Below are 141,621 nucleotides of genomic sequence, written 5' to 3' on the forward strand. Positions count from 1 at the left end.
GGGGGCAGAGATAAGAGCAGAGTTGAAAGTCGTGCAACATCTATAAAGTCTTGCATGAGAAAACACAGGCACGAGAGGTCTCGGGCCTCCCGCTTGCAATTGCATCACACTATTGTAATAAAAATATCTTTCTGACATTTTCCTCTGCACATTTTCTTACCCTGACATGCTACATAGCCATGTCCTGGTGCTGCCTCCCTCCTCAGTCCATGCCTTGCCAGCTGCAGCCTGGAAGTCTCAGCTGTGACCCCTTCAAAGCACACACAGGGATGTTACTAAAACTGAGTGTGGTGATGAAACACTTTCCCTCCCACCACGCACACAGCTAAATAAAGAAGCATCACCCTCTCACCTGGCCAGTGCAAGCTTCAAAAGCACACAAGCAGCATGTGGATGAGCCAGGTCACAGAGCCAGTGATGCCAAAACCATCCTAGCCAGGGTGACCCATGGAGGCACAGGGACAATGCTGGAGGTATGAAACACCTTCCAGAAGGAGGGCAGACCCAGGGACCTGCATTAATACCCAGCCCTGGTTCTGCTCCTTAAGCAGCATCACCTGGTGCACCCCCACTGAACCCACCTGGGCCGCTCTGCAGGAATTGTCATGGGGCAGGAGGGGCCAAGGAGAAGTTTGAGCCATTTTCACACCTAAATCTCCACCTGTGGTTTTCCTCAGAGCTCTGTCATGATATGGACATGGCATCTTGCTCAGTCCATGGTGGAGGGGCTTGTTACAGCCCTGTCCATAGGGTTAGAGGTACCTGATGAGAGCCAGGTACAGTGGGAAGTGACCCTTCACAGACCACCCTCCTGGGTCACAGGGCCCCTTCCTCGCATCCCCCAGCTCAGAACTGACACATCTTCAAGAACTCCACAAACAAAAACAACAGAGTGTGTTGTTACAGATTAAAACAAATAAACTCGAAAAGAACTGGAACAGCGAATGTCTCAAAGCCCTAAAAAAAAATCAAAGTGTTCCCGTTCATCACTGTGGGGATGTCAGTGGGCACTGAAGGAGCATTTTCCCTGCACAGACAAACAGATGTCAAGAGGGACTCATTGAGCATTTGCTGTTCCACAGGCTGACTGGAATGTAACTCGATAAAGGGGGAAAAAATCAATAATTGCCTAATTTAGCTATAAATTTTGATGGACAGAAGCAGAAAAACCAACAACTGTGCAGATATTGAAATGGCAGAAGGTAATTCAGATTCTGTCACAGCGTCCATGGAAGGTAAATCGTGCAGTGCTGAAAATGAGAGCCCTGCTCTCCCGGGATTTTCACTGCCCATCACAGAAGTGGATCAGGACATAGTCAGCTCTGGGACAGTGCAGGGCTCATTCTGGCAAGGGAGGTGCCAAACCCACCGCGGTGGGAGCGGGTCAAAAGCTGGAGGGTGTGGGACTGAAATTCCCCTGGAGCGCCAGCGAGGCTGCCTGCAGGAAACCTTCAAAATCTGCTCCTTGGAAACAAGTCTGGTTATGTGGTAAATGCTTTCTAGTTATTTCTCTTCCCTGGCTTTTTGTGCTCAGTCTGTTTACACACAAATTGGCATTTGCTGCCGTGGCTGATCATTCACCCGGATCCAATCTCACCCGTCTGGTCTGTGTGCTGGCTCTGGGCACCTGATATCACCACAGACGAGGGCAGTGTCACTGGAAGGGGCACCACAGACTGCTCCTCCACCTCAGGTGCCCGGTTCCAGGGCACCCAGGTGCTGCGGGTCCAGCCCTCACACAGGGAAGCCCCACCAGAAACATGGGAATGTGCTGCCAGCTTGAGATGAAAATGGCATGGAGTTTATTTGGACTTCTGTCACATCAAAAGGGCCCTTGTTTGAATTCTTCTGCCTTTAGCCTGGAGAAGAAGAAGGGGAAAGATTGGCTCCTATTAATAGCCTTGCATCCCACAAGATCCGAGCCTCACAAGAAGCCATGAAAGACTGCGGCATCTGATTCCCTGAATAAATAAGGTAATTTAGGAAGAAGTGTGTGCTCAGCAGCCTTCATTACTGCCTGCTCGAGTTCGGTGGGAGATGACAGTGACAACACATTTTGGTGTCCCAAGGTCCCAGAGGAGCTGTGCTGCACCCGAGAGCCACCAGCACAGGCAAGGGTACTGCCTCTCCCCCAGAATTCCTGATGCTGCAGCTAACACCCCCAGGACTGCCACAGAGGGAGTGGAAGGAGCACCCCAGCAAGGTGATGGGCCAGCAAAGCTGGGACACAGCTCCTGCAGGGATGCCAAGGGACTGGAGCTGGTGACAGGGTGAGGCGATTCTCAGGAAAGCATCTGCATCACAAAGGAACCAGCAGAGAGCAGGAGTGTGGTGGGGCTCCGGTACTGCATCCCCAGGGACTGAGGGAGCAAAGCCACCAGGGACCCCCCTCCCACAGGGAAGGGCCAGGGCCTGGCCATGGCAGGGATAGCTGCTGCCCATCTGCAGGCCCCTGGCATCATCCCACACCAGGAGTTTTCTTTCGGGGACTGTGGGATGTGCAGAGAGGTGTCCCACTGTGCCAACTGTGAGTAGAGCCCCTGGGGACACCGGCCACAGGCACCAGCCTGGGATTATCCAGGGTGCAGGGAGGGATCTGACCCCAGTCCGCAACGCACGTCCTGGCGACACTCAGATTTATGCCAGCTTTCCCTTAAGCAGATTTTCAGGCTCTAAGTGTCAAGTTTAATCCCAACACCAAAGGGTCGTGTGGCAGCCGGTGCCTCTAGCTGCGTCATCACCCCACATGCAGATGCTGGGACTGGGCTGCCCTTTGCATGTCAGGCTTGAGGTCACCATTTGTACCATCCCTAGGGTTCTGCATCTGCCCTTGTGCCTGCACCCAAATCCATGGCTGTCTGGTCTGGAGTGAGGCTGTGGGAAAGGTTGTGGGGGAAAGGAGCCTACAGTCACTGTGGAGCAGAGCTGTGCTCCTGCTACACATGCAAACAGCAAAACAGAAGGATCTGCAGGATCATAACCCATCCTATCTGCAGTCCCATATGCCAAACAATTAATCTTCTTTCTCACTGCCCTTGTAAAGCAAACCAGTAAATTACCTTCATTTCACAGCTGAGGGAATGTGGTTCCAGTGAGGACACTGCCCGAGGCGCGTGGGAGTGGCCACGGAGCTGTCCATGGGTGGGTCAGTGGGCACATCCACCCGGGTGGCTGCAGGCCCCCAGAACAGCCTGCCCGGGGGAACAGGGACAATGCACAGACAGATTTACACGTCAAAAAGCACAGTGAATAAACCCATAGTGACCTCAAAAGCATCTTTCTGCTAAAATGCATTCCCATGGATTTAGCATCTGCAGCTCAGCTTGACCCTGGGGGCTTGGAAGAGGCGCCTCCAATGGAAGGGAGTAGCAGATCCCCTAGAAGCAACATGCATTCCATAAGGGAATCAGAGCAAATTCAGGCACCAAAATGCCGTTACTGTGGGAAGGGAATGGCAGCGTGTGGATCTGCAGCAGCCACCGTCCCTGCAGGAGCAGAGCCATTGTCCTTCGGAGCCCGGGTCGGTGCCCAGAGGGATGGTAACGGTTAAAGCGCCCCATTTCCCATTCCACACGGCCTCTACCTTTGGAGCTCATCTGGGCAGATAATGGACTTTGCCTTCTGACTTAATCTGCTGTAAATCTCTCCCCTAATTGCTCATCATCCGGAAACCTGGAGAGAGCCAGGACAGACATTCCCCCCGTGTGATACAGCCGTCCTCTCCCTCCCTGTCCTCATCCTGCTGCCAGCCTGTGCCCAGAGCACTCAGAAAACCTAGAGTGTCCAGCAAACCCAGACTCCCCAGAGCACCCAGTACATCCAGCACACCAGAACACCCAATGCACACGGAGCATCGGAGCACCCTGTGTGCCCAGTACACCCAGTGAACCCCTGCACCCACTCGCCTCCCCGTGAGACACATCCAAAATCTGCAGCGGCATGAACGGCAGTGAGGAAGCTCTCGATGGGAACTGAGGTGGCAGCTGTCCCGTTCAGCCCCCAAAATGAAAGGGCTCTGTCTCCCTCACAGTACCCCAGTTTCTTCCATCCCTGAGAGAGCCGAGGGCTCTGTTGGGAAGGCAGCGCACGCAGGTACAGGTGTAGGTCAGGGGCTCGCAGCACCCAAACCCCTAACAGCACAGAGGCTGCCTGGGCTCTGACCGGGGGCACAAGCCCACCTCAGGAATTCGGTGTTGATGGGGGCTGCAGAGTCTTTGAGTTCAAAGCGCCTCTTACGGCAGCTGTGAGCGGCATTTTGTGCTCGGGCTGGCGAAGGAGCAATCCCGTCCTGCAGGGGAAGACGTCACACACGGAGAAGGTTGCTAAGCGAGCAGGTCCCTCCTCATGATGCACGACTTCATTACGCGGCTCCCTAAATGGATGTTACACACCAATGACATTTGCCTTAGAGCATATGAACTCCCAAAATAGCGGGCGGCTCTCCGCGTTATTCGTTTGGTTTCCTGAAGAATGTCCCTATTGTCTGCAGGGCTGCGGTGCCCCATGGCTGGTAGAACTCTTGGGTGGGGTTGCAGGAGGGATGGGAACCCCCAAACCAACCGAGCTGTGCCCGGGGTGCGAGCGATGGGGGAGCCCGGAGTGGCCCCATGTGCAGGAGGGGGCGGGTGGGCTGCACACTGCGAGCAGGGGCCGTGGGGTATGATGCAGGTCTCTCTCTTGCTCTGATCATTTTTCTCCCCCTACCTTGAACATCTTTCCTGCTGCTTTGCTCAGGGTTTTTGTGCAGGCTACGTGTCATGAGCAGAGGACACGTCCTGAGGGGAAGAACCTTGTGCTGCTGCTCGCAAGGATGCTCCAGACACAGCCCCACTCCTGCAGCCTCCCATCACCACCACTGGACCCCAAAGCTCTGCCAAAGGGACCAAATCCAGCTCATTACACAGCTTCCAACCCGTACAGAGGTGACAGGCACCGTATTATACCCCAGGAACCCGGGTAAGGCCACTTTTCCTGTCCTGCAGCCGCAGCCACAGTGGCAGCAGTGGGGACCAGAGGGACCAGCTGCTCACGTAGCCATTTCATCTAAAATTGCTTAAACTCAGCTCAGGCTGTCTTTTTAGTTGAACTGAACAGTGCAGAGAGAAGGTCTGGCACCAGTACATAAGGTACAAGTAAAAAAGAAACATGTCCATGTTGAAGAGAAAAATTTGCTTTTCCTTTTTTCCCTGATTTCCTAAGAACATCCATGGCCGCTGATCTGCGCAGCACTGCCCTAATCCGGTGATATATTTTAATCCCATTACGTTGCCATGCTCTCGCTCACAGCCCGCCTGGACCAGGAGGAACAGATGTTTCCTAATTGGCACTTGTGCTGCCCAGGGGTTTCCAGCAGGGACAATATTCCTTTGACACTGACAGCGAGTCCCTGCTGCTGGCTTTACAGCCTCAAAGGATTTCACTGCTGCTCCTGTTCCACTGCCCCACCTCGAGCTGCTGTTCTCCATCCCGTGGCACCGGCGGTGACCCCGGCCGGGTGCGTGGGCTCGGTGGAGGGGTCACGCCGTCGCCGCTGGCCATTGCTGAGGGTTAATTGCCGGCTGCGGCGGGACAAGGAAGCAATCAGGGCTGCCCTGGCCGCTCGCCCGGAGGGAAAGGCAACATTTGCTTTTTTTCCGTGTATTTGGGGAAAGGCGTCGGATGCGAAGCCCCGTCCCACAGCACCCGGGCGGCTGCGGCCGCTGTGCCGGGGGCCGGGGGATGCCCAGCTCCTCACCCTCACCACGGCCGACTCGTTATTTCCCAGGGCATCCCTTTGGCTTTTCATCTTATTGAAGTGTTTTGGTTCTGTCCTGTTTCACCATCGAGGGCCAGTGGTGATGTGTGGGGCCGCAGCGTCGCTGTCCTGGCCGCCTGTAATCCGCTGATCCACGTTAATCCCATTATGTCTCCACGCGGCTGTTTCCAATTCTGGCCTTTGAAGAAGTGATGTTTCTTAATTAGCTTTTCAACTGAACGGGATTTCTTTTACTGTCTGAAAGGAGCTGTAGAGCTTTCCTTCCTTTTTCTCCCTCGTTGCACTGATGTTAGGAACAAAAACAAAGAGCAGAAAGCAAATGGGAGCCTGGCATTCCGGAAGAGAGCATCCATCAGCCCCAGTCGCAGAGCCCAGGGACCACGAGGGGATCATTTGTCTTACCAGTTGCTGGACAGGGTTGGTGCTGCCTCTGCCCGTAACCCAGAGCTCTCCTCCGCTGCCCTGCACGGCCCCTGTGAGGCGGGTGAAGCCGCACTCCGGGCTGACACTGGCCCAGCGATGACAGAGGGTCCTGAGCCAGCGCCCAGCAGCCACCAGTTCCGGCTGATTCCCTTTTCACTGCTAATCCTGGGGTTTGGCTTCAGTATTCACAGCCCGAAATGGAAAAAATTCTTGACACCCCCCCCCTATTCACATCTGAGTATTAAAACTGGTGGCTATAAGCAGAGGTTCTGCTCGTGGCAAGGTACCAGTTCCTGGTGCCCCTGGTGCCCCCAGCCCCTCCATCCTCCCCCGGCCACCGGCGGAGACCCACTGCCCAGCAGGTCCTCCCCGCCCAGCAGAGCCCCTCGCTTGCAGCACCTGCTTTTTCTCCCCAGATGTTTTCTCTAATCAGAAAAGAGGGAAACGAGGTGCAGCAGCAATGGGGAGCTCAGCATCCTGCTCGGCCCTACTCCTACCTATTCCCGGGGGCAGCCGGAGCTCGGCGTCCCCCGCTGAAGCTCCTCTCTCCCCGGATATTTCACTCCTGGCTCAGCTCTTGCATTAATCAGAGCAGAGATTAGTTTTCAACATGCCAAAGCTGAGCATCGATAAATCACAATTCTGCCCTGAAAACCACAAGGCTTTAATAATACATGCTGGGTTCCTGCTTGGTTTTCCTTCCTTCCTTAAGCCTTTAGTGTTTGTGGCCGCGTCTGTGCGTGAAGGCACAAACAGGAGGCTGGAGGCTCGATTTAATGTAAAGAAGAAAAAAATTGAAGCTAAGAATCTCATGTAATCACGTGGCTCCAGAAGCTGGAGGATTAAACATAATAATTTTCGCATAAAAATCCATGAAACCCGCAGTAAAGCCCTCACAGCTGGCAGGGCACATTCAGTACACAAAGTAACCAGGCTGCAGGTGAGATCGAGCTGCTCCCACTGTGCCTAAGAATAAGCATTTCGTATTTTTTACAACTGTTGATTTTTAGCCCATGATTCCCCAACCTGGGGTGTCTCTAGGCGGGATTTCCTGGGCTGCTGCCGGCAAAAGCAAAGCAAAGCCAGTGGAAGCCCACTGGCACATCGTCATCTCTTCATTGCCTTTGCCTCCTCCTTACCAGCCAGACCACCCCGCGTCAGCCATGGTCCCCACCGAGGCACCTTCCAAGGACAGACAACGGGTGATGCTGAAGTTGGATACGGAAACAGGAAGGAAAAGGCACCTCAGTCTCGGATGTGATTTAGCCAGGGTTGGCATTATTTTTGCCCTCACATTAATTACTCCCTGGCAAATCGCTGCTCTTCCCCTACAGGCAGGTCCCCGCTCTGCTGGAGATTCGCCTGCCGTGGGTCCCGGGGGTCCCACTGCCCGACCCAGCCACCGTGGGTACCGGAGGAACCGGCCATCCGGGAGGCTGGAACCAGCACAGCCAGTGGCGATGAGGTCTGAGTCTCCCCATCCTATTTACTGGGTGAAAAAATCCTTTCACTAGCCTGGAGAACAGCTTTAGCTCTGCCGACTGTTGGCACGACGGCAAAACCACCCACCCGCCACAGCGCCGTGGGACCGCTGAAATATCACAGCCCCGGCGCCGGCAGCGAGGGGCGATGGGCGGGGGGAGGGAGGGGACAGGGACACCGACTGGGGGGGCCGGGGGCTCCGAGCTGCTGAGGCGGGGTAGCAGCGAGCCAGATGGCAGCTCTGCAGCGTGCGTGGGATGGAGGCGATCTTCTGCTTTTGAATAAAATTAAAAACAACAAAAAAAAATCTTCCAGCATATTTTCCCCAGAGCCAGGGACGGAAAAACCCTCCTCGGCAGAGCTAAAGCTGCCTCGAGGTGACCCGAGGGCGCCCACCTGGGTGCACCCAGCCACCAGATGAGGAATTTCCCCCCCCGACAGGTCCCATATGAGCTGCTCTGGGCTTATTCACATTTTCCACTTCTGCTTTCAGTACTTTTCCCCCAGGACCCCCCACCCTGCTCGCAGCCGGGCTCTGTGTTCCTGCAGAGACTGCTCTGGTCCCCGGCTACCAGGTTGGACGGGGCTTGGGGCAACCTGGACTAGTGGAAGATGGCCCTGCCCATGGCAGGCGGTGGAACGAGATGAGCTTTAAAGTCCCCTCCAACCCAAACCCATCTGGAATTCCATGGCTGGGAATCTGTGATTCCACGACTGGGAGTCCCTGCTCCCCACCTCGCTGCTGGTTTCCGCAGTTTGCTCCCCCAGAAGCCGCCGTTTCCCACCAACACGCAGCCTCAGGCAGAGCTCTCCCCTCAGCGGCACCGCGGGGAGTCTGTCGCTGCTGCCGCTAAAAACCCCGTTTTTCAGGATAAATGTTCACATCTGCGATGATCCTGAATTCCCCCTGTGGAAGGAAGGCACAGTTTTCTGCAGGGAAGCGGCGCGGCAGCTGCAAAAGCCCGCCTCGCCGAGGAGCTGACATTACTCAGCAGCGTTTGGCGAGTGGTGAACTGGGCTGGTCGCCCGCGGGCTCGCTCATCCGGAGCACGGGGAAAAGCCTCTGGAATGCGGAGGATTTAGGGAGCAAACCCCCCTCCGCCGGGGCGGCTGGGCATGGGAGCTGTTGAGGGCGATGTTGTGCATCCGTGACTCCCTGGGGTTCCCAGTTCTGCTGGTTTTCACACCAAAGCAGCGGAACCAGGCAGGTCCCTGCTCCCCGGGACTGCGGTGCACGAGAGAGGAGAGCGGCAGGAGCCACGGGGCGCCCGGGGTGCCCCGGTCAGGTTTCCATCACCTGTGCAGCCCCGGCCCCCTCTTGCCCACACACAGCTGCAGTGACACACAGCGGCTGCCACGGCCGCATCCTGCTGCCGGAGGGGACCGAGCCCGGCCACCTCCGCCACCACCTCCGGCACCGCCTCTGCCCCTGCCACCCCACGGACCCCCCGGCCAAGCAGATGCGGCTGCCTTCCTCCACTTCCTTTGCTCGACTTAAGACAATATAATTAAATCATCCTTTAGCTCCGTGACTGCTAAATTAAAGCATTATTCCTAATTAAAGCTTCCAGTGCCTAATAACTAAAGCAATTATTTGGCTCGGAGGTGCTCTGACCGAGAGGGCAAACGCTCCCCCTCGCAGCCGTCGTGGCATCCTCCCAGTCACCGCGGTGCTCCTTGGACACCTTTGCCGGCCGCAGCAGGATGTGACCCCCACCCCTGGCCATGCACCCCGGGACAGGGCTGAGTCCCGGAGCCGCCGTGCGGGGGCCGGACCCCCAGGTCTGCAGGGGGCGAGCAGCTCCCGTCCCTCCCGCTGAGCTCCAGGTCACCTCCCTCTCCCCGAGCACTTTGGTGGGCCGGCAGCGCCGGTGGCACTGAGAGCATCGAGGGTGCGGCGACGGGCCCCCCTCCCCACCCGGGAGCACGGGGTCAGGAAAGGCACCACAACACCGGAGTCCCTCTGCAGCCCCGGGAATGAAGGGGCAGAGCTGGGACTTTGAAATTCCAAGCTTTATTGAGTTGCTTCGGCAGCGCGTGCATCACACGGGGGGAGGCGGGAGGCGAGGCCGCGGGGGCACAGCGGCGGCCGGGGGAACGCTTGGTCCGCTCCCCGCGCCCCGGCACGGGCCGGGGGTTCTAGTTGGTGGGGTGGTAAGCGCCACGCTGGTGCCACTGCATGTCCCGGATGCGCCTGACCGACTGGATCTGGGGGTGCTGAGCGCCGAAATCTGAGCTGTCCTTGTAGTCCCCCTTTTCAAACAGGTACTGGTAGCCCCGGTAGCCAGGGTACTGGTATCCCACCCACCTGCCAAGGCAAGCAAGGGGGTCACACACACACTGAACATCGCCCGGCACGGCCGGGGCTGTCCAGCCCTGGCATAGCCCAGGACTCCCCCCCTCGGCCCCAGTACTCACGTGCCGCTCTGCACCCGCACGGATGAGACCTTCTCCTGGTAGCCGTGTGCGTGGAAGCTGGGCACATCGTCGTCTATGATTTCGATCTTCTTGCCGGTGAAGCTGGGGTTTTCGTACAGCACGATCTTGTGCTCCTGGCTGTCCTGCAGCCGGGAGAGCAGAGACGGGGGTCAGCGGCTGCCGGCCCCCGGGACTGGGCAGGGGGGGCAGAGCCCAGGGCTATGGGGAAACCGAGGCCAGGGCCGGCACCATGTGCCGCCGCTCCCACCGATGCCGGGGGTGCTCCGCATCCCTCCATCCAGCTCAGAGAGCCGGCGCCTGCGCGGGCACTGCCAGACTTACCAGCAGACGTCCTCCGCTCTGGGGTCACCTGCCAGTGCCCCCGTCCCCGCGCCCCCTCCGACCCCCCCACGGCTCCCCGGGCCCCGAGGGCTGGGGCGAGGGTGCGCAGGAGGGGGTGCCCCTCCGCCCGCGGGGCTGGGGAGGGCGGGGGAAGGCTGGGGAAGACTTCTGGCTGCAGACCTTGGTCTGGCGGGTGGGTAGTGGCTGTCTGGGTGCTCTCACCACTTTGATGGGTCTCAGGGAAGTGATGCTGTCGCTTCTCCGGCTGTTGGTCCAGGAGTCCCAGCGGGGGTACTCCCCCTTCTCAAACACAAACTGCTCCCCTTTGCAGCTTGCCTGCTCGTAGCCCACCCAGCTGGAAGAGAGCAGGGGACGCGCTTCAGACGGGGCAGCGGGGCAGGGACCGGCACCTGGCACCGACCCCGGCGAGCGCCCCGGGGCTGAGCCCCCAGCCACGTCCCCTGATCCCTGTTGGAAATGGAAAGGAGCACCGCGGTGCCCGGGAGGTGCCAGGGGGGAGCGGGCAGGGCTGTGATATCTGCAGCCATCCCGTATGTCTCTGCTGGCAGCGGCACTACAGGACTTTCCAGAGTGGGTGCTCCGATGTGGTGGCCACCCATCCATGGTCCCTGGGGACCCGCAGAAGAACGGGATCACCCACGTGTTCCAGATGGGGCTGGGCTCCTACCAGGGTGCTCTGTTGTACCTGGGAGCAGTGCTGCCGGCTGCAGGGCACAGGCAGGGAACTCCCCAGGTGCTTTCCAGGGGCTCCCCCTTGCCAGGAGCCCATGGCCTGGGGAGCACATGCAGGTTTAGCAGGTGGGGAGAGGGCACCGAGGGTGTGCCAGTCTCGCCTGTCCCTGTACCCGAAGGGAAGGAAACCAAACGGGAAGTAACACCACGATCTCTGCTCATGCCCACACCTGTCTGGTCTTCCTGACACTGAGCAGGATTGAGGGATACCAGCCTGTCCAGGGGACTCTGTCACCCACTGTCACCTCCTGCTCATCTACTGGCACCAGGGACCCACTGGGGTGAGCTGGGTGAGCAGTTCAGTGGTGTTTGCCACATGAAACCCTGCGTGCGATGCAGGTGTCAGCAGCAGGAAGACCCCTCCTCCCCCAGCCCCTGCCTCCCCCCCACATCCCCCCGTGGTCCCCAGCCCCCCACACGTACGGTCCGGAGTGCACCAGGATGGAGCCCACTTTGTCCACGCCGGCTTCCTTCAGGTTGGGGCAGGCCCCGCTGAGCTCATGGCAGCGGCCCTGGAAGTTCTCCTGCTCGAAGATGGCAATCTGGAAGAAAGCAGCACCTCAGAGCAGGGGTCACCCCCACCCCTGCCACCACTGCAGGGGGCACACGCTTTCTCAGGCCACCAGGTCAGCACGTCTGCTGCAGCCCAGACATCACACTGCCCCCCCCAAACTGCATTCCAGAGGCTTTTAAGGAGACTGCAAGCACAAGCACATGCTCTCATCCTTCTGAGGATGCAGCTCTCACTCCTGGATGTCCACGAGTCCCTGCTGGCACCATCCTAGTGCCCCAGTGCCCATGGCAGAGGGATGCCCATGGTCACACTGAGGGATCCAGGCTGTGGCTGGAGAACCACGGCTACTGGCAGGACAGAGCGAGCCAGAGACCTGGATCACACTGGGATGGCTCAAGGGCAGCCCCAGCGCTGCCAGCTCAGCACAGATCTCAGGGGTCAGTGGGCAGGAGGGCAGATCTGCTGCATCTGCGAGGATCAACTGTTGATCCGTTCCCACCCACTCCACCTGCACTGGGGCTGAGAGATGCCAGAAAAAAATCCCATTCCCCATCCCTAGTCCCGCTGCAAACAGCTCAGCACCTCAGCCAGACACACTTGGCATCAGCCGGGAGTGCTGGGGGTGTGGAGAGGGGCACATCGTGGCTGCTCAGCTGCTTCCAGGGGTGTTCCAAGGGATGGTTTGGGCCCCCAGCAAGGGGGCTGGGAAGTCTCACACTGACCTTGGAGCTGGCTTGCTGCTGCTTGGAGGCTGGCATTTGGTGCTCAGAAGCCATCATCAGCTGGGTTGTCTGCTGCCTTGGGAGGGAAACTCTGCAGGTTAAAATCTGTCACTGGGGAGGCACCAGGAACTGTGCGCAGAGCCCCGTGTCCGTGCCCTGAAGTTTGCCCAGGGAGGAGGGGTGTTGGGGCCAGGGCTCATGGCAGGATGGGCTCAGGCTGGGGTTGCCAGGGACAGTCCCTGCTCAGGGATGCTCAGCACCCCAAACCTCCCCAGGCGCGTGGCAGAGCCCAAGGTCTCCAGCCCAGAGGAGTGCAGGGAACTGTGAGCCCAGGGCATTCCCAAGTCATTCCCAGAAGAGCTCACCTCCTGCAGTCGAGGCTTTTCCCACTATCCCTGCCCAGTGACCAGCTGAAAGTCCCTGTCCCACACGGGTGCCTGGAGGGGTGACGGCGACAAACACTGGGGCTCCCCACACCAAACCTGGCCCTGCAGGACCCTTTGCTGAGCCCTCTGGGCTCTGCCTGGCACTGTCATCCCTTAGAAGGACCCTTGTCCTCAAGCCCAACGGGACACTCAGGATCTGAGCAGCTCCAAAACTGGTGAAAACGGCTCATTCCCGACAAAAAGAAACGGAGCCGCGGCTGGGTGGTGACATCCTGATATTCTGCTTTGGGCTGCAGGGACGGGACTGTCCCCCGGCTCAGCCCCTGCGTGCCCGCACCCCGCGGGCACCGGGAAGGGACCCCGGCCCCAGGGGTCGGGAGGAGGCCACGGCAAAAGAGAGGACAATAAATAGCAAAGTCTTACCAGTTATACCAGTACCCGCTTGAGCCAGTGACGGGCTGGGGCCGGGAGGTGGAATTTATACCGAGCTGCAGCAGAGTGGTGCCAAAACTATTTACAAGATAGTTAAAGCCTGATTCAAAGCGAGAATGCTGGATTAAACCCCAATGAAAACCAGGGTCAGCTGATCCGCCGCAGCCTTTGTCTGCCCGAGCACCAAGCCCGAGTTATTTCATTACCTGTCACATTCGAGTCACCCGCTTTGTTGGGTTGGTGGCGAGGAGATTTGGAGTTTGCATGCATCAGCCGAACGCGTGCCAAGAGCCGAGGCGGCCCTGGCCAACAAAGCGCCCGCCAGCCCCGCTCCGGGCGCTCCGGGGCCAGAGACTTGATCCCCCGACAGCCGCCCCGCCGCCGGGGCCGCTCAACCTGCTGAGCTCGGCTCTTTCCATGCGCGATAAAACGCGCCTCAAAGCCCTGGTGAACGTCTGGCTTTGCCCGTCTGCGGCCCCGGGAGGGCAGCGCCCGTGCCAGCGCCGGTGCCAGCGCAGAGGGACCCGGTGGGGCTGGGGGCACTGCGGGAGCCCCTTCCCGACACCGACCCTTCGGGGGTGGGCAGGGGCAGGAGCTGGCCCTGGAGGCACGATGCCCAGACAGCACCCTCAGCCCGAGTGTGGGGACTCCTCCTCTCTTATCTCCCACCCTCTTGGGGTCCCTGGGAAACACTCCAGCCCCACGGGGCAGTGGGAGCAGCAGCACGGGGGCCCCTCTCTCGCATCAGAACAAAGCCAAGGTCAGCGAGGGGCTCAGCCTGGGACACGTCCCCATGCCCAGGCTGTGTCCAGGGTGGGTGGCAGAGCTGGGGCTGAGCTGAGGGGTCGAGGGCAGCAGTGAAGCCCCTCTTTTGGCGTTTCGACAGCGGCCGACCCGGGAGGCCCCGCGGGGCTGGGGGCTGACGGTGGCTGCAGCAAAAAAGTTTCACTGTACGGGGGATACCCAGCTGTCAGACTCCCTGGGTGCTGTGCAGCACCCACAGCCCCCTCTCATCCCCCAGAGGAGTTAGATCCCCCCGTGTCAACCCAGCAAGTGTCACACAGCGTGAACAGGTTCCGGACCCATTCTCTCCTCCACACTTGGTCCCTGCAGGATCCCTTCGGGATCATCCCTGCCCCCTCCCCTGCCCCCAGGATGGCTGCACACAGGGTCACCCTGCAGTGTGTTGTCACCAGAGCCTGCAGTGACATGTGGGGGGGTCGGTCCCAGCTGTGGGTGATGGGATCTCAGGGGGATGTGGGGTCACAGGTGACCGTGTGGCTCTGCAAGAAACCCACCACACCATGGAGAGGTCTGGGCAGGTTGGGGGGGGGTGAGCAAGAGCCTCCAGCACTTCCAGCCCTGCCAAGTCCTTCTCCCTTCCCTGTGCCTCCCGCTGTGGCACCACAGAGGCACCCAGCGCTGCCCTCCTCCTCTTCTGTGCTAATCCATTGGGGTCCCCAGCCAGGACCCCCGTGAGCCTGCCCCAGGTCCCAGCGCAGGGCATGTTTGCCACCCAGCCACCATCGGCACATACCGGCCCCTCATCACCCCAGCGGGGGGCTGACACGGTGCTCAGCACGACTCCTGTGACTCCAGGCAGCGATTCCCTCCCTTGGCTCTGCCGGGACAGTTTAGCTCATCCCAGCCCCGGGCAGTGGCGATGCCGCAGCCCCCTGGGCCCGGCAGCCCCACGGACTGTTCTGGAAGCAGCTTTTACCTCTCAGGGCCACACACTCGCCTTCCACAGCTGCCAACCCGAAACTAAAGAGAAAGGCTCTGGAGCAGCTGCTCGGGGACCAGCACGAAGGGCTCAGGTGGCCTCGAGCCCATCTCCCCTCCCAGCCCCGGGGCTCCTGAGCGTGGCCACGTTGCCCCCACGGGAGGGCTCTGCCTAGGTGGCCAAGGCAGCTCAGGGCTGGGCTGCCCAGCACCTCACCAACACCTTGGGGCACCCCCAGCCCCCCACCTTCACCACCAGAACAGCTGAGCCCCCATGTCAGAGTTCATCCCCCCCGAGAAACAACCCCAGGTGCTGTGAGAACCTTCCTTGGGGAAAGGCTGGGGACCCTGCAGGACTCTAGGGCTGGGCACAGCCACCCCCACTTAGGGTGAGTCCCCTTTGGGGTGCACAGGCCTGGCTCTGCCCAGGGGTGGCTGTTCTGCACATCTCCCTGCTCCCCACATCCCCTCTGCCCCCCCAGCTCCCTCCCTGCCACGGGGACTGGCTGCCTGCCCTGGGAGCAGGCAGGAGATGCTGTGGAAAGGGACAGAGGCACTGGAAAAACCCTGACGCGGCACCACCGGGGGTTATTTTTGGAAAGCTGCAGCCTTTATGTAACACTGCAAACACACTCCCCCCTCTGCTCTGCCCGGGGGGTGTTGGGGCACAGCCATGGCCCCCTCCCCATCCCACCCCCCTGCCCCGTCATCCCGCTCCATCCCCCCCCGCCCCACCCAGGACCAGGCAGGCCCCGGCAGCCTCCAGCTCAGAGTTTTATTGAGGTTTTTGCACAAAAAACACCACGGTCACGGCATCAGCCGGGGCACCCCGTGAGCCGGCCCCGGCAGGGGCACGGGGTCCCTCAGCTGTTCTCGAAGGAGCCCCGCTGGTGCCACTGCTGGTCCCGCACGCGCCGCACGGACTGGATGAGGGGCTGGTTGGCGTCCCACTCGTTCCAGTGCCGGTACTCGCCCTTCTCGAAGACGTGCTGGCGGCCCCGGTACCCGGGGTACTCGTAGCCCACCCACCTGCAGGGACGGAGGCAGTGCTCAGCTGGGCCCCCTGCCCTGCTGCACCCCCTGCCCAGCAGGTACATCCCCTCAGAACAGGGGGCAGTGTCCCTGTCGCCATCCCACCCCAGAGGCCGAGGCAGTGCTGGTGCCTCTGCCTGCCACAGCCAGGTGATTCTGCCCAGGGCCACTGCTCTGTCACCAAATGTCACTGCACAGGCTGCGGCCACAGAGCCCGGGTGGGAAATGCCATGTGCTGGGAGTGGATGGAGAGTCCAGGGTGGAGAAGGAGCCATAGCTCCATTGTTCTGGCAGTGGGTTAGGGCAAGGAGCCATCACGCAGCCCCAGGGACACTGCCCCGGCCCCCATTACTTCCTGTGAGCCAGGGAAAAGGTGGCAGGAAGAGGGATCAAGGGACATGATGGACACAAGCAGCACCATGGGAAGTGCAGTGGCAGTGCCAGGCCTCCCTGCCACCACCCTGGGAGGACCAACCATGGTGCCACTGGACAGGACCCTGTTGGGGTGTCCCCATGTGCACCCAGTGCCCCCTGTCCTTACGTTCCATTCAGGGCCTTGACACTGGCCACGCGGTCCTGGAAGCCGTGGGCCCAAAGGCTGGGAACGTCGTCATCCACGATCTCCATCTTCCTCCCGGTGTAGCCCGCGTTCTCAAAGAGGTGGATCTTGTGGTCGGCGCTGTCCTGGGGGAAAACAGTGGTCAGGGGCTGCCTCCAGCCCCCTGGGACCCTCCCATCCTGGGGGGCACAGCCACCCCAAGACAGCCCCACTCACGATCTGGATGGGGCGGAGGGACATCAGGCTGTCGCTGAGGTGGCTGTTGGACCAGGAGTCCCAGCGTGGGTAGTCGCCCTTCTCCAGCACGAACTGCTCCCCGGCGTAGCCTTGTCGCTCGAAGCCCAGCCACCTGCGGGACCCCAGCGTGAGGGGGGGATGCTCTCCCTGCCCCCCCTCCCCTGGGGCCGATCCATCCTCCCCACCCTGGACTTACGGGCCAGACTCCACCTGGATGGAGCCCACCTTCTCCATCTCTTTCTCGGTGATGTTGGGGAGCTCCTCTGTCAGCTCACACTTCTTCCCCTGGAAATTCTCCAGCTCGTAGATCGTGATCTAAGGTGGGGAGAGACACTGTCAGCCACTGCCACAGCCATGCTGTGGAGGGAACACCCTGCCCCACTGCAGGGATCCCCTGGAAATGGGAGCAGCAGGGGAGCAAAGTGGCCACGTCCCTCTGTCCCAGCCGCCCTATGCCGATGTCACTCCTCACCCATGGCAGAGACAGGTCCTGCCACGTGCCTCTGCCCTGACATGGCTCAGGCCCTCACTCTGAGGCCATACTCTGGCCAAGGGTGTTGCCTTGAATTTCCTCCATGACAAGCTAAAAACAAGTGACCAGCTCAAACACAGCACTGGAAACACAGAGGGTTTGGGCCGAGACCCTCAGAGCTGTGGGATGGTGTCTCCTGCCCCCAGCCTGCTCATGGCCCATCCTTTTCTTATCTCTGCTACTCCAAAACCAACCATTCCTCTGGCCTGGCCTGGACCAAGCTCATTATTTAATGTTTCCTTCTAAACCTGTCGGGTACAGAGACCCCAACACCTCCCTGGGTCCTCCTGCTCCTGGCAGAGCCTCGAAGCTGAGCTGCAGGATGAGTTGGAGGCAGTGCCGGGAGCAGGAGCACAGCAGGGAGCAGGGCCCAGGGTGCCCAGCACAATCCGGGGCCCAGGAAGGTCCAGGGGCACAGCCCCTGGGCCCTGCCCCAAAGGGGTCCCAGCTGCAACCCCTGAGCCCGGGACAAGGGCAGAGCCTCCTGCAGACACCACGCATGGGGGGTTCAAGGGACAGAGGTGACACCCGTGTTCCTCAGGAACTTCTGTGCACTCCAAAGCAATAAGCAGCCCAAGATCCCAGCATTTCTTTACCCCACTTGCAGGATCAGCTCCCACCTCCAGCCTTCCCAGCCAGGAACAGCTTTGCCTGGTGTCCTGAGCTGCGGGAAGGGCTGCAGCCACCGCACCCCCCAGCTGATTTACCTCCAACCAACCTACGAGCTTAATTCAAACCTAAACACACAGCCAGAGAGTTTCACTGCCCAGACCCACAGCCGGTCCCACTGTGACGGGATGCTTTGTCTCCTGGATTAAATCACTGGGCAGCTGCACACCAGACTGGCGGGAAAATGTCCTTGGCAGCCACACAGGCAGGGACAGCATCCCTCCTGCCAGGCAGCAGCAAATCCTCGGCCCCAGTCTCCCTCCCCAGCCTGGGCTCCACTCGGCACCCGAGCGGTGACACCCACGCGCTGCTGCTGCAGGAGAGCTGGAGGCCGCTCACATCCCCAGTACTGCAGGAGAGCTGGAGGCCGCTCACATCCCCAGTACAGCCTGCAGTGCTGGCACTGGTTCCAGCCTGGCTCACACACATGCATCCCACGGGGACCCACAGCATCCCCCAACGTCCGTCTGGAACCAGTTGCCCCCAGTATACCTTGTAGACGCCACCTCGCTCGCCAGCTCCCTCCCCAGTCGCCATCTGCTCGGGGGGACTTTGCTGCTCAGTCATTATGCCTGGAAAACCCAAATTGCAGGAGGTTAACGGGCTCTGAAGTCCTTCATAAAACACAAAGGATGAAGCTGGCCTAGGAACAGGCAGAACAGCTAACACAGATCCCGAGTGCAGCAGCTGTAAATCCCCACGGATGTCTGGGCTAGGAGGAAGCTCCGTGATCCATCCTCCTCCCCCTCCTGCACATGGGCCCCACATCCTCACCCAGTTCATCTGCAGGACCGACCTGAGCCATCTCCCAAGGGACACGGATCCCTCTGCCCTGGGCAGCTCACCCAGTTGTCACTAAACTCCTGTCTCACAGCTTGGCCTTTGTTTCCAGCAGGAATTTGCCAGATTTCAGCTTCCAGCTGCTGACATCTTTTCCCACTAACATAAACCTGACACCTCTCCCTTGCTCCAGTATCCCAGGGGGCACCGGACACGGCAGCTGGAGCTGCTGCTGCTGCCTCGGCTGGGGGGACGGTGGCGAGAGCCCCCTCCTCGCTCTCCAGGAACATCCACAAAGCTCCTGCTCAAATAGGAAACCCGTTGGAAAACGCCTCCCCGGCCTCGCTACGCAAGGGTTGGCGAGGGGTTAAAAGATGAATAAAAGAGTTCGATCAATGTCCTTAATCAAACCCTGCAGCATCACTTCTCGCCACGCACGAGCCAACCCTTCACTCAGTGACACCTCGACTCAGACACTCTAGTTCTGTTTTAAAGCCCCTTCCAGTCCAAGCAGTGCTGCTGGTACCTCTCCGGTGTGGTTCCGCTCTGCCAGCGGCACGGCCGGCCCCGCTATTTATGGGTTGCTTCTGAACAGAACAGCACATTATCCGAGCGCTGATACAGCAGCTGCGTCCACGGAATTCCATCCATGAGATTTCATCTCAATAGCGCGGGCTATGGAAACGTCATTCAGATTTCTCCCGGCTGTCCCTCGGAAATGGGCCACTCGATTTACAGAAGATTAACGTCGAAATTCACATCAGCACGTTCACGCTGCTTCTTGCCAGGTTCTCTGGAAAACTCTCCCATCAGCATTTCACGGGAGGGTTTAGCCTGGAAACCGAGCGCAGCGCAAAGCAAAAACCGGGCAAAATATTGACCGTTTGTTTGGGCTCCGACACAAGATGGAGTGGGGTTGGGGTCGGCTCTGGGAGCTCGGAGGGAACCTGGGGCAGCTGGTTCCAGGGCAGGAAAGGACCTCAGGATCTCCAGGTCAGGGTTCTTGCTTCAGCTTTGGCCCTTACCAGGATGGTTCTCTCCATTGAGCCTGTTCATTCTTTGGCTCCCAGTCCTGCTCCCTCCCCAGCCCATTTCCCAGGAGCATGCTGGCGCACAGCAGGGTTTGAGGCACATCCTGGGGAGTGTAACGGGTGGTTTTGGGAGCCAAGTGCCTTGTACAGGAATTCATCCACCTCTACAGGCACAGGACAATGTAACTAGGGGGAGCACAGCCCTTCCACACCAGGCACCAAGCTGGGAGCATTTCACTCTGCTGATTTCCTCTTCACCTTTAAAAGTCCTTTCCAACCCAAACCATCCTGTGACTCCCCAAGGAATGCTAAGTTCAGCTGCACACAGCACCATTTACAGCTCTTCCAGGGTTTCCTACCTGCTCCGGTCACGGCTCATCCTGAAACCCAGAACTACACGAGAAACCTTTACTGAAATTGTCAGAAAAGCAAATGCCCTGGGCCAGGCATTTGAACTGGACAAACTGAATGGGAGAGGAATGGAAACCTGTCCTGTTGTGCTGAGCATTAGAGCTGCTCATGGCGAGGCCCTTCATCCCCACCCCGTCCTTCAGCAGCATCCTGGAACTTCCCATTTCCCCACAAAACACTCCATTCCTGCAGAAAACAGCCATTTACTGTTCCAAGTCAGGTATCTGCTGTGACAATGAACCCCCTGCACCACAGCCCGTGTGGGACACACCAACACCTCCCACACCACCACATCCCATGGACTTCGTTTTCCAAAGAGCAGCCCCAGCCCAGCCTGTGCTGGCAATCCTGCTCCCTCCAGGATGCAATGACCACTCCCGGGGTGTATCGGGGCTGGACCATGGAGTTCTGGGCAGGCAGCTCCTCCAGCTCCACAGGGTCAGTTAAAGGGCACAAACTCTGCAGCACCAGCCCCAGATTCTTCCGTCACAAGGGGAAAAGGAGCCGAGACTGAAGTGCCTGTTACTGGGGCAAGGATGGTTAAATCAAAGGATATGAACTATTTACCTGATATTTGCCTTGGAAGTGCCCTGATCCCAAGTCATTCTGTGCTCCAGCTCTCCCTGGGCCACCTGCACATCCAACCATATCCTGGGTGTAACACCTGAGACAGGTGGCACATTCCGGTGTTTGCACAAGGGCTGAGGCAACAAACCTTTTACAGGCACCACTTTGCATTCCCAAATCTGCGTCATGGTGCATTTTAGTTTGCCAATAAACAAATTCCAGGGTGAAACAAACTTTTGTGCGAGAGAAAAGGGGGTGGTGTGGGGGGCAATTCCTGTCAGGCCACTTCAGAGAAAGTCTTGGATGTCTTCCATCTCCACCAAACAGCAGAAAAAAACACGTGGCAACAAAAGTTAAAGCGTAAAAAATTCCAACAAACATTATCTGGAATTAAAATAGAATTATATAAACTGTATTACAGTCTGTTCTATCATTTAAGAAGTAATAACATATTTATATATCTTTTATTACAGAGTGATAGCCCGGAGAGAAGGAAGTAGATATTTAATCCATGTACAATATAAAGAAATAATAGAGCAGAAAAAACACTGTCCCATTCAACAACATTCTAAAGATGCTTTTTAATTAGACATTTAAGCATTAAACATTTCTCAGTAGTAGGTTAAACTACTCAATACAGTAAGTTTCAGTGCATTGTCCAAGCAGACGTGGAAATGCAAACACATTCAAGGGCTTTGTGGAAACCTCGTGTTAATCCCCTCAGTTTCCTCAATACACAGCAAACAGTTACAGAATTTCTGGCCTTCAGTTATTAAACCAAGAACCAGTAAATCCTCCAACTGTTGGGAACACAACACTGTCACCTGCTCAAGTGGAAAATCCAGCCTGTGTAAATGTTCCTGTAAGCAGGGAATTACCTGATTAGTGGGGTTAAAACAGGCCCCACGTCATCTGAGTGAGCAGAGCCATCGCCACCCTCCTCACACCTGCACAGGCTGCTGGGGCTGGCCCAGGTGTGTGTCACACGTGGGACACAGCGATGGAACCCTTGGGTGCTGCCATAAAAAATATATCCCAAAAGAAAAAGAGTTGCCTTTTCCACCATTGTCTGAAGGAGACGGAAGAAAATCTGTGCAACGTTTTAAAATGAGCTGAGAGGAGCTGGCTGATGGTGGTGGCTGTGCTCAAAAGGGCCCATCTCCCAACTCCCAGAGCCAAAGATCCTGGGGGATCCCTGCTCCATGGGGAGCAGAGGGGCTGCAAAACTAACAGTGGCAACAACTCCCATGACAAATAGGGCAGAGCAGCAAGGAAAGACTTTTACATAAGATAAATGTCTTCGTCTCATCTCCACACCGGGAGCTGCCATCAGAGCTAAATCTGGGAGCGAGAAATGGGCATATGGGACTTGTCTCCTGACATCCTGCTGCTATTTCCTAGAGCAGACTGGGACTGCAAATCACCTCCTCTGTGACTCCTTCATGAGAAGAATTGGCACATGGTTTTGGCAGCTACAAGCCTGACAGACAGCAGAGCAGGCAGGCCACCACTGTGGTAACCCCACGGGAATCGAGCTCCTGAAACACTGATCAGAAAAAAGAGAAAGGAAAATGAGGGGAAGTGCTGGTGCTTTATGGTTTGAATCTAGAGGAGCTCCTCAGCAGGACATGGGAAGTGCAACCCAAGGAGCAGCCCCAGCTCTGGCAGGCGAGGAGAACACTCCACTCTCCGTTCCCTCTTCATGTTTTCCTGGTCAAGCCTGAGGAATCCGATAGGACAAATCACCTCCCTCCTTGGGCTTCATTTTTAAAGGTTTACTGAAAGAGCACTTATCTGGGACAAGAATCAGTTATGTCTTACATGGCCATGGTGTTGGTATTTCAGAATCAAAGATATAGACATGTCTGGGGATTAGTGATTCCCAAACACCCGCGTGGCCCATGAGAGCCCTACTCCGCTATCAGCACATCGGTCTTGCCAAAGGAAGGACAGGAAATCATCTGAGAAACTGAAGATCACATTTAGGTTATCTCACAAAATCAGCATAAAAATAAAAACTTAAACCTGGTATTTACAGATTAACAAATAAAAATAAGAAGTGGGACTATCCAAACTGCTATTAAAGTGACATTCAACAATTAACTGGAACCCTGATATGAGTGTAACATCCTCCCTCTTCCCTTCCTTTTTTGTTATAAAAACAGTATTTACATATTTTTACTTTTTTTTTAAAGAGAACTGGTTGACATTATTGCTTGATCCTTTTTAGGAAAGACATTCCAATGAAGCAATTATTCCACATGCTGACAAAACACAGAATATACCACTTCAAGAGTGACAAAAGTTAACATTTTGTTCATCTAAAAATTATCTCCATCTGCCAGGTCAGCAGATCACATGTAAATATAAGCCAATCAAAAATACATTTTACAAAAAATAATCAAGTTTCCTTTTTCAATATGGCAGTAAACATGATTTGTTCTTCCACTCTCACCTTCCACAAACTTCATTCTAAATAGGAGCTTACTATTTGTTCACAAAAAAAAAAGATAAATTTGATTAAAATTGTTATTTTCATAAACAAACACAAAGCCCAGCCAGACACATCTACCAGAGGTCACAGCTCTGAGTGCTGAACACCTACACAGTTCGACAGCAAGGGGAGTTCCCTGCATCACAGCACTCCCAAATATCTTCATTTTCCAAGACTTTCTGAAGTGCTAACCATGAACCATGGGTCCTCCTGGCAGGCAGGTCTGAAGTGACACCATCCCCCTGACCTGACAGACACAGCTTTGTATTTGACTATGAATTGAAGCAGCTTTCTCCACAAAACAGGAAGGCACCATGCACAGAGCAGTTGAGGCAGGAAGCAAACAGCAGCAACATGACATGGGGGTTTAGGTTCAAATGAGTTAAGGCTTCTGTTAAACTTCTTTATCTTCTTCTAGTTAGAATCACTGTCTGGAAGGAAAAAACAGAAGGAATTGAAGTATGGTGTGACATGGTCAGTCAGTCAGCCCCTCCCAGGGACCGCGATAGGAAACCCCTCAAAATGTGTATTTCTGTTGTAGTGTCACCTTGTATTGTCCTATTTAACATATTAAAAGCTCAAATTCTGCTGGAACAACACAAGGTGTTCAAACTGTGTGCAAGCCTCAGTTATCCAGCACCAGACTTGTTCTTGCCTGCTGGAAGCACCAGAAAATCACAGCCCCAACAGAGCAAGGGTTGTGACAATTAAATTATCTGCAGAGAATCAGTGACACTTTCACCTGGGAGTGAAACAACACCTGCTCTGCCCTAACACACAACTACTGAGAGTCCTGGTGGACGTGGCAGGGTAAAGGTCTCAGAGTTAGTGCTGACAGTGCTTAAAGAAAGTGTGGTTTTGTCTCTGCACACCCACACTTAGCAAAGCCTCCCTTCCTGCCCCAGGTACCTTTTCAAACCTGATTCTCATAATGGCTCTGTCTCTTCTTTGATTTCAGCTCCTTCAACCACTGAGGAGACTTTTCTTCTGACCTAAGATATAAAAAAATAATCTTTATTCCTTCATTATGAAAACTCATTATAGAAACAAAAAAAGAAATATCCAATTTCTTGCATTATTTTTTTTTAATTCCACCAAAACCAGTATCAGCATCGTTGGGGCTGGAATTCTCTCACCTGTCCTCCTTCTCCACACTGGAGGGCAGCACTCTGCTCCCGGGAGTCCCTAGCTGGGCTTTGGGGGATTTGAAGAGCTGAGCAGAACCAGTGTCCCCAGCGCTCTCAGACTCTTGTCTTTTCCGGAGCTGGGCCTAAATACAAAAATAAAGAAAGGGATCCCTTTAAGCAAGCATTCAGGCTTTTTTAAATGCAAACCAGATCACTAATTTATAAAAACAAAAAAAATTCGTGCCTAAAATCAGGGCAGGGATACCTTATAAAGCATCAGCAGCTCCTGAACTGGTTTATCTCTCACCTGATGTGCTCTGCCTGCGCTCACCTTGAGAACAGAGTGATCCATTCCCGGGAACACGGGGAGTCTCTGGGCTTGTACCGCAGACGACCTCGGAGTATGCTGGATCTTCTCTTCCTCTTCAGAATCTTCCTGTTGCATAGTTTTCTTCTCCTCTAATTAATTGTTTAAAAAAAAGCAGAGGGGGGAACCATTAGTCAGCTTTTCATCTATCCCTTGTTCTAGATCTCTCCTTCCATTCAAGTGCAAATGAAGAGCAGGATTTAGAAATGTCATTTAGAAACTCCCGCCTTACACCCAAGCTGTTCACAGCTGATTATTTCAGGTAGCTGAGGGATACCTGTGGAATCCTTGAACATCCAGGCATTATCTGGTTCTTCCACCAAGGAAAATCTGTTCTCAAACTCCAGTCCTCTGCTCCTCCTCAGCGAGTGGGACGTGGGGTTCCGGCGGCGCCGCTTCTTGCTGAGCTGCACCCGAGTTTTGAGGGCACTGGAGTCCAGGACAGCCGTGTGCTGGAAAAAAACCCACACCCTTCAACCAGCCTGGAAATAAACCCCATCTCCTCCACAATGACTTCCCAACCCACTTCATTGCATTAACCCATTCAGTTTATTAAACTATTTGCCTGCTTGTTATTCTTGTAGTTAAAACTTAAAGAGAATTTATGGTGAGGGGGTGGTGCATCGTGGCTCTGGGCTGTGGATGTCTGATCTGCATTAATTATTTGCACTAAATTAATACAAAAAATAACTGCAATAAATAGGAGTTTGGTTCCTAGAGTGTTTTATGAATACAGGCCTTCCTAGCTAATAGCAGCTGAAGGCCAATCTGAAGACTGGGATCTAAAAAGAGCAAGTACACAAAATTCTCTCCCAGTGCAGTGCTGCAGCTTCCCTGCCAGCCACAGACATTCAAAGCCACTCACCAGCAACAAGGACACTCCAAATTTAGTGTCACAGCATTCAGAAAACTTCTGTGATTAGTCACTTCCAACACATCCTATAGGCAATAACATTTACAAAGCAAAACTAGGAACTGTAATTTATTTACTTGCTTAAAGGAATTTGCTGTTACAGACTTCCCTGCAACCAGGAAATATTCCTGAGCCTCCTCTTCTTCAGAAGATGGGGGTTTGTTTCTTTTCCAGAGATTTCAGGTCAGGAATAAACTACTCAATAAACAGTATTTTCCAGCTGTACTTGGAGCTACTCATGTTTTACTGAGACACCTTTAGCGGCCCAGGGACAGCACAATACAGGATCTTCTGGAAGGGTTCAAACACCGTGTGGATGTGTCGCTTGGGGACATGGGTTAGTGGTGGCCTTGGCAGTGCTGGGGGAATGGCTGGATTTAGTGGTCTTGGAGGACTTCTCCAACTTAACCAAAGTTCTTGCAAAGAACTCTAACCTCATTAACTGTGTATGGCCAGAAATTCCTGGTCTTATACCTGTGCAAGATTCTTCAGTATGAAAAAATCCTTTAAAATGCAGCTATGAGCTACTACAGAAAGAGCCTAATCGTAAATAAGAAAAATATTAGTGAATGCCTTTATAGCCTTAAATCTGCATGGCTCACAGCACATTGTGTTATTTAATTATGTTTCCAGTGTTCATAAAGCCATTTAATTCTTCTGTTACAGCTCAAAGAGAAACAGCAACTTTAGTAAGACACTGGCAGTGCCCAGAGCAGCTGGAAGTGTTCAAGACCAGGTTGGACAGGGCTAGCAGCAACCTGGTCTAGTGGAAAGTGTCCCTGTCTATAGCAGAGGGTGGGACTGGATGAGCTTTAAGGTCCCTTCTAACCCAAATCAGCCTGGGATTCCATGTTTAATTATCTGAGGCCAGCAGCTTTATGGAATCTCTCGGAACCTAAACATTGCAGAGACTAGAAGAACTTTGATCCTAAGCTTTTCAGGCAGGAAGGCAGCTGAGAAAATTCAGTGTGGGAAAGGAAAGGCAGAGGAAAACGGGGTGCAAATTTTCCAGAAGAAACTGCTTTGCAGTGATTAACACAGGGAACAATACAGGTGACACAGAAGGACAATTTCTGTTTCCCATGGTGGCGACTTACATCAATGAAGGAGAAATCAGTGGTCTTGTCATCAGGGAATGTGTCTCCCGCAGGAGGTAAATCAGTCCCATCAGTGGAGTCCATGTCAGTGCTGGAACGGTCCAGGCTGGTGCTCCTTTGGTCTTTGTTGAAGTCATGGTGCTCAGCCAGGGAGGGCTGTTCTGTCTGCGAGGACAGCGAGGACGGGCGGCTGTTCGGGGGCTGCTTCTGCGTCGAGACAACGTCATTTTCCAGGGAAGGGGATTCGGGCACAAAGCTGAAAATGGAGCAAATGGCATCTATGAGACCTCAGGGTAAACAAACACCTGCAAGGACAGTCTGGATCACACGTGGTCAGGAGAACTTAAATAAAGGTGGAACTGAAACTACAGCTATGAGGAGCCAAGGCACCTTTGGAGGCAGCAAGTACCAGCAGCACTTGGGTGTGGATCCCTTCCATCAGCTTTCACCCCTTGGATTTACAGTGTATTGGGGACTGAAGTGTATTCCATCCAGCCAGAGGCTTTTCCCTTCAGGAATGCTGGAGCTGAAGGAGAGATGGGCACCAGGTGGCACCCTAAGGCTGGGCTCTGCAGGCAGAGCTTTAGGGGTGTCTCGGGAAGAGCGCAGAGGGTGGCAGGAACTGCACACCAGTGCTGGGATGCTCCCAGTGTATTCCTAGGATTCCCTTCTTTGCCTAGACTGACAGGAACAAGCCATAGTGTCCAGGACCTGCACCCCAGTGCTGAGATGCTCCCAGGGTATTCCCAGAAATCCTCCTTTGCCTAGACTAACAGGAATGAGCTACAGTGTCAGGGCTGAAAGCTGTTACAGTGGTGTCTCCCTTTGTCACACAGGCTGGAGTATTCCTTTAAACAACAGGATAAAGTAGGAATATTCTACTGTCAGTAAAAATCGGGCTGTCTTGCTTCTAATTCCCAGTTTAAAAAAAACAGAACAAGAAGTATTTATGGAATTCTGATTTTTCTCCTCCTCTTGGAAGAAGTCTTTTCTTACTAAGCACCATTTCTTGAGCATATATCTAGGAAAACTGTTCTAAACCCAAAAATACATTTACATATCAATATATGCCCATTTTTTAAACAATAAGCCTTAGTATTTGGTACAGCCCACAGTGACAGCAATCCTGGGAAGAAAACACTCAGGAGTTTACTGCTGGATAACAACGTCCATCAGCACCAGTACATGGTACAATGTCCAGCCTGGCAGAGCAGACACTGCACAGAGGGTTTCCAGCACACGAGCACAGGGAATGCTGCTTCCCTTCTTCGCCAGTGGGCCCCAGGATAATTAAGAATGGCACTAATGAGCTGCAGGACAAGTTTTTGTCTAGGATTTTTGCTTCGAATGATATTTGGTATCCACAGCGTCAGGCTTTAGACCCACTGCAAGAATGGGGAGAGGAGAGACAATCTGCAGGCTTAGGACATCTCATGGAAATTAAAGTGTGTGTTGAAAGGATCCTGTCTGATGTGCACGTCTCCAAAAAGCCTCTTCCCTGCTACATCCCAGGGCTGCAGCTGATACAACTCCCTTAGGTTTTTCAAACCGAAATATCCGAAAGAAAGATGTGACAGAAATCCAGCTGAATTTACACTGGTTGGTGGTTTATCATTCACCAATCCTCCCAATGGATTCTCCTTTGGAGTTCCTGCACAATTACACCCCAGTTACACACCGATTCCTGTGGCATAGCCCATCCCCAAAAGTGGGAAGGATGCCTGAAGTCAAAACCCTGTCATGCACAGTGGATTCTTTCCAGCTGAACAGCAAATTACGGGGGAAATTCCCTTCAAAAAAATGAAATTGAAAACACATTTTCAGTTCTCATTACTGAGATGTATAATGCACCTTTTCCTACTACTTCATTAAGATTTCAGGGTTTATAAGCATATCCATAAGCTACCCCCAGTGTTCCACAGGTGCGTTTACTTCTCTGAAAAATCATCCTTCATGTGGAGCACACAAAACCAGCAGGATGGTTATCACAATGGGCAATAAACTGAGATCAATCCTCAGTTTCACTTGCAATTAAATTTAATTAGTTTTAGCAAGTCAGTGTTAAGAGGCCATAAAGAATGTGTTGCTTCAGCATGTGAAATTAGGAGTCAGGAAGGAAAGGAATCCTGCTTTTACACTGCTGAAGAGTGAGAATCCAAAGGCAGCTCTCACTATTTGCCTGGTGTGTCACACAGGAAATAACGTCCATTCAAAAATCCCAGAATCATTCAGGTTGGAAAAGACCTCCAAAACCATTGAGTCCAACCTGTGACTGATCCCCACCTTGTCACCCAGCCCAGAGTACTGAGCGCCACATCCAGTTGTTTCTTGAACACCTTCAGGGATGGGGATTCCACCACCTCCCTGGGCAGCCCCTTCCAATGCCTGACCACTCTTTCCAGAAAGAAACTCCTCCCTTTCTATGCCCTCTTGTATTCTGTAGCTACAGGTTCCCATCTAATGCAGGTGTCTATACACTGTCTCTGGAAGTGTTCAAGAACCGAGCAGACGTGGCACTTGGCCATATGGTTATGTGGGCACGGTGGGATTTGGGCAAAGGTTGGACTCAATGACCTTGGAGGTCTTTTCCAACCTTAATGGCTCTGTGATTCCATGAAGATGAGTTCATTCACAGGTGCATTAATGAAACACTCCTAAAATGATCACTCCATGGCTCAAACACCGGGAAATGCCTGAACCTAGAGGCTCCCCCAGCACAGCACAGGCACAGCAGGGTGGTGACACCGTTGGGTCCCCGCTGTCGGGGCGGGTGCGTGCGAGACACAACACTACGGGTGTGCAGCTGGGAAGGGATAAACTCTGAGGGAAGTGAGCCAGGCCAAACAGGAAAGCTGAATTATCAACGTCTCCTGCAAGTTCCTGCCCCCAAGCTGAGGCCAGGAGGAGGCAATGAAGGCAGAGCCTGCTCAGAGCACCCGTGGTGGGATGGGGAGAACATCTCACTGGTCCTGGCAGGGGCTGCCTGCTTCATAAAAAAAACACTGCAGACAAAATGCACTTGCAATACATTCCAGGAAGATTTCCATTATTTAAAAGTACATTAATCTCATTCCTCTCTGAGTGCCTGATTAATACATGAGTAATTCCCCCACAATGAGCCATAAGTCAAGCCAAAGCAGAGCAATGGGGTGGCAAAATGCTGAGAAGTCTCTACACTGTCATCATTACACTGTAAAAAAAGCAAAACCCAAACATTTCTTACGGTGGAAACAAAATTGCCGCACATGGGGATTGAATTCAATCCTTCAGTGCACTGGAATGTTTATGTGGAGCTGTTCATATCAGAATGGATGGACTGAAATCACTCTCCAATGCTGTCTGCTTCGGAGCTGAGACAAGCACCTTTGTTAGGAAACTGATCTCAGAAAATGTCTGTACGATCCTGAAATCAGAGTTAATTTTACAGCAGCCTGGCTGTCACTGTTGGCACGTCACTCAGATTGCTGAACCTCAAGCTGAAAACTACCCTGATTTCATGAGCAATAAAATATTTATAACACACAGTTCTCAACTGCAGAACACACCAAACAATTGACATTAATGTCAGCTATAAGATCTCAACAAGCATAGCATTAAAACCATGTAAAATGCTATTTTCATACTACATTGAGCAGACAGGGCACGGGCTCAGGGTAGATCAAGCCATAATTTACACAAAAGCTGTAAACTATAAAAACCCTCACACTTTGCTGCTCTAGGTTTATTTCATTACATCATTTTAAGAACAGAAAAGCATCAGCAATACAATCTTTCACTCGACTGATATTCCATTTCATCCTCCACTTCACCACAATGAAACACTTCAGAGTCTGGAAGTGGTCACAGTCCCTCAAGGTGTATCAGGGCACATGGAGAGGTGCATCCCATGTCACCACACCCAGCACCCAGAGCCCTGTTCCAGAGGGATTTTGCCATTCAGCCCACCTGGTAGCACGGCTGTTAAGGCAATGCCAGTGGGAGAGAAACAGATTTATAAACAAATAAAACACATAAAAGTGTCTAAGGCCAGGTTGGACAGGGCTTGGAGCAACGTGATCTAGTGGAAGGTGTCTCACGGTAGAGAGTTGGAATGAGATGAGCTTTAAGGTCCTTTCAATCCAGGCCATTCTGGGATTCTATGACTTCCTCTCACTCCTCAGCTAAGAAAAGCCTCAGGCCTGCAGAGGGCCACGTCCCCCTCACCTGTCCCCGCTGTGCCGCTGCTCGTTCCAGGTGCCGTACTGGCTGTCGGGCTCCTGCACCAGTGTGTCCGTGTCCTTCGCTCCCGGCGCCTGCCTGGAGAAGCACTGCCTCAGCTGGTCCTGCAACGAAACGTTTCGTCAGAGAGATTAACAGGTTTTATTGGCAACAGTGGGTTTGAATCTGCTAGTTAGACTTGGTTAACGTAAAACCGGGAATAAACTTAGACTTGGAAAACAGCTGTGAACTCGGAATGACATTCTCTATACAATCAGCATTGTTTTCCTGGGCAAATAATGGATTCTAGAGGCTGGAAGTGACTCCCTGGTTTCAGTAACTCCAAGCTGCTTTAATATTGCTCTTATCTCATTGCACAGAATTTCTCAAAGCACCTAGGCAAGCACAAGGAATTCTGCTGGGAATGGCATTTCATCTCGCAAGCACGCAAGGCAAACATCAACTCTACTGCTCTTTTCCCGGGTTTAATAAAAGGATCCATTTTTTTTCCAGCTTTCTTTGGAAGACATTCAAAATAAAATGAATAAATAAATAAATAAATAAGCACAGGGCCCCTATAAATAACTAACACAGAAAGCCCTCAACAAACTGATGTGTGCTGAGGCAACGTTCAAACCCAGTGCAGGACAGACCATGCTGGATTTCCTCTGTTCTACTCTGACCTCTCACTTCCTGAGTGTTTTTATTTCATGGATCTTCTGCTTTCATAGGGAGGAAAGAGTGGATCCCAGGCCCTTCCCTTTCTGGGGAGAGAAGTGGGTCAGTGCTGGCACCCCAAATTTGCAGCAGAGCAATGTCAGTAAAGCCCTGCTGCACCTTTGCTTTGCAGTTGTGCTGAGTTACACACCGAGGTTTGAGTCCTGAAATCCTACACTGTGAACACATAATTAACTGTTGGTCCCTTTCACCTTCATTACCCTGAACAAATACAAACATGGCTTTCAGCTCCAAATCAGCTTTGCTTATCAAGATTTTATCTGACAGCAGATTACATGGTTTTCCACCTGCCCTTGGGAAAATCCAAGGATTTTTCTCTTTGTAAACCCCTCTACCTCAGACCCACCTAGCAGAACATATTTGTGGAAACTACCAACACATCTATTTATGTTCAGGCAGCACACACAAAGTAGCAATAATATTAGGAAATCCCATATTTAATATAGAGAATTCCTTTATATTTTTGAGAAAAAAAGAGATGCATGTTTTCTTCACTTAATACGCCTAAAGAATGCTGCCTTAAGACTATAAAAACATTAAGGATAATTCACCAATGCTGATACTTGGCTACTGAAGAAGTCCCTCAACACTTCCACCTCTCATAACCAGTTCTTATTTCCCAGGGGCCACAGCAACTCTCCAGCCCTATCGCACTCTCTGTTGCTGCCAAAGCATCTCTTTTAATGCAGAGAGAAACAAACCACAAAAGGCTCCACCATTTACTCCAACTACTACCACACACCATGACCGGACAAAGTTAAATTCCCAGTTTGTGATACTCAAGCAAAACTGGGGCTCAGTTTGTGAGTTACACAGAACAGATGTTTCCTGCTTTTCATTCCAGATGTTCCTGCAGCCCCAGGATTCACTGGCAGTGATTCTAACAGTTTATAGAATCATAGGATCATTAAGGTTGGAAAAGACTTCTAAGATCATCGAATCCAACCTATCATATATATACAGATAGACAGATAAATAAATACATGTACACCCAGAGACAAATTGAGTTCTCACATTTCCCAGTCCATGCCAGGTACAAGATTCCAACCACAAGCCAGGCACATGCTGCTTCCAACAAGAGAAATAGTCTGGTACTCCCTAGAAACCACACGGCATTTCTTCCTGCTTGGCTCAGGTTTTCCCTTCCACAAATTCCCTCTGTAACTTCCTGATCCTGTGATTTGCTCCAGGGACTCCACTAACACCCCTGGGCTCGGCCTTCTGCTCTCACCTGGTAGCCACAGCACCCTTGGCAAGTGGATGCACTTCTAGGAAAGGCACTAACGAATGCCAATCGTTCTTCTCACTCCCCTCCCCCACTATCCAAGCTTGTTCAGGGTTTTTTTTCCAACCCGAAACTCATTAGGAATTTTTTTTTCCAATCCCAATCTCACATTACAAGTTCCCCCATTCTTGTAATCAATTTGTACAGGGTATTTTCCACCAGCTATGACTAAGCCCGGCATAGGGGCATAGACTGTTTTACGCACGGCATAGACTGTTTTACTGCAATCATGTTGTTTCTAGCTAGAAACCAGTCTAAAAAGCTTAGAAACAAGAATGGGAGCAGCAGAAAAGCAACTTCTGTCCTGTTGCACTGGGGAGGCCTTGTTTACGCAGCGCTGTGTTATCTGGCCACGGTGGCTGGAAGGAGACGCGTGGCCAGCCCTGATAACGCCGGCTCGGCAGCCACGGGGAAGAAGTTCAGATGCAAATACATGGCTCGTGTGAGGGCTCAATAATTCTTAATAACATCTTACGCTGCAGACAAACTGATCTGCACATATTCCTCAGTTTCAGGCAACGCTTGACTTGATGTTAATAGATACTTGAACTTTGAGATGCCGTTTTACAGCCAACATGACACAATTAACAGTGTTATTCTCTATGCTAAACCCAAAACAAGCCTGAAAAAGAACTAACATTGCCACTTCTGAAGACATTGCGAGATTAAATTCAGTGTAACAAACAGAAAGTCTAAACATAAGGAATAAAACCCTCCAAATTCCAAGAGATCTGGAATTCTCTAGATTCCAGAGACTTCGTTATATTCAGTATTGGTTTAGCGCTTTGCTTCCGGAGGAAGCTACTTATTTCAAGATGACAGTGTCTTTCCCTGACAGGTCCTTTCAACACATACTTTATATGATTAATTGGAAAAAATAACCATTCTTTAGGTACCAAGCACAGAAATAAGGAGCAGGAAGAGGAGCTGATCCTCTCCCCAGCTTGTGGAGGAGGTGTTGGCTGGGGTCACGGAGGGCGGCGCAGGAAAGAATTTATAGCCTGTGAAGCTCGGAGGAGAGGGGTGTGCTGAGCAACAACAAACCCTAAAAATTATCCTCTCCAGAAGGTGATTATTAGCAAGCAAAGAATGATGAGTTTTAGCTTTTCTTTCAAAGATCTCTTTTATATCATTTCCACCGTGCTCCAGAACAACTCAAGGCGATCAACACATGAAGCCAGGCCAGGTACAGCCATTTCCTCCATAAACAAAATATTCAGGATACAGTAAAGCCAGACATTTCAAAGGAGGGGGTCTAGTGTCTTTTCAGAGCCAGAAGATAAGCCCAAATTAGGAATTTTCTTATTTATAATGACAGAAAAATCTCCCCAAATAAATACCACGTTCGATCCAAGTTTCAAATGCTATAATTCCTTGAGCTTTGATCTTTTAACTTCCCAATTCTTATGCTAGGAGGAGGAAAAAATTGACTTAATTTTCATATAAAATAAAGCAGCTGAGCTGTGTCCTGCTTTGCCTCTGGTTCTTCTTCTAAAATGAGACATTATGATTATGCCTTTTTCAGTCCTCCCTTGGAATTAAGCTGGGCTTGGCTATAGTCCAGGGCTGATTACTCCTGCAATTTCCAGTTCCTGAAAATGATGCATACACAGTATTGGTTCTACCAGCCCAAAAATTACCCGTAACTCTGAGTGAATGGAGACGTTTTTGTAAAAAGCCCTCCCGCACTAATGTGAAAAGACCTGGCATAGGAGGAACACCAGCTCGGAGAGATCTCATGAGTCAGAAGCTGCACAGACAGTTTCAAAAATATCTTTGTTTGCAAAGGAGCCTGAGACATCAGCCAGGGGAAGTGACAGCCCACAGCTTGAGTGCGAATGTTCAAAGCTAAAATCCACTGGCATAGACTGGATATGAGGAGGAACTGCACAATGGAAGGAAGTTTTGACCATCTGCCTTGTTAATACAGAACTCAGAGAAAAAACTGTGCTTATTTCTTGAAAAGTGCCTTTTTTTTTTTCATTTTCTCTCTCTTTTTTTTAATCAAAGAAGTCAGAGATTTGGTCAAATTGCCCCTTAAGTGTGGCACTGCATTTAAGCACAGCTTACAAGTCCTTACAAATCCAGAAAACCATCACAACTGTTCCCCTGCAGACTGCTAGGAGGATGGCAAAATACTATCTATTCTATTAATTTTGTATTCTATTAATATTGTATTTTATTATTTCACAGTTGTCTCTGCTTTGACCAGGATGCTGGGCTCCATGACCTTCATAATCCTTTATAATCCAAATTATTCTACAATTATTCCAAGAACTATTAATAGAAGGTAAACCATACACTTTGGACTACTAACAGAATTATCAGGACATAACATCATATTGACACCAACCAACACCAAAACCCCACCACACTAAGAGGGTCTACAGGTCACAGCCCATAGATTTTTCTTTGGAAGTACCCAAATGCCAAAACAGTAAAGGGAAAGTCTGACTCCATGGAATCAGCATCCCAGAATTTCCATCCATACTCACTATCCGGCGAATGAGCGCTGCCCACAAGGAGTAAGTCATGGCTCCCTCCCAACGTTCCCGTTAGTTCCTGGCAATCAGGTGAGGAGATGGACCAACTCCAGGTTTAAATTAGTTGCTGAAAGGAGTAAGTGCCTAAGGGAACGTCCCAGGCTGGGGCAGCACCTTCTGCCCCCACCCTCCAACGCTGCAGCCACAGATAAACAGTTCCAGGAATTGAACAGCTTCTCTCTGACCTCACGGATGAGGAGAGCTAAAGACCTCCAGCGCTGGCTCCACAGCGGGCAGAGCCACGTGGGACAACTCCTCAGCCCGCCCCAACACCCCATCCAGCACAGTGTCCTCACACCAAGGGACTCCAGCATCACCAGAGACCAGGTCCAAGAGCAGGGACAAAATTAACTGAATTAATCAATCTCAGAACCTCCAGGTCTTTCCATTACAATACAGGCCACTGTGGCCAGGTAAGGAGACAGCAGTGAGCAACCTTGGTGTCTGCTCAGGAGGAACATCCCTCTGTGCTGTGTTCAGCTCTGGGGTCACCAGCAAAGGGAGGACATCAACCTGTTGGAGCGAGTCCAGCGGAGGCCATGAAGATGATTAGAGGGAGGGAGCATCTCTGCTGTGAGGAAAGGTGGGGTTGTTAAGCCTGGGGAAGAGAAGGCTCTGGGGTGACCTTAGTGCAGCCTTTCAGTACCTGAATGGGCTCCAAGAGACTGGAGAGGGACTTTGGACAAGGGACTGGAGTGACAGGACAAAGGGTAATGGCTTCCCATTGCCAGAAGGCAGAGTTAGATGGGATACTGGGGAGAAATTCTTCCCTGTGAGGGTGGTGAGGCCCTGGCACAGGGTGCCCAGAGAAGTCGTGGCTGCTCCATCCCTGGAAGTGTTCAAGGCCAGGCTGGACGGGGCTTGAAGCAACTTGGGATAGTGGAAGGTGTCCCTGCCCATGGGAGGGGGTGAAAGGAGTTGAGCTTTAAGGTCCCTCCCCCGCCAAACCATTCTATGATCCCACTGCCCTGGTGCCTCCTGGGCTGGCCACGACAAGCCAGTTTATTGTGGAGAACTGGAGCTGGTGCCACTGCCGGATGCATAAGCGCATGTCTGGGGAAACACAGGCATGCCCCCTGTGTCTGGAAGCACTCACACAACATATTTAGCACTCTTAGATCCTAAGGAGCTACGCTGCTCTGCTCAAAAATCCTTTAAATAATGGATGTTCTCCTCTCCCATGGGCAGTGGAGTAGTACCAGTCCCACAGTGCCAAACAACTCAGAAATGCCATCAGCCCCGACATCCTCCCTGTTGCTATGCAACCCAGGGCTGCCTCTCCGTATGTGTTTTCCCTGCCTCTTCCACAGGGATATGATGCTCAGCCTGATGCTAAAAGCTGACAGCGTTCCCCTTATGAAACATGGGTTGTTTTTAGAGGGTGACTGGTTTAATTCTCCACCTTTTCATTGCTTCCCAGTTTGAGGCGCAGGCCTGAATCCCAACCCCTTCTCCCTGGAAAAGCACAGCAAAAATCCCAGAAAAGCAGATGTATGCCAGCAGAAATCAGGAACATGCCGATGTTCCTTCAGCCCTAACCTGGGGAGCAAATGCCAGCAGTGAGAGTGACCAGCTGGGAGCCCAGCGTTCTGGGGGGAAGAGGCCTGAGGTCTTCCCAAGTTGCTCTATCCCATGACACCGTTAGCTCAGCTATCTCCTTTGAAAAGCCCCAAGCTGCTCCCACAGCAGCCTTATTATCTCCAGGGCCATGGCCTTGCTGACAGGGAGCCAGCCTTGATCTGAGAACCAAACCCCTTTGCTTCAGTACTGAATCGAAACAAAACAAAATCCACGTATTTCACATATATCCCTTGGAAATGTGCACGTGTCTTATGCTACAGCAAAAATATCTTCATCTTGATCAAAACACCCAAACTGTGTCACAAATGATATGACATATGGGTTAGAGCAGAGCTGACGGGGACCCTCCTCCCCACACCAGCACTCAATGCACATCCAGTGACAAAGGAGTCACAGGAAATCACTGCCAGGAAGTGCAAGGACATGGAGCTACTGGAGCAAGTCCAGAGGAGGCCACAGAGGTGCTCCAAGGGCTGGAGCCACTTTGCTCTGGAGACAGGCTGGGAGAGCTGGGGGTGTTCACCTGGGAGAAGAGAAGACTCCAGGGAGACCTTAGAGCCCCCTCCAGTACCTAAAGGGAATCAAAGAGAGCTGGAGAGGGACTTTGGACAAGGGCATGGAGGGGAATGGCTTTAAACTGGCAGAGGGCAGGTTTAGATTAGATATTGGGAAGAAACTCTTCCCTGCGAAGGTGGTGAGGCCCTGGCACAGGCTGCAGCACAAAAGGGAGATTCAAAGTCTACCTGGCACCGACTCTAGCTACAATGAAGAATGTCATCGAATTAGTGCAAATGAAGTTGGTTTTGCCAGGGATCTGGTTACCATCATGGAATGGAATCAGCTCCCTGCTCCTGGGGTGACTCGTGGTGCAGTCACCTCCTTGCTCCATTGAGAATTTCAAAGACATCTGAAAGTTTGTCATTTTTTATACCCTGAAAATAGAGCTGCTCTGCCTCGCTGAGAACACTCACCACGCTCACGTCATGTGGTTCAGTGCAAGGCTGAAGATAGAGCAGAGGTTGACTCGATGTGCAAAAAGCAGACGAGACCCAAATTCTAAATATAAACCTTGCTGGGGCTGAGCGAGCCATGACAGCACTTCCTCTGAGAGGTGGGAACGCAGAACACCAGAGCAGAGCAGAGGAAATAGTTGGGAACATCTTTAAAACCCCTCCTAGATCAACAGATTAAATTTCCTTTTCAGCCTCAGGCAGTGAAGCTGATAAGAAATGAACCCCCAAGACACCCAAGGCAGCAGGACGGAGCTGGAGGCTCCGTCAGGAAGAGCCTGAGCAGCACGGTGCTGTCCCACCTCTGAGACATCGGAATCCACACTCTCCCCAGGCCATATCAACTCCCATCAGTGCTAATAAAAGCTGGCACTGAGCACTGAACAGGATCCCTCGACTTCAACATTGCAGGAGGCACAAGACAGAACAAGGCGGTTTCATACTGGGATGCCAAGGAGGGAATATATTTGCTTTTCTTTGAAAAGCTGCACACTTGAAATCAACACCTCCCACTAGAAATGCTGCATCTCACAGCTCTTCTGCACAGTTAACATTTCTCCACATAAGATACGAGTTAAACTTCAAACAAACATTCCTGGGAAAAAGTGTTCTTTAGCTTAAAGCCTGGAATTAAAGATGTACAGAAAGTGGTAGGATTTCCTGACAACAAGGGAATAACAAACATGCAGCCTTTAGAGGCTGCACTGCTCGTTCCAACACACATCTCTCACAGCTTAGAGGATGTTTTAGAAGACAGCAGTCAAAATATACACAGTCACCCCCCTCCTGTGAAACACCAGGAGTGTTTCCTGAAACTACCACAATATTACCGAATTTCAATATAAATGGACTGCCAGGATAAGGAGACTGTGGTGAGGCCCTGGCACAGGTTGTCCAGAGAAGCTGTGGCTGCCCCATCCCTGGAAGTGTCCAAGGCCAGGTTGGATGGGGCTTAGAGCAACCTGGGCTAGTGGAACGTGTCCCGGCCCATGGAAGGGGGTGGGACCGGATAATTTTTAAGGTCCTTTCCAATTCAAACCATCCTGGGATTCTGGGATTCTAAGACTTGTGTTCAGTGAAGTTTTTCTGTAATACAATTTATTTCCCCCCTAAAGTTATCACAGCTTTAAAAGAAACAAAGCAGCAAGATGGATGAGCACAAAATACCAGCTATAAATCTATTTATGTTATTTTCTTATGCTTTAAGAACACGGTAAAAATCAACTCCAGCCAGCCTAAGTGAAATCACAGAGTAACGTCATTTAAGTGATTATTCCTGTCATAATAATGAGAGAGCAACAAAGGCAGCCACCAAATGCCCATCACTATGAGTTTCTGGCCCAGATTTATCCGCCAGCTACATTCATGGCCTGTTAAACCAAAGAGAAGTTATTAAGAATGAAAAAGCAGGAACTGTTTCAGCACTGGCTCTTGTATCTTCATTAATTAAACCAAACAGCTTCACTCCTCCCCCTACCCCCAAACAAGACAAACAACTCATTTTAAAAGCCTGCTGGCTGCAAACTTGCTTCCCCCTACCCCAAAAGCTCCCTGGGAGTTTAAAGATAAAGATAAAATTCCATTCACTGATGGTACCAAAAAACATTTTGGAGAACAATTCATTGTGCCTTTGTTGAACATTAGGGCAAAACAATTCAGCAACTACTTGTAGGGTCTGTACCTATTCCAAGTTCAGATTCAAAGTGCCAACCTGTAGTAATTTGTTTTTACACATGGTTTGTTTAAGGATGTTCACCACAAAGGACAGACAGACCTCGGGTGAAATCAGAGCAGGCACTGCAGATCAAAGCTCTCTGAAAAGCAAGAGAGGTGCTGTGTAGGCGTGTAAGTCAAACCAGGGCACTCACCTGCTCCTACACACTAGAGAGGGATCCTACTCTGTGGGAAAAGTCATAGTTCACCAGCTTTTCCAAGGAACAAGCTGCCTTCACAAGCTTATGCTGGCTTAGAAAGGAACACCTGGGAAGATTAACAAAAAATAGGATGGGAATTTCAGCCTCTAGCAGAGAGGGTGACAGGGAAAGGGCTGTAGGATCCAAGAAAAACCATGGGAAGTGCCCTCCCAGCACATCTGGAACACATGTAGTAAACAAACCACTCCACTTCCATCTTTATTTTGGAATTATATTAAAAAGTGAGTCCAAACCAAATAACTGTGATTCTGCCAGATCAAGTTTGAATGAAAACACCATTTTCATCAACCGCCCAGTACACCAAGAGGAACCACTATTTAATGCACTTTGGTGTTATTTTTAGCACAAATCGGAGCAACTCGGGTAAAACACATCAACCACTTCCAGCCTGAGCAGCCTCAGAATTCATCTTTCCTGTTCTAATTCCAAATCTTCTCCCAAAGAATGTGAAACCCCTCTGAGGTTTTCCATGACTTTTTTGGCAGTGTAAGGGGAACCAAGGGCATCAAAGAACTGCCCTGGTTTAATTGTATGGCAACAAACCCTGAGATCTAAAACAGTTCTGGCTGTGAAACCAGATCTCACACCTATAATAGAACCGAGACTGATGCCACCCTGATTAAATCAGAGATCATGTTTAATGGTTGTACCTATGTTCCTCTTACAAGGAAGACACTGAGCTGATGATAGGAGATGAAAAGTGGAAAATAGCCTCAATAAAGATGTCTGAGAGAAAAATCAACTTCCATTTGAAAGGTCTCACTGAAAAGTAAAAAATTCTGCAAGTTCAGCTACAGGTTCCCAGATCTGAAGTTGAAGAAGTTTACTCACTCTATCTAAACCCTGACTTGAGTTTGGACAGGTTTCTCGGCCTTGTAGAATGCCAAGTTCTCCACCAGCAGCCACCAGTGCCAGCAGAGACAGGAGCTGGAGGCCACTGGCCCTTCACGAGCTCCTTGTTTCAAAACTCCATCGCTGAAGTACCAGCACCAAGTAACTACTCTACAGTGCACCCTAGGGCAGTAAATAAGTCAGGTTATGATGAATTACACACTTCATACTAACTCCATAGTTGTTCTGTAGCAAAACGTCAGCAGTTCCAAGGCCTACGACCAGGACCCTGTTCCAATCAGATAAAAGAGCTCAAGGTCCGCATTCAACAGTCCTTCGCCGCAGACGCAACGGCACCAACGACAAACTCACGAGATCTGAGACCTGAAGTTTGAGCCCAAGTGAAACCAAATTCACACATAAAGCCAAGCACAAGCAAAATTCCTGCTGAAACAGAGGAACAGCAGCTCCGGCGCTGTCACCAGTGACTTAAGAGAAAAGGTCACCCCGTGTCTCCTGATTTCTGCTCCGTAAGCAGTCCCGTGTAAGACAGCAGGACGTTTGTCCTCTGCAGGTTTCACATTCCCATTTTTCAGCCTTCTTTTAAATGAGTTTTTCATTCAGATGATTCCAATAAATCTAAAACACCAGCTTAAAAAAAAAAGTCCTGAGAACTACACCATGCTAACACTGTAACAGTGGTTACCAAATATTTTCCTCTTCATTCTTTTGTGCTTACTTGACAGTATTTTCTTACCCAGTCCAGCCAGACAGGACATGGATAGCAAGCTGGGACAGAAATGCTCTAACCAGAGCTGATACAAGGACTGGAAACAGCCCGTATGCAAACACCACACCTGCCCCAGGAATGCGGCATCACCTGCACTGGGTCCGTGAGCAAACCCTGGGAGGCCACAGCAGAACTCAGTATATTTACACTTCACAATGAGTAACTGTTTTATTTAATAATAAAAAAAGGAAACAAAAACATTTTAGCCACTCAGAAAGTTCAGGATTTACCACACCCTGGCACCAAGGCTTGGGGCCCCATTCCACACAACTCAGCTATAGTCACCCAGTTTCCATAGTTCAAGAGTTGGGCTTAAATCACCAGTTTCAGGTACAGCTTAAATCACCAGTTTCAGGTACAACTCAAATCACCAGTTTTGGCTCCTCTCCATGAAATAAAACAGAATAAACCAGATTTATTTCCCTTTTACCCACTATAACCCCAAACCACTGCAGCTTTGCAGAATGTGCCAGAACTACAACTGGGGGTGTCAATAATGGCAGTCCCAGCCCAGGTCCCAGGAAAGGGTTTCCCTCTCCCAAGTGGCCTCTCCTCCACCACCTTGCCATGCTATGTAATACAGACTGTCCTTCCTGAAAATAACCTGGAGACTAGGAAAGGCATTTAAAGAGGGCTCAGTGTGGCACATGGCCATAGGGAACCAAGAGCTCTTCAGCCTTGCTTTGCTCCCAGGAATTACGCCCTGTCTCTGCCCCACCAGAGCCTTCACAAGTCACACTGACAGTATCACTTCAATTTCATGACAAAGTAGCAAGTACACTGAGAAAAACACCTCTTTTTCAATGAAAGAAGAGAAAAATGATCATTTACTTTGACTGCAGAGTGGCAGCACTTAACTCTTTAACTGATTTAGCTTCAGGTGTTTTTATTAGAAAATCACAAATACTGAAGCACATCCAAAGCCATGCTGGCCTTTGCTGGGGAACTGCCAGACACCAGTCTAACTTCCCAGTTTTAAACTGGTACTTGTCCTACCTTATTGTGTTGCTTCAAAGATCAACCACATTTTCCCCATTCCCCAAACCTTGATTCCCTGGCAAATGAAAATATCTACCTGCGCTGCAGGAAGAAAACAGCTGGGAGCAGACAGACAGACAGCACTACCTGGAAGTGTTTTGGGGGCTATTTTTAGATGGAAAAGCAGACAAGAGGTAGGTTTTGTTATGAGATAAAATGCTGCAACAAACCCAAGGTTTTGCATTGTATTCTCTCCCTTGAGGGTCTCAAAAAGGTGCATCGCTTACAAGCTCGGGTGGCTCTGAACTGGGCTGCCTCTTCCTCAAAGAGGAAAACCTCTGCTGACTCCGCACTGAAAACCTTCGGAAGGACTCTCTGCTCCGGGATGCAAAGTGCCTGAAGGAAGAGGTTCTCTTGAAGGGAGTCCTGCTGCCACCTTCCCCGCTACTCCGCTCATGAGCCACCGCAGTAGTGACTAAATTTAGTGCTTCCTGCAAGGATCTCCGCACTGTACCCATCCACTGGGTCATGTGAGTTTGTGCCACTGTCAGTTTGTCTCCAAGGTAATCCATTTTTTCTCCAGCAGAGATGAGAAATCAATATTCAGTAGCAATTAAAATATATTCTCCTTAACAACCCTGATTTATTTTGCAAAAGAGTGATTCCACGTATAAAATATTTTCGGCTAAGGTAAACAGCACTGCACTATCACCCTCAGCATATTCCTGAAATTAAATAACTAAATATGTGAGGTTGGAGATTGGTATTTGTCAAGTAGGAAAAAATAAAAAGACTTTTCCTACTTACAATCAGATTTCCAGAGTTCCATCAAAATATGTTTAAGTCAGCCGTGTTAAAGAGTGAAATCAAGGTTTAAATCCTGACACAGTCACTTGAAATGAGTCCATCTGCAAGCACAGAATTAGGCTCCTAATGTCTCACTTCAGAGCAGGAAAAGCAACTCCCTTTTTAAGCCAAGTTTTTGGTTTGCTGTAAATATCAGAAGGATAAAAAGAATCTGATTCTCCCAGCTCGGCAGCTCGGCAGGTGACAGCACACTGACCAAAGTTCTGGTGCTCCTATACAATCCATGTAGCAGCAAAACGATTAGATCTTCTGAACAGTAAATCCAAATCCTTTTCTCCCAAAAAGACTCTGTGGGAAGGTGTCAGCAGCAGCAGAATCCCCTCCTCACCAGCCTTCCTGTCTCGGGAACCATTCTCAAGATGTTCCCTCCCAGAAATGCGGAGCAAAGCCCAGGAGGCTGAAGGGGAGCCGTGTCCAGCGTGGTGCCTTCCTGACGGGACTCGGGACTCGCTGGCGCTCAGAGCCTGCCAAAAGAGCTTCTGGATGACATCAGCTCCTCTGGTCCCAGGGGATCCCAGCCGAGGGCCAGCGATGGACCAGCAGCCGGCACAAACTGTCCCCACGCCTCAGAGCCGGCTCTTCTCCTTACACACCCTGGAGAGGCTCTGGGAAGGAGCTGCTGGATGCACAGCTGTTTGGAGCCTGTCTCCCTCCCAGGGTTTTGCCATGCTCCGAGCGCTCCCAACTAAGGCACATGAGGTTACAAGCAGGAGACGCTGCCTCTGGTAGCCCGACCCCTCCTCTCCGTCCCTGCCTCGCCTCTGCTCCGGAGAGGAAACAATGAGGAGGTGACCAGCCGCAGAGGTCTGCCCAAGGAAAGGATCTGGGCTGGGCTTTATTATAGTACAGGCAGGGTTACCATGGCAACGCAGGGAACAGCATCTGCTGGCTCCGGAGCAGGCAGGAGTTGCACAGATCTATTGGAATGATTCATAGTTTGCATATGTCACGTGTACTCCCTGATTTTAACCCTTCCTGGGGAGCACAGCTTTGCCAGGGAATGTCTCACACCAACACCAGCAGGTTCCCACTGGGATGTGGTCAAACCTACACCCCACTCCTGCTGCTCGATGGGCACCTGGGCTGTGCCAGCACCTGTACCTGTTTTATTGTGCCATGCATGGGCTCAAACAGGACACAGCACAGGATAATGATTAAGCCAGAGGTTCAAAACAAAGCTGAACAGGTCTGACCATTGGAAGCAGGTTTTTTCCACTTTCCTACACTGTTCCCTGTTGTGAGGAAGGGCTCCATGTCATCCCCTAACTCTGCTCCCTCCTCAGCTGCTGGGAGACCACAGGGTCAGTACCACACAGCCCAAAAATGATTGGGGGTAATAAGAGTACCCCATGGATAAAAGCAGGTAACAGCAAGCAGTCAGGTGTCACCAGCCATGGAATTCCTGGGAACAGCCCACTTGGGAGGACTGGAGAAATAAAAGCTATGGATTCCAGTCAATGACATATGTTTAGATTTAAAAGTCCAAAGTCAAGCTGTGACTAGTTCAGGGCCGAGAGGAGAGAGGCAAGACAGGCATGTTGGAAGCTGCTCCTCTCTTGTTTATTCAAGGGGTTTTTGTGGCTGTTGCTTCATTTGCCATACAAAGTATCATGGTCTTACATCATCCTCTGCTCCTCTGAACTGTCCAGGAGTAGATTTAATGGAACAGATGATTTCTAGAGATTATTTGATGCTATGGTTCTTTCACAATGTTTTGTTATATCAGAAATGTGCCCTGCAGACATGCACGAGCCCGAGATGCTCTGAGGAAATGGGGTGCCTTGCCTTTTGAGCCCTGGTTTTAAGAGCTCAACTTCACCAACCTGTAACTTGCCTCCAAGAAAAACTTCAGTGACAAAATGTAGCATTTTCTAACTTACTTCTCATAATTGTTTTGAACATTCTCAAATTTGCAGCCTAATAAAACCCATTAATGATAAAAGGGAATCCAACCAACAGAGAAAACCTTCTTCCCCTCACACACAGCTCTTCCCTTAAAGAGCTGTAGGGTTATTTTTGTAAGGAAATGAAAAGAGATCCTTTTGATCAGATGCCTCGAGAGCTGGGTGTTTCTTAGATTTGTAAAGAAATAGAAAAAAAATAATTTTTTTAACTCAGTGTTACAGATAATGCTACATGAACGATGAGGATCCTGCAGCCAAGGCTGAAATTTAGGACTTAGGGCACATCTTTATGCTGTTTAATCTAAGCTTGATATTTCAAACATCTGAGTTTTGCAAGTGCAGCTCCATGCCTGCTGCAGTGCAGGGAAGGGGGCTTTGCCATTCCAGAGGATTTCAGGCTCTGTCTGATCCGGGAGCCCCTTGAAACAGCAGCCAGAGGGCTCTGACTGTAGCTGCCATGCGAGTTAGTCAGCAGCTCCTTCAGCTCACCAGGATGGGCAGAGCAGAACCGAAATTTAAGCCCCTTCTGGAATATTGCCTGGGGCAAACAGGGGGAGAGGCACGGTCAGATTCCACCCAGGATGCACAGAACACAGTGTTCCTATAGCTCACTGCAAGAACTTCTCACACGGCATGTGACTTGAAGGATCTGAAAAGCCACTACTGAATATATTCCACTTTTTTATTACATCTCCCCTGAAAAGGGAAGTTATACCAAATTTACCATTTTTGTCCTTAGAAGATTGTAAAGCTGCTGATTTGAATCTATCTGCAATACTAAATTTAGGATCTTCTGGCACCACGTGAACACACTGCTGGGTATTGAAGTATCCTCAGCACTTAAATTACTGCTTAGATTTACACCTCAATTAACATCATGGCAAAAATATCAGATGCACCTTCACCATCAAATTCAAATAGTTGGAGATTTTTCCATCACTTCAGCTGAAATGTCAGGGAAGTGGAACAAGATGAGCTTTATGGTCCCTTTCCTTGTGGGGGCCATGGGCAGGGCCACCTTCCACTAGACCAGGTTGCTCCAAGCCCCATCCAACCTGGTCTCGGACACTTCCAGGGATGGGGCAGCCACAGCTTCTCTGGACAACCTGTGCCAGGGCCTCACCATCCTCACAGGGAGGAATTTCTTCCCAACATCTCATCTAAACCTGCTCTCTTTCAGTTTAAAACCATTCTCCCTTGTCCTGTTACTCTGTAATGCTCCATGCAAACTTCCCAGCTGGCAAAAGCTCAAAACTGTATTTTAATTCAATAACAGCATGTGAGTTACACACGGTTTCTATTTAGTTCTTCTCTGGTGATTCCACATCTTTTCATACCCATCAGCCTATGGAACATCGCTCACCCCACACAGATGTTCTCTGACTGTCCCCCAGCCCTTCAGCCCAGCAGTCCTGGCTGAGTGAGGGTTTGTTCCTGAACAAGAACAGCACAAAACAATCTTCTGCCCTTGACAAATCCTAGTGATTATCTCACCCTGCAGCCACCCTGGGTCTGTCAGGGATCTGCAGCTCCAGAAAGCAGAGCGCACACACTGCTACCCAAACTGCATGACTAATTACCTCGGTACAAATGGGACCTCGTTATTCAAACATCGCTGGATGCTTCCATTATGAACAGCCATTCCACCTACAGCTCAAAAACACAACCCTGCACAAAGAAGTAACAATCCTTATTTCCCCCCCTCATTCAGCAGAAAACAAAATTCCATGGTTACATAATATTTTCCAAAAGCTTCTTTCAGCTCCTTTTGAGCTGTACCTGCTCTCAAATAGGTATAATTATGTTAATGACTAGATAGGATTGGAAGGTCATTTTGAGGCAGGCCTGCACGTAGCACACATGGAACGCACACCCCAGGAGAGGCAGGTGGGACTCGCAGCCTCACGACAGGGGCCAGTCCTTCCAGCCCACCAGGCCCCCCATCACCACCTCCCTTCCAGCAGCACCAACGTGCACGAATAGGGAAGGAAATCCAGCTGAAGACCCACCAAAAGAACACTTGGGATTAATTTTCACCTCAGCTGGGTCCCTAAATGACGCTTTGTCGGCACAGGAGCTGGAATAGAAGCATGAGCAATCTTAATTTGGACTAACAGTGAAAACAGTATCTCTGCTCTTCCCTTGTGGGACCCTCAGTCAGAAATTCACTCTCATGATGAGTTTCTTCCATCTCATCCCGCTTCAGTTGGCAATTAGCAATAATTCATGCATTTCTGAATGGTTTTCTGGGAGGCATCACCCCACGTGCAAACAGCATGACTGAGTCCTTGTGAGGACCACAGCAGCTCCAGTCCCCCCTCGGGGCTCTGAGTTTGTACCTCTCGTGACACCCAGTGCTCAGCCCCTCCAGGAGCAGAGCCTGCCCTTGTAAGGCTGTCCTGGCTCTGCATTCCACACCAACTCTCTTTTCGTTTCATTAGTAAGAGAACTTAATTTAACCTCTTGTGTTTGACATTATGGACTATTTAAAGACCCAGCACTGGGCTGGGCTTAGTTGCATGGCTCCAGACTCAATTACTCTTGGGTTCCTCAGACACTACAAACAACTCGGGGTTTTACAGGCTCCTTATTTTTGCTTCTGTATTCTCTATTTTGCCAACTCAATTGTCACAGTCGAAGAGAGATTACAAGCACTCCTAACCACGGGCTGAATTTCTTACATGCAACATCCCACCATGAAGGTTTTTGCCACGTCACCTTCAAATTCTCTGGTCTAGTGGAAGGTGTCCCGGCCCACAGCAAGGGGTGGAACAAGATGAGCTTTAAGGTCCCTCCCAACCCAAACCACCCCATGATTCCATCATTCTATGGCAGATCCCCAGATTGCCCACTCCTCCAATCCAAGAATTCCCAGGAAACTTAATACAGCCAAAGATAAAATGCCTTAGTGGTTTTATCTGTTTTGGTTTGGGTTTAATTTTTCATGGTGATATGGTCATACAATTCATTCAGACGCCCAGATGTTTTCACCTTCCCCAGTAGCTACCGGCAGCCTATGGTCAAATGAAAAAGGGGAAAAAACCCAAAAGAGAGAAAAAAAAGAGTGGAATGGATGGAGTGTTTTAACACAGGGACTTTGTACAGCGTCCATACAGCAAAATATCTTTTGTAACCTGAAACCCCGGGGGTATCTCAATATTTACACTAAATGTTTGGTTTTGAGTCCTACTTTCGTTTCCTACTGAAAATAAGCAAGTTAAGCTCACATTCATAGCTCTAATTTATGCTTGTTCAAAATCTCAGACAACTTGCATAGATAACTTGACATGAAAGGTGCTCCCCCACACACAGCCAACTACAAGAGGCTGAAATTCCATTTCTAGACTTTTCGCTTATATTAGATTATTTTAAAAGCCCCAGGGGCCTCGTAAATCAGGCAACAGGCTCTGGATCAATACTGGTGAAGTTTACACAAGCACACATTGATATGAGAGGCTTTTAAAGAAAGGTGCTAAAGCACTTCATAAAATATCAATGTAGCCCATGGCTGTTTTAAAAATCTTTACTTTAAACCTAGGTGATAATAACCTCAGAGCAACACTGATTTCTTACAGTTTTTCATATGTATTTAATTATCTATAAATTATATCTTTTCTATTTTAATGTATTATAATATAAACTACATTATAATTTATATTTTATCATTACATATTTATATTTTAATTTTTATTTATGTATTATGTATTATATTTTTTATGTATTTTTAAATTTTAATATATATAAAATTTGAAATTATATATTTTCTAAGGTCAGAAACAATTTGGAATTCAGTGCCAGTGCTTTACAGACCAATACTTTTCATTTCTTCCTGCAGATTGAAGAGGGAAATGAAATTTCCTGGTGCTTACACACCCTAATTTGAAAAAGGCCCATGGAATAAAACTGTCGCTGCAATTTGCAATGTTTTTTTCATCTTATTTTGTTCCATTTTTCCTGACTGTGGGCATTCCAACCCTCTCCTCCACATATCCAGCTGCAGTGACAATGACTTGGAGTTTGGAGCATGAAAACAAGCAACAAAGCCCCGGTGGTGCTCAGGAAGTAACAGCTCCATCACCTGCTCTGGGGGGAACTAGAGGGGCTGAGAGGGGGCCTTGGCATTCCATAACTCCAGGAAGGTGGTAGGAACTCCTCATACCCACCTGTGGGTAATTATTAAGCTGAAGCTTCAACCTGCACATGGATTCCCATCTCCTTCCAGTGGATAAAACATTCCCTGTGCCATAGAATGGGAATGGTCCAACAGAACAGTGGGGAAAAAGCAAAAGGCTGTTGCAGGGTTGTGTGTACACCTGATTTAACTTCCCTCTGCACAGTCCCAAAGCACTTTTAAACACAAAGAGCCACTTCTACATGTTTTCCTCTTCCCTTTGGCAGGGGGTTGGACTGGGTGATCTCCAGAGGTCCTTTCCAGCCCCAGCTATTCTGGGATTCTGGGATTTGTGCTTTAGCTAATCACTCTGTGGGGGCAGACTGTCTCACTGTTTGTGTCACAGACATGTAACACTCCTGCACACTGTAACAACAAAACAAAAATAAACCACAGCACCAGCACTCAGGAAGAAAAAATTCTGTACCTTGTGTTCTCCTTTAAGACAAGTCACATTTAAATACAATACTTACACTTCTTAAGGATTTAAAGTAAAAAATTATAACAGAAGGGGCAAGAACAGGAGAAAGCAGAGGCACAGAGTGAGTCGTCTTAAGTCCCAAATGCACTTGAAAGCTGCACTTTCCTCCAAATTAACCAATATTAGAGAAACCAGACAAGGAAAAAAATTGAATCTGAATTCCTTGTTTCCCTTACACAACTACCCTAGTGCAAAAGAAAAGACATTAATAGTTCTCATGACTGAACGCTCCACATACTTGTTTATACCTGCCAAAATAATTCTGCCATTCTACTACCATGGTGATCCTTGATGGGATCAGTGAAAAACTGTACTTTCTCATTTTATTTGTAATTAAAAAAAATCAGCCATCCTTTCTCTGCACAGGATTCTGTGCACTTTTGCAGTAGCATGTAACCATTCCAAAAGTAATAAAAATCTCCAAATAAAGATAACTGTGAAATATAATGTTATATATTTTATACATTACATATAAAAATATATATTACATATATTTATATATTATATATAATTATATTCTTTTCAGGTTTTAAAACAATTCAAATACAATTACCAGTAATAACTGGAACAACTAAAGTCCGACAGTATTTCAGAAAATGTTAATTCTTGTGTCCCCCAAAGTACGTTTCTCCTGAACCTTAGCCAGGCCCATTTAAACATCCTGCACATGCACAGTTTTTGTACCTTGAATTGTTTCAGTGTAAAACAAAGCTATCAACCTTAAAGCTGAGGAAACCAGCTAAAAATATACAATGTCGTTTGCAAGCCCACGTCCATAAACCTGCAGCACTTCCCTTCCAGCTCAACGGAGGAGGAAAAACTGAAAAAACAGAAACAGGAAATTCCTACAGCACGAATAGGCTGGAAAGGACTGAACCCATTTTCTTTACATTTGTTTATGTCTAAAGGATCAAGCCAAGGAAAAGATGAACAGTTGCAGGCTGTTATTAATTGATACAAATAAAAATCCACGTTGTTCTCACAGGGCAAAGAGGGTGAGCGGAGTGCAAGAAAACAAGCAGGAGAACACGCTGCTCCTGTTCCACACCACCTGCCTGGAGCGATCCCACAGCATTTCTCCTCCTCACAGAGGGTGCTCAGGGAAACTCCAACTACTGAAGGCTCAGATCTGACTTATAAAATTCGCAGAACGCTCTGAAGGAAGAGTTTTTTTTTTTCCTTTGTGCAAGGGATTTCCTTCCTCAAAGAGCAGCAACAAGGAGCTGGAGGGTAAAATTTCATCTTAACCCACTTCAGCTGTTCTCAGCACGATCACATGCTGCCTAATGCCTGTCCAAAACACTGCTCTTCCATCTTCTCCCTACAAAACACTATTCCTGAATCTTTCATTCATATCAGTCACTTCCTGATGGCAGGAGGCAGAACAAATAGCAGGTGTAAGTTAACACAATAATTCCTTTGTCCATTTTAACTTGCCATGTGCCATTTTGACGACAAGAGCAGTATATTTGTTTGCCATTGCTGTGTAACACTGAGTGCACACAGGGTTCCTTTACTTCCAGGTCTCTCTGCTCTTACTGCCTCCTCCTTCTCCTCCTCTTCTTCCTCCCAGGCACAGCACAACAGCCCCAAAACAGCCCTGTGCTCCCACATCCTCCAGGACATGGTTAGTGCACTGGAGGGGACCCCAAGCTGGGGGACCCCCATTTGCCCCAAGCTGTGCTCACCCACTTCACTCTTCTGGGCCCAGACAGTGCTCAGCACGAGGCCACATCTGAACCTGCTCCTCAGGGCCACGGTCACAGGCGTGGCCTTATCCACATTTTTTAGATTAAGTGTATTATTTCCTGCTCCATCCAGAGCTTTGTGGAGCTAAAGGGTTGATTTTCTGAAATTCCCTCTGTGCTCTCAACCAGATTTGATGTGTTTCCTGCCCTGAACTGTGCCATGCTGCTGAACTACGGGATGAAGCCAAAAGTCAATCCAGCCTCATCCATCACCTGCAATCCCCAATCCTGGTGATCAGACCTTCCCACACACACCCTGTGGTAAGCACACAATGCTGCCTCCCCTCAGGTGCCAGGGGTTTATCAGCCTCCACCATGAATCACTAAACCAAATACTACAGTTTTTCCAAGCTTCACTCAGACTCCAGATTTACCTGAAGTTACACTTTAAAAGCAGCTTTGCCCTGCAGTACAAAGTTCTGTTGTATCCTGAGGAAAGTCCTCCACACAGAGTTACTTTCCCCATGCTCAAGTTGCTTCCTAAAATGCTGTTTCCTTTCAGTACAGTAAACACGCACTGGCTGCATGAACAACTCACAACTGCTGAAAGGACAGGAACAATAGTGGGAACTTGGCTGTCTCCCAGCATCAGCGACATGGACAACAGCTTGGGAAGGGCAGGAACTGAGTCAAAACAACTTTATGTCAAAATATTAGCAGGGAGGCAGTGAAGTTACCTCTGCTTTGTGTGTATAAATGAGGTTCAACAATCCACTTTACCCTCGTGTCATAGAATCCCAGAACGATTTGGATTGGAAGGACCTTAAAGCTCATCCAGTCCCACCCCTGCCATGGGCAGGGACACCTTCCACTAGACCAGGTTGCTCCAAGCCCCGTCCAACCTGGCCTGGAACACTTCCAGGGATGGGGCAGCCACAGCTGCTCTGGGCAACCTGTGCCAGGGCCTCCCTACCCTCACAGGGAAGAGTGTTTCCAGAAGCATATTCACTACTCCATAGTTAAAATAAGGGCAGAGGGGCAGGGGCAGACAGCCCCACTTCCAACCGCTCTGAGCCCAGAACGACACAGTCATTACAAAAATTACCAGGTCTACAAACGGTTACATCTGATTCAATGAAAACCTTAATGCGACAAGTTAACCTAGAATGTGCTATTTCATGAAAGCATTTTATGCTAAATTAAACTTAATACCACCCGTAATTATAACAAACTGCCTTGGACTGAGCACGTGTCCCCGGGCGGGCTCGGGGCCGCCGGCCAGCAGCGCTGCATGGCAGAACAGCAGCACTCCCTTGTGTTCCTGCATGGAACCGGCCTCCTCAGACAGGGCTGGCCCCCTGCTTGCTCTTAGCAACGACACAGGAGTCAGAATTCCTCTCCCACAGCTGCACTCAGGAACCAGGGAAATACCCTTCCAGATTTTTCACCACAACAGGGCACGTTGTACTCAGGTTATCTGAAAGGGAGATTTGGCTGCTGACACCAGCACAGCAGACACATCCAGACTCTACCTGGGTGTGAGGGATTTTTAACTCTTTGGAAGAAATATATCCTTGAAACACTACTGCCCCTCCACCACAAGCAAATCCCACAAGGGAATAGCAGCATTGTCCACAGGAATCCCTGGCAGCGCACACAGAGGGAAGACACACTACACCTGCACAGAGCACCTTCCACCCATTGGAGTGGGATAACCCTCCTTCAGAGCAGGATAATGCCCCTCAGAGCAGGATGTCCCCCCCCAGAGCGGGGATGACCACCACCTGTGGCTGCAGGCTGATGGTTACAGTTTCCTTCCATCACCCACCCGAACTCTGTCACAGTGACATGTCACAGCAGTGGTTTATTAACCAGCTGCCACTTCCTTCACAGTCACCTGATGAAAGGTATCAAAACCACTCTTTAAAGGTAGCAACTAATATCCTGTCAAAACAAATTTTAAATCTTGCCTCTTTCTTAAATACTACCATTTTCTTTTGATTCTGTAATTTTTCTTTAATGACTGTCAATAAAGAATAAGGTCTTTTTAAACCCTCGCAGTGCTGCAGGGTAACATTTTATTTAAAACATGCCATTTTCTTTGAGTGCTTTCAGGATGCAGCATTTCTTTCTGTTTGAACAAAGACAAGTGTCAGACTGAGAAGAAACAACTCGTCAAGAATGGTACCAGCATGGTGAGGAGACCCAGCACCACGTCCATACCAGGAGACCAAAACCGAGCAATGAATCCAGAGCCCACCGTCACATCAACTGTGTGTCACAGATCACACACATGTAACACAGACTTAGACGATTGAGGACACTTTTTCTGCTCCTAACAGGACACTAGTCTCCCACAGGCTTTTCACACCTTCATTTTGTTAAAATGAAGCCAAGGTCACTCTTAGACCATAATGGTTTCGTGTTCTCAAGGCATCTTCAGCCACTTACCTGCCCTAAGTGCTTTTCCTGTTGCACTCGGCTGAATTAATGGAACTGTCCGTTTGTCAGGCATTAGAAGGGGCTGCCCAGGGAGGGGGTGGAGTCCCCATCCCACAAAATGCCCTGGGGCAGAGCAAGAACTGGTGGCAACTGAGATGGCCAAGGGCAGGAACAGAACCAACCAAGAACACTCCACTAGTGGCTGTGTCCACAAGGAAGCCAAAAGACTTGGTTATTGGTCAAAGGGCACTGGAACAGGAAACCCCAGTGCTGTGGCTGCACACCTGGCACAACCAGTCTGATGGTGTAACTGATGCAAGCAGCTGGACAAGACCATTGAGCTGCACTTAAAGGACTTACTGTGCAAGTCAGACCTAAAGATGTCTTGTATCAGCTGCAGCAAAGCTCCTCACCAGCTGAAAAAGAGATGATGGATACCCCATGCTCCCTGGAAAATACTCAAATATAATAAATGACAACACATGGTCACTGCAAGACTGGTGCTGAAATATATAATTACAATAATTAATCAATTAGAGATGATGAAAAGATAGCAGCAGGAAGGACATGGCAGAGCAGAGAAGGAAGTGATGACGTGGAACACAGAGCTTCCAGTACCTGAAGGGAGCCTGCAAAGAAGATGGAGAGAGACAAGGGCCTGGAGTGACAGGACAAGGGGGAATGGCTTCAAAATGACAGAGGGCAGGGTTAGATGGAATACTAGGAAGAAATTCTTCCCTGTGAGGGTGGTGAGGCCCTGGCACAGGGTGCCTAGAGAAGCTGTGGCTGCCCCATCCCTGGAAGTGTCCAAGGCCAGGTGGGATGGGGCTTGGAGCAATCTGGTCTAGTGGAAGGTGTCCCTACCCAAGGCCAGGGGTGGAATGGGATGGGCTTCAAGGTTCCTTTAAACCCAAACCATTCTATGATTATGATTCTGTGATTCTCAAAGAGCCCTCCTAGAGGCTCCTAAAAGCTTATGCTGCAATCCCCAAGGTCCACCTGCACTCTTGGCTTTCGTCTCTTACTGTTCTGGCTTTTTGCTACTTGGCACAGCTGCAGCAACACTAGCTCTCCTTAGTCTATCTTCTGCCATCAGAAGTCCAGTCTTCAGACTTCCCAAGGAACCTGACCCTCAGTAATTCCTGTTTCAGTGTGATGCACTGGGCTACAGAAAACACCAGCCAAGAAGGAACCGTATTTCCAGGCCCTTCAGGACATCTTGTTAGGAGTGCAAATGATCCAGGTTTGATAAACTTCCTCCTCTTCTCATTATTACATTCAAACTGAAAAGGGAGCTCAAGGTTCAGTTACTGGACATCTAATACAACCCGTGGAACAAAACATTTTGCTGGACACAAAGACACTTCTCAGAAACTCAAGAGCTGTCACTCACCCAGAGGACACACGGCACAGACTTCTTGGTGGCCAGTCACCATTTCACATGGACTTGGGCAGACCACAAACTCTGCTGTGCTCAGGAAATACTATTTGTCACAATAAGACACATCCTGTTCAAGATCAGAAGAGGAATCAGCAAAGAATGAGCAGAGAGCTGGCACTGAGTGGGTCCAGTGATGTCCAACAACCCACCACTGCAGGAGTAAAACAAACACACAGCAGAGAAGATGCAACCTACCAGTAACTCAAGTAGCTTTAAAAATAGATTATCATTAAAATATTTTTTAATTAAGAGTTACAGCTTCTCCAGGTATGTCTGCCTAATGAATAAAGCATCTTAGCTCCCCAAGACAGATTAAATAACACTTGACAACCAACTCAAACATCTCTGGTTACTCTTGGTTGTAAGTAGAGAGAACTGATAAATATCTCCTTCAGCTGCAACAGCAGCACAGAAAGTGACAGAAGGCACAACTGTGCTTGTCCCTTAAATTTCTTTTTTAGTAACATGAATATCACAACTTCCCTTTGAGTATTTTCTTGCAATGTCTCAGGAGAGTGTGCATGAATGAAAGTGCCTAAGGAATACTTCAAGGCCTCTAAAATGGAATATACACCTAGAAAATACAACATACCTATTCTGTTACAGACTAGAAATGCACAATATTAGATCCCACCATCCCGGGGACCTTCTGGACTGATCCAAAGTTTGGGTTGTTTCCCTGGCCTTATGGAAAATCACATGTAAAAGCAAGAGCAGGGAGAGTCCCCTTTCAGACTTCTCACACTGGCAAAGCACGATGAACATCCGCCCCCTCATCACACTAATGACTAATTGTTTAGTATGCAATTTAAAGAAAGCTCATCTCCTAAAATCTAGCTGCTCAAAAAAAACCTTAATGTCCAAACACTTCTATGCTTTACACTACTACAGTCTCCAACAGGAGGTTCTTCACTATCCTCTCCCAGCAGCAAGAAATTTGCAGTAGGCAATCTCACCTCACAACTGATCAAAGCACATACAGACAAGGGCTGTAAAACTCGATGTGAGGGAAGGAATCTCTTACTAGATTTTCAAAATGCAACAGCAAACAGCTGACATGAAAAGGTTTGGTGTCAGTCCTGATTACACACTGAATTTACAGTTGAAAAAGTTGAGATTAATCGCAAGCTACAACAAACAAATGAAAACTGATCTTTGATTAGTACAGGAGAAATTAAAATATTAAGTAATTAGTTCAAAGCAATATAGTACCTATTCATAAAGGCTTTACAAATCCAATTTATGTTTTATAAACGTGAAAATTTCAGACACACAGCAGTCACTGTGCAGAGCTGGCAGGGCAGCACTGTCAGAGCAGCCTGTTAAAAAGAGCTTTTCATGACAGAGAGCCCTGAGGAGTGTTTGAAGAGGAAGTGATCACCAAGACATCAAAACCTATGAACAGTCAAATTAAAAAGGAGGAAGGAATTGTACAATTACACCCTCCTAAAGCCAAGAGCACAGGCCCTTTTACTGGCATAGCAGACGGTGGCTGGAGGCAGCAGCAGGGCAGGACAGTCCTAGGGTAGCAGCCCCGGAGGCCAGAGAGACCTTTGACACAATGAGGGAAGAATATTCCTAATATACAGCAAGCTAAACTACAATTCCCATGGATAGGAAGAAATTTTGACTCCAAGAGGGTTATATGAGGCACATTCGAGTAGTCTGAAGTTTGAAAGGAGTATTAAAGATAAAACAGCCCTTCTTACTCAAATAAATACCAAGTTTCATGTTACTACTCAGAAAGGAACTGCCAAGTAAAGCCTTCCCTACATATGAACATTCCCAGGATTTCTGGGAACACCCAGCTCAGGAAGCAGAGTGACATTAAGAGCACACTTACCCACAGGTACTGCAGGAACTTCAGCAGCCGGGGACAGTAATAATACTCCATTTTCAGAGCGCCGAGTTAACGCAAAGCCATCCCCGTTCCAGGCAGCCTCCCTGCTCTCCCCGCCTCCAGCACAACTTAAAAGCAGACTGGAGCAATTAAAAGCAACATGAATAATGTACCGTGTGTGTCTGTGGGCCCCACGTCACCGCGGGCTCGGCGCCTTTAACACACTCCGGGGCTACTCAGAAGCAGCCGCTGAGCCACCGGCAGCACGTGACTCACCCACTTATTATCGAGCATCTAAGTGCTCCCACTGCTCCCATCCCCATAATCCGGAATGGGTTAGGCTAGAATTAGTGACAGGACTTTGGGTTTTGCAGTAAAAAGCCCTTCAGAAGGAAAGAGAAGCTCTAAACCCCCTTGGTTTGCAGGGTTGGTTATGAAACACTCTTAACGCCACTGGGGCCGCTCGCTGACCTTGTTTTTTGGTGATGTACAAGAAAAACCCACACGTGCAAGAAAAGCTCCTGTTTTTATGTTCTTTTAACATAAAAATGTCTTTTGTGAACGAGAAGAAACAGACACAACAAAGTGGCTTTTTATACACCCCTGGAATGTTCCCAGCAAATGAAAACTGCCAAAAAAGGAAGAAAACCCAGGCAGACAAGTTTTAACCACCTCCTCGGGCTGGGTTTACAAATAGGAAATGGTGGAGTTGATGGACATCAGCTGTGGGTGGTTTGTGAACAGCAGAAATGAGAACTGTAACACTGCTTTTTTTACCTATGTCCTTTTTTTGATGGGAAAAAGAAAGATAAGTGCCAGGAGCCCGTCACAGAGGGCCCCACTGCCTGTCCCCTCCCAGCACTCATGTCCCAGCTGCCTGTCCCCTCACAGCACTCCTCCAGCTCTCACCTTTCCCTGGGAGGGACAAGGGGGTGGTGACACAAAACAGCTTCCAGGATGCTGCAGCCTACTTTCCTTGAAATTTTGGTACTTTAAGAAAAATACTCCTTATTTTCTAATCACCTAAGATCCTGCAGAGCTGACAAATTATGTTCATTTTCTTCCAGGCTCAGTCAGTTTTTGGGTAGCAACTCACACATGATGGGTTTCAGTACATCCCACTTCCACCTGGGAAGGAGCAAAGCTGCAATATTAGAGGCTACACAAAATGCAAAAAAGAGAAGGTTTGGTTTTCAGTGGGCAGGAGACAAACTTGTCATGGGCAGAACTGGAAACAACTGGTGAACTGTGACAGCCAAACTATAAATTCATCTGCATGTGTTTATAAAATATTTATGTTCTCTCGCTTGCAGTAATTTACAAAATATTTTAAGAGTCAGCTCATGATTTTCTTCAACAAACTCTCCTCCACCCACACATCACAGTCTTAAATAAATGCCTCTTTCTATGGAGACCAGTAGAGAGATTTTCCTCCCCAAAGGACAAAACCCCTCAAAGTTTAATGTAAAATAAACAAATAATATGAGGAGAGACTTCCAAATAATTCATGCCCACATCAGTTTTAGTATCAGTGCTCTTTTCTAACTCCCCAAAGCAGCAATTTTGGTTATAACCCACAGCTGCTCTAAAGATGCTCCGTTTCCAGCTGAAGGTGTCCTCCCAGCACAACCACAGCTACTGTATTTGGAGGATGAGTCCCAGCACACATTCCTCAGCTTTTAGTTCCCAAGACTTCTATCAGCCTCGATGACTCAATCAGGAATTGAGGTTTGTGACCCAACCTCAGAAGGTTAAAGCCCTGTGTCAGCTGTGATGGGATCACTGCAGTTCAGGACATTCAATACTTGTTAACACCTCATGAACTCCCCAGGGCTTGTCCCTGACACGCTGCAGGGACAGAGCCTTCCTGGGCAGCTCCGAGTGCGGAACAGCCCCATGTCCCACCACAGCTACAAACCAGAGAGGGTTTGGATGCTACAGGTGGTCACACCTGTCCCTCCACCTGCATTCCAGCTCTAAAAGAAAAGACCCCCACAACAGCCCGGGGCTCTGAGCTGTGCAGGTGAGCTCTGCCTGCTACAGGGTCTGAAATGTGGAGTTGATTCAGTGAGATAAAACCCCCACTCTGTTCAGAGCAAACATGAAAACAACTTCACTTTTATATCTACACTGTGCTGCTGAAGGGCTAAAACACAGAGAGACAAGTACCACCCATAGTAAAACCACAGATGATGACATGATGTCAGCCTAGCAGTGATACGGGAATTTTTATAAAAGCATTACTCTGTTTTTTAACTCAAAGCAGCTAAAAAATGCAATTTAGATGAGTGTTAAATCTCAAGAGTATCATTCTTTGCAATTTGAAACACCAATCCCATATTGTCAAATACATTGTAATGGTTTGATTTCAAAGCTGTCCTTTGTAATGTTTTGAAAAACAACCTAATTACAGTAGAATCCCTGGAATATCATCATAAAGAAATTACTTCTCCAGAGGTAAAATTATACTACTGCTCCTTGCTTCCATATAAAATCGTGTTCATCCATAAGAACCTAGTTCATTAGCTGTCCTGGCAAATGTCATTCAAGCAGTTGTTTGTTATCATAAATACAGCAATTATGGGGCATAATGGGGAATAATGCAACAAATGGATATTCATGCAAGCTGGTTTGTCAAATACCAAAGAATATCATTATCAGCTCATCACGCTGCTTCAAGTGGTGAATGTGAATCAAAGTGAATCATTCATTCTACAATAACACTTGTCACTTTGAGCTCTCAGTCTCACTCGAACACATAAATATCCTGAGTGACCAAGAATATGCACTGCAGAATAGTTTTCGTTACTATGTCACAAGAAAAAACAAATAACTTCCCAGCTGCACAGACCAGAAACCACTCAAACCAAACAGCAGCACTATGTCACGTTTCCATCTAATCCTCCTTTACAGGTGCACCAGAAGAATCAGAGATCGTGTTCAAATTCCGAGGAAATACGTGATTTAACTGTGACTGCCGTGGCTCATTCCTGACCCCTCGTGTTCTTCCACCTCACACGCACTGCGATGTGTCTCTCCACCAGAGGGGAGTGTTGGAACGTGCTGCTGAAACAGCGACTCCACGCCCAAAGTCTGTATTTTCTCCAAATGCAACAAAGGCATAACCCTTTGTGCACAAGAAATGGTTTGGTTTTACATAATCTGCTGTGATATCTGTGTGGGGCTTAGGAAGACACGAGTGTGGTGAGTTTTCCACCTCCCAAACGCAGGTAAAAGCCTCTTCCATGCACCTTCTCGCTCACACTTCACACACAGGAGGACCAAGCTTCCCTTTGGCTCCCAGGGCACTGCACACCAAACACACCCTGTGGGACTTTCCAAAGCAACACAGAGGAGTAAAGCATTCAGATCCTACAGAATTCCAGGGGGTGGCACACACGGAAGAATTTTCTATTTTCCTGAGGCTGAGTCTTCCTTTCCCACCTTCCTTTCCTGTCTCAGGCTACATTTGGTGAAGTTAAAGGATTATTCTGAGTAACCTCCCAATTAACAACCGAGTTGGAGAATAACAGTCATATTTATTCCAGTACAGCACCTGAACAGTTCAGTTATCCCAGCACTCCTTCTGACAGCACTTCTCTCCCACATATCCTACCTTGCCAACGACACCTTTACACATTTGCACCATAAGCTGATGGCATGTAACAACTTCTAGGGATTAAATGATAACTGCCAATTCTGTAAATAACCCAAACTCCTCCTTAGATGAAGCCCACGCTAGGAATGGAAAAGAGAAGGGGTCATCAGCCTTTGCATACCTTCCATGAAGTTTTAAGACTAGAACTGAAGAACAAAATGAGCCTGTTTCCAAAACCCCTATTAGGAGACTTTTTTATAAAATCCTCATAAGTTTGGGTGTTTGCTTTTTCTCTACTAGAAAAGAAAAGAGAACTCAGTCCCTCTCCTTTTTTATCTTTTCGTGTGTTCTCTGGTAAAGGGCTGCAAACAGAGTGAGTAATGACAGAACAGGGCCTCTGCAGAGGGCAGTGCAGCTCCTCACCACACAATATGGTGGCAGAGAGGACAGGGGAGGGTTGACCTTGGTACAGTCAGAGTGGCAACATCCTTCAGTCTCCCCTTTTCAAGTCCTTTATTTCCCTCATAAAATGTTGGTATTTTATTTATTATGTAGCTTTTGGAACATCCAGACCTTTGTTTTGTTATTTCAGGACAACAGCTGGATGGAGGGTGCTATCTCCCAACACAGATTTATCTGTGGGCTACAGTCAGGACATCCTTCTGAAACTGAGAGTATCACCCAGCAACGGTAAGTGGGAATTCACCCCTAAATTACGTGTATTAGAGACACATCAGACTACCCAAAATGTCAGCTGTGATCCTTCACAGAAACACTTCTCTGTGTGTTGCCTACAGAAAGAAAATTAAACCCGTCCATTTCTCAGGCTCTGACACAGTTCTGTTTGTCTGCACAATTTTCCAGAAATCAAAATCTGAAATCAAGTCATTTTCAATATCCAAGAAACCAACAAAAAAGCATAATGCTCTAGAGAGTTCTTAAGAGTTCAGGGTGAAAATTCCTCACTTAGGAAGCAAAATGAACAAGCTACATGGCTGATGTTTTGCGTGTGAAGGGTTTGCAGGGAACAGTGGAATCCCAGGGAGGAGCATCCTCTTGCCATTTCGACTCCCCAGCAAGTGCATCTCTGCCAGGCACACACATTTTCTGTCACAGGCCTTTGCAAGAAGGAAAACAGCTGCACCTCCCTCATCCCTCCCAAAAACCTCCTCCAGGATCACCTACCGTCCCGAAATCCACTCTTCTCTCCTTATAGAAACTGTGGCGGCTCCTCTGAGCAGACACCAAGGAAAAGTCTGTTCCCTCTGTTTTGTCTGAGCTCTGCTTGGTCCACTCTTTCCTAGAAGCCTGTAAAATGCAGTTGTGAATGCTGTTAGACATATAGCCATGAACATCCTATGCTTTAATCATAGAATCATTAAGGTTGGAAAAGTTCATCACGTCCAACCTTTGGATTGCATTCACATGTCACTGTGATAAGGGAATCTCTTGCCTCTCACCAAAGTCACTATCAGCAGTGGAGTCCCACAGACAAAATATTTGCTTCATTCAGAAAAAGACAAAAAACAAAGGGAGGTCCAAAAAGATCACTGCTGACAACTTATAAAATAAATGAAATAACTTCTTTTCAAGTAAATATAAAATTGGAGAGTTAACAATTTAACATCCCAGGTTCATAGCATTAACAATATAACAAACACACGTCTTAAAGTTTTTTCAAGCTTTCCATGGAAACATCAATAAATATTTATAGACTTACACCAAAAATCTGGTCATTTAATACAACACACATTCCTCAAGAAAACAGAACCCAAAAGGAAATGAACTCCAGTGAAAAGTATGAACCTGCTCCCTTGCTGCAGAGTCACAGCTGGTGCTGAAAAGTGCTACGAGACACAAGAAAGGCTTTAATAAATAAAGTTCAGTTTCAGTTACAGGAAACACTTTGACATCATTTGGAAATACCTTTTTATCTTCATGGAAGAACAGTTCTGATGGAGCTGACACCTTGTGTTTCCACCCATGATCCACACTTTCCAGGGGGAAGCTCTGCCTGGACTGATGGAGATCCTTCCTGCCCCTCACTTCCTGCATCAGTGGCAGACTGTCTCTTCCTTGGCGGCATTTTTCTGAGTAGGATCGTCTCAAATCCGGGGGTGCTGTTCCAAACCCAGACGTGTAGCTCCTCCAATCAGTTTTAATCTTCACACTGGAAGAGCTGCTCTCACACGTCGCCTTATTTGCGCTGTCTTTGCTCCTCAATGTGGAGCTCCTCACTACGTTTTTGCTCCAGTCACCCTCTGGAGACACCTCCAAGAACTGTTCTTTTGTCACCAACCTTTTCTGTAAAAGCCCATCATCTGCCTTTATGGACAACTTGGAAGCAAAATTGGCTTCCAGCCTCTGGTCTGTCCCCACTACGTTTACAGGCTGTACCTTCTCAATTACGAATTTTGGACTCTGATTCCTGGAGGTTAAATTCACTTGCTCGTCCTCATCCACAATGAAAGTTTTCTTCCTACTGAATTCCACAGGTGAATTTACAAACTTCTCTGAGAAGAAGATGCTGGGGTTTCCCCAGTAAGGAGGGCTGAACTTTTTGTCTTTGGACTTCGGCTTATCAAAGTCAGGGCTACGTAATTCCAGTTTCTCTTTGCTCTTTTCATTTAGAATTAGTTTTTCTGGCCTGTGCTGCTCTTCTACACACTCACCTGGTTTGTTACTAACAGAAGAGTGATCTGATCTACTCTTCCACTCATTCCAGCTGTAGGAAAGACTCGTCCTATCAGACACATTTCTTTTGTTCTTTGATTTCTCCCTACTCAATGAGCTGAGATCTTCAGAGAGCTTATCCTGAACTTTACTGGCCTTGGCTGACTCTTCTTTATATTCTGCCATAAGCGCATCAATATCGAGAATTTGGGATCTGTAACTATCCTCAGCCCTCCTGACAGGTAAATCAGGATTATTTTCACTCCTTTTCTGGGGGCCTGGTTCAGTGTCTTTACGTACCTGCGCTGACCACGGGGGGGACCGGGGTTCATGGGAAGAGGAGACTTTCCTTCTGCTACTTTTGAGATCAATTTGAACTGTGTTTTCCAGGTCCTGTTTTAACAGGAAAGCATCAACGTCTATAATTTTCTCTTTAGAATGATCCAGACCTTTTTCATGATGCTGTTGGTTATCCTTCCGAGACACGTGAAAATTACCAAATGCAACGTTTTTGGATAAAACAGCATCTTTGTTGTCTTCCTTGACCCAATCCTTGCTAACATGCACTTCCCGGGAGTCCTCTCTGCAAGTTGTACTCATCACATTTTTATTTGGTTGCTGCAATACAGGTTTGGACCTTCCTGGAAAAACAGGGTCCAGATTAATTGCTGCTCCCCCACTTGAACTGGAAACTGTATTAATTTCACTTGCACTGGGAGCACCAACAAAGCTTTTCTCTTTTTTGATACCAGGAATCTGATAAGTCACTGCAAAAAAAGTTGCCTTTGGCTCAAAGACAGAACTCTGATGTTTCAAGTAATCATCAGAACTGCCAAGAACAGCCTGGTTTGCCTCACTCCCTTCCAGCCCTTCTTTGATATTTTTGTTTCTCTTTTTAAGTGAATCCTCATCCAACTGCAATAAATCTGTCCGACTCAGCCTCTTGATATTTTCAGGAGTGAGCCACACAACTTCTTCTGCCTTGGCCGACTCCTGAGGCAAGGTCCTCCTCCTCCACCTTTCAGAAATCTTCAAGTCAGAAACGCTACTTCTGCTTCTCCTGACTTTCTCTTCTGGATCTGTTACTCTGAGTTTTTCACTGTTTTCAGGAGCTGCACTAGCCAAGCTAAAGTCTCGCTCTTTGAAATTAAAGTCCAGACTTTTCCTTAACCCAAAGGCCCCAGATTCCTCTTTATTTATGGTTTGTACTTTTGCATCAGGATGGTGGCTACTGGAAGGTTTAAAAAATTGTCCACCTGAAAGCCCTGAGGAAGAATGGGCCCCGTGTTTACTCACACTCGTTGAAACAACTTCATGATCCAGGTTGGTTCTGAATTCATAAATGTCTGTCCCACCTGCCCGAAAACTCCTTTTCTCAGAAGAGCATTTCACCACATTAGACTTCTCTGGTTTATCTATGGAAGAGACTTCACTCTTATCACTTCTAATTTCAGAATGTAGCTTGTTTACTTTCTCATTAATTCCCAAAACTTTACTTTTGTTTGTGGAATAAGGTATTTTCTCAGTTACTATTAACAGAGAATCAGGTTCTGTTTTATCAGAGTCCTTTTTCTGTTCAGGTAAAGTGCATTCACTGGAGAGAAAATCATTAGGTTCTCTCAACACAGCCTTGCTTGTAAGAACTTTTACCTCTCTAGCTTCTGAAACAACAGTATCTTCTTTCAAGTAGAGAGTGTGACTACTTGCCCTCACTGACTGTCCCGTGTGTCCAACATTCTCATCAGTTTTATTCTCTTTCACAGATGATTTTCTAGCTCTGAGTGTCATGGCCTTTTTCTCAGGAGCCATTGTGATGGCTTCACTAAGAGCCCTTTCCCCACATGTCTGAAAGACTTCATACCTGGGCTCTATTCGTTGGTAAATTAGAGACTCTTCTGCATTTTTAGCAGTGGGTTTTTCACTTTTCTCAACCAAAGATTTTTCTAAGAGAATCATTTTCTTGTCTTCACTTGAACAAGCTGGTTTGCCACTTTTCTCTACATCTGCTGTGTGTTTGGATGAATCAGATGGCTTGTAATGCTCCTTCTTTGCAGTGGTAGTTTCCTCCCCTTCTCCCATCCACGATCGTCTGCTGGGCCCCAAAACCACCACGTCTTGCTTTGCCTCAGGCTCCTGGTTCCTTTTCAGTGCAGCATCAGCCCCAGAGTGCTCAACAGCAACGCTGTGTCTCTGCACATTGTGCTCAAACATGGTGGCTCGGACAGTTTTAATGAAAGGCTTTTCCAGAAGTGCTGGGTTTAATTTTTTTTCAAAACTGCTTGTGAACGAGACAGAACTTTCACTTTGCTGAGAGAAATGCTGAGCATCCCCGAGGAAGCTTCCTTTCCTCTCCAGCTGATCAGGTGTATTGGTTATCTTTGAAATCTGCCGGGATTTCCAAGGCTTCCCAGTAACATGTGCTTCTGTGAAATCTGTGCCTTGTGCAACCTTCAGCTCTTTACTCTGGAATGAGAAAATACAACAGTTCAGTTTATTCAAAGATGTACAATAAAGTTTACTGTAAAACTTACTTGCACCTACTCCGTGCGACACAGGGAATCAAAGAATACTAGAGGTCTTACAAGAGTTGAATGTTCAAGAAAAATTTAAAATTTAAAACTTGGAGTTGACTTCAGATTCTCTTTAAAAAGCTGAAGAATGTCAGAAAATTAACACTGAAGACATTTATAAAGATTTTTAACTCTGATTTATATTATTCTAGGAATTCAGGGGAATTTTTTTAATCTTACTTTCTTGTCTTCCATTAATGAAAGATTTCCTTTTAAAAAAAAATTGCTCTTCTTGAAAATAACACTAAGCTACAGAAACTTTGCACCTGTAGCTCCTAAGATATTCCTATCTTAGACAGGAAAAAAGCACAGTCACGAGAACTCACAACAAAACAACCTTAAACTACTTTAAATCTCCTCTACTAAGAAGTGTCAGCAGAGAAGTTCTGTTTTGAAACACCGAGGTGTTGCTTAGAAACAAAGAGAGCCTAAAGCTTCCACAGCAAATCATCACTTTCCCTGGAACGCTCTATTGTCTAAACTGCTCAGGTTATTGTTGTTGAGGAGACTGACATGCAAGGTCCAGGCTGTGATTAATCAGGAGCTGCGACTCGGATGTAGGAATGCATGATCCTAATGCTCTGCTTGGAGAAAATAAAGAATAATCACAGCACAAACCCACCACAGCCACAGGTGATTCACTGCATGGTTTCATGGGTTAGAATTCTTTAAGAATAGTACATAAAATCCTTTTCCCTCCATACCAATCATACATTTAGCAGTGTGCACAATGAACTTTACCAGCTCAGCAAACATGATACTCCTGTACTTTACTGGTGTGTCCTAAAGACAGACTCACACCAGTAAACCCACTGGGATTGTGTCAGTAATAAAACTTTCAATACGCATTTAAAAGTCACTGATTGATAAAGCCACACAGAACAGGACAGCCCTCCCAGTGCAATCCCAGCTGGAGCCCACTCACTGTGCCACTTCCTTACTTTTGGATTTTCCTGTGTTTCATGGATAGGGTCAGTTCTGGCTTCAGCAGGTTTCTCAGGCTTTGCTTCACTGCTTGATGTTGGACTTGAAAACCTAAAGCAAAAAACTTGTATTACTTCTTTAGTCCAGTCAGTCAGTGAGCAGGTTCACTGCTCACCAAAGCAGACTGGTAGAAATTCTCCAACAAATTTCATTTCTTAAAGGAGAAACATCACTGTTTCATAGAAAGTTGCAGTATTTGCTGGCTTAATTGTATCTAGACCAAAGGATTGTTGTCCCAAAAAGCTGTTAGTTATGCAGCCTATTTTATAGTAGAAAATTCAGAGATACATAATGAACTATAGCACCTCTTGTTGACAAGGTGGTGATCAGTCAACAGTTGGACTTGATGATCTTGGAGGTCTTTTCCAACCTCAATGATTCTGTGAAAAGAGATGTTAATCTCATGCCTCAGTTAAATTTATTTATTTTGATCCCAACAGTGAAATCAGACTCCTGCCTGCCTGAAATCCTGACTCCCCATACCGCTGTCAGGAGGACCATTGTTTTGCCTTCTCCCCAGTCTGTGAGCTGGCAGTCCACAGGCTCACCTCAAGATTGTAAAATGCAGGAAATGTTAATCATGGATCTACAGTTACAGCTGCATGCAAAGGCCACAATATTGGCAGATTTATTTATTTCTTTTAGTTGTCAGAGTATACTTCATTAATTTTTCACTCTTTTCGGGTACGAAAAGGCAGGAAAGGGGCTCAAGAATAACAGTACAACGAACTACATTTAGTGGAAGCCAAATGATCAGTTATTTACTGGACTGAGAGAGCAAGTTTTACTGAACGACATGAAGTTAAGAGGATTAAACAGAACTTCTCTGCAACTTACAGCTTTGTGAGGTCTGCGGAGAGCGGCCGTGACTGCGGTGACCTGCGCGGGTTCCCCGCCCTAACGTCGGCGTTCTCTGCTGTCAGCTCCTTGATTCTCTGCTGGATGGTCACACACCTGTTCTCCTTCTCGGCACTTGCTGGGAGAAGCTCTGTATCTACTGTGGGACTGGGATTTTCTGAAGTAAACAAACTAATGTGTTTTTTGACACTTCCTCTTAAGATATTACTCTCTTTTTCCGAGGAAGCTGCAGGGCTTTCACAGCCTAGAAACGTGTACGTTTCCTTCTGATCTGCCCTTTTCCCCCCCTTATTAGTTCTGCTTTCACTGGTTGTTTCAGGGCTCCTTTCAGAACTGTGCAAGTTAGTAGTTATTTCTGGGTTTGTCTCAATTTGTTCACTTTTAGATTTAAGTTTTGTTTCCCACATGTATTTCCCATTATTTAGGATGCCAATGTCCTGACTACTGCATTTCAAATTTGTTTTAGAAGAACTGCTTTTATTAAATTCAGTTTCTTCGGATTTTGGCCCCATTTCAGACTGATCATGACAACCCACATCAGTAAAAGTAATTATGGACATGTTTTCCTTGCTTTCATGGGATGAACAAGTCTTCTTGCAAGAAGAAAGATCTTTATGTTCAAACTTGGCTGTCAGGTCCATGGACAAAGGCCTTGGTTTTCTAACCCCAGATTTCTCCGTGGGAGATTTTTCCTCAGAAGCTTCTGCAGTGTGATGCTTTTGATCTCGTAAGGATTCCAGAAAAATAGCAGACACTGGTCTATGTTTTGCCCTTTGCTGGACATCAATAGAGAAATCAACTTTATTGTTAAGATTATTTGCATCATCACTGTTTTTCTCCCCCGGGTGAACTTCACGAGCATCTTTTTTTTCCCCAGTTTTGAGGGAGTTCCAAGAGACAGGTCTGAGACTGGAGGAAAACGACATCTGCCTATGGACAGATCCTTCAGGGTTCCTGGATGTCTCGGATGGTTTCTCCAGCTTCACACTGCACTGAAGGTCCTTTGTCTGCAGAGCAGCAAATCCTCTGCGGTCCTGAGCCCTCTTCTCCTGGGCCAGGTTGACCTTGGCCTGTTCTGGCCCCACTGGCTCGAACAGAATGACCGTGTTGGCACTGGGCCCAGTGTAGAAAGTCATGTTTGTGACCACGTCACCGTCAGGCTGATTTTCAGTTTCGATCACTTTCTGATCTACCAAAGGAGGAACATTTCCACTGAACACCTTCACAGATGACGTTTCCTCAGTGGCCTTTCTGATCTGACTGCTGGATCTGAAAGCTGGGACAGGGGGTTTAACATTTGCAAAAGCTTCTGGAGGCTTCTCTTTAGAAAAAGGCTTTGGGAAAAGTCTCGGCCTCGATCCCAGCGACGGCATCGTTGCGGATCTCAAGGAACTCCCAAACTTCTTGTTCTCTTCGAGAGTCAGGGATGCTGAAGCCTCCTTGGCCTTGTTGCTCGCATCCGAAAGCACACTGACATACACACGCTGCGCCTTGTCCTCGCTCCGGAGCTCAGTCAGGTCAGGGACTGCCGTCAAAGACGCCAAAGGAGAACTTATTTCTACTCTCGTTGCCATAGCTGGAATTACACATCCAACAGAACTGAAAAACTCCAACAAGGAAAAAGAATCTGCAAAAAAAAAAGAAAAATGCAAGTATTGATGCAGAGTCAGCATGAAGATCAAATATCATCATTCTCATTTAAATTCAAGAGGAAGCAAACTCATATCAAGGTGCCTTTCAGAGATGCTGTTTCCAGAGTGTATCACGCTGAAAGACATAGTGTTCCTTTTCCTTTAAAAAACAGCAAGAAGCACCATTATTCACTGATTTGGCCCAACAACCAAATAAATCACAAATCCTGCAAGAGCCTCTGCACAGCACTGAGTCCTATTGGTGGAGTACATTTTAAAGGCTGAGACACTTAAAAATAAATGAATTAAGTTATTTTTTTGAAGCAGAGGTCTCAAGAGAACTTGTGGACTCCCTATCCCTGGAAGTGTTTAAGGACATGTTGGATGGAGCTTTGAGCAACCTGGAAGGTGGAAGGTGTCCCTGCTTATGGCAGGATTTGAACAATATGAGCTTTAAGGTTCCTTCCAACCCAAATCATTCCAAGATTCCACACTGATGTACAAATGTCAACTCTTTACAACATAAGCAGCTGGCCAGGTGCATTGAGTGTATACTTTCAAACTGCCAAAAATATCAGGATTAGTGTGACTGAAGGTGTTATTTGTTATCTAATAGCCAAGGCCCAGAACTAAACAATGCAAATAAACATAATCCTACAAATCCCCACTCTCCCACTTACCATAATTTGCATTTGCTGCTGCAACCAACCCATGGGGCCCGAATCCTTTCTCATAGTGACAAGAGCTCTGTCACATTAAGGACAGGAAAGGCAATCACTGCAGAGACACTGCCCAGACCTCACCTGCAAATAAACAGAGCTCAGAGTCAGGTGTGGCACATACCCAGACCTACACAGGTAATGCTATGGAGACAAAAATCAAGAGCATTTTAAAGAAAAAAAAGCTGGTTCCCAAGTCACCTGATGGAACTGTAAAGCAGAAAAATGTTTATTTTTCAAATAGTTACTAAAGAACCAACAAGAAAATACCACTAAAATGTGTAACAGAAAGGTGAAGGGAGAATAACTCAACAGCAGACATGCTAAATCTGAACGCAGTTAAAACCACATTTCAGAGATACTGCTTGCAAATCCAAGTGCTGTCAATCACTGGTTAAACACAGAGCTCTGCATTACTATAATCTCAATTACTGTAATTTACTTTCTATTGCAAAGCTCCTTTCTGGGACAGCAGTCTGTGAGGTGCTACCTGAGCAGCTGACCTGCAAACGGCTGATTTTCCATCAAAATGGGACTTTTACCATGACAAAGCAATTTTCTCCAATATCTCGCCAGCAAACACAGGAGAAGAGCTTTGGCTCTAATTAAATTCTTCCTGCAGAGTTAAGGGAAAACCTGAAGTAATTAGAATTTCAGCTAGAAGAAGTAACCTGAATTTTCCTGATAAAAAATATATTTAAATTTGCAGCAGATGTGGTGGCTAGGTAAGGTTAGATGATTTTTTTCCTTTAAAAGATGTCATACTCTTCATTTTTAGGAAATTTATGCAGTATTTTGTAGGCAGGGGCTCAATTTTATGTTGCTACCCTTTTGTCTCTTTTGGGCAGCCTTTGCAAGGGCACTTTTGGACACTTCTCACCAGCCCTATTTTGGTGTGAATTTACCATATAAATATACTTATTTGTAGATTCTGTATGGAGCTCCCTGCGTGTGACTATTAAAGAATCCAACCAGGATCTTGCCTTCCTGGATCTGCAGTCTGCAGAAATGGTTATTTCACCTTCAGCTTCCCTTGACCAGACTTAGCCCACACTGGCACTGAAATGCAGGGATTTATTTTTGTCCCTGTTTGTGCTCCCTCTCTCAGGCAGGCAAATGAACTCCGCTCACCTTGCCTGTTCCCTTTCATCTTCCAATCCACTTGGAGTTCTGTCTCAACCACTTATCCCCGATGCCATCCCTGACCTCGCCAGTCTGAAATAGCCACTAACCCAAGCAGCTTATCCACATCAATCTGTCCCTTCCACAATCTCACAGATCTTCATGGAATCTTCCTCCCTCTCCCACTCCTTATTCTAAGAAATGCCACCAAAATCCGATTAAAATGCTCTCACATTCCAAGGATGCAAAGGTTTGGGAGGTGCTCTGAAGGGAACAGAATCATTGCTGGGAAGAGGGCAGTGCTCACAGGCAATACTGCAAAGGGAAAAAATCCAGCTGTAGAAACAGCATCTGTCTTGCAGTACCTGAGAATCAGTTCCCTCCTATCATTCTGTAGTTCCTTTTCTTTGGAATAGAAGAAGGGAGCACAGAGCTTCTTAAATGGACTAAAACTTGATCCTCAACGGAACGCAGGGCAGTGAATATACAATGAGAGACCTAATCCTGGCTAACAGTGTGCAACACTTCTCCAGCCAACATTCCTAACCCACAATTTACCCCTTCCTAAGTTTCATCACACTCCAACTTTACAGGACCCCATTTTTCCCTACATAATCTACTGAAGTCAGTTTTCAGGTTTTAAGCTCAGATACCCTGTAACAGATACAGGGCCCAAAGCAGACGAGTATTCGAGAAAGAACAAAATATTTCGGGGAAAAAATAATCACCCAACTTTGAAAACTAAAAGGCTTCTGTGATTTAAAAAGTACATTTGATAAAGAGGAATCATGTTATCAATGCCACATATAATATACACTGAACATCATATCTTGCTTTTGAAGCATCTCAGTTTAGACAAACCTACTTCTCTCTAATAAAATATCTCTAGTTAAGCTGGCAATGTACAAAATTTTGGGCAATTGAAAAAGATCAACCGTAAACTTAATTGCAGGAGGATTTCAGATGCTATTAATATTTAGTAATACTACTGTAATCGTACTACTACAGTTGTAAATCCCTCATCATCAGCTACAACCTGTTGTTCCCTTCCCTGACCTCCTCTGCCTGGGGACAGTGGGCCAAGCTGCCCCTGCTGCCATGTCCTGCTGCCCCTCTGTCCCCTGCTTGTCCCCATCCCATGTGCCAGATCCCCCAGACCCCCTTGTCCCCTGTTCTGGGCACTGTTTCTCTTTGTGCTGCCCAAGCTGTGCCCTCGCTCCCCTCAGCTGTGCTGGGGCGTGTTCTGTGTACACAAATCAAATTATAAATGGCACTGAAATTCCTTCTGAAATACTTCCTGTTTTAACAGAAACTCTGGCACATCAAGGGATGGCTCTTCTCTGCTGCTCCTCTTCCTCAGCTTCCAAACACCTGCAACTGGGATTTTTCCTGGGCCAAGCTGAGCCACCACAGGGGTTTATAGAGATGCACAGGCAAATACTGCTCCAGGCTCCTTCAAGCCTTCAAATCTTAATGCCCTGAGGTGTTGTTTGTATTTTTAATTAAAAGATCTATCATTACAAAGGATATTAACATTGTTAATTAGAAATCAAAATGGATTATTCACTTCACAGGGTTATTTTTGTAAAAAATCACACGGGAAGGGCTTTACTCAAAACACACCCTTGTTGCTGGCACTTGCCCACCCTCCACACACAACTATTATTTACATCACTTCTAATTCCTTTAAGCCTATTAAGGCAACAGCAGCAGCCTGCAGATAATTTTTCCACCATGAATCACGTGATTATTGCCGACTTCCTCGCTCATAAATAAGAACGTTTAAAATGACACAAAGCAAAATCATCTATAATCTGTCCCTGAACCTCACAGCAGATAAACAAGTCCATCTGTCTTCTCTAAGGATGGAAAGCATAAAAATTGCACAGAGAAAATCTCTCTGCTATTAAAAAAACCCAAACACACAAAACCCAAAAAAAACATCAAAAATCCAGTTTATTACATGGAAACCATGCAGAAAGCCTGGCTCCAGCAGTGAACATCCATGGCTGTTTGCACTAAGAATACTCCATAGAAAATTACCAAACACAAAGTTTTTCTTCTTTAGACACAACTTTATCAGCAAATCTGCTTCCACTGTACAAAACTTGCTCCCTTACTGTGTAAATACAGGAAGAGATTTGTATAACTACAGCTATTAACAGCTCCTGAAAAAAGAGTTTAGCCCATGACTATGGTTGGGAGGTTGAAAATGGGTGGTCTGTCATGTTCCTTCTAACTCAAACTATTCTGCAATTCCAGAATTCTTCCATATTCCCCTGCCCTACAGGTTTTCCCTGGCATGAACCACAGGAGCTACTGGGAACAGATGACCATAAACCAAGGTTTATTTCATCCCTCCTGCAAAAGGGATGCCCTGCTCTTGTAAATGATTCAGTCTTTAAAAATTGTTTTCTTCTCTCTTTTCTCCTTCCTGTCCTCACTGCCCATACCCTCGGATCAGCCCACAGCAGTCCCTGTCAGTTCTCCAAAGCAATCCTCCTGCTGCTGGTTCCTACACTTGGAGAGATGCTGATGGGATCTGCTCTGTTAATTCTTATTTAATCCAATCACTTACTGGGCACGTACAAGGAACAGAATAACTTGACCACGAGTGTGAGCACTGACAAGAGCATGACTTACTACAGCACAATCAAAATAACACAAAGAGGGGGGAAAATGCCTTTCCTGAAACGTTTATAACCAAGTAGATCATGTAAGTAATTCAGTAAAAAACAGGCCTTTTCTATTCTTGGGCTTAAGCCTGATTCACATTATTATTCACTGCAATGGGATCCATCAGTTGTATTTAAGAGGACATTCGAGGTCTCTCAAAGATTAACATGAATACTGTCATACTGGCTCTAATTCTTAAAAGTATCCCCAGAGAAATTCATTCACAAAGTAAAAATAAAATGCATTTAAGTTATCTTTTCCCAGATTCACAGTCAGAAACTCAGTTCTGCTTCTCAATAATCAAAGCCAGGAGGTTGAGAACTAAAACTACATATTCCAAATTTCACAAGCCAGGTACGACCTGCAAAGCCCCATAGACCATTAATATTAAAATTCCAAAGCACTGCAAAATTTAAAACCTCCTTTCTCCATTCCCCACGTGCAGGTCTCTTGGAAGCCTCTAATGCTTTTCTTTTAAAAAAAGGACACTGTTCTTTTGGACACTACAGTCCAATCCCAGCCCAGGGATGAAATTCTCCACTCTGACATTTCCTCCCACTGAGAAAAGATTAGCGTTTGGTTAAATGAAGTGTCCATCCTATAAATAGCAGCATTTACAAGCACTTGTAAACCTCTAATTGCTCCTGCCAGAACAATTGCATAACAATCATCACCTGCCAGAGCTTCACCCAGATCCAGCCGCACTGAAGAACCAAAATATTTTACACAACGCCTTCCATTAAGTGCTGCCATCTCAGTACCAGGGTGAGAACTTTACACCTTGTATTTTAATCTGCACGCTGCAAAGGTCAGGCAGTTAAAAGGGGTAACAAATTATAGAGCTGCAGCTTCAGTAATTCAAACTGGCCCCACACAGCCACAACATTTGCTTATTAAAGCAAAAATTCAGTATTAAAAACTCTGGCTTGTCCATGTAATGGTCAACATGAATCTAAGCACATTCCTGATGCAGAAGGACAATGAGCTGAGACAGGAAAACAGCGTGAGGGTGATGAGGCACCACCACATGTTGCCCAGAGAAGCTGTGGCTGCCCCATCCCTGGAAGTGTCCAAGGCAAGACTGGACGGGGCTTGGAGCAACCTGGGATAGTGGAAGGTGTCCCTGCCCATGGCAGGGGGTGGAATGGTATAGCCTTTAAGGTCCCTCCCAACCCAAACCTATCTGGGATTCTATGATTAATGATAAAACACAATTCAATAGCAAAATGCAACTGTGTGTAATTGAGACAAAACACACCATGACGGCTGCGGGGCACAGGGAGTCATCCTCCATATTTCCTTGAATTTGTGAGGCAGAGATGAGTCTGGAAGGAATGACTTGGGAAAAAAATTATATGTAATAGTCTGCTTCCACAGTGTCAGCCACTGCTATTTTCATAACAATGTCTGTGTCACTTATGAGACGTAACCAAACAGGATCAATGTAACAAAAGGGGCGGATCGCTTTAAAAAGGTCCACTTTGTGACCATAGATTTATTTTTGATTACCCATTTTTTGGGTTTTAAGATCCGGAAATTTCTGCACTCTAAGTTTTGGGGGCAATGACCACCATCCTATAGAAAATTCAGGGCAACTAATTCTCTGTCGAGATCCACTTCGCCCAAGCCTGACTCTTGGCTGAAGATTTCCTCTTTGTACACCATGTTCTTCTCAACAGAGATTCCCCCAAGAGCACAGGGAATAACAGCACACTTGGCATTTCCTTCGACCTGCACAACTGCCTCATTACATCCCACTCCTCCACAATTTCCTTCTCTACAACCCTCTCATTGACAGTTTCACAGGAAACTCTTTTGCCTTCCCAGTTTTACAGAGGGTTTAATTTGTTTGAAAGTCCCCTGAGCCCGCGGTAGAACAACTCCAACCAAAGGAAAAATGCTTTGAAATCTTGGTGAATCACCATTTTTTGGTACCAGAAGCTGCACATCCTCACCCTCCTGCGTGAATCATCTCTTACTTCCAGCCAGCATCCCACATGAGGGATTCCACCCAGCTCATTAGTGGGTGGGTATTTTCAGAAAGTCCAATTCTTCTGGCAGTTGAAATAGGGAATAAAAGCAAAATCTTGATTTCTGCCAGTAGAAGATGACATTCTGCAGGACAACATGAATTATGGGATAAGGCTGAAGTGAGGCTAAAAGCGTGTTTGTGCGGAAGGTCGGTATTCCCAGCAGGCCTCTGAGTGCTGTTTTGTTTGCTCCTGTCATCAAACCTTTGCTTTTTGTGGTCAGCTGCAAGTCCTGCTAATGTTCTTTTAGGTTTTATCCTTGTAAACGCATTTCATCCACAAACAAGACCTGCAAATAACCTCCCCATCCAGTTCAGCAGGAAAAAAAGACATTCCAGAAACAACTGCATTGCGTGCCAGATGAAATATTAATGATCAGGTTTGGCTACAAGCAAGAAAAACTGAAAAAAGATAAAGAAGTCAAATTAAGGCTCTTCCAGGAAGATGTTTGGTCATTTCAAGGAGAACTTTATTCTATCTGCAGCTCCCAAAGGTCAACAGGGTCATGTCCTGGACATATCGCAGGGTGGAGACTTCAATTTGCAACCTGACAAATTTCTCCTAAAACTTTTTCAGAATTATCATAAAACTTTCCCCTGGTTAACTTTAATGTGGTCTTCTTGTTGCAGGAAGCTTAACTTCACTTTCAACTGTATTTAAAATAAATTTTGATTAGAGTAAGTTTTTCTGCACAGATTCTGAAGGAACTGGGTTAAATCCCTGGCTGTGTCTTTTTCATATTCTTATGCTGCATATCCTGAATACGATGGCATTAATCACACACTATTTTATTTATACCTCCTTTGAGTGTACGGTCTCCATGACCTTGCTTTAGAAAGGTGAAGTTTGGTTCATTATTGTTTGAGAAATACATCAGGAGCTACTGATCCCTCTGACCTCGGGCAGGCGGCGCCTTCCCAAAGCCCCCAGAGTTGAGGCAGGGCTGTGTTTCTCCAGAGGCTCCACCTTTGGGTGGGAATACTCTCATTTGGCAGGACACCATGGACACAGCTGAAGGAGAGCAAGGAGATAGATGAGCCAGCTGCAGCACAGACAGAAATATGGGATTGAAAAACAACTCTGGTATTCTTCTCTTTGATACTCCCCTACACAATACCATGCTTGGTACCATGTTTCAGCAGTAAAGGGAGCTTAGAGACCACCCACACCTGGAAATATTGACTGTAACTGTGCATATTTCCCATCCTCTTGGCAGCAAGGGAAGACTAAGGAGAACTGTCTCCAATCTTAGGGCTGACAGGACATAGATATCACCACTGGATTTTCTGTTTCACCCACTGTACTTGCTGCCTTCAGAGCTACCAGCTGCTGCAAATGCTTTAAAAGCAGCAATTATACGACTGGGACACAGTTTCCTCCTCAAACACTGGTGAAAACTACATGGTCACTGACATCAGAACTACTTCATGGAGCAAAGGTGAAGTTAAAATGCCCATCAGAACACCCTGCAGTGAAAGCCCTTGACGAGCCTGGCAGCCAGTGTGGAACCAGGCAAAGCCCATGAGAATGGGAGGAGGTGCAGCACTCCCACGGGAGATGGGGCTTGGCTGACCCGACAAGGAATGCAAGTCAAAGGATCGAGTGAAGCAGATCCGTGGGCTTTGGTTTATTAAAAAAAAATCCACCTACTCATTACAAAAATAGGCAAGTGCCTTCACAGCACTGTGAAGCTTCAGAAATAAACCTTAGCCATGGCCCTCTGCCCCCAGGCAGGAATCGGGGGAAGGGATCGTTTCATATAAACCGAGCCTCTGAAGGTCACTGTACCACAGAAATAGCACGAGGTGAGATGACATTTCCTGCTTGCCTTCATGCCCAGCAGGTGCTTTTGTGTCAGAAGGACAAAGCCTGTAATCCTCTGATCTGCCTCCTCAAATTCTAACAGGATTTCCAGCACTGGAAAACACATTTGTGGCCTGGTACAGTAAACCAGCTTCAGAAACTACAAGCCCAAGCTGGTCTGTGATTGATGTGGAGTTGCCAAGACTAATTTATAAATGCTGAGCCTTTATACATTCATCTGAATGATAAAAAAGGAATTAAGGCATTGCCATACAGAGAAAAAAACAAAGCAGTTTCATCCAGACTTTAAGGAAACCTGAGGCTACTGGCCTTACAGCACTACCTTGAACACAGTGAGAGATCACCTCAACAGTTTAACCATCTGGAGAAAAAACAAACTCATAAAAGTGCAGGACAAAGGAAACAGAGTGACAGGACAGAAGACCAGAATCATGACAGATTAAAAATGATGTGTGTATATATAACTAGCAACTGACAGCTGTATGTGAGGTTTAAGCTTTAAGATTCATTTGCTTCATCAAAAAGAAAGCAGATTTACAATGCATTCGTTTTATACCTGTACTTGTCTTGACAGACAGATTTGGAAGCTGCACAGTTGCCAGTGAAAGACTCATTCACAAAGAGCACGTGCCACCTGAGAGCAGAGATGCTGCCATAGATTACACTGCTCCTGGGCTTTCACCTGGACAGAAAGAAATCACAGATCACTGACTGGCTCAGGTTGGAAGGGACCACAGTGGGTCATCTGGTCCCACCTCCCTGCTCCAGCAGGGTCATCCCACAGCACATGGCACAGTTTTGCAATAACCGCAGTGAGGGAGACTCCACAGCCTCTCTGGGAAAACTGTCGTTGCGTATTCTCAATACGAACATTTACGTTCTACATCAGCTCTCACAGATCTACCATCATATATCTTCTCTGATGGCTCATTTTCCGCTTGCTATTTTAAAAAATCATATGCAAAAAGCTCTGTGTTCAACAGCTTTGGATTTGGCTGCTAATGACACATTTTCTGTCAATACAGACAATATTGTCTCACAGCATTTTCTCCATTCAGTCCACCCGTCTACCTTTCAGATATTTGATTAGTCATAGCAGAAACATGTAGTCGAGCTCGGTCAACAAGCAACTACACTCGAGCCCAAAATACTTGTACCAGGCACTACTCTAGAAATGAACTGCAGCATCACGGGAGTAAGACACTGATAAACAGAGGGTTGGATGAGGTGATTCCCAGGAACAGATTATTCTGTTCCATGAACAAATCAACAATTTCAAAGCCTACTCCTCTAAGTCATAGCAAACTCTGCCCTAAAGATCGAGCCTGCTCAAAGCTGCAGCCCAGCAGTACCGACCTGTGGAGATAATGATATCTCACTGTTACTGGTGGAGAAGAGAAGCACTATGACAACAGACTGGCAGACCTGGCATTAGTAAAAACACAACTCCATTTCCCAGGCAGGACCTTCATCCTGAGCTGGGTCTGCAGGCACAAGGCTGATGGGCCCCGACAAGCTTCCTTTGTGTGCCAGCAGAAGTGGATCCCAACATTGCTCTCTCAGATGTGTGAACACAGACAATATTTTATGATGGACTATTTTTAACATGTCGTCCCCATAATCCAAAAATATTTGAGGCAAAATGAGAGGAATAGTAGAACTGAAATTGGACTAGGGCTTACATGTCACTGGCGTCAACTCTGGGGGAAACTTCCCAGTGCCCTCATCAACAGCCAGACCACACTGAAAATCCAACCTCAGCCTCAGGTCTGGTTGGCCAACACCTCACAGCATGGACAACGCTGGTTTACCCAGCACCAGGCACGATGCAGGTGAGTTATCTGATACAAACCTTCCTCTGCCCCAGCTCCTGCTCCTACAGCAGCAATTCAAAAGTTTTACATAAAAGATGACCCAACTTTGAACAAGCCCATTATTAATAATCTTAAACTGGAATAATTTTACTCCAGTCATGCCTGTCAGAATACAGATGGAGCCATTAAAACTTATTCAGATTCAAATGCACATGACCCTCAGATTTACAATTTCCACTCACCTCCCATAAATATTGAAAAACCATTGGACTAGCAAGGTGGGTGGATCTATTCTGAGTCAAATAAAATGTTGGTATAAAAGCCAAATACTTCGTGGCATTTATCGCTCCTGGGACAAAATCCCTTATGTCATCCTCTGCTCTACAACAAATGAAATACTGAGACATGAATTTTTTTGCCTCTCAGGTTGTTGCCAATGTTCCGACAGCTCTTTAATCTCTTCTGTGTGTACTCAACACCGGGAGGATCCGGTGCTGCAGCAGGGTGCTACCTCCTGTCAGGCATCAATAAACGGTCCTGAGCTGCACACCGTAAAAAAACCTGTTCTGTCAACAATGTGCCAGAGGAGCTGCTGCTGCTGCCTTGATGATAAGGCTCTTTTTCCTTCAGTGGGCACATCTGGCTTTTCACATATGCAGGAAATAGTTGTTTCCCCCTTTAATGCAAACGCCCACCTCAGAACCACTGGCTGGTCTTGCCAACTTGTACATGTGTTCCTTTTGTTACCTGGGAGCCAGTTCTTCTTATCAGCAATCCACAAAGGAGCTTCCCCTTCCCCCAAAGTGACACAAATGGAACAGAGCTCAGAGGGTTGTGTGTGACTATGAGGAATCAGAGCAGTGACACTGCATTTCTCCCCTTTCTGAACAAAAGGATGTTTAAGCCAAGAACTCTGACAGCAACAAACCTGCACATTTATCATACACTACCTTGTTCTTAAGAAACACAACATTACTCAGCAAAATCAAGGCCTGTAATGAATTATTGATAACATATTATCTAGAAGCTTTATGACTACTAAACAATCCCCTCCATCTCCCTACATGCTTGAGAAAGCACAGAAAGGGAAAAATTGCTGATTAATTGAAAGACAACAGTTCAGGCACTAAAAACATTAATGTATTTATTGAGGGGGGTGAAAGAAAAAAAGAATAGCTGAAGTATAAAAAACCAGCTCTGAAATTCAAACGGTGGTACTGGGAACCTGAGAGTGCCTGGATGTGCACAAGAACTCGTGTGGAACATTCCCACGTCCAGCACATGGACAGGGAAGCCCAGGGAACCCCAAGGGCTGCTCAAACCACAATCACAGCTTTGGCATAGAAGGGCATTTTTAACCACAAGTGAACAGCAGGGATTTTTTAACTTTCTTAAGCACAGAGGCCACAGAAGCACTCTAACACACTAAAATGAAGATAGAAGATAATATGCATAAATGCACTTCAAATGCATGGTAAAGTGTAGAGATCACCTACATTTTAAGGCAGGACAATAATGAGTAGGTGACACAGGCATATTCTGGAGCTCAACAAAAATTAGGAGGAATGAAAGATCACAGGAATGTTCTCACCAATTCATCCAGACCCTTGGCAAAAGTACTCACTTGTCCATGAGCATCCAGACCAAGAAACTTCCCTCAAATCACCCCCACCCAGCCACACTCACACCACAATTACAGCCGCCCTGGCACCTGATCCGAATTTCTCAGGGCATATCCAAGGAAGGGATTTAGTAATCTGAGAATGAACTCACAGTGAACTTAGAAACACCTTTCTGAAGTTACTACAAAGAAGGTTCCTTTGACTGAAATCTGACCCTAAACAAAACCAGGATACACTGAGTTCTCTCTGTCTGCATTGCCCCCACAAAGCCACCCAGCAAAGCATGACCAACTGATCCCGGGTTTAGCTTCACCAGTAACACTGTTGGATACCTCTGGAAGGCACGAAACATGTCCACCGACCTCAAGAGGCACAGTAAGTCTGGCAGCTACTGAGAAATCTGCTGAGCCAACTCCCTTGCTGGCCTTTTTGTTACAGATCTGCAAATTCAAACAGTGGCACAAAGCGGTCATGAAAACAACTGGCACTGCATCCAAGATTTCTGCAGGAGGAATCCCACCCGAGTCAAATCATTTACAGAACAAGAGCCAATCCAATCCAAGGAGCTGAATATGAAGTGTGCTGGGAAAGTGCTGCAAAGTTGGTAAGGGAAATCAAGGATCCACACATCCCAACACCTTTCATGAGACAGCAGCCAGTGGAGAACACTTCAGAAGGGATTTAGGCACAAAATATAATTTCTTTTGATTTTCCAGTAACGTGCAGCTTTGAGACTTGATAAGCCAACAGGAGATACCTGTTTAGTGAAGAAAATTGGTCATTTTTTCATTTTGTTTCATCACGTATGAGCCAACCAGCAAACTATGGACAAACGTCCATGTGAACCACCGGGCACAAACTCTGCCCAGGAATTGCCCTGATCAGCCTGAGTTACCCTTCCCAGAGTCATCAGGTTCAAGAGCCAAAATGTTCAAAAATCAGGGTGAACCAAAAGCAGACAGACAGGATGGGAGAGCTCTGCCTGACCAAACCTGCCCAGTGCTCAGGCAGAGTGTGGCCTGTTTGCTCTGCAGCAAAATGATAAATGCCACAGACTTCGATGCCTAATAAAAGCCAGACCAACCTATTCCAAACACTGTCCTGCACGTTGGTTTAAAGCCAATATTGGTTAAACAGTTACAAACAATCTCCTGTTAATTATATAGTTTAAGATATACACTGATGCCTTAACAAGTTTTTCACTCCAGCCTCCTCCCCAGATGTAAGCAGGAGCAGGGCCGTTGGATCAGCCAACAGCACACTCTGGTCACTGTTTGCAGACAAGTTCTGGTGCTGACTCTCTCTCTGAAGCATTAGCAGCTACGACCCAGCCTTCAGGAGCTCAGACAGCCCCACGCCAGAGCCCATCCCATGCTGACAATGCCACCTGCACTCAAAGCAATGCCAGGGACTCAGAACAGCCTGTTGGCAGGAGCAGCAGAGCAGGAAACCCCCAGACAGCCCAATCTCCAAATGGCGTCCTTCACCTTCCACATGCTCTGAGCAGTTCTGAAGCTCCCAGATGCTCACCTGCCTCATTACCTCCTTCTCCACGCTCCTCAAGACATTCTCAAAACGCTGGGTTTGGGGGCCTCTCCCATATTCACAGGCTTTTTCCATGCTCCCATCAGCAACTGAGTCCTGGTGGAAGCAGTGTCACTAACGGGACACAGGATCTCCAGGGCAGAGCTGCCTCGCAGTGTCCGACTGAGCCAACACAAGCAGAACACGGAGCAGGCCACGGTTTATAAGGGTTTTAAAGCATTAAGAAAAATCCAGACTAGCCCTGGGCAGGAGGTGGGCAGGGAAGCAGGAGTCATCCTGCCCCAAGAACTTGTGGGAAGGCTCCACCTGTCCCGAGGTGTAATGATGCTCCCAGTTCCCGTCCAGCTTCCCAGGGTTATTAGACAGGACGTGACAGACACGAGAGCACAACCATTTCTGGAGCCAAGCTGAACAGAGAAGATGGCAAGAGCTTTAACTTTTAAGTAACCATTTTCTGCATTTTCAAAGGGTACAAGTTTGGAATTAAAGCTGTTATATTTAAAAAAAAATAAAATAAAATAACTCATTGGAACTGAAACAAGAATTTTGGAGACAATCTAAAAAATATACTAAGCAGCTCCTTACAGAGCCAAGCTTGTACAAACACCATCTTAGCCAGCTATAAATCTACAGTGCAAAAAACCTGGATTCCAAATTAACTACTTTCTACATTGCGTGCAACAGTCCATATCAACAAAAACAACACTCTGTGTGATCGTTACTTTACACATATATCATACATACACATCACAAATAATCTCTGAAGATACTACACATACTGGTTAGGAAACAATACTAACAGACATTCCCAGTATTCAAGACCAGGTATGAGAGAAAATGCTCAATACTGTTTGTAAGAGGTGTCAGTACCAGGGCCTGAGTTACACATGTGCTTCAATAAAGTGCCTTTGGAATAGGAAAATGTATTTCATCTTAAACAAGGCTTAAACAAGGCTTCAGCCTCTCTATCGTGGTATTATCTCCTTAAATTTGCTCCTTGTGCATATGCACCAACATGACAGTGACACTATTTGAGCAAATATTTCATGTAAAGAACTTGATTCAAACTGAGATCTGCACACCAGTTTCTTGCATGTGAGTAACAACAGCACACAAGAAAAGCCTCTCCCCATCCAAAACTAACCCTCTGTACTCTGAGCGCAGAGCAAAGGCTCCGATGGAATCTGCAAGCACTGCAGAAGCAAAAGGAAGCGCAATTCCAATATGTTTAACAACTGAATTAGCATAATGCTCACCAGGCAGAAACAGCCTCCCTGACCTTCTTGAAATGCTGACCTCTAACTATTGACGAGCGTTTCCGATGTGCTCTGAGATTCAACCCTATTGAGGAAGAAGTCAAGGAAACATCCCCTGCCCTGTCAAGTTTCAGGAGAGCAGGTCACGCAGGTGGAAACCTCTCTGGCAGCCACACAACGGTGCAGCAACAGTGAGCATCTCTTTCCTGCGAGGTAAAATGTACTCAGGAGAGTAACAGAGACCTGAAGTCCTATTGGAAACTGCTGTAATCAGATCAATCATTTAATCTCTCCCTTGCAGGCAGAAACCACAGAGCTGCAGTGATTTCATTATTTTTTTAAATATTCGTTTCGTGAAGAACGTAAACTGAACATTATAATGACTTGTAAGAATTATGATACATAAATTCAAACATGTTTTAGAAATGCTTAATATTACTTGGATAAATCAATATATCTATTATGGAATCACAGAATGGTTTGGGTTGGAAGGGACTTAAAGTACATTCAGTTCAACTCCCCGGCCATGGGCAGGGACACCTTCCAGTAGACCAGGTTGCTCCAAGCCCCATCTAACTTGGCCCTGGACACTTCCAGAGATGAGGCAGTCACAGCTTCTCTGAGACATAACTGTTATTGCGGGCTCAAACACGCAAAACACCCAGCCTGCATCATTTGTACAAGTGTACAGCAAAAATAGGTGATATTTACACAACTCTGCAACCATCACGTAGCTAAAAACATTCATAGGGCAGACTATGCTAATATTTGACATTTAATAGTGCCAATACAGTAAGACAGTGTTTGACAACAATAATAAAAGGGACATTTCTGCAGGGTCCCTCAGTAAAGGAGCGAGCCAGACAAGCTGCTCAGCTCAAGCAGAAAGGCCCGTTGTAAAAGGCATCTGTGCTCGTTTGGGTCAGTGAAGAATTCCCACTGTTCTCATGAAATATCAAACAATTACACTGGTCAGAAATTCCAACTCTGTTTAAAACACATCCCGACTTTGCCGGGCTGAGCGCTTTCGTTACGGATGAGGCAGTTTTGTCCATTGAAAGCCTTGTATGGTTGAACATCCTCGCAGCAGATAAACATCCCTCTTAAATGTTGGCACAACTCCCTCCCTGGAGGAGTCGTCGGTACTACGGCTTCACTGAGACAGCAGCCAGGCCTAACACAGGCTGAAGGCTGAGCTCATTAAAAGAGCAGAATAAAGACAAAAATTCTATTCCTGTTTGTGTCTTTCAAAATCTCATCAATTCTGTAAAATAAAGATCAGCCTCGTTTTACGACAGCAGGAATAACCAGTTTTAGAACTTAACACTTATTAACATCACTTGTTGAAAGGCACAGAAAGCTCATATTTAACCAATACTGAGACTACAAAAACAGTTACTATGAAAATATAAACAGAAGAGGCTGATTTGTATGGCAACAATGTTGTTTGCATCAGTAAAAGCACACACAAAGCCTCCTATTTTCACGCACTTCACTAGAACACTGGCAGCTTTTTACCCTTAGAAACTACAAAGGGTAAAATTGTTTGTAACTACCAGAATTAAAGAAAAACTAATGAAATAAAAAGCATTCACATGTTCACTTCTTCACCTCTTCCCAGTGCACCAAACCCCTGCAGTTTAGATTTGAACAACACCAGGCAGCTAACTCCTTTTTCTTCTGTTTTTGCCATCCATCTTCTCTGCATCCAAGTGCTGCTCCTGCAGCAAAGCTGGAGTGCCCGTTCCTGGGCTGGCGCTTCCCGGCGCGCCGGAGCTCTGCCGGCTGCACCGTAACTGGGTCAAGCCCGGAGTTGGAGTTAACAGCCCACTCGGCTCATGGCGATTCCCAGCCCCCAGCCAAACGAAAGGGCTGTTTTGACCTGGAAACAAGGCTCAGATCTCCTCCCACCCCACATTAAAGATCACACTAATTCTGTGCAATAAGACAAGACTCACAAAGCCCGAGCCATGCCCACGCTGCGGCATCGCCCTTTGGAGGAACTGCTGGAGCGCACACACTGCTTCCCTCCAAGTGAAGCTGTGGAGATACCAAACCTCCAGCAATTGGATTGTTATCTTTTCCTGCTCATTACAGCAGGCTAATGACCATCCTGACTCGTAATTACTACAATAGTAAGAAGCTTTCAGTTCTCACACTGCTGCAAGACCAACACTATCTCCTTTCAGGCAAGCAGCAGCTTTACTCTAGCCCAAAACTGGAAGTTTTGGCACTTAATTCTGATAAGAACTTTTAATGAACGGCTCTGTAAGTGGCTTTAGAGGAGTCCAGATCCCCCCAACCCCCAGCATTTAAGTGCATGCTCATAGGACGTGACTCAACCACAAACAAGCAATGTTTGGGATAATAACCCTCTGTGTCCTGGACTGCTCAAATTGCATCACTGCAATCACACAACCCTCAGAAAAAATTCATTTCCTCTCCTCAAGTGTGTTTTGTAGAGACGAAGAGCATAAACAGAAAATTCAACTCTCATTGTTTCAACGTAATTGTAAGGCATTCAGGAACTGTGAAAATATGTATTAATGACCTCCTACTTATATAGATGCACTGTAAAATATTCCCAAGCTACCTGAAAGCTCCCTTGTCTGCAGAAGTTCCAGCATTACATACTCCCAGAACAAACCAAAGACAGAGGGAAGCAAGAAAATAAGCCTCCTTGATTTGAGAAAAGAATCTAGAGATTAAGTATGCTTCCATGAACAGCTTAATTTTAAGAGTCTGGATTATTTAAGCCTAGGCCTAAGGAAAATTATCACCCTGTAGACCTAAATATCCCTTTGGGATCAGACATTCAGGTCATACCAGTCAGGAGAAAAACAAGGGAAACATTAGTAATATTTTTTAACCAATAGGTGCAAAAAGATAGAACAGTCACTACACTGAATTTAATGTGTTTTGATAATATTTAATATCTAGGTTTTTGTTTTCCTGCCAGTTAACAGAACCCAAGACATAGAAAGTCCTCTTCACCCACAGAAGCCCACTTGAGGCAAACAGTAATTGACTTGCTCTGGTTTTCATTTGTTGCTCGTTATTTTTTTAATTATTCCTAGAACACAGCTTGAAAAAGAAAGGCCTGAGAGTTCAGAAAGAAGTTCATGTACGTCCTTCAAGGTCACTGAGAGGCAATGAAGGACGAGAGCAGTCAGGTTCCTTCCCCTCTTCCAATCTAGCAAGAGGAGCATCTCCTCAGAATCAGAGCCTAACAGTCCCATCTCACTGGCAGCACATACACAGCCAATTCCTGGACATGGCTAGGAAAAGTCTGTATATTCAGCTGCATGGGGCAGGTGCATCTAGAGCATGTCAATCATGATGTCTTCCAGTTAAGCTGTTAAAACTCCCAGGCCTGTGGTCACTCAGAGGGCCGTGATTAGGATTCAAGACAACTTTGCTGCACAGGGAATTCCACAGCTCTCCCAACACTATTATTCCAGTCCCTTTGGCTGCAAGCTCAAGGCAATCACACAGTGGTTTACACTGCAAAGGCTACTGCCACAACCAGGGACTCTTCATTTAAATAGATTTCTGAAGCAAAAGCAAAAAGTCTGTGGCTTTTGCCTTATGATGTCTTCGGGCGATCCCCATACAAACCAAAAACACACCGAAAATATTGCAACATTCCCAGGTTCCAGTCACCCCTGTGCATCAGACACAAACCAGTGATACAGACTGGGCTCACAGCATCATCACAAGCCTCATGCCTGAGCTTGCAGGACTAAACATTTCAGTCTCGCTTTTCCAAGCAGCCCACGGCTCACAGCAGGATCTCCTGCTCCATGAATGGCTCTGGAAAGGATTCACTGAAATGGTCCTTTCCTCCCAAATGCTGCTACTTGAGAATTGAACAAGGAGCCCCAAAAGCTGCACCCACCTTGGTCTTTCTGCTCATTTATGTTAATAATTTCTTTCCTAAGACACTGCACACCTCCCTACAACCAACAGCATCATGTACATTTACCCAGCTAGGAAAGGGAATTATTTCCAACCTCATGCAGGAAAATAATCCTGTAAGAAACAGCTTGAAAATAAGAAAAGAACAGTGACATTATACATAACTTGATGCAGACATTCCAAATCTGCATTTAGACACACCCTTTTACTAGTCAAATTTTTCACTGACTACCCAGCACACAACTCAGCATGACCAACTCTATTGCCAAGTAAAATTCCCCTGGATAGTGAGCAATGCCGAGTTATCAGTATCTGTGGAATATTAATTTGAGAAAACATGCCAAGTCTTGGAGAAATACCTTGATCCATGAGACGCCTCGATAAGAAACCAGTGCAGGTTTTGAACACATGAGCAGGCAAAGGTATGGGAGAGGGAGTCAAAACAGTACCGTGTCCCCAACTGACACACTCGGAGTAATCCTCTCTAACGTGATCCCCAGCCCTGTGCCCCTGATCAGCACAGCACTCCCCATGAGGACCACTATACACTGAATTTTCAAGAGTATGAGAAGTGTTCTGACCTCTGTTTACAAAGTCAGTGACAGAAAAATCACTAGGAGCTTTATCAGTTTCATTCTGATGATACTTGGAAAACCTACCAGAAAGGAGGAAGCTCCATGACCAACAATCAAACACAGACTAACCCCAAGAAGGGACCAGGCAATGAACAGCAACACATTCCTCACCAAGGAGAGAGAGCTCCTTTTTCACTCTGCAGTAACCAAGCACGTGTGAAAGAGAAGGGAGGTGACAGGACTGGTTTCAAAATTATCTAGTAGCCAGAGAAACAGAAGTGCTGAATGGAGCAGAGTCCAGGACAACACCCAAGCAAAATCACAGAGCTGTGCAAAGAATCCCAGGAGCAGGAATACCAGAGCTCTCCGTCCACCTTCCACGTGGGACCTGCTGGTCAGGACTTGCTGCTTCTACATGTGGTCTGAACGTCACCTTGAGCCCACTGGGCAGGAAGGACTGGTTAACTCCTCAAACATAAAGTGAGAAATTCCTTTTTTCAATAAAACCTATTTCCAAGTCATAACTGGCTTTTTTTTCCTTTTGGGAGAAATGAGGCATTCAGGAAGCATATTGCCACTGTTGGGGGAGTCTGCACACACAAGGGCTTAATCAGCCTCCAAGGTGACAGAGCTGCACGTGGCTGAAAACAGAATTTAAAAAGCCCAAAAACCAACTGCAGCTACACAAAGCCCCAGTACGGCAGAGGGAAAAACTGCTTCGTCATCAGACACGGAAATTTTCCGAATCCATGGGTATCTCATCAGTCCAGATCCAGGTGAGGAGGAGCACAGACGGGTACTCTGCCCTTTCTCCTGCCATAAGACCAGCAGCTCCAGAACTGCAGCGTGAGCACAACCCTGGGGCTGGGGCCGTGCATGTCCTTTACTGCCACATATAAAATGAGACAGCAAAAAATGACAAACGAGAGTCTTTGAATTGGACACAGTCCTAGAATTTGCCTTCTTTTAGGGACTTTTCATACTGTGACACTCCAGAGCCACTCTGTTCTGTCTTCTATATATTGGAAAGGAAACATTTAGCTTGGAATTAGCTCAGGGCATTGTCTGAAACAGACTAAAGTTTACATATCTATTTTCAATAAACTAAACACCTATCAAAAGGAAATTACACGCTACAACTTCTGGTTAAATAGGATTACTACCTCTTTAACTATTCTAAAGTATAAAGGCTTTATAGCTTTACTTGCTAATAAATATCCTTGACATTTTTACAGGAAAAGGCATAGCATGCAGTGAAGAAAAGCCTAACAAAAAACCCAAAAGAAGGGGAAAAAAGTTTATACATTCTTGAAAGATTTTTTTTTTGAGAAAATCTTTACCTGGATTAAGCTGCCAGGCAACTTTATTAGCATTTCTGCCACACACTGTCTGCTTCCCTACCACACCCTGCCAACGTCACAGGGAAACAAAGAAAACTCCCATTTTCATTTGGTTGTTAGAAAGATGCAAATCCTTCTGGTTTGCGGAGGAGAGACACGGAAAAGAAAATACCAACAACCTTCAGTTTTGGCTAAAAGTACCTCAGAAGCAGCTGAACAACTTCCCAGTTACCCTGGAAACAGAGTTTACCTCTCAGCCGACCGGGAAAATTGCCTGCAATTACCACCCTGGAGTAAAGCACCAGTTTGGACAAAACACCAATTGCTGCAGCTCCTTTAACACGATCCCGGTATTTTATCACGAGCAATATTTGATCTGGAATGTAATTCTACTGCCAAACTCCAGAGAATCAGATCTGTAGGTATAATCAAAGGTTACGATTTCTCCTAATGGCACAGAGGAGCTCCGCCATCTGCCAACTGTGATTTCCCTTAATCCCATTCCCCCCACACAAATCAGAATCACACGGATTACGCCACAGAAATAGAAGTCAAGTCAATACCTGAATCCACGGGATTAATCTCCCACCTCAAGACGGGAGAAAGGCAAGAACAGCAACAATGCTGCAGGCGGGCTCAGGAAGGCAAAGCTTTCCACCCGACTCCACGCAGCACCACACAGGAAATTCTGGGATTTCACAGATTAGCTTCTCCCATTCAGAATTCTGGTGCTGTTCCCTCCCAAATCCGAGCGCAGAACTCCGTGTAAATTCGGGGAATTGGGAACTGACCTCCACGTGATCTTTTGGATCAGTAATTCCACCCAGAAGCAGAACTCCACGTCCCTCTGTGCACATGTAAATCACTTGGATTTGGAGTTAGGAGGACAAACAGACGAATGAGCTGAGTAACATGAGAAGAGCACAAATCTGTCCACCCTAGTGCCTTCAAAATAAAAATACATGCCCGTGGCAGGGGGTGTGGAATGAGATGAGATGAGATTTAGGATCCTTTCCAGCCCAAACCATGCTAGGATTCTACGATTCTATACATACAATGCCAACAAAAAAAGCTATGCGCATCCCCAATTAAAAAGAACCAGTGTGATGACCTCAAACTGGCACTTAAAAGTAGTTTTAAAGAGCAGGTAACATATTTCCTGAAATCCAAGGCATAAAGGAGTCACATACCATTCTCCGGAATGCCTGAATCCCTCCTGCTCTGCCCAAGGTGCAGCCACACGGCTGTAAACCAGGGAGGGAGAAGGGGGGATAACATCTTTATTTGTCCATTTAAGACCTCCAAGCACATTATCATCCCTAATCCAGCGAGGAACAGATAATTGCAGCCCTCGTGGATTACAAAATAACGCTCTAAATCCCCAGAACCACCAGCGCATCATCCCCACCAGCCACCAAAACCACCTACAACCCCATCCTCACCTCCAGCCACTGAATTAAAAGCACAGAAGGGGGAAGGCTCTTTACCTCTTTTTAGCACACGGGGACACGAGCCCCGGCTCTGACGCAGTGAGAAAGCAGCAGCGAGGGGTCCGACACCTGGGCGCGGGGCCATGCGGGAGCAGCGCGGGCACCCGCCGGCACGGGAGCGCCCCCGCCCCGCGCTCCCCGCCAGCCCCGGGCACACGGGGGGTGGTCCCGTGTCGGCCCCAAGGGCGAGCGAGCACCGGCCGCCTTTGTCCTACCCCTCTCACCGTGGGCTCCCCACCGCCACTCACCCAGCCAAGCCACCGACAGCTCCCGCAGGAAGAACCGGGCGCGGGGCTGCGCCGGCTCCGCCGCACCGGGGAAGTTGCGTGAAGTTGGGAGCGCAGCGGCCTTTCCCCCGCGGCGGCGGCGGCGAGCGGCGGCCGGGCACGGCCGGGGGCGGGGCGGGGCGGGGCGGGGTCCGGCCCTCCGCGTTCCCCCGGGTGAGGGGCTGCGAGGCGGCGGGAGGCGGTGGAGAGAGGCGGGAATGTCCCGCCCCGGTGCCGGTCCGGCCCCTTCGCCCCGGCGGCCGCGGGGCCCCGCGGGAAGCGCCGCTGTTGCCATGGCGACCGCGCGGTCCGGGCGCGGGGCGGGGCTCCCCCCGCACAGCGCGGTCGCGATTGGCCCCGCCCCGCTCCACCTGCTCCGCGCGGGGGCCGCGGGTTCGAGTCCCGGTCCCGCGTCCCGAGGGCGAGCGGCTGGAGGAGGGAAGGCGGTGTAAAATGGGATGCGACGAGATTATTTTACTGTGTCCGGTTCTGGGCTCCTCAGTACAAGAAAGACAAGGAGCTACTGGAGAGGGTCCAGTAGAGGCCACAAAAATGATGAGGGGTCTGGAGCATCTCCCTCACGAAGAGAGGCTGGGGGAGCGGGGCTTGGTTAGTCTGGAGGAGACTGAGAGGGGATCCCATCAATCTATACAAATATCTCTAAGGGCTGTCAGAGAATGGTGTGAGACTCTGTTCAGTGGTGCCAGCAACAGAACAAGAAGCAATGGCCACAAACTAAAACACAACATGAGGAAGAACTTCTTTCCATGGAGGGTGGCAGAGCCCTGGAATAGCTGCCCAAGGAGGATGTGGAGTCGCCCTCTCTGGAGATATTCCAAAACCACCTGGACAAGTTCCTGTGTCACCTGCTCCAGGTGACTCTGCCTTGGTAGGGGATTGGATTGGATGATCTCCAGATACCCATCTGTTTCCAACCCATCTGTTTCCAGCCCTAACAATTCTGTGATTCTAATCAGTGCAATAGGCAGCAGCTGCATCTCTTAGTCAATAGCATCCTGGAACCAACAAGCTTTAAGTATGTAAATCAAGATGTTGATGTATGTCTGTGCATACATTGCTACTTTGGCAAAATACTCAAGGTCCATATATACTATAGTTGGACTATGTTTGTTATAATACTAAATTCACACCTCCAGGTCAAAAAGACCTTGCCCAAGTGAAGACCCTTTCCCTGATCATACATAGAATTTAACTGGGGTTACATAACTTGTGTGGAAATTACTGACCAATCCTAATAGAGGGGATGTACTTGGAAAGTTACTGAATTTCTGTGTATAAATAACAGCAGGGAGAGTCCGGTGGGGTGTGCTGGATTTGTGGAATACCATCGAGCACACAGGCTGCACAACTGAAATAAATAATCAGTGTCTCTCTCAAGTGTGTCATTATTGGCTTGTTGCACTCAGGGTAACAAATCTGGTTTTGTGGACAATAGTCCCCTCAGCCCACCACTGTTCTTCTGTCACCCCTCAGGGCAGCACAGCCATTGTAGCCTGGGAGCTGTAGGAGCTCAGTTCAGAGATCATAACTCCTCAGACCAGTGAGAACCTCCTCAGGTTCATTTGCTATTCAGACCAGTGAACAATTGCAACTCAGACCAGGGAATATTTCTTCTCGGAACAGGGAACGTTTCTCCTCAGCCAGTCCCCCCCTGAAAACGGCACCCAAGCCACTGGATCTGCCCGCGGGCACGACCTCTGTGCCATGGCTGTGGCAATTCAAACGCTCCAAATGCTGCTTTTTGTCGTTACTAAAGGTGTGGTTCCCTGACAGAGGAGTCCAAGGTCGGCTCCCAGGGCGGTGAGGCCGTGACTCATGTCAGGAGGCAGGAGAGCCCGGCTGACGGTGAGCACGGCAGCGGCGGGTTGGGATCATGCCATGGCACAGGGAGAAGCAGCTCCATGTCCTTGTCCCAGCTCTTGGCAGGACCTGGAAAGATCAGGCAGCAGGTTCTGCATCCCTGCCCTCGATGGGGAACTCCCCCATCTGCTGTTAACCAGCCCAAATCTCCCGTCAGTTGTGGGCACTGGGGTCCTGAGCCAATGAAGCTGGTGGATCTCTCCATGCCTCATTCCAAGGGAGCCGTACGGGTGCATGGGACCTGCCTCTGAGCAGGTGCGTGGATGGGAGCCAGCAGAAAGGTTTCAGCAGCAAAAGCACCCAGCCCTGCAACAGCTTCAGAAATACAGAGCTCGCCTCATCTCCTCTGTCCCATCCCTTGCTGTATACTCCCACATCCCATTTAAATTAAGATCCCTTTCCCACAGCCCCCCCTTGCTCCCAAATCAGGATAATATAGGTGTTTTCCCCACCTTAACAACCCTTTTATCTTCACCACACAAAGGGATCCCAATTCCATGACTCATTTGCCTTTCTCTTTTCCAGAAGCCAAGCCATAACCCAACCCACCATGCACCTTTCCCCCCCAGCACCTCCCTGCAGCTCAGGCTGTGGCTGACAGTTGGCACCTCCTTTACGGATGAGAGTGATCCGTGGCTCGGATCAGTGCTTCTGCAAAGAGGGTGTTACTGCCTCTTACACCTCTTTGAAGTGGTTCTTGTTCCACCCATGGCTGGGAACCCCTGCTCCAGCAAACGGAGCTTTCAGCAAGTATTGGAGAGCAATGAAACCATCTGATCAGTTATTCAGGAGCCGCTTAATGGCAAACAAAAACACCTACACACAGCAACAGAGGCAGAGAACTGGCCAAGCCAGGCTCCAGAGGCTCCAAAGCCCCCAGGAGGCTCCATTCAAATGGAGACTTCAAGAAGAGCAGCCGTATTCCCAAGAAGCTGCTGCCTCATTTCCCACTGTCTGAGGAGGAGCCTCTGCTGTGCCTTTGCAATTGCCTGGGGACATGAGACCTGGGAGCTTCCAAGTGGCCACAGAAACTGTGGATGGTTCAAGCCCTGGCAGGCCTGGGGCAGGAGCTGCTCCAGCGGGATGGCAGGGCTCAGGGGCAGAGGCAGCAACTCCAAGCAGGCCTGGGCTCCACCAGCCTCCAGTGCAGAGCCAGAGGGGCCATATCCTCACCCTCACCCAGCTCTTTTTGACCTGGGGATATCCCAAACATGTGGGAAAGGGAACGGTTGTAGCGCAGGGCCAGCACAGAGCAGGAACCGTGGGCCCTGCAGTGCTGCAATGACAGGAACCCCCCTGGCTGTCACAATCATTCCTTGTACCCAAGCTCCAGAACAGGGCAGAACTGCCATCCCACTGCCACCCACCACTTTGGCTCTTTTAGAATCATAGAATTATGGGTTGGAAGAGCCCTCTAAGACCATCAAATCCAACCATTCCCCCAGCACTGCCAAGGCCACCAGTAACCCATGTCCCCAAGCACCACATCAACATGTCTGTTAAATCCCTCCAGGGATGGGGACTCCATCACTGCCCTGGGCAGCCCATTATCCCATTGCTGGACAACCATCTTGGGGAAGCAATTTTCCCTAATATCCAATCTAAACCTCCCCTGGCACAGCTTGAGACTGTTCCCTCTTGTCCTGTCCTTTGTCCCTGGGAGCAGAGCCCAACCCCTACCTGGCTCCACCCTCCTGTCAGGGAATTGAAGAGAGCCAGAAGGTCCCCCCTGAGCCTCCTTTTCTCCAGGCTGAGCCCCTACAGCTCCCTCAGCTGCTCCAGACCCTACCTCACGTATGCAAATTAGGGCTGTAATTGCACTCTGCAGTGTGGATGGCAATAGTGAACTGATGCTGCCAGACCCACCTCACAGAGATTTGAGCTTTGACCCTTTGATTTATGACTCCACCAGAGCCGCTGGTGTGATGATATGCAGCAATATAAACTTAGAAAAAATGACAGGCCCCTTATCTATGAGAAGTTTTCAAACAAAAGGCTCCACTTCTCGGATGAGTAATGCCCTTGTTTCTCCTCTCCACCATACAATTAACTCTCAGGCTGGGATCTCTTCAGAACCAAGCTAAGAATTGCATAAAACATAAAACAGTGAATGACAGTGAACGTTCCGTGCACCAGCAGGGCTGCTCCATGATCCGGTTCCTCTTGCACAGTCTGTCAGTGCCCTGCAGTGGAGAAATGGGTTAATTGCATATGGCACATGGAGCCACTGCCAAACATCCGTCACACACCTGCAAAGCTGAGGGCTGGTGCAAACACGGGTGGGGAGGTCACAGGCAAACCCCACAGCCCCTGCTCTGCTGCCATGGGGGTGATCAGCTGTTCCTGTCCCACCTCTGCCAGACCACAGTGGCTGCAATGACAGGATCCCCTCCTTTGTTCCAGCCACAGTCTCTATCTCTTCCTGCTGAGCCAGTTGCTCCTGTTATTGAAGAGGTGGAGGTGTATTCACAAACACTCTGTTTGGATCAGGGGAACTGCTCTTCCCAGGCCTATCTGGGGTTGAAATGCTCTGGCCCTCAGTAGGAAGCACCTCAGTGTCCTGCCTTGCAATGCTCCACCAGAGAACTGCTCCCACCAGAACCAAAACTACCCATGATGGCTCAGGATAAGCCACAGGAGGAACCAGCCAGGAGCTCTCCACACTCTTCAGGCACTGAGCACTGTAGGAAGGTGCTTCGTGCCCACTATAGATAATCCACAAAAAGGAAAGCAGGAAATCCTCCCACTCCCCATCACCACCACGGCAGCAGACCTTAAAAGCTTCTTTCCCACCTCTTCCTCTTCATCCATCATGGAAATCAGTGCAGAGCTACAGAGAGCATCCTGGCTCAGAGCACAGGGAGGGCACAGCCCTGGCACTGCCTTCCCAATAAAGCCCCACTGGCCACAGGGCTCCCATTGCTGCCTCTCCCACCCCCAAGTTTGACTCAGGAGCAGGTCTGGGAGAAGGAACATGGGAAAGAGCGTCCTGGTTTAAAGGGAAGAGTCTGTAAAACACACAGTCCGATGTCTTGGAGCATCCATCGTGCCTTTGTGAAGGCTGAGCTCTGCCAGGCCCTAGAAGGAGCATTATTGCTCCAACAGAGCCTGTAGGATTATTCCACAGTGTCCACAAAATACTTCTTCCTCCAGACAGGAGAAATTTGGGAAGGCAGAGCCTGTCAAACGTCAGCTGCTGAAAGCAGCCAGAGCCAAGAAATCCTTGACAAAAAAACAAGGATAATTGAGCATCAAATTTGTATGTATAATGCTCTCCAGTAGGAAGGGGTTGTTAGATTGCACCGTCACAGAGGTTTTATTGCATCAAAGATAAAAACCGGTGGGTGTGGGATTTTGGCCAATTATACAGTCTCTGGTGGTTTTGCCTGTGCTGGTTTGGATAAGGACACGGCCTCATCCCGCTCCCAGCACTATCAGGGACATGGTCAGGCGTGGGGGCCTGTGGGGAGAACAAAGGGATGCAGATTCCCTGGGAGTCTGCTTTTGTTTTCCCAAGCAGAAGAGTGACTCAGATTTCAGCGCACTCCTGTAACTCCGCCAACAACAACACGTCCTTAGTCACAGTGATAAAGCCGAGGATCCGTGTTCCATTTGCTGAACTAAAAAAAGCTCAAACTCATCCACCCAAGGGCCAGGTCAGTCACTAAAGCAGAGACCGTGCCCTGAACCCTGAGCCCCACACAGCAACAGCAGCATCTTCCGAGGAACGGCCTTGCTGAACTTCTGGAATCTGCTCGGCAAATCCACGGAACCAGCACGGATGATCTCGCTGCATGCACTATCACATCTAAGAGCTCTCTGATAACTTCTGAGTGCTCACATGTCATTCCAGCATGGCTGCTAAAGGCCTTGCAGAAATGCTTTCTCTTCCTGAGAAACGTTCCAGGAAAAAGCACGCTACTTCCTTGTGCTTAAGGACCGGCTTAACACATCCCAGCTCTGTTGTCTCTTGGATCTGAGCTTGTTTTTCATGGCTGTGAGGTACACTGAAAGCTCATTGAAAATGCCGGAGCACAGAGTGCTCCACCTCAGGCACAGCACTCAAATCGAGCAAAAGGAGAACTTAAGCTGATAAAGAGGAGGTTTAGATTTGATTTCAGGAAGAAATTCTTCCCTGTGAGGGTGGTGAGAGGCTGGCACGGGCTGCCCAGAGAAGCTGTGGCTGCCCCATCCCTGGAAGTGTCCAAGGCCAGGCTGGAGGGGGCTTGGAGCAACCTGGGGTAGGGGAAGGTGTCCCTGCCAATGGCAGGGCATAGAGAGATGAGCTTTAAGGTCCCTTCCTTAAAGCCCAAACCACTCTGATACCATGAGACTCCCAAGCCCAGGCTGGCAAAGCCCATTCCAGTTGTGCAGTCCTCCAGCTCCCAATGCTGCTGGGCTGGATAGGGACCCAAGGCTGTGGCAGGGTCAGGTAGTGGTGTCTGTGCAAACTGGGACTCTCCGCAGGATCAACCCAGGTATTGGTACCCCCAGCTACGGGTTGACCTTTGTATTTTTGGCTTTATTTTCCTTTGGAAAAGGCCTCTCTGAAATGCTGGAACACCTTAAGAAGGCAGAGGTACGAGAGGTGTTGCCAGGACACCTGAGCAGATGTTCAGCCTCCAAGTCCTCGGTGTGTGCCAGGATTCAGCGTGTCCATTCATGCATGTTAACAACGGGCTATAAATACTCCGGGTCCTCCCCGGCTGCCGGCGCCTGAGCCTGGCAGGAGGGTGTGTGAGGACGAGCACTCACAGCTGGGGTCACCAGCACAGCTCCCAGTGCCCCCCATCCCACCCAGCCACTGCTGGGCTGCCCTGGCACATGTCGCAGTGAACTGGTTCATCCACTACGGTCACACGGGCAGCCAAAGGCTCTGGCTCACAGTGGAGAGGATCAAAATCATCTATGGAAAGTACTGGGGCTGCCACCACCCCTTGAAGGAGCTCCCATCCTCTGACTCCGCTGATGGTGGACATCTCCTGAAGAGCCCTTGTTTGCAAGGGATTGGAATTGTTTTCCTTCCTGCACCACACACAGAGCTGCAGCCTCTCCAGAGCTGCTCTGGCTGCTGTCTCCTCTGCTGCATGGAGGTGGCAACTCCAATGGAAATTTCCGTGCACTTCAAAGCTCTACCTCAGGATATCTGCTTTTGTGAGAAAGTATCCCCAGTTAAAAATTAATGAAATTCACTTTTAGGATCATTTACTTTCCTCCATCTGAACAGCAGGATTTTTGCCAGCCTCTCCCCACAGGGAATGCAGAGCATTCCTGCTTTGGCACCTTGGGGACCTGGCCTCTGGTGATTAGATTGCCAATTAATATCAGTGATTAACACATTCACAATGGCTGGCTGAATCCCACTCTGACATTTTGCAAATGCTGCGTGTTTGGGGAGTGTCTTCATCAGCTTTTGAAGTTCTGTGCTGTGAGCTCCCTGCAAACCCTCAGCCTGCACTGGAAACTGGGGCTGGGCCATTAGAGCAAACATGCCCCAAGAAGCAAACATATTAAGGATTAATTAAATACCAGGCTTTATTTAATTAAGCCTCTTCTCATAAGTATGTAGAGGCAGGAATCTGGAATGAGCATCCATTCTTCCTTGCACTCCCATTTTTAGAAATGCAATTAAACTTGGTGCTGTTTAAACCTGACATTGGGGTGCTGTACATCCCTCCTGCCTCCCTAGTGCAGGAACAGACAGCACAGCGCTGATGAAAGGTGGCTGAGGGCATTCCCAGGGTTAGGAATGTTCCCTGTTCCCACATATGACACCCACCCTGGGGAGAGCTGGAAGCCCTGCAAGCACCCAAAGACTTCCTGGAGTCCACAGGGGTGACAAGTGCCAGCCCTGAGCAGTGGCAGGGACCCAAGGGTGGCTCATCCTCCCTCTCTCCTCTCATCGTCATGTTTTTTAATGAAAAGCTTTATCCCTCCTCTTGTCTGCTCCACAGACAGTCCTATCAGTGCCAGTTCAAAGGTCTGGAGATTGATCCAGGAAATACCAAGGCAAGTGAATGAGATCAAGTCCAAGGTCATTTTTAGGTCCTGTTCAGAGAGCACTTCCTTGCCTTCCACATCCCCCACTGGCAGTGGAGGATCACACACAGCTGTAAACCATCACCACCGTGTCCCAGCTCCAGGCTGTCCTTGTGCCAGGGCCCTCTGGGATTCTGGGACACAGTGGAGCTGTTCTTCACCTTCTGTAGAGCAGAGGGCTGGCTGTGGAATGGGCTCAGGGTGTGTAGAGCTGCTTCGAGGTCTGAACTTGAGAAAGGGCAGTCACAGGAAAGGGCCACTCCCAGTGAGATCAGGGCAGTGGGGGATATGCTGGGATATGAAGGGATGTGGAAGGCTGATTTTCCAGCACTGGTCATGCCTCTGCAAACCCCACCTTCCCCCTGCCCATGACAGAGATGCTTGGGCACAATACACAGGACGCCCTGTGGAATCCGGCATCACTCCCCTAGACAGAGACCCGGATCTCAGGACAAGGATAACAGCACTCAGCATCCCACTGTTCCCCCAAAACAAGCACCTCTGGGTGCAGCACAGACAACCCCCAGTGCTGGCAGAAGCAGCATTTTGGGTGCTCCCTTTTCAGGATATCCCTGTTCGCTCCCTTCCCAGGGACCGCACTGCCAGAAAGAACAACCAGGATCTTATTGATTGGAAAATACATTAACCATAGAGAATAGAGCTTTAATTTGTCTTTCTGAACAACAATAAGGAACAGTTTACATAAAAAACCAAAAGCATGAATAAAATAATATAAAACAGATATTATACCACAGTGTGGAATTCAGATAATCTAAGAACATTAGCAGCACTTCTACAAAGAGATTAAAAGCTGTAAGTGCTCGTTAAGCTCAGATAGAGCAACTCCCAGAGACCAAAATGGCATCAAAACAGAGAAAAGCAGCAATTCAGTGTAGGGCAACAGAAAAGTCTAATGCCAGGACATCAGATACATTCAAATCCCTGTGCTGAGGGGCAATTCCCTGTCCCAAAGAGCCTGGGTTGGTGTGTGTCCCCCTGTGATGGCTGTGGCACCCACTCACCCTGCCCAGCTCTCCAGAACACTCCGTGCACGAGGAAAGTGACAATCGTGGGTCTGAGGTTGTTGGATTTTCTACAAGAGTTTTCACTAATTCTGTTTGGGAAAACAGATTCTCCTTCCCTGGCTCCTGAGAATTACTCTCCAAGGAGAGACTGAATTTCTGAGAATTTCAGTCAATCTTACATAGCCATGACAATAAAATCTTTATTCTCTCAGTATCCAGGATCAGGATTTTCAATTCTTTATCGTCCTTGGCAGCAAAGCCACACCCATTCTAAAACTTCCATGTATTTAAGATCTTGTGCATAGTTTAAATTTTAGCATTGATTAAAAAAATAAATTGATTAAAATAAAAGGATAAGTGGTGCTTTTCCCCCTTATCAAAGAGCTGATGCAAAGTGCCCTTGCTCCTAGTCATGTCCTACTACTGATGGCTCAGGAGCCACCACGGAGAAGGGACCATCACCTGCAGCTCTGTCTGGGCTCTGCTCAGCCTCCATGTGCAAAATCCATTTATAAAAGGAAGTTATTCAACTACTGAACGGGAATTTAAGGTATCACTAATCTAAAATTAGACACATTAGAAGACTTCCATGGCTATTCCAACAGTGAACATTCTCCAGGAAGTTCAGAATTCGGGCAAAGTTCAGAAGGAACACACACACTGAGCTGTGTGAACAGCACCGGAACAGCCTCAACTGTGACCCACGCAGCCACCAGAGAACAGAAATGACAATTCAGGTGCCTTAATCAGTGAAATAGGATTATTTGGGGCAGGCAACGAGGGTACTGACCGTGAGTGAGATCAGAGAAACATTTGATCTACTTCAGGGCGTCTGAAAAAACTTTTACAGGAATTTCTGACACAGCTTCTGCAGAGTTCCAACCCTTCCACAGTGCTGGAAAGTTGTCACTCCATCTCTACATTGTGCTCTTTCTCTATCAATTTGTGCTCATACAATAGTAAAATGCTGAAGACATGACCAGAAGTGCTGGGTACTCGGGGAAAATCCCTGGAGTGAAAAATAAGACAGAGGTTTTGATGACATGAAAAGCATTTTGGTCCTACTGATCAAAGGCTCAGAGGCTCCCATTGGCTGAAGATCAGTGCCCATAGAGAGCAGTGATTTAAGATACTGTAAGATATTTTTAATAGCAAACTTGGGTGATGAGAATCCCAAAACTGGTCCCATCCCTGTTCTGAAACCTGTTGGCCACAGTGACTCCCAGGGGACCAGGTGGCTACTCAGGATAAACTGGGAAAGAGAGGGAAAGTAGGCAGGCAGAGTAAAATATGTAACAAATAAATAAAGAACAAAGAATGGGAACAATCTCATTCCATAAATTGTTCTTGGCCACAAGGCTTATGTCTCCAGGGTGGGATTTTGGGATGGGCTCAGCTTACCCATGGATGGGTTCCCAGCAGATCTGTGATTCCAACCTGCCACATCAAGAACATCCTTTCCCTCGGCCTGTTTTTCACTCATCAGTGACAATGGTTGACACCTGCAGCTCCACTGCTGGCTCCAGTTGCACTACAAGGTGCATTTGGATAAGCTAAGGGATGTTCACCATGTCAGGGGCTGGATGAGAGCAGGACAGGGAGGCAGCAAGAATTTGCCATGCAAAAAACCCTCTCAGTCCTCATGAAAAATGTTCACAGCAAAGCAACTCAGAGACTCAACACAGCAAGAGAAAAACTCCTAGAAAAATCACACATTTTAGGAACAAAGACAATTTCTAAAGGGTCTGCATGAGTTAACACCAAAAGAGTGGGTACCGGGAGTTGGAAGGTTGCATCAGCAGAAAGCTCAAACGCAGGCAGATAATCCATTAGTCACTCCCTCAGGGGGACGCGGGGCCAGGACACAAACATTCACTGGATTTAAACACACCAAGATTATCTGAGCAGAGCAGCTCGAGCATGAGATAAACCCCAAACCCCACAGCTCTGCGGATGCTCAGTGAGGTGTGATGGGAGCTGAACAGCTCAGCCTGTGGAGCACATCCTTCCTCAGGCTCAGCTCCAGAGTGACCCAGAGCAGAGAACAGGGCTGGCAAACCTTGCTGCACCCCAGGGAAGAATGCAGCAGTCTCATCAGAAAGCACGGAATGGTTTGGGTTGGGAAGGATCTTACAGCTCATCTCATTCCAACCCCCTTCCACCTTCCACTGGACCAGGTTGCTCCAAGCCCCGTCCAACCTGGCCCTGAACATTTCCAAGGATGGAGCAGCCACAGCTTCTCTGGATAACCTGTGCCAGGGCCTCACCACCCTTACCGGGAAGAATTTCTTCCTAAAATCCAATTTAACCCTACCCTCTGTCAGTTTAAGGCACAGCAGCTCCCACAGAACCAACAACAGGCTAAAGATAGTCCCCAGCTCACAGTGCCATTGCAGGGGGGGGCTCAGCTGCACGGAGCTGCTGGGGTGAGACATTCCTCTCCCCCAAGGAGCCAGACAAGATTGCTGTATATGGACAAGCATTCCCTGGTGACAGGCTTCTCCTCCATGGCTGCACAGCTGGGAGAGATCCACGCTGGATTCCAAGGCCACGATTCCCACTGTCGGAACCCCAGAACAAGGCTTTATCTCAGGGTGGTCTAGCTTAGGGGCAGAGCCATGCAGGAAAGGCTGGGCCAGAGAATGCCCACAAACAGCTGCAAAACAAACCCTTTGCTTCCATTTTAGGAGTTTATAGCCATCAGAGCCCCAAACCTGGGGGTGCCTCGCTGTGGGTCTCCACAAGCACAAGAACCTGCCCTGGAGGGCCCAGCACAGCTGCCCCCACTGAGACTTGGGAAAGATGTCCAAACCAGAGCTGGGACCAGGCATGGACAGGGCCAGAGCACAGGGATTGTCACAGACTGATTCTGATCTCCTGGGAACACAAAGCTGGACCTCCATGTTCAGACTCAAGTGCTCACAGGAATTTAGTGAGCAAATGGTTTTCCTGATGTTTGTAGGACTGGGGTGGAGCAGCACATGGGGCTCTGCCTGCAGCAGGGGCTGGTGAGGAGTCAGTTCCAATGCTCTGCATGGGCCAGGGACACTCCCTCCCTACCCAAACAGGGTGGCCAGACACTTTTAATCCTAAATTAAGTGACAGACTCGTCTTTGGCCTATCCAATTTACCTACAACACACCAAACCCCAACTCTGCAACTGTTCGCACCCAGCAAATCCCCAGGCAAGGCACAAGACCCCACACAGCTCGAGCAGAGTAGCTCCTGCACACTCAGCACCAGAGCTTCTTTCCTCCTTTTTTTTTTCTTTTCCAGTTTTAAAGTCAGAACTAAGATGAAGCCAAGCTGAGGTCATGATGGTGGTTCTGCTCTGAGCTTCCTGTTGCTCCACCACAACAACTCTCCCAGCAATAGACTGGCACATCATGGAATAGGTGCTATAGAAACCACACAGTTCTTAGAAGCAAAAGATTTCTCACCCCGCCTTCAAAAAATAACCCACTTAATTCACATATTTTCTCTCTATACTGTATATATATTATATATAGACACAATTCTCTGGTAAACATGTACAAGATATTGTAAAGAACATTGAAAATGTCTATCTCCATTTGCACAACAGCACACATTCACACGCCAGCACACAAGGACACACAGTCAGGTACAATCAATAAATAAATACTTTTTTCCCCCCAGAAATTATTCAAAAAACACTGCTATTGAGCGGCCCAAAGACACTCTCAGTTAATACAGACAGCAAATATTGTGCATAATTTCTTGGCTGTTTTTGTTTAAAAACCAAGGAAAGAAGCTTGAAAGCTATCAGAGATGTTGCTTGATCAGACTGTGTTTCAGGAGACCTGTTGGTTCCTGTCCCTCAGGAAGAGGAGGGCAGAGCACTTCCCTTCCCCTCTGGACAGGCTACACAGGACAATTCTGTCCTAGAACCTCGAGGGAACAGGAGCAGCCTGGGATGGAGAGAGGGCAGGAGCTTTTTGCTCTGCTTGGTGGAAAGATGGAAGATTCACACAGGAACTGGCAGATCTGAAGCTCTTTGTTTCCTGAGCTACTACAGACAGCACCCTTTGGGTATTTACTGCAGGAAACTCCTGCAAGGAATTTCCTAGATCGTTGTACACATCTGTTGGGATTATGAGGAGCAAAGGGCTGCCCATTGCTCTCCCCCTGGCCACAGCCTCTTCCCCCAAAGGTTCAGGATGTGCCACTCTCCCTGCCTTTTCCAGCTGTGACCTCCATGTCCCAGCGTACAGAAAGTGCTCATTTTTCCACCCGATTTGCTCAAGCAGCAAACCACTTCACCACGCTCCACAGAACCTCCCTGAAGCAGCAGTTTTCTCTTGTGCAGATTGACATCTGTTTTCTGCAAGCAACATCTGACACGTGCCACGAGCCAACACAAAACAGCACAGACAGATGTTCCACGGGAGAAGGGAAGGGCCCTTTCCCTTCCATGGGCAGCACTCCAGCAGCAAGGCAGGAGCAGGGCCTTCCCTTGCAGAGGAGCGGAGGAGAGCACACACACATCACACATTGCACAGAGGGGGAACATAAATTTTTGCAGCAAAACTTGAGAGAAAGTACCCTTAGAGAGAGAGGGCTCCAACCCAGCGCCTGCCCCGCGGCCACGGCACAGCTCCCCCACCCCAGCTGGGCTGGACCCTCCAGCCACCCACACCTCTCCTTTGCCTGTATTGTTTTTACCTGAGTTGAAAAATGACTCCGACCCCTCTGCAGGGCTGAGGACACAGCAGCTGAGAGGCACTTCATGCAGCGGGCTCCAGCCCCAACACTGGAGCCACTGCAGGAAAAGTGGCCACACAAGTGCATCTTCCCAAAGCAAAGACCACTCAGAGACCTTGGGCTATTCTTCTCTTCACAGACATGTGGGGGAAGTCCACCAAGACCTAACTGGAGACTTTTGGTGGGCTTAGGGGGCTTGGCAGCACATGGAAAACCCACAGGCACCAAGGGGATTGTTTGCCCTGTCGAGCTTTGAGCAGCTGGTCTTAACAGACAGAGGAGAAGACAGGCACCATCAGAGGGAAAGCCAAGATAATCAGGAGCTCTGACTTGCCTTCTGAGGAGCCCTCCCCTCACGGGGGCTGCAAAGGAATGACAGGGAGACCAGACTCCTACCACAAGCAGCTAAAGTAAGGCAGGTAAGAAAACCTCCAGCCGGGAGTTCCCAGAGGAGGTCAGGACAAGATTTCCCAGTGTTCAGAGAAGGTTACAGAAAAAACAACAAACCCAGTGCTGAGTTTGGAGCTGTTCTGAAAATCCATCCAGAGATGAAACTGTTGTGTGCTCAGATATTGTAGGAACAATGTAAAATCCCAGGGAGAAAACAGAGCCTTGGAAAATAAAATACTGAAGGGGATGCAACACATCAAGGGACAAGATCAAAAGAGGAATTTCTGTGATCAAAGTCCCCCCTGTTACTGGCAGAACCTCATCATGTTGGTAAGAAGCTGAGGAATGGCAGCATCCCTGTGCTGTCTGGGCTCACAGACTGGCTGCCTTCCCACCGCCAGGAACGGCCCCAAGGAAGCAGCTTTATGTCTGTGCCACAAAGGATGTGGAGTTCTGCTCTCCCCACCCCTGAGCTCTGCCCTGGGATGCTGGCAATGCCTGGGCAGTTGTGGTGGGCACATACCTGCTGCCCTTCTGCTGCAGCAAGGCCAGGCAGTGACTGCCTGGTCCTGCTCCCGACGGGTAACACACACCTAGACGGATCTTTGGTTGAGTCACTGCAGAAGGTCTGAGCTGGGGCCCCTGGCACAGCACTTGGGGAGCTGAGGGTACTCCCAGCTCAGCCAGCAGCACGTGTCCCACTGCCTGAGTTCCACAGGTGTGGCACTTGGAGAAAGAGGAGAAAGGAGGAAGCGTCGGAGGGGAGTCTCGGCTCTTTGGATCCCTCGTCTGCCCTGTGTCCTTCATTTGTTCTCAATCAGAGTCTGCACTTTATAGACAAGGTCCCGAGCCAGCTTCAGGATCTGCTTGGTGTTGTGTCGCTCGGCCATTTCTGGAACACAGACAGAGGAAGGTCAGAGTTGAGCAGGCCCAGCCCCACAGCTCCTCATCTGAGCCCCAGGTGAGAGTTGAAGCTGTGAGCTCCTGCCCACATTCCCAACACCATCCATCACAGAGACACTTGGCTCTGGAGAGCTCCTCAGGATGGTGACAGCCAGCAGGAGGCATAACCTACGTTCTCAGCTCCCTTCAACATGTCCAGGTGGGCCAGGGCTGAGGATGGCATGGGGATACCACCAGACCTCTCAGAGCCCAACTGTTTCGGGGCACAGGGGCTCTACCACCGTGTTCCACAACCACACACTGCTCTGTGTGTGTTAAACATTTACAGCAGAGCCCAGACATGACTGCCTACACCCAGCCACATGCTGCACACATCTGAGCAGCTGCCACAGATTCAGCCTGACAGAACACAAGCTGTACCGTTGAAAAACTTGATGATGTCTGTGAAATCCATGTTGTTCTCCAGGATGATGTCCCGGTACATTTCCACCAGGGCCAGGGCTATGAAGAGCACGTAGTGAGCAGAGGAGACGTGCGCGGCGGCCCAGATGGTCTCCCAGACGGCGAACACGTCGTCGTACACCAGCTCTGAGAACAGAACAGCCCAGCACTTACCACACCAGCCACGGCTTCACACCATCCTGACTCACAGAGCTCACAGCAGCGCTGGGGAGACACACTGGGAGGCTTCTTCCCACAAGAACCTGTTCCAGCTGGAAGCAATAAGTCAGTCACCTGTAGGGAGACACATTCTGGCCCGCAGCAGGTGGCACAGGCCTCAGGACATACTCCTGGTGAGGCTCAGCAGCAGCTCTGGAAAAACAGGTTCCGCATCTAGACAGAACAGTCAGCCCCACACAAGCCAGGGAAAAGTGAAGAGGATTTATAGTTAAGTTTAAACTACTAAGTTGCAGAGTGTGCTGAGAAGCCTGGAAGCCCGGCAGACCCTGCCCACCCCTAGCCTGGGTGGTCTCAGCACGCACCTCTCTTGAAGTCCAGGAGAAACCATCGGTAGCAGAAGTAGAAATGAGTGTAATCCCCATTCTGGTGCATCAACTCAAAGAGCTCAGAGTCCAGGATCTGTCAAGAAAAGCAAAAGGAAACTCAGCAGTGCACACAGGAGGCCGCAGCCATCCTTCTGCCTGCTTCCCTCCACCCCCACTGCTTTCCTACTACACCAGCTCCACCAGCTCATCCCTCCCTTTCCTGGCACACGTTACTCCAGGCTGTCTTTAGAGTCCCTGCTCTCCCCTCCTGCTTCCCAGCACTGAAACCCCTCTCAGCCCCTCCAAGACCCTCATCCCACCACCAGCTTTCCCCCTGGGGTGTGAGAAGCCACTGTCCACATGCCAGGACCCCTTACCTGGATCAGCGACCTCATGTTGGCAAAGTGGGTGTCCATGGCTCCTCCATGGGGGAAATTCTGATTCATCCTCTTCATCAGCTCGGTGAAACAGCTGAAAGCCAGAGCCTCTGTGCAGGGAGGAGAGACACCACTGCTGGGCTGCACAGGCTCTGCTGCACCTGCTCCCACAGCCACCTGCAGCAGGAACATCCCTCCAAAAAGTCCACCTTGTCCTCGAGTTGGGCTCCTGGGAGCCAGACAGCACCAAGGACAAAGGGGATCCTGCTCCCCACCTCTAAGCATGGGACCCTCTATGCAAAGAGCCACCACAAGCCTGGCAGATTCCCACACATGATCCCACAAAGGGACAGGGAAAGCAGAGCCACTCACTCACCATCATCCAGGATGACCAGGAGAGGGGCCAGCAGGTCACACATCCCCTGCACGTAGCCAATCTCAATGTGCTGCCAGATGTAACTGTGTGAGAGAGCAGGAGAGGTGACCAAGTGCCACTGCCTGGCACCTCCTTTGCCCGTGCCCTGCCTCCCTTCCCAGGATGAGGGGGGAAATCCCACCTGTTTATTCCATTATCCTTGTGCTGTAAATTATTAAATTCCAAGTCAGGCATGCATGGCACAGTCCTGGATTGACACCCTGCCATGGCTATGTCCCAGGGTGCCCATTCAGGGCTGTGCCATGGCCATTGCATGGAAAAATCAGTGCAGGGAAAAGCAAGATTGGAAAGCACAGCACAGTAGGGTCATTGGTTAAAGGACAGAGACTGATGAATTTGTTAATTTATTTCTCATTCTCATCCTTCCCCCTCGAATCATCCTCTTGGTTCTCTGTGCATAATACTGCCTGCCTTGCCTTCCCATTCCCAGTGTCCCAGGAAGCAGCCAGCCCTGCAGGGATATCTTCCCTTATTTGGTAGCAAGTCAAAATGCGTTCAGAAAGGGCTTGGATCTGCTGCTGGCACAAGGGAATGATCTTTTCCAGCCTGCCCACTGGTTTTCCAAAATCTGCTGTACTAAAGTTCTAATCTCAGCAGAGATCTCCAGCTTTGGCTGTCAGATGAAGCGACAGCACTGATGGAACAGCAGCTTCTCCTCATGTTTGCAGGATGAGTAATAATATTTTATCCTTTGCTGCCCGTGAAGCAGCGGCTGAGCTGGAGCGGGTCTGAGGTGGTGAGTGTCACTCAGCCAGCTCTGAGTCACAGGGACTCAGCAAAGACACTCAAAAAATGACCCATGTCTGGCTCTCTCCTGGGGTTTTAGGTAGGCAGTAACCATTCCAGCACTTCAGGTACTTCCTCATTAGCACTACGGCTCTGTGAGCTGATCCTTGTTAAAGCCTTTTCCAGGCATATTCCAGAGAGCAGGTAGGCTAAATCCAGTACAGTGGGTGCAGGCAGCTCAGGCAGCCTCTACCTCGGCCAAAAACCCAGCACATGGCAGTCAAGGGACAGCTGGACATCTCTAAGCATGGGACACCTTGGTCTGGGAACCTCTGTGTTCTTGGAGCAGTGGCCTCGGTGCTGGGATGATGAGGGAATTTGGGAGCAGAAGTCAAGGAGGTAAAACTCAGTAGCCAGAGCAAAGTTTAGGGCTCCAGCATCGAGGTGAATTCCAGGAAGCCCCTTGACCCCCCCAGCTCCCACCTGCACATGACATTGCGGAGCTTCTCCAGGTTGGCCGGGGTGAAGTACCAGTAGTTGCGGTCACAGCGCTGCACGTCCTTCTCGATGCGGTGCAGGTTCACTGTGTACATGTCCAGCAGCTCTGGCTGCCCAAAACAAGAGCAAAGTTGATTTGTTCTCAAATAAAAAAAGGATTGCAAGGGCAATGGAGTGATAGGGTAGAGTTTGGGTGGGAAGTGGGAGCCCCTCTACACCCAACTACGGGATCAGCACGGGGCAAATGCAGGTCAGTCCTGCCCCTCTACTTGGCCCTGGTGAGTTGTGTTCAATTCTGATCTTCACAGCTGAGGAAGGACAAGGAGCTACTGGAGAGGGTCCAGTGAAAACCACAGGGGTCTGGTGCATCTCTCTGATGAGGAGAGACTGGGGAGCTGGGCCTGGTTAGTCTGGAGAAGAGAAGACTGAGAGGGGATCCCATCAATCCATACAAATATCTCCAAGGAGTGTCAGAGGATGGTGCCAGACTGTTCAGTGGTGTCCAGTGACAGGACAAGGAGCAATGGCCATAAACTAAACAGAAAAAGTTCCACCTCAACATGAGGAAGAACTTCTTTCCATGGAGGGTGGCAGAGTCCTGGAACAGCTGTCCAGGAAGGGCATGGAATCTCCCTCTCTGGAGACATTCCTAACCCACCTGGACACATTCCTGTGTCACCTGCTCCAGGTGACCCTGCCTTGGCAGGGGGGTTGGACTGGATGATCTCCAGAGGTCCCTTCCCACCCCAACTATTCTGGGATTCTGTGGTTCTGTGAAATAGCAAGGCAGCCAGGAAGAAACCCACCCTGAACATGTCCATACTTACAGAGTAGGTGACACCCGTGGAGGAGAGAGCAGATGTTTCATTGTTGGTCAGATCAGTCACAGCCACAGCCAGGGAATCCAGCTGTGGGTACAGACTCTCCATTTCTGGCTCCTCAGAGAGGTTGTCCTCACTCTCCACCAAGCTCTGCTTCTCAGCCTCACTGTCTGCCCAGCTCTCCACCACAGTCAGGGCCACGGTGTCACACAGGGCCCCTGCCGGGCCCTCTCCCACGGGAACGAAGTCCACACTTCCAACGCTGGGAAATTCACCTTCCAGGCTGTCTTGGCCCTGCAGCTTCTCCTGCTGGACACCATCCGTGTCCACTGAGGCTGGCACATCGGACCCACCAGCCTTTCCCTGGGAGCTGGACGAGGATTTATTGGTTTCCAGGGCACTGTCCTCGTTGCTGAAGCTGCGCTCTGAGAACCCTGATGTGATGGAGAAGTTTTGGGAAGAGGGGTGGCCAGAATCAGGGGAACAAGTGCCATTGGGAACTGTCCCATTGGGGACCTTGCTTTGTTTGCCATCTTCCAGCTGAGCATCTACTTCAGTCTGTTCCACTTCATCCACAGATTCAAACACCTGCAAAGTGTGAGCAGAGACACACAGGGGAGCATCATGGGAATTCAGCAAACTGCTAAGGACATAGTGCCCATATTCCCAAGAGCTGTGTACTCATAGAGCCCATGTTCCCAACAGTGGAGGGAGAGGAAAATCACCCTTTAGCTTCCTCTCCTTGGATTTGAGTCAGCATTTGGTCATTTGCACAACTCCAAACCCACAAATCCCTGCTCTGAAGGGCTATGCTTTGCTTGGCATTATACACTGGGCAGAAAGTGATTTAAACAGGTGCTAAACACCTGGGCAGTAACAGAGGGAGCAGCCACAGGCCCTCAAGTGTGACAGCCACGGGGCAGAGCAGGCAGGTGAATATTCAACACCACAAGCGGAGCACAGTTCTGACCTTAGTGGCTCCAAAGCAGGCTGGGGACTCATTTACCTCCACCAACACTGGTTCTGTTTGCCAGAGATCCCCATGGTTATGGCTGAGGGGTCAGACCAAGCCAGGGCAGAACTGTGAGGACAAGAAAAGGAGGGGACAAGGTGCTGCAGCTCACCTGGGTGCTGGAGCTGGAGTCGCTCTGCAGCCGGGCGTGGTTCTGTCGTCCGGAGCTGCAGCTCTGGGAGGACTGCAAGGGAGAGGGAAAAGGGCAGTGAGAAGGCAGAGAGCACCGGGTCTGGGTGGGGGAGCTCAAGCAGAGGTGGCATTTCTGCAGGTGAAGAACAAGCAGAAAATGCATCCAGTAAATTCTCCTATTTGACCCATGAAGGACGTTCCCATCACATTGACTTTGCCGTGTGTGTCACCCAGAGCAATGCTCAGCCTCAGCCACCGTCACTGACTGCTGGGGAAGGTGACAAAAGCCAAAGTCCCAGGCCAGTGCAGTTGTCAAGAGCTGCGTGTTGGGTCTGGAAGGAGCCACTTTCCTCTGGCCTGCAGAGAGGTCACGTTGCCTCCCTGGAGTGCAAATTTCTACAAATCTCTGTCCTAATTTGGCAGCAATGCGGCTCAGCCCAGCTCAGTTTACATAAACGATGAAGTCACAGGCTATAAAACAGCCCCTGCAAGCATATTCATGCTCTTTTCCTTTTCTTAAAGGACAAATATTGATGTTTTAAGCCAGACTTAGTGGAGGCAGCTCCTCTCAAAGTCACGAGTACCCTGTTCTGGCTTCCAGCTGAAGCACAGAGGGAAGGGCTGGGCTTTGCAAGCACCAGCTCCATGCTCAGCCTTGTGGATTCCCTCTGAGCCGCCAGCACTCGATCAGTGCGAGTCCTCCCCGTTATCTGAGCAGATGTGCAGAGCATGGAATGACATCACACACAAACAAAAGGATTTTAAGAAAATCCAGGACATTCAGACCAGCAGGAGTTGTCTCCACCCTTGTATTGTGGGTGTTTGCTGGGCAGGGCTCTGATGGAGAGAGGAAGGGTGACAGCTTTCCTCCATTACCATGGGAGCACTTAAAACAGGAAATTTCAGGTTCAGATGGAAAAAGGGTGAACATTTGCCTGTGTTAACTGTGCCAGCTCCCCTCCCCGTGCCTGTTCCCAGAAGAACCGAAGAACCACGGCAGCGATGCTGGGGGGGGGAAATGATTCCTGGAGTTACAGCCATGCCAACAGTGTAGCCCAGCTCTGCTCAGCCCCCCTAAGACCTGCATCATTCAGTTCCAAACAGCTCCTGGTTCAGACCTGCTTTCCCTGCCTCTCTCCCTCTCTGTACATACACGTAGCCTGCAGGATTGGAGCTGAGCTAATCTCTTTCCTAAAGCACCCACACAAACTTCCCAGCGGGAACCAGATCAAGTCTCCAGCGCTCACCTCCCAGGTCCTGTTCATTTGGGCCTCCCCTCGCCCCCAGTGTGGCAGCCCGAGGTCACACAACCCAGCACCACGTGCTCTGCCATGCTGGGCTCTGCTCCTCCAAGGACAAAACTCTCACAGAAACACTCCCTGGCCGCTGTTCCCAGGACTGCCTTTCCTTTAACAGGCTTTTCCCTCCACACCCTTTGGTTTGGGCTGTGGATCTAACTCCTAAAAGCCAGTCCCACAGAGCTGGGTGTTCCCAGCTCTGTCCCATGATGGCACTGTGTACCAAGGGTATACTGAGGTTCCTCTGAGCAGCTGGTGGAGAAGGGAGCCAGTAAGCCCACTGCCCTGTTTCACAGCCCCTCAGTGCCAGCAGCATGGTCTTCCCTGCCCCTGCTTCAACAGTCTTCCAAGGAGTTAAACCTGATGTGCACCAGGAGTGCATCAGGTAATGAGTACCTCATTCTCCAGAATACCCACAAGGAATATCTCACAGGACTGGTGAGAGTGTCTGGATTCGGCCACGTGGCCCCCAAACGAGTTACAGGGTCCTGCTGCCCCACTGCCCTCTGCCAGGAGTCCCTGCCCTCTCCAGCAGGGAGCCTGGGTGGACACAGCCCCCCCGAGCCCCCACAGCCTCACCTCGTTGCTGATAGTCGAGTCCCTGTGCATCATCCTCTGGATGTGGGAGTCCAGGCTGGCCCCCGAGGAGCACTTGGCCAGCGCGGCCGCATGCGACTCCTTCTCGCGCTGCCGGACGATGGCCTCGCAGCCCAGCCACTCTGCCATCGTGTGCTCGTAGCAGGCACGGGTCTGCTCGTCAGCCTGCAGCGTGGGGGGACACAGGGGCTTGGAATGGTTGTCCCTGGAGAGCCCAAACCCAGCCCCTCCTGAACCCTCAAGCCTTGCACAGAGGAGCGAACACTCGTGTTAACTATGGCTGGATGGGACATAGTCACCCATCCACCACACAGTGCCTGACTCACAAAACCTGGCCAAAATAGGATGGGAAATGCCCGTCCATCTCCTCCCTGCCTTCCAGAGGTGTGCAGGGCACTGAACATGAGGAACCAGAAGCTGCACAGGGCAGCATCAAGCTTGATCCTGTCAATTCCTGCTGATCTGAGTCTTTCTCCCGCTCCTACCTACAGCCCAGTCCAGAGCGAACACGATGCCCAGTGGCCCCACAGGGTGGGCTCTGCAAACAGACCCTTCAAGCTATGCAGTACCCAGGGCACATCAATGCCACACTGATGAGCTGGCAGCACACCCATACCAACCTCCTTTCTCTCTGCCTCCGTCATCCCAAATTGGTAATGGCCCAGCAGGAAGGGCCAGACGGCCTTCCTGATCTCGTGCTGGATCCCGCCATAGTAGATCAGCCGCAGCAACTCCTGGTCCTCGTAACTCTGTAGGAAGAGCTCAGTCGGTGCACAGACACAGCCAGGACATGGCCCATTGGGTGTAAGGCCCAGCCGTGCCACCTTTCTGGAACACCACCCAGATCCTGACTACCCCCAAACCCACTGCCCATCCACTGCAGATGATCCCTCAGATCCCTGCCTGGGCTCAGGTGAAGCCAGAGGTTGCTGTGGGTGGACATTTTGGCTCATCACACCAGAAACTGGCCCATCAAGGTCACCGAAGGTCACTGCTGTGCCTCTGAGCCTGGCAGCACAGCAGACCCCCTAAAGGCCACGGTAATCGGGTGACAGACACTGCCCAGGTGGGCTCTGAACAGAAGCAAGTCTAGGAGAGCAGTATTCATTCCCCAGCTCCCACATGCCAAGGATTAGGAGCCCAGGCTCTGTGCAGCCTGGGACAGGCTGGCTGACTTCCCTCCTAGAGGAACTTCTCAATGTGCTTGACCCCATCGTGCTACAACCACCCGGGACACCCCAAGTGCACCAGAGCTGGTGTGTCCCCAGAGCCCTGGCTCTACCGTGCTGTCCTGCAGGTATCTCTGCCAGATGTCCACAGTCAGCCCCGAGCTGGCACTGCAGGGGACATCAGAGGACACGATATTGTGGTTCACCAGTGCAGACAGGTGGGTCCTCACCGTGGACAGGTGTCTGCAATAGGCCAGCCCTGCAGCAGAGAAAACCAAACATTCATCCTTGGACCTCAGGGAGCCATGAGGGTGAAGAGCAGGAGAAAGTTCTAACGAGTCTGTTCTTTGAGGGAGATCCTCTTAAACCACATCCCAAAGCAGGGAGTCTACTGGGACAGGACCACCAGTGCTGCTGCTCACTTGGCTCAAGTCCAAGGATCAGAGTCCATGTGTTTGCTCCCCACCCTGAGCACGTGCACAGACTGGTCCCAATACCCCTGGCCACTGGCAGCTGGCTCAGCACCACTCCCAGCCTGGGGCCCAGAGCCTTATCCCTCACCTATCACACATCTCATGGCAGTAGGAACGTGACAGGTACTCACAGCCATAGAAAGCCCGGGAGAGGATTTGGTACTTCATGTTGTCACACAGGAGCTTCAGTGGAGCTCTGCCAACAAAAACACAGGGGATGTGAGGAGAGGAAATGCTCCCGTGCACCCCCTCAGCCTGGCTTTGATCTGACTGATCCAGCTGTGCCTGCAGAGATGCATCACAGGACCCTGCTCAGCCTCAGAGCAGCAATTCCTGCTGCCAGGATATGGCCACAGAGCAGCTGAGATGTCCCAGATGCCCTGGCTTTGCTGTGCCCACGTGTCCCACGGGAGCAGCAGCTCCTCGTACCTCTCGTGGCTGCAGCCGTTGGCCGGGCCCCCATCCGAGGAGCCGCTCTGGGAGCAGGAGGAGCAGGAGGACTTGCGGGTGCTGGGCTGCCACATGGGGGGCAGGACAGCCCCTGGCCCGTCCATCAGGTCCTGGGGCACTGCGGGAGTGGAGAGGAGCATCAGGGACTGCCTGGCACTGCCCCTGGAGCCTGGGACATACAGGGGGTCAACAGAGAGCTTTGATTAGCAAAGGCAGCGTCCCACTCCTCCCAAGGAGGCTCCAGAGACCAGGCAGAACCCACTGCAGGGAATCACAGCACCGGCATTGGTGAGCTCAGGAGAAAGGAAAGGGAACAAAGAGCATTGATGAGAGAACCATCTGCTAATTAACAAGCTCATTCAGAAAGCTGGTCTTAAACTGCTTTGTGCTGACCAAGGCAGAAACCCAACTCCAGAGAAGGGGCCGCAACAGACTGAAACAGATGAGAAAAAACAGGATTGAAGTCAATTGCTGTCCCAGGAAGAGCCGATCACTGGCAGGGAAAAGCCCCCACGTCTCAAAGCTAGGATCCCATCCAAGATTCAGGGAAAGAAGGGAGCACCAAAATCACAAGACAGGAGATGAAGACATGGATGAAGAGGTTGAGAGGGACAGCAGGAGCTCTGCATATTGTCACTTGCTAAATCCTGCTTAAACTTGAAGTGCTACTGCAACAGCCTTGTGTCCTGCTCAGGTACTGTCCACACACTGGCCAGGAGATGGAGAATAATCCTATTTACTCCTCCTTGGAAATTAAATCATGGTAGAAATTCCATCTTCTGGCCGTGAGAGGGTTTCCTCGCACCCTTGGTCTCACTGACTCTCCCTGCTTGTGGTATTGAACAGCTGGTACCGGCAAGAAAAAATGTTGAAATATTTCTATAAAAGCCCCTTCCTTTCCCCTCCCACTGAGCTGATGGGTCAGTGATGGTCAGCAGGGACAGGGACACCTCTGCAGGACCTGTCAAGTGACAACACAGGTGAGCTGAGTGCCAGACACAACCAACCACAAGTCCCATTACACTGGTGCTGGCAGGTCCCCAGAGCAGCACAGGGACGTCGGGATGTGATGAGGAGTCTCAGACACCGTTTAGGGATCACCACCATACTGCTTGCAGTTGGAGTCCTCGTCATCTTCCCTCTCCTGGCACTCACAGAGATCACAGGCGCACGGAATGGGTGAAAAGTGCCATTAATGGCAACTAGAGACACAGAGAGAGGACAAGGGCACAAATGAAAGGGCAGAAAGGAAGAATCTGCAGACAAGAGGGAATGATGCAGTTCCACCCCCCTCTGGGGAAGGTCCACAGGAACGGCACAGGCTGTGATGACGCCAGCTGAGGAGATGGCAGCAATTCATTTCACAGCAAATGTGGCCCCCAGCATGGAATTTTAAGGGGTAGATCAAAAGACAGCCACAGAAAGGAGCATCTCTATCTGCTGTTTTAGCTTCAATCAGATTTTTATCTGACTCACTGAATTGTGTTAGTCAGCTAAACGCAGGGAGAACTAAGTATAACCTTAACTGATGTTATGGAGGAGTCACAGGGGATGTCATTTCCCCCTTACAGCCTCAAAAATATAGGAACAAGGTTTTGATCACATTTCACAGCTTTTTAAAAAACTCTCCACAGGTCTTCTATCTAAAACTGGTGGGTTTTCCCCCTTATAAAGTCACCTATAATGTCCCCAGAGGTCAGAAAAAGGTTCTTGGTATCTCACAGAAGAGTGAGGATGAACGTAAAGACATCTCAGCCAAGTTCAAATCATTCACCACCAGACATTAAGAGACATTTCTGGTTTGGTGCATCCAGCAGCATCCCCTCCCTTGCCCCATGAGTCAGGGACTGAAGACACATGGGAGAACGGTGCTGTGACCTCCCCTTTGTGCTGCAGAAGCCACACTGAAGGAACATCACTGGATGTAATGCAGCACTGGTTGAGCTGGCCTGGGACAGCAAGAGAAGAATCAGCCCTTGGGGCTTGTGATGGTGGAAAGTGACCCCCAAGAGACCAAAGTGAATATTCCTATTCATGTTATGTGTAAGAGGTTTTTTTTTCTGCCCATTAAAGCTGTTGTGGCTGTTGTGCAGCTGCAGAAACAAAGGACTCAACAGCAAGCAGAAGGCTGAAACAAAAATCCATAGATAGAATCATGGAATGGTTTGGGTTGGGAGGGACCTTAAAGCTCACCTCATTCCAACCCCTGCCATGGGCAGGGACACCTTCCACTAGCCCAGGTTGCTCCAAGCCTTGTCCAACCTGGCCTTGAACACCTCCAGGGATGGGGCAGCCACAGTTTCTCTGGGCAACCCGTGCCAGGGCCTCCCCATCCTCCCAGGAAGGAATGATGACATTGAACAGGCAGCACTGACACAACCAAAGCTCTTCCTCTGGAACCACCTCCTGGTTTGCCATGTGCCCATCAGTGCCATGTCCCAGCAGCTCATACACCCCATGAGAACCCCCCAAAACTCTGCCCTGCACTCACCAAACTCAGCCTGTGTCCCGGGGTAGATTATCCTGAACACATAATCTGTGGCTTCGTCATCCTCCTTGTCGGACGCGGACTCGGAGGAGCCCTGGGGGCTTCGCTTCCTCAGCTTGGGAAACACTTTGCCCTGGGGGAACAAAACCAGCCCTTCACGAGCTGCCCCACTCATTTCCCGAGCTCCTGCCCCACCACAGCACGTGCCCTGCCAGCCTGGATGACTTTGCACATTCCCTGGGCTGGAGCAGCCTTTGGATTAAGCCTCCCATTACAGGGTGGATCTATAACCCTGCTGAGCACAGGGTGTGTACAACCCACGAGAACCAAACCCGCCATGCCCCGTGGGCAGCCCTCCCACACCAGCCCCCTGAGTTTTCCCAATGGGTCTGTTTAGCTGGTCAAGGCCACGAGTTAAAACAAACCACCATATTTTTAAGCCCACCTTCCTTATTAATTTTGGGAAGGGGATTACTTAAAACACAGGAGCCACTAATGCCAGGCAGAGGGTTCTCCCCAGCAGCTCCACTTCGGACACTCCACACGGGAACACCAGCAGGAACCCCAGGAAACAGCCCAGTTTCAGAGCACCCACCTTTCCCCGCTGTGACCAGAGGGGTGGGTCCAGCTGCCCATGGGGCAGGAGGCCGTTCTCCAGGCAGGACAGGAACTGCAGCAAGTGCCCTCCTCGGGGGAACCGCAGCGGCGGCCTCTGGATCCCGTCCTGGCTCACCAGGACCACTGTCCCACCACTGTCTACTATTGGCACAGTGAGAGCAGAGAGGAGAAGAGACATCAGCGAGGGAAACAGCACCAGTCCAAAAGGCAGAGGGCAGGAAAGCTCAGGGAATTGTCTTTCTAGCATGGAAAAAAAAGGACTTTCTTCCTTGTAATGGACTTGGAGAAGAATCCAAACAAGTCTGGGGCCCTGGAGAAGGTTTGCTGGGATCACACCCTTGGAAACCAGAGTGCCCTGCTCTGCAAGGAGCATTCCCAGCCAAGCACCGCAGCCAGGAGGTGGTGGAAAGGTTTTCCTGGAAGCATTTACATCATAGTGACCACCCAGAGCTCTGGACATCTGCCCTGGAGCCAAATTCAAGCTGTGGGCACTCCCCAGAGGTAAGGAATCAGGGTGTCAGGGTGCCACAGCCTCCAGCAGCCCCTGCTCTGGCCTTACCTTGCTGGTGACAGTGCAGATAAACGATCTCCTCCAGGCGAATGGTCATGGCATAGTCCCAGTACACACTGGAACAGAGACAGGGAAGCCATGAGCCTTAGGGATGTGACAGGCTCTGCTTCTGCCCACATCAGCTCCAGATCCTGCCTCCAGATACCCTGGTGACAGGGGAAGTCACGGAAAGGAGGAGGTCCCAGACCAGTGACACCACCCTGGAGAGTGGCAACATCCCTCCAGAACCAGTAACTGTTCCTGCCACCTCAGCTCAGCCAGGGCAAGTCCAGTCCCACCTGCCCCAGGTGGTTTCTGTACCCTCACACCATTCCCAAACATAGACAACATGCCCATGAATCCTTGCAATTGCAGGGAGTGACGTGGAGCCCTGCAGAGCTGAGCACTCCCTCTGGGCACCCCAAGGACTCCCCACCCTGCTGCAGTGCTGGGAGAACCCCAAGAATCCATCAGGAGCGGCCCTGGAGCCCCAAGGGAATGTGCAGTGCTGTCTGAGCCTGGGTTGCTGCTCTGCTGAGCTCCTGCCCCCAGGGAGGGGAAATAAACCCTCACAACTGGTGGGGTTTCTTTCAGAGCTGACAATAGATTTGGTCTCAGCTGCTTCTGTTCAAGAACTGCCTCAGCAAAGGCACCCTAAGGGCTCTGAAAAAATCTAGAACATGCTGGATTGCTGGTGGCCACCAGAGAGGGCAGAGGGGTGGGGAGGGCCAGAAGGAAGCCAGGGAAGGGGATGTCTCCAGGGTTTCATTCCTGTGGAGAGCCCAGCACTGCTCTCTGAGAGTGTCAGCACTCCATCACATCCTACTCCTGTGCAACAAAGCAAAATTCCAGATCCGGAGCAGTGTCATCTGCCACTTCACAAAAATAGCATTAAATAACATTAAAAATGGCTTGTGAATGCAGTGAAGGACAGAAGGGGTGCAAGAGTCACTCCCTGTACAGTCATACTTACTGTGCCATCTGCCTCCTGTCTTCCTTGATCACGTCTTGACACTGGGAAGTTTTAGAACTTAGGCTGATGCCCAAGTCAAGAACTCAGAAAAGGAGTGTAGAGATGAAAATAGCATTTTAGGGGGAGGGTACCAGGCACAACTGAATGGCCCAGGGGCCAATAGGAAAGGGAAGATGAAAAGAACACAGGTAAACAAAACCCAAAAAACTACAATTGAGAATGAACAAAGCTGAGACCAAGTTCTGCTGAAGAAGACCTCTAGGTCAAAGCATCAGTGTTCTAAACACTCCCACTTCACTGGAGCTGCTGGAAAGGGATTTTGTTTCTAAGGCAAATTGGGGCCTGGCATGATCCAGCCCGTGAAAGGACTGCAGCTGTTGGGGAAACACCAGCAGTCCATGAGGCAAGGCCAGGGAAAAGGACTTGGCCAAGCAAACTAAGCAGACCTCAGGGCCTCTGGAGGAACAAGCTCCAGGGACTCCAGTAAATCCAAGGGACTCTGAATACCTGCACGTAGGATCACCAGAAAATGGCACACACTGTCACCAAGGTCTGATCCTCTGGGAACGGCTCCCATTCCCTCTCTGCAGATTCTCTTCCCTGTTTATGAGCTCCTCATCTTCCCAAATTACAATAACCAGGATAAACCTGAGACCATTGAGGGCATTTCCCTGAAAAATTCCCAAGGGCAATAAAGGAAAACCACTTTGTGTGTGTTGGAACAAGCCCCAGCTCCCTCACTGAGCACTTCCCAGCAGAGATGGGCAGTAGCTCAGCGTCTCAATCCACCTCCCTCCCTTCACCCTCCTCAGGCCTCCTTCCCCATCCCTTCCTATTACAGACTTGAGGATGATGGTTTTGCTTTGCAGTCATCAGGAAAACACTGCTGGTTTGGACACCAGATCCAAGCTCTGACCCTAGGGAACATTTGCACCCCCTCTGCTCCAGTCACCTCTTCTCATAGTCCAGGTCCCCCACAGAGCCGTTCATCAGCTGGTTCGGGGTCCACTTCAGTGCCATGATGTCGGCGGTCTGGTGAAGGGACAGATATCCCGGGATTGCCTCCATGTCATCTCGCTTGAGGGGAGAAACAAAGGGACAGAGTGAGCTGGAAAATGCCAGGAACGTGAAGCACCACCCCAGGCTGCCCGAGGCTGAGCCTTGGAACCAGTTCTGGCCCCTCACATAGCCCTGCCTGCTGCCCTGAGCCCACTCACTCACCCACAGTGAGAAACCCACTGTGGCCCTGAAAACCCTCCTGGCAGAGACGCCAGGACACCTCCCGGGCTTGGGATAGGGCTGAGAGCAGCTGCCCAGCAAGGAAAACTTAACAGCTCCACCTAAAAGCAGTTTGCACTTCATTTATTTGACTACAAGAAGTAGGACAGGACAGGAGGAGGAGTTTTATGGTAAAGAGTGGGCAGGGAGAGGAGCCTGCTTCTACTCAGACCAGAGCAGAGCTCTCCCATTCCACTGGGAGGATCCATATCACCAGGACCTCCACAAACACAGTCCATTCCGTGCCTTCCCAGATCAAAAATGAGCCTGTGCTTTCCTCCGTCAAAGAGCAATTTGGGGTAGAATGAGCTGTTGAGGGGCAGAGCAGCATTTTCAAGCCCAGATGCCCCAGCAGGAACTCACCGGCTGCACCAGGACATTGTTCTTGCCGTAGAGGAGCGTGGCACGGGAATTCTGGTGCAGTGACTCCACATAGTCCCTGGCAGACAGTGAGGGCCGGTCATCCATGCTGCCACTGGAATGTCTTTTCTGAATCTGGAAGAGAGCCATCCACAAATGTGAGGTGAGCACACACACCTCTGGCTTTCCAAAAGCCCTCTTGAAGCTCATTTCCTCCTCACTTACACACTTAAGTCACTACTAGAACTCTTTCCCTCCGAGTCCTCTAAGAGGATTCCTGGCTCTGGCCAAGATAATTTCTGTACTTAGAAAAGCCCCAGGAGTGTGCTTTACTTGCAATAAACATTGCAGACTCCAGCTGCCCTTGCTTATCGTTCATGCACGATGTTCCCCAGGGGCACAGACCCCACGATGCCCCCGTGCCCTGGCAGTCTCCATGGACTGTGCTCCCAGCACTTCTGGCTCTAAGACTTCCCTCATCAGAGGGCCCCAAAGCCCTTTTCAAACACAGGGAGCGCTGTGGCTCTGGGAGGAGCCCAGCGAGGGGCTGTGTCCCCACCCCACTCACACAGAGCGCCGGGCGCTTCGTGGGCGAGTCCTGCCGGCAGTGGGAGCTGTGGATCCGGTGCCGCTGGACCAGCTCGTCCGCCGAGGGGTCTGTCCAGAAGTGGTCAGCGGTTTTCATCTTCGTGTACTCCAGTGCACAGGGCCCCACTGCAGAGAGGAACAGCCCAAACATAAGGGAACCGTCGGTGTTCCGATGGCTGCAGTCACCCCCCGGATCCACAGAGAAAACAACTGCATTTCACACCCAGATCACAGACAGGGTTGGAAAGCAAGCAGGGTAAGAGGAAAGTGTTACCCAGTAAAGATGCAAGAATTGGCCCATCCACAGGATCCATCAGGAGAGCCTCCTTCTCATAGTATTTACTAGAAGAAATAAAAGACAGCGGAAAGCTGGAGTGCTGCAAAATGGGACTGTAAAGTTATAGACAGTGGGTTTAAATCACTGGTATGCCTTTCTCTTTCTGTATCACCCCTTGGTGGAAAAAGGGCAAAAAGCCCTTAACAGGCTGCTTCTCTAGCTGTGAAATTCCTGGGGAACAAACACCTCCTGCAGCACATTGCAAACATCACCATCTCCTGACAAAACCTGCCCAAGATTGGAGATCTTCCCCAGGACAGGTCACCTCAGCATAGAGATCCCAGAGGACAAGGACAGCACAGTCTCTGACAACCCAACCACCAGCAGGGCAAGTGTGGCCTATCTTTATTTTAGGGAGTGCACAGTGGCCACCAGCAGCAGGGTGTCCATCAGAGTCCCCATGATGGGCACGGAGTGACACAACTGGCCTGTCCCATCCAGGGACTTTTCTGGCCCACTGGGACACAGCTCATACAGCAACACCCCCAGTGCCACCAAAGGGACAGATGCTGGCAGTGACCTGGGACAGGTAAACGGGTGGTCTCTGCCTGCACTCACCTGCTGTTCTCTACCAAGTAGTGCACGATTTTATCCAAGACCTTCTCAAAGAGGGCTGTGCGGATCCAGAGGTGCTTGATGGCCTGAGGAGACAGGTTGGGCAGCTTCGGCACCTTGCGCACGTTCTCCGGGATGCCCTGGACTTGGTTTCGCCTTTAGAGGTGCAAGGCAAGAGACAACATCATCACTGGCTCGTCCTCGAGCTCTGCAGGAGCCCAGAGCACTCCCACACCTCATGGGGAACAAGGTCAGGGGTTTGGTGGTGCTGGGGGATGCCCAGGGAACTGCCTGGGAAGGGCTCTGGAGATGCTCCCTGCATCTATCCCACTCCCTGCTCCAGAAGGCCACACCTGCATTTGGAATCAGACTTACTAAATCAGTTTCCCACTGTAAAGACACCTCAAAACGAGCCTCTCCCTCAGCAGAGGCCTCCAGCCCACACACTTTTTCACATATGTCTGAGGACAGCAGTTCACAGGCAGAGCAGCTTATCTTAGGACAGCATAAAATTCCTGCCCCAGGTAGCTGCTCCATCCATTTCCCTGGTTCCTGTCCAAGGATGAGTGAGTCGCTCTCAAACAGCAGTTGAGTTACTGCAGGTTCAAGCCCTGCACACTGAGACAGAGCAAATGTGGTTCCAGTTGACTTAGTGAACTGGCCCATAAACCATGACAGCTCAGGAGCAACACACTCAGCTGTCCCTGAGGCACGAGAGAAGGGGCAGAGGGATAAGAACTTCCCCACCCCTGTTTAAACCACAGGCACAACTCAGTCTCCTAGGAAAGCAACCAATTCGTTCAAGACAGAAAAATCCCAGGGCAAGACACTGCTCCACTGAAGGAGCAATACCCTTGCTGAGGCTCAAGTTGGACTTGCAATCCCCAACCATACCCAAACTACACCCTCATCCCAAAACACAAGTGACCAGAGGACTGACAGCAGTGCCAGTGCCTTACGCGTTCTCAATGAGCTGCTCCAGGTCTTGCACCTTCTTGCAGAGCTCCTCTGCCAGGGGGAAGCTCTTCCCCACCTTCATGAACAGCGCTGCGATCTTGTTGCTGCGCAGGAATCCGGCTGCCCTCCGCTTCAGGCCGTGCAGGACACAGGATTCCACGGCAGCTGCAACAGAGCACAGACCTCACTAGAGCACCTTCCCCATGGACACAGGCTGGGAGAGCTGGGGCTGTTTAGCCCAGAGAAGAGAAAGTTGTGTGGAGACCTCGCAGCACCTTCCAGGATCTGAAGGGGCTTCAAGAAAGCCAGAGAGGGACTTTGCATCAGGACACCTCCCACTAGTCCAGGCTGCACCAAGCCCCATCCAACCTGGACTTGAACGCTTCCAGGGATGGGACAGCCACAACCTCCTAAAGCTTCTCTGATAATATATTTGAAAGCAGAGACATTCCCTCCTGGCCTTCAGGAAAACACACCTCATCAGGTAATTGTTATGCTGTGCACACACAGACTGACACTTTCCTCTCAGGTTTCTTGTGGATTGTGGAGAAACCAAACAACTCCCTGAAGTTCTCCCTTCAGCCCAGTCTGAGGGCATGGCTGGAACCAGACTATTTCATTCCCTGTGCTGGGATGGTCCAAGCAAGGAGAAAGTTCAGGCACACTGAGAGTTTCTAAAGCAGCACAGGAAATAGGGCAATTTTTTCCCCAAAAATCTCAGTGTTCACACAAACATTTTTCCTGAAAAACCAAAAGGAATAGAGAACCTGGGGATAAACTCCAGGCAACACCAGCAGCTTGCAATGACTCCACAGAAATACGTGCACATGCACAGGCTCCATTGGCAACCTGCTTCCCAAACCCCTCGGGAGGGCTCTGGATGGATGTCTAGTGCCAAACACAGACTGATTAAACAGGCTGATCAAAGCACTGGAAAATCACACGGACCCACAACTCTCCCTGTGCTCTCCCAGGGGCTCCGAGGCTGGAGCACACACCCTAAGAGCACCTTGTCCATGCTAAATCCAGAGATAATGGTAGGTTTTTTTAAACCTAAAAACATGAGTTTTTGAGCTCAGTCCATAACTTCTGTCACCACCAAACACACTGCGAAGAGATTCTCCCCATCCCTCAGGATAAAACCTGCAGCAGAGCCATGTGATGCAGAAGCTCTGTGCAGCTACGCCCAGGTAAAGTGGGAGCTTTGATTCCTGGCAAAAGACATCTAAAGGTATTTCTGAGTTCCTCAGAGCACTGGTGTGATTCAAATCCCTCTGGTTGAGCAGACTCAGCATTGATGTGGACATCAAACCCTCGGCTCACACCAGCCCCCAGCCCTGCTCCCAGTTCTCCATCAGCCTCCCAGGGCAGCCTGGGCTGACAGATGCCAACTCGTGTTTGTCTGCTCCAAACCCCCCCTTGCAGGAGAATGGGGTGGCCAAGGGCTGCTGCCCTTTCCTGCCACACCACTGGTTCCAACCCAAAGGGATTTGCAGTACACTGGTCACGCAGAGGGTGGGGAGGGCTCTGTGAGGAAGGCAGCCCTCTCCAGGGAAAAGGGCAGCTCTGGCAGCCAGAGCCAGGCTTGCAGCATGCTCTGCTTGGCAGGGAAAGAGGTTATTTATAAGCTCACCAGGCTCCTGGAGAGCCACAACACCGAGGAAGGAGCACGTACCATTCAAATGAGAGAGGAACTGCAGCCAGAGCAGGAGAGGAGACACCAGCAGCCAGGAAAGGGCAGCAGCAGCATTAAGGAGCCAGAAGGGACCAACGAGCCCTTCGTGCCTGGATGCCTCAGCTCCATGTCGCAGGAGCCTATAAATAATCCCCTCGTGCTGCACAGAACAGCAGGGAATGAGTCACACCTGGGAGTCTGCTCTGCTCTTTCGATGCCGCACAAAGGGCCGGGAACCGGCTCCTGTCTTTGATGTGAGGGCCCAGCAGGAACGGAGAAAGGCTGTTGGAGCAAATCCAGAGGAGGGACACAAAGTTGAGAAGGGGACTGGAGCACCTCCCCTGTGGAGACAGGCTGGGAGAGCTGGGGCTGTTCAGTCTGAAGAAGAAAAGGTTGTGTGGAGACCTCACAGCACCTTCCAGGATCTGAAGGGGGTACAAGGGAGATGGAGAGGGACTGTGCATCAGGAACTGGAGTGACAGGACAAGGCGGAATATGTTCAAACTGAAAGGGCAAATTTAGGTTAGATATTAGGAAGAAATTCTTCCCTGTGAGGGTGGTGAGGCCCTGGCACAGGTTGCCCAGAGCAGCTGTGGCTGCCCCATCCCTGGAAGAGTCCAAGGCCAGGTTGGATGGGGCTTGGAGCAACCTGGGCTAGTGGAAGGTGTCCCTGCCCATGGCAGGGGGTTGAATGGGATGAGCTTTAATGTCCCTTCCAACCCAAACCATTCATTGATTCTAAGAAAAGGCAGAAGCCCCTCTGCTCTCCAAGGCAAAAAAGGAGACCTCAGCATCCCCTTCTCGTTCTTTTTAATCTGTGGGTGCTCCAACCCTGTTCAATGGTGACAGTGCTGCATGAGCCTTCTTGGAACAACCTCTTCAAAAGCTGCTTCTCATCACGTCTGGCATTTTCTTCCCAGCCTCCAAATTAACAAGCTGCCCTTCAGCTCTTTGTACAGGGAGGAGTGAGGCTCCCTGCACTCGCTGCCCACAGCCCCTGCTCAGCAGCAGCCCCTCAGCCCCAGCACATGGGCACAGTGGCTGTACCTCAGCCAACAGCCACCAGACAGGCTCCAAACAGGCACAGCCTCCCCCACTTCCCAGAAATCCAGGGCTCATGGTGTTGGAGAAGAGCTCCTGTTCCATGCTCCAGCCTCACTCACCCAACAGCCTGAAGTACTTGCCCTGCTCACAGTGTGCTAATTAGATTCAAATTAGTTTGAAATTCATCAGACACCCCCAGATTACCAGCCAGGTCCCCTCCACTTCTACAAACGCTGGCATGTGGCAGACTGGACACCTGAAGCTGCTTTTCCTGGGCACTGACTGTCCCAGTCACACATTCTCCACTTTGAGTGGTTGACAGAGTGGCACAGGAGGGTCAAAAAAGAATAGAAACAATCTCATTTTGCCATCCTGATTGTAAAGTCTCTCCGATGACCAAACCTGTGACACATTCCACCTGGAACAAGGCTGCTCTGTCCTGCTCCCCACTACCTTTGAGGTACAAATACTCCTTCTCTCCTGCTCCCCAGTCCTTGCTCACAGGCCTCCAGCACATCTCACAGCCCAAAGCCAACAGCTCTTCAGGGAGACTTTTAGAAACCTCTTTGCCAAGGTTTTGATGGATCCCTTCTGAAACACTTCCACATTTACAAAATTTTTATACCAGTAGGAGAAAAATAGGTAAGAAAGCAGGTTAGTAAATAGCACAACTGCCAGAAAACAAGCCCCAAACCAGCCCAGTATCAGAGCAGATCTTCCACAGACTCCATCTAAAATTCTCTATCAGCCTCCGGCCTCTCTGCTCCTGCACTCTGGCAGACTGCAGACTCCTTTCCATAAATTCCTATTCCATCATAGCAAAGAAATATTTGGACTTGACAGACTTTCAGTTGAATCAATTCTCAAGGGAATTTAAAAATAAAATATTATTTCTAGTACTTCCTAAGTGGCTGCACACACTGCCAGCATCCATCCTTCTTGACACATCTCAATATATTTCAGGCACAGGGCAAAGGCCTCAGGGACTCTGACTGCTGCCAGAACAACTCACCCACTGGCACCAATCCCCTCCCCAGCCCAGCACCCCGGAGCTGGAGTGTGTTCCCAGGAATGGCACATGGCACAGCAGGGAAAGCCCAGCACCAAGAGGGTGCTCCAGCCCCAGCCCAGGTCAGCATTCTGCTGTCGGAGACTCACCGCAGAAGGAGATGATGTGGCTGCTGTCCTCGTGCACAAACTTCCTTGTCACTGCCTCCTCCATGATCTGCTTCACCTATGGCACAGAGGCAGATGGAGAAAACACGGAATTTCAGCCATGGACCTGTGGTGGGGTGGGCACTCAGAAACCTCCTCTGCTCCCTGATTTTTCCAATGGTACAGGGGGTCTCACGGAGGATCAGTGCAGCTCTGCCTGCTGAGCATCACCAGCTGTTTCAAAAAGTCAGGTATAAAAAAAGGGTTGTTTCATTTCTGAGAAACTTCAAAGTAGGAAAACGATGAACAGAGAATTAACTGCAGGAATTGAGCATTGTTTAGATAAAAGTCTTCTAATAAAGAGTAAGCAAATCTCATATTTAATGCTCTTACAGTATTGTTCCGTTCCTTCCTTTTATGTGACAACTTTCATGTGACATGGCTGTCCCAAATGACTGTAATTATCCATCAGTGCCTAATCCAGGGGTCACCTGGCACCAGCTGTGCCCAGGAATGCCATTTGCACAGCAATGCCAGCAGCTCTGCCCTCACTGACTCTCACTGCAGTGCAGCTGATCAAAAGGAAGCTGGCACTAATGCACAGCAGGGGCACAATTAGGGGATGAAAATAAATAGGAACCCGCCTAAATTAGGAGGGTAATTTTTGCAGAGAGAATATAGGAGGTCAGACCTGCCAGGTAAGCAGAGTGCAGAGGTGGTGACTTCCATCCCCAGCTGCACCCTCCCTAATCCAGCTGAAATCAGCAAAAGTCCAGCTGAATCTTTTCTCCTTAAATGTTCAGTTCCCAACCATTTTTCCTGTTTAACATAGAGCTGCCAGCATGCCCAGATCTCCTCTTCCAGTGCCTCTATAACATCTTGCTTTTCACTCCCTGGTTTCAGAAACCACAGGGGAGAGGGTTCCCAATGCTGTGAGCACAAGGGAAGCTTAGCAAGGTGTTCCCTCTGAAGGCACAGGGAGGAGGGGAAAAACAGCAGGTCAAGACTTGGCCAAGCAAACCTTGGATGTATGAGAGACCTTGAATAGCATCATTTGGGGAATTAAACTCCTTTGCAAGACATAATTAAGGTCAGTTATGCACAGCTAACAGCTCAATAAAGGAAATCCTTTACGGGTATGGATTAAGGAAAAAGTCCTCTCTGAAGGCAAAGCTCCTCTGTGTGTCAGAGCCATCAGGTGAGCTCCCAACCCTGCTCCCTACCGGGTGACTAACGGAGCCCGATCGTGAGCACTGAGACTTCCCTGGATCCCAGCAGCTCAGATGAGCTCACAGTGAGTCAGGAAGTCACAGCAAGGAATGTCACTGAGATGTAGACCTCAGGACTGGAGATGGCTCAGAGCACTGGGAAATCCCCCTTGGCACAGCATGATCCAGCTCCTGCAGCTCCCACATCCCGGCTGCACTCGGAGCAGTGACTCCAGCTGCAGGAACATCCCAGGGCAGCAAACTCTGCTTCCAGGGACCCACAAAAAGCTTTATTGTGTCTCAAAACTGCAGCTGTCCCTGGTCAGGGCATCTCCTGGTGCTCCTTCCTCACCCCACGTATAGTTTTCCCCTCATCCCAGTGCCCCATGCTGAGCACCTGGGAAGGGGCAGCTGCATTCCTCACTCAGCTTCCCAGCTCCAGCATCTAGTTCTAAACTTCAACAGAAGGAGCACTGCAAAAGAGAAACAGGGACAGAGCAAAGTCCCATCAAGAGGAAAGGATCCCTCTCTCCCACATATCCCTCGACCTCAGCAGCAGTGGTGGATTAGGGATGGGAAGCACCAACACCAGTGCCCAGGTGAACACCAGAGTTGCTCCTTTTCCCCCACCTGACATTACACGTGTCCCTCAAAGAAGTGCCAGTCCCCCCTTCTGAAACCTCAACCAACTCAGGACCCATCACTGACCACCCCCTCGGGGCAGCCCTGGAAGGGAGGTCTGGCAAGGCACATCTTGGGGCCCTCAGGGATTCCCCAAAATTTGGCTCTCCCAGCTGGCTGAGCTCTCCTTGTCCAGATGGCTCATGGACCTCACCCAGCCAGGCTGAGCCTCCTCTGTCAGCAGGACACAGCACTGCCCTCTCACACATCCAACTGATCCACCAGAAAACAACGATGCACAGACAGTAAATGTACAACTCATGGCAACACTGGTGATATTACCATTTTAACCCCCCCAAAATACACTTGAGAACCAATGCACAGAGTTATATCTTTACCAGCTTCACATTAAATTAGGAAATATTCCAATAAGCAGTATATTCAAATATTTGTTCAAAATTTGAATATATTGACACAACACCCGCAGTGACACCGGCCCAGGGCCTTCCCCAGGGCAGTGACCATCTGCCTGTCCAGGGCCTGTGGAGCATCCAGGACAGCAGGACTCCAGCTCCAACCACCTGCACGCTCGAGGCACAAACAAAAAACCTTCCAAGAGACACAGTTTAGTGGAAAATTACTCATTAAAAGTAAAAAAACGCACTTTGTTGACTGAGGTTATCGCACTAAAAATAAATCTGCAGGACTAGAAGTGGAAAGGGCACTGCAACAAGGGCAGTCACCTGGCATGTGACAAATACAAATACCAGTCCCAGCAGGTAGGGGACAGACAGACAGACAGGGCCTTGCAACAGAAAACAAGGGATATTATGGAATCATGGAATGGTTTGAGTTGGAAGGGACCTTAAAGCTCATCCATTCCCACCCCCTGCCATGGATAGGGACACCTTCCACTACACCAGGTTGCTCCAAACCCCATCCAACTTGGCCTTGAACACTTCCAGGGAACAGAATCAATACTTCCAGGTCGTAGAATCAAGAGATTCTAACTTTCTCTACATACTAAGAAAGAAATCTTACATTTGCCCATAAACAGACACGTCTGGCATGTCTGTAGGGCAGCTCTAAGCCAGAGAACCAAAAAACCCCTGACAGATCTCCTCCTATGCTGTTGTCTGCAGGTCCCAAAGGACTCTCCCACCTGGACCCCAACCCCTCTACAGCCAGCTGGGATCACAAACACCACAGATCCCATCTGCCATGTGCTCCCAGATCCACCAGGAGTTTGTGACACTGAGGGGATGGGGAACAGCTCAGCCACACTTGGCTCCCTCCACAGAGAAGACTTGAACAGCCTCTAAACATGCTGCATTCCAGCATTTTAATGCTAATTCTCTGATTGTAGCCAGAACAATCCCAACAGATGAAGCTGCCCACTCTGGATCTCATGCCAGCCTAGGGAAATGAGATGTTTGCTCTTCTTTTATGAGAAAGGAAATTAAAACAGCAACTAATAATTTAGCTGTAGGTAAACTCGAGAGGAATCTCATCAAGTATTCCACAGCAGTACAAACAGTCCTCCTGGCTCCAGCTGTGAGCACAGGATGAGACACCAGAGCAGGGTGACAGGGCCACCCCACAACAGAGTGTCCACACAAACTCAACAGCGTTAATTAATAATTTATAATCCAAAGCCACAACCAAAGACAGGCCAATCTCAACACTACCTGAACCACTACAGTCTGAATCAGTGACTCCTGAACAGGAGAGCTGATCCTGCTGTGCTTTACATGAATGTTTGAACTACAAGGAAAACCACTTTTTCTCCTCTGTGTCCCATTTCCAAAGCCAGATCCAAGAACCACAGGCACTGAATGGAGCCCAGGTTATGGCATTCCTTGGGGGCAGCAGAAATCCTGGTGCACCTCCTTCAGACCAGGGATTTGAGCTTGCACCCCGTTCCTCCAGGGGGGCTTCTGATCCCAGAGGCCTCAGTCCCTCCTGTGGTTCCCCTCACCCTGGGCAGCTCCAGCCCAGCCCAAATTCTACTATTAGAATTTAATTTCACTAACTGCTTTTTTCACCCTTAAAAAGGAAACCAAACCCTCACCTATCCAACAACCCCAGACCCCAGTGAGGGATGAAGGCTTAGACCTCTGTGCTATGAAATTCCCAGGGATACACTCCATCCAAGTCCAGTTTTCCTGTCACCCAGCCCCGCTGTCATTTATGCTGCTGGAACAAGCCAAATATTACCACAGCTACAACCATTGAGGTGCAGGGACCAGGAGCAAGCCAAGAACTCCGGGTTTAATTAGTCTAAGGCAATATTGACTCACAACTGTTTTACCTGGCTGGATTCTTTCCCATACAACCTGTACTCTATAGATTATTCAGGGATGTTTGCAGTCACTATTTTCCTCATTCAGGGATGTTTGCAGTCACTATTTTCCTGCCATCCTTTTATTCAGGGATGTTTGCAGTCACTGTTTTCCTGCCATGCCTCTTGCAAAGCCTTTTGCTGGTTATCAAGTCATTTCTGTGGGAGCACAGACCTCCCCTATATTTGGCCATGCTCATAACTCTGTGAAATTGTTTACAGCAAGCCAGATGCAAACAGAGTCACCAGTGTGATCCTTTTCCCAGTCCTGCTCCAAGGTGAAGCTCGGTCACGTTGCCAAAGGCTGAGAACAGTGAGCTCTAAGGTACAGCCATGGTGACACTCCCAGGCACAGACCTGGTCACCAGATCCAGCACCAAAAAATGTCTGGCAGAGCAAAAAACGTGGCAAAGCATCCAGACATTGCAGCAAAAGCAATGGGAGAGCAGATCCAGGTCTGATTTTAGCCCTCGGAGTGGGACTTCCCTTCATGTAAGTAAAAGCTACAGTAAAATAAATGTTCCAGTGATTGAGTTCATCTTCAGAGAAGTGTGTTTTTAGGAACTGCTGTCAATCTGTTTTGGGCAAACATGGTAAGACCTTCTGCTGAATGTCCACATTACCCACATTCTGAAAACAAAGGATTTACAGTAAAAAACAGAGTGGAGATGAAGATGTTTTCTGCTCCCTCTGAACAGCCGCCTCTGCATGGGGTGTCAAGGACTTGGGTGGGATGAGAGGATGCAAGACCAGAGCCAGAAAGCTGCACTGGCTGTATCCCCTCAGAATCATAGAATCATGGGATTGTTTAGGTTGGAAAAGACCTCCAATATCATCAAGCCCATTAAGCCAGCACTGCCAGGCTCAATATTCCTCTTCAATCCACCTCGGATTCAACCGACAGGCCCTCAAACAAAAGCCATCAAACAGACAAAAAAAACCCCCAAGCAAATAAAAAACCCCCATAATAACAAAAAAAACCCCAATCCATTGATGATTCAGGCTTTAAACTTGGTTTGCTTTCATACATTTGCTTTTCAAACTCTTTTCTGAGCTGGAGTTTTCTCGTTCTCATCACAGTGTAAGTGCTGCTTTAATTATGTGTTTGGAAGTTAATTCTCACACTTAAAATCCCATTTTCCACGTCAGTTTTGGTGCAACAAGTCCACGTGGGCAGCCCTTGCTGTAATCTGAGCATTTCTATAATTGCTTCTCTGAACCAAGGTCCCTTTCCAGGAACAGGCTCTGGTTAAGCTCCACAGGAAGCAGCTCCCTACTCTGCACAAGATGTGTCCCTGTAGCACTGCAGCACTGTCACTTCTCAGGTGTTCTAAAATGCTGAAGGATCACTTAGATGCCATATTAAGACAACCCCAGGCGTGGCTGTACATGACAAACACAATTCCCCTGCACCACAGGTGAGCACCTCCCAGCAGGAACACAAGCCTGGTTTGGTTGGATGTGCCAAAGGTGGTTCAGTGTCCAAGGCACAGCAAGTGCAGAATCTCTGCTCAGCTCCAGGACACAAAGACATCACCCCAGACCCTAAGTCCCTCTGGACTGCCCACCCCAGTGCCCACAGAAGTGTCTGTGTGCTGGGAATGGTGGATGGAAATCCCAAGACACTGGATCTCACCACCCATGCTGGAGCTAAAAGCCACCTTTTCAGCTAAAGCAGAACTTCTCAGACCAAACCTGTCATCAATCAGATTTATCTTCTCATTTGAAAATGAGATGTCTGCCTGTTGCTGGTCTTGTTGCTACAATATCTTTTTTTAGCAGACTTGTTTATAAAATTCACATTATCAGTGTTGAAAGATTCCATGTTTCTGATGCGTTACCATGTTTCTTATCTATCCAGCAACAAACACCCTGATTATCCAAAGGCAGGTGCCAGACACACTGCTCAGCACCATCACGAGTTGCAGCCACACCCTGCCACTTCTCCAAGAGTTTACTGGCTGACCACTAAATAAACCAAATTAATTGGGCTCTGATCAGTTAAAACACCCCCAGCTGCAGAGCACATGCACTATTTATACCCAGAGATCCAAGGGCTCTCACCAGACATTTTGATGTCCCCCTGGCACGGGGGGACAGCTTGGGGATAGCTCAGGGACAGCTCTGAGGGCACCAGGCACTTGCCTTTAAAGCCATTTGGCAGCTCCCTGTTCTTGCTGCCACAGAAACATCGATCGCAGTCCTACCCATGGAGACCTTTGGCTTTTCTAAAAGTCTTATTTAATTATTTATCACTGCTTGCTGAATAAAACATGGCACTTTCTGCAGCTGAGGGATCCCCCACGTGACACATATGGGATTTCCAGGCCAGACCTTCCCCAGGCACAACGTGTGCTCATGGCTGGGGACCCGGATGAGGCTCCTTGGAGGGGAAGGGGGAGAAGAACTCTGAATATTTGGGCAGTTTGCTGGAAAGTAAATTTAAAAAATATTAATGGAAGGATCCATAAGATAACAATGCACCCTGGGGGACACAGGAATGATCCTAGAGATGTGTATTTCCTGATAGTGCTTTGCACCAGACTTTCTTCATAGGGCATCAACTTTTGGCCAAAAAATCTGTGCTTACAACACTAATTTAAGCTCACTAATATCACGTTATAGCTGGTTCTATTCCTGTTGTGCTTGTCAAACACACATTTCCAAGCCATCTGTTGGCACTGCTGGCACTGCTTGCTGTAAATGCTCAATACAGACATTTAAGGAAACATTTAAGGAAAACTTTAGTCATTTCTGTGTTTCCAGCACCTGACCTCAAAGTTTTGCCCTGTTCTGCTCTCATCCCAAGGCTCTTGTTTTCCCAGATGATGTCACCCTGACAAGCTTTTTGGATTCAATTAAACATGGCAAAGACTGACACTATTTGCACCAAAATCGAGTGCAACTTTCAGCTCCAAATTGCTCTGAAGTCCTGAATCTGTGCAAACCCAGGTATTTCCATGGCAACGGCCAGGACATCAGGAGGGAAGGGGATGATATTTTGGCAGCAGAGAGGGGAGGTTGGGTGGGGAGGAAGGAGGACTGAGGCATATGGACTGAGAAGGGAGATGTGAGGAAGGGGAAAAGCAGCACAAAACCTGCTCTCTGGGGATGAAGGATCCAGCCAGGGGTTTCTGGAGCATGAGAGCACTCGTGCACCCCTTTGCTTTTATCTTTAAAAGGAGAGGAAATGGTCCCCAGTGATCAGTGATGCTCTTCAGAGCAGATCGATGCAGGCAATCCAGAAATGCTGCATAAAGGATGTCTGTTTACTCCTGGTACAGGAACAGGTGAAAAGGGCTACCCTGGGTGCTTAAGAAACATCAGAAGGTCCCTCTGCAAACAGCAGCTTTCATTACCAACCTGCAGCTCATCATCCTCATTTCATCCTCATCTTCATCTTGCCTGAGCACTTTTGACAGCCACACAAAAGCCTTTTTCTTTTTTTTTTTTATGAACTGGCTTTGAGAGCATTTAAAGCTCTCAACATTAATTTTTCAAATCCTAGTAACATTAAATTAATTTACAATTTTCTACCAATCCAGAAGGAAATAGCTGGCACTGACGCCCGCAATCTGATATTTTGGAACCACGGGCACATAGAAAAACAAACCCATGATGCAAAAATATTGCTCTTACCAGTGATTTGTGTTATTTAGCCACAAACCAGGCAACGTGGCTGCGAAGTGGGGGCTTCATTTAAAGGGTGGGAGGAAGAGACTCACTGTTGTCCCCATGATACATGATGAAGGAATTAGTCAACAGCTACACAGTGACAACCATTCAAGCTATTAAAAACAAACAGTATATCTGATAGAAGACAAGTAGGCTGTGGTCAAACCAAATTTTTAAAAGAATTCTAAGAACAGGCAGCAAAATGTTCAATCCAAGCTCAGCGGTTACTGAGTAGTAAAGAACTGAAGCTGCTTGCTGAGTGGCAAGTTAAATATAAACTAAGTTTTTGCAGAAGAATAACCAAGATGACTGTTTACTTTCATATTCCATTCAGCTTTTCACTCAACTCATTTTCCAGGCACACAGAGTACAGGTGTATTGCACTGGTAACACCTGCTTCCCCACCCACTCCTCTGTGCAATGCAATTACCTGGAGGTGGTTAAAAATAGACCTCCTCTATTAAAAATGAAACTTGTAAAAGAAGGGGAGGAGCACAGGCTCAAGGAGAATATTTGTAGTTGAAAACCCACACTCCTTCAAGCCTGGGTATTTCAGGCTCTGGGTTTGTAAAGAAGCCTCATTCCACCTGATAAAAGCTCTAAAAAAAAAAATAAAAAAAATCAGAGAATATTGGTTATGCTTCTTATCCTGCATAAAAGGAAACAGGATTCCTTACAAAGTCAGACTTCTCTCCTTCCCTTGCAGCCTGCTGACAAATAGTCAATTCTGCAGCTTCCGGGCTTAGCTTGATTTATCGTGACCATATGGGGAGGGGGAGAGGAAGGAGACGGTGACAGATAACACAACTCATCTCAACATGAACAACCACTGCAGCGCAGGACTGCTTCAAAATAAAATGCATTAACCATGGCAACAGCCCAATACCGAGGGCTGCTGGCTCACACAGTGCTCTGGGTAATGTCAGTTTACTGTTGATCTCCCTGCTCGGATCAGACCTTGCCTTCCCAGTGTTTTACTCACTCAGTTATGGCACTGGGATGACAGATGTGGCACAGCTCCCCAAGGATGATCCCTGGCTGTCCCCTGTCTCAGCAGAGCTCACCTGCACTGAGGGCCCCAGCAGCTCACACAGAGACATGGCTGAAGCAAAACCAGACATGGTCTAGTGACATGACAATACACAGGTTTGTGGTAGGTAAAAATTCTGGGAGTGGGAAAAAAAACCCAGGAAGTTTCTGTAGTTGGCCGTTTCTACTGCTCCCTGGAGTCTGCACAAGCTCCTGACTTAACCTGGGGTCAGTCTAGGAGAGGAAGAAAAACCAAAAGCATGAGCAAATCAGGCCTAATGAGCAGGGAGCAACAGACACAAGAATGTCCCACCTGCTCCCAGTTTCAGGAACGCTGCTAAATAATTAATTACATAATCTACAGGATCATGTTTCCCCAGGTTTTTTAATTCCTACCAGAACAAAGCCCAGGTGAAGAGCACAGAGTGTGGGTCCCCCGTGGAATTCCCCCACCTGTGTGGCTGTGGGCACCAGGCAGGGAGAAACCGCAAAGGAAGGGCAACCATGTAGGCAACCTGTGTAGGCAGAGAACCCACAGCCACACCAACATCCCAAGGTGGAGTCCAGAGTGATGGGACCACAAGGAAGAAGTCTGTGCTCTGCATCAGCACTAACAGGCTGCTGGAGAGATCCCAGAGTGTGTCAAACACCCCCACCACAGCACCAGGGCAGAAGGGCTTTCCCCACGCACCCCTCCCTCCTTCAGGCTTTACTAACATTCACCAAACCCACGTTTACCTCCCCAAATGCCAGTGGGAAGGGCATGTCACAAGCCCAGCTCTGCTCCCTGAGGCACGAGCTGCACCTTCTCCCAGCACACGGCCCTGGGAGGGAGTGAAGCCAGGCACTGAAGGCCAGCTCAGGAGATGCTCACAGGCAGTGAGAGCCCACCGAGGCACAGCGGGCTCTGGAAGAAGCTCCCAGCTGGGAGCACAGCCCTCACCTCCCACCCCCAGAGGCAGCCGACGCTCAGGCCGTTGTGTCTCTGCGTTCAGGAGCAGCCACAGACAGTAATAATGAGATGGCAGCTCCATCCACGACGCTAAATAAATGTCATACCCTTTTCCTGGTTTAATAGCCGTTGCCCAGGCAACCGGTAGTATTCCTTAGCACCACACCCGGCAGAGGATTAAAGGTGGGAAGTGGTCTGGATGAACAGCACTGTCACCGTCCCCAGATCTACCACCCACAGGTCTGGTTCACATGACCCCGAGCAGTGTCTTCCACTTCCCAGAGCCCCTAAGGTACATATCGAGTGCTCATAAGACCAGAAACAAAACATCACTCATCCCCTCTCCAGTATCCCGGGGGGATGATCTGCAGGGACAGACCAGGGGCAGGAGGTGACAACTGCTCCCGGTGACCCAACGCTCCAGCACAGAGCAGGACTCGACTCCTCGATGGACTGTGGGCTCTCGGTGTAACACCACAGGCGATAAACACGGAGCTCTGCGCTGGCGGAGGAGCTCGAGGCAGCCCAGCATAAAACACGGTCTAAACTAATAGAGTTAAAGATGCCTGAGAAGAGGGAGCAGAGCGAAATGCCATCACCCTGCACTGGGCACACATGTGTCCACCCCCCTTTTTCCCGGCCAGGGTCGCCAGCACCCGCCGCCCCCCGCCCTGCCAAGGAGCACCGCGCTGCCGGGAGGGCTTGTCCCATCCCTGCTCCCAAGGGAAGGATGCAGCACCGGGACTCGCCCCCTTTTCCCTGCGGAAAATCCCAAGGTGTGGTGTGCTCTGTGCCCAGGCAGAGGCGATTTTCCCAGGATGCGGGGCGCTGGGATGCCGGGCACTGGCGCTGCAGGGATGCTCCTCCGCCCGCCGGGACCCGCAGCCGCGCCCGGGTGGGCTGACGGCCCCGGGGTGGGCTCTCGGCCCCGGTCGGGGCTGTTTTTTTGGGGGGGCTGTTTAACCCGCGGCAGCAGCAGCGGGAGCCCGGGATGCTGCGGGCGGTCCCGGGTCTCCCGCCGGGAAGGTCGCCGCGGGGCACCGGGCCGGGGGTCGGGGGCTGCTCCCGGGGGTCCCGCACCCACCTCCTTCTTGACGGTGCGCAGCAGCCGCTGCCGGGTCTCCGCCTCTGCGGGGAGAAGAGGAGAGAGAGGCCCGTTAGCACGGCCCGGCCCCGCCGGCCCCATCCCCGGTCCCCCCGTTCCCATCCTCACCCGCCGGGGCCGCCGCCATGGCCCTGCTCGGCTCCGCAGCGCCCGCAGACTGCCGGGCACACCGGGACGGGCCGCCCGACCGCCCGCCCCGCCGGGGAGGGGCCGCCGCCGCCGCCAATCCGCGCCCGGCACCGGGCATCGACCATCGGCACCGACCACCGGCACCGGCACCCCCGGCACAGCCGACACCGAGCCCCGAGCCCCGGGATCCCCGGGCACCCCCAGCATCGGGACCCCAGTCACCCCTGGGACTCCCGGCATCGGCACCCCCTGCACCCCGAGTACCCCCGGCAGCCCCAGCACCGATCCCCGGGCACCCGCAGCACCCCCGACACCGGGCACTGACACCGGCATCACCGGGCACCAGCACCCCCGGCAGCGGCTCAGCCGGGACCGGCCCCTCGCCGGGGTCCCAGCCATCCTCCAGCTCCCAGGGGACACCACCGCCACCAGGCACCCCCTCAGCTGGACCCCTTTCCCCCCAGCCAGGCCCCAGGTGACCCGAGGCCGAGGTGCCCCGAGGTGCCCAGGGACGGCGGCCGGGTGACACGGGACAGGGAGAGCCCTCGGGGTGTCCCTGCACACGGGGTTGCTGGAGCAGTGTCCATCCTTGGACAGGGGTTCAGGGCTTTGGGAGTCCCACGAAGGGGGAAGCGCCCACGTGCTCACAGCCCCACACCATCCAGGCACGCTCCGGGGACCAGAGGAGACCAAGTCATAAGAGACCCCCTTTTCCTCCTCTCAAAATCACAGCCCCTTGGAAAGTGGCCCTCCTGCAGCTCCATTAACGCATCTTCTGTTTTTCTCTTTCCTCATTTGGTGTTCCAGGACATTTCCATAGAAACAGCATCCCGGCTCCTCTGCAGTCCAGTTTCCAATAACTACAAAACACATTATTGCAAGGGCAGCAGTGCCCGGCCGTGCTGCATGTGGGCACAGGGCCACTGGCACAGCCCCGCTGGCCATCCCTGCCATTGGGACTAATCCTGGCATGGACAGCAGGGACGTGCTCCCACCTCTGCCAGCCCCCCATGATCTCCTCCGCTGCTCCCAGAGCTGGACTGCACCCTCTGCCTCGGAGCCTTTCGCTCCATGCTGGTGCTTGGTGGCTCTGGAGACGGCAGGAACGATGCTCCCAATGGTTCTCCTCCACTGCCTGGACTGGCAGGAGAACAGGAGGGAGCTCTGGGCTCAGGCTTAATCTGAATTCACTCCCTTCTGTGCCTTACAGGGGCCAGGAGGAGACCTGGGCCATATTCCTTGTAGCGGAAAACCTATTTCCGTGTCCTCTGTTTGCTTTTCACTGTTTATTTCCTGTTAACAAAGGTGGTGGCAGCACAAATGTTACCAAGTTGCAGCAACAGGCACAGCTTGATTGGGAGTATGTGATCCCTGATCCAGATAGATCCCAGAAAGATTCTAGGATCCATGGGAATCTGGCCTGGACAGCTCTGGGTGCTGCTGGTGGGGTCACAGCTCCCCTCTGCAGTCACTGAGCATTGACTTGACCCTCAGGATTCTGATCCCAGCCCAGGGAATCACCCTGGCCTAAGGCTGGGCTCCCTGCAAGTGACACAGGACTTGCTGTGCCATGCTGGGGACTGTGTGCCTGGTTTGTCCCCATGGCTGCAGCTCTGCTCATGGTCACTGGCTGTGGACCCCCAGGGCAGCAAGCCCAGTGCCACTCTCACGAGCTGCACCAGCACAACCCCTCTGTGCAGCAGCCTTTGCCAGGGGTCTGTCCATGGAGAACCCTGTGGATGGGGTCCCCTTCCCCCAGAAATGGATGTGGGAGGAGAAGGACCAAAGACACAGGAGCCCAAGGCTTTCCTGGTCTGACCTGAGACCCACAGCCCAGTCAGGAGCTGGCCCTGACCAGGGGCTCCAGCCGTGCTTGTAGCTCTGCCACCCTGCCTGTCATTTATTGGTGACCACAGGCCCTACAGTCTGGACAGGCAATTAATACACACTAATAAATACCCATAATGATGTGTCCTGGCCTCATCAAACACCATGGGAGCACCATGAGATAGCAGTGAGTGCAATTACCAGGGCAGAGGCAGCTCACTCGC

The 141,621-nt window shown here is 49.5% G+C and overlaps 4 protein-coding genes and 1 long non-coding RNA gene across 12 annotated transcripts; all 5 read right to left on the minus strand.

The window, feature by feature from the left end:
* Positions 1-1,773: 1,773 nt before the first annotated feature.
* LOC113970505 lies at positions 1,774-4,270 on the minus strand. The gene is made up of 4 exons (XR_003535190.1): positions 4,179-4,270; positions 3,902-4,068; positions 3,060-3,191; positions 1,774-1,859 (listed from the first exon to the last, which is right to left on the minus strand). It is a non-coding gene; the product is annotated as an uncharacterized LOC113970505 (long non-coding RNA).
* Positions 4,271-9,663: 5,393 nt separating this feature from the next.
* On the minus strand, positions 9,664-12,463 carry CRYBB2 (crystallin beta B2). Of its 2 annotated transcripts, none has more exons than XM_027689506.1 (5): positions 12,410-12,463; positions 11,597-11,715; positions 10,601-10,775; positions 10,079-10,221; positions 9,664-9,968 (listed from the first exon to the last, which is right to left on the minus strand). In XM_027689506.1, exons 1-5 carry the CDS (start codon positions 12,461-12,463, stop codon positions 9,800-9,802), a joined length of 660 nt encoding a protein of 219 aa, XP_027545307.1. In that variant the 3' UTR covers positions 9,664-9,799. The 2 variants fall into 2 exon arrangements, with proteins under 2 accessions (XP_027545307.1, XP_027545308.1); XM_027689507.1 differs by having other exon boundaries at positions 9,672-9,968; positions 10,643-10,775.
* Positions 12,464-15,712: 3,249 nt separating this feature from the next.
* CRYBB3 (crystallin beta B3) lies at positions 15,713-21,028 on the minus strand. Of its 2 annotated transcripts, XM_027689285.1 has the most exons (6): positions 19,285-21,028; positions 18,471-18,550; positions 16,974-17,092; positions 16,757-16,889; positions 16,523-16,665; positions 15,713-15,978 (listed from the first exon to the last, which is right to left on the minus strand). In XM_027689285.1, exons 1-6 carry the CDS (start codon positions 19,403-19,405, stop codon positions 15,813-15,815), a joined length of 762 nt encoding a protein of 253 aa, XP_027545086.1. In that variant the 5' UTR covers positions 19,406-21,028; the 3' UTR covers positions 15,713-15,812. The 2 variants fall into 2 exon arrangements, with proteins under 2 accessions (XP_027545086.1, XP_027545085.1); XM_027689284.1 differs by having other exon boundaries at positions 18,471-21,028.
* Positions 21,029-21,217: 189 nt separating this feature from the next.
* Positions 21,218-92,238, minus strand: KIAA1671 (KIAA1671 ortholog). 3 transcript variants are annotated; one of them, XM_027689281.1, is made up of 14 exons: positions 91,980-92,238; positions 91,033-91,106; positions 70,481-70,603; positions 68,149-69,796; positions 67,269-67,362; positions 63,011-66,220; positions 62,270-62,392; positions 30,969-31,087; positions 26,766-27,021; positions 25,033-25,207; positions 24,720-24,847; positions 24,398-24,531; positions 24,171-24,253; positions 21,218-23,692 (listed from the first exon to the last, which is right to left on the minus strand). In XM_027689281.1, the coding sequence occupies exons 4-13, from the start codon at positions 69,741-69,743 to the stop codon at positions 24,175-24,177; spliced, it is 5,913 nt and encodes a 1,970-aa protein (XP_027545082.1). In that variant the 5' UTR covers positions 69,744-69,796; positions 70,481-70,603; positions 91,033-91,106; positions 91,980-92,238; the 3' UTR covers positions 21,218-23,692; positions 24,171-24,174. The 3 variants fall into 3 exon arrangements, with proteins under 3 accessions (XP_027545082.1, XP_027545081.1, XP_027545083.1); XM_027689280.1 differs by lacking the exon at positions 91,033-91,106; XM_027689282.1 differs by lacking the exons at positions 91,033-91,106; positions 91,980-92,238 and adding an exon at positions 90,805-90,983.
* Positions 92,239-103,202: 10,964 nt separating this feature from the next.
* On the minus strand, positions 103,203-139,598 carry SGSM1 (small G protein signaling modulator 1). 4 transcript variants are annotated; one of them, XM_027689468.1, is made up of 26 exons: positions 139,550-139,598; positions 139,421-139,464; positions 128,514-128,589; positions 124,639-124,801; positions 123,683-123,835; positions 123,062-123,129; positions 122,768-122,913; positions 122,203-122,334; positions 121,514-121,638; positions 119,598-119,665; positions 119,016-119,179; positions 118,424-118,553; positions 116,955-117,134; positions 115,912-116,050; positions 115,614-115,678; positions 115,123-115,268; positions 114,461-114,589; positions 113,823-114,005; positions 111,926-111,997; positions 110,808-111,389; positions 109,966-110,090; positions 108,697-108,779; positions 108,321-108,430; positions 107,941-108,037; positions 107,378-107,545; positions 103,203-106,946 (listed from the first exon to the last, which is right to left on the minus strand). In XM_027689468.1, exons 1-26 carry the CDS (start codon positions 139,566-139,568, stop codon positions 106,858-106,860), a joined length of 3,456 nt encoding a protein of 1,151 aa, XP_027545269.1. In that variant the 5' UTR covers positions 139,569-139,598; the 3' UTR covers positions 103,203-106,857. The 4 variants fall into 4 exon arrangements, with proteins under 4 accessions (XP_027545269.1, XP_027545266.1, XP_027545265.1 ...); XM_027689465.1 differs by lacking the exon at positions 116,955-117,134 and having other exon boundaries at positions 119,016-119,176; XM_027689464.1 differs by lacking the exon at positions 116,955-117,134.
* Positions 139,599-141,621: the final 2,023 nt, after the last annotated feature.

Source organism: Neopelma chrysocephalum, unplaced genomic scaffold (genome assembly GCF_003984885.1).
Source record: "Neopelma chrysocephalum unplaced genomic scaffold, ASM398488v2 Primary Assembly neopelma1_77, whole genome shotgun sequence".
NCBI classification, from domain to species: domain Eukaryota; kingdom Metazoa; phylum Chordata; class Aves; order Passeriformes; family Pipridae; genus Neopelma; species Neopelma chrysocephalum.

Excerpts from the sequence above, each read along its gene's own strand:
- CRYBB2 (XM_027689506.1), bottom strand. The coding sequence starts at position 12,463 with ATGGCTTCTGAGCACCAAATGCCAGCCTCCAAGCAGCAGCAAGCCAGC. Across the intron at positions 10,222-10,600 it reads TACCCACCCGCCAGACCAAG|GACAGCCAGGAGCACAAGAT; the intron begins GTCTGCAGCCAG and ends TCCCGGCTGCAG. Across the intron at positions 9,969-10,078 it reads GTGCGGGTGCAGAGCGGCAC|GTGGGTGGGATACCAGTACC; the intron begins GTGAGTACTGGG and ends TTGCCTTGGCAG.
- CRYBB3 (XM_027689284.1), bottom strand. The coding sequence starts at position 18,761 with ATGAACTGGGTGAGGATGTGGGGCCCATGTGCAGGAGGGGGAGGAGGA. Across the intron at positions 16,666-16,756 it reads CCCTCCGCCCCATCCAGATC|GACAGCGCCGACCACAAGAT; the intron begins GTGAGTGGGGCT and ends GTTTTCCCCCAG. Across the intron at positions 15,979-16,522 it reads GTCAAGGCCCTGAATGGAAC|GTGGGTGGGCTACGAGTACC; the intron begins GTAAGGACAGGG and ends CCGTCCCTGCAG.
- KIAA1671 (XM_027689280.1), bottom strand. The coding sequence starts at position 69,743 with ATGGCAACGAGAGTAGAAATAAGTTCTCCTTTGGCGTCTTTGACGGCA. Across the intron at positions 27,022-30,968 it reads CAGCGGCACAGCGGGGACAG|CTTTGTGCCCGAATCCCCTT; the intron begins GTGAGGGGGACG and ends CTCCATTTTCAG. Across the intron at positions 24,532-24,719 it reads TGGATCACTCTGTTCTCAAG|GCCCAGCTCCGGAAAAGACA; the intron begins GTGAGCGCAGGC and ends TTTTGTATTTAG.
- SGSM1 (XM_027689468.1), bottom strand. Across the intron at positions 124,802-128,513 it reads CCACATCATCTCCTTCTGCG|CTGCCGTGGAATCCTGTGTC; the intron begins GTGAGTCTCCGA and ends GCTCTGTTGCAG. Across the intron at positions 118,554-119,015 it reads TCTGGTCACAGCGGGGAAAG|GGCAAAGTGTTTCCCAAGCT; the intron begins GTGGGTGCTCTG and ends TTGTTCCCCCAG.